Source organism: Balaenoptera ricei, chromosome 4 (assembly GCF_028023285.1).
Source record: "Balaenoptera ricei isolate mBalRic1 chromosome 4, mBalRic1.hap2, whole genome shotgun sequence".
Taxonomy (NCBI): Eukaryota; Metazoa; Chordata; class Mammalia; order Artiodactyla; family Balaenopteridae; genus Balaenoptera; species Balaenoptera ricei.
In genome coordinates this window covers 121,348,550-121,492,728 of record NC_082642.1, presented here as the reverse complement: position 1 = coordinate 121,492,728, position 144,179 = coordinate 121,348,550, and the positions used below count along the sequence as shown (strand labels likewise).

The 144,179-nt window shown below is 34.8% G+C and overlaps 1 long non-coding RNA gene across 1 annotated transcript; it reads left to right on the top strand.

Moving 5' to 3' along the window:
• Positions 1-77,362: 77,362 nt before the first annotated feature.
• On the top strand, positions 77,363-143,331 carry LOC132365490 (uncharacterized). The gene is made up of 3 exons (XR_009503107.1): positions 77,363-77,449; positions 80,140-80,243; positions 143,176-143,331. It is a non-coding gene; the product is annotated as an uncharacterized LOC132365490 (long non-coding RNA).
• Positions 143,332-144,179: the final 848 nt, after the last annotated feature.

Here is a 144,179-nt window from a genome sequence, read left to right as displayed (position 1 = left end):
ATATAACACAAACTTAAAGAGAAAACTTTTTCACAAACATTTTCAATTGCTTCATCTATTTTCTCCTCTTTGAATCATCTGATATTCAAAGAAGTCTCTTTTAAAGGACCTATCATGTCATAATTCTTGCCAATATTTTTTTCTTCAATTTGTGGAATCATTGTAGACTTTAACATGATTGAGCTGTGTTATAAAATGTAAATTTCAACTGTATTTGTTAAGAAGCTTGGTGGACATGACTAAATGGAGAATTTAAATGCTATATGGAATCACCTTGTGAAAGAGTAAATGTTTTTGAAATATTTACATTCTTGTGTCGATAAAGGGATGAGAAGCCAGTGGTGCTGTTGGAGTTTAGCCAGTTGAGTTAAAGGTCTTAGTAAAGTTTAGAGAAACATATACTCCTCCACTGCTGGTTATCAAGCTTTACATATCTTCTCCCTGTGTTGACTCATGGTTAATGAAAAGAATCAAAAATATAAATGTTTGCCTACCAAGTCTTCCTTTTTTTAAGATTTTTTTTTTTGATGTGGGCCCTTTTTAAAGTCTTTATTGAATTTGTTACAATATTGTTTCTGTTTTATGTTTTGGTTTTTTGGCCCTGAGGCATGTGGAATCTTAGCTCCCTGACCAGGGATCAAACCTGCACCCCCCTGCATTGGAAGGCAAAGTCTTAACCACTGGACTGCCAGGGAAGTCCCCTACCAAGTCTTATAAATTTTACTTTTAACCACAAACTTTTGATAGCTTAATCACACGGGTTGTAAAACATATTACAGAAAATTGTATTTTAAGTTATAAGGAGCAGAAATTTGCCAACTTTTCAATATTCTTAACCTATCAATATTATTTAACATTTTTAAGAGAATTGCAGCAAGCTTCTTCCTTTAGCTGTAGAGATTAATGTCACCTCCAGCAAATCCGATCCAAACACAAGGTAAAGCTTAATTTCTTTGGAAAAAAAACACTGATAAAGAGAATTTCTTCCACTCATTTATGCATGACATGTGAATGTGATTCAAAGAACTCTAAAACGTCATTGTACTTGACCTCATGAAATTCTTTATTCAAGATTTTCAATTTCACATTGCAATCATTTTGCATTGCATTTGCATTTTATGATTATGCCTGCATGAACCCATAATTTTGAAATGGTCAGTGATCCAGAAGTTTATATTAAGAGCAGGAGTGGACATCATTGTTATGTGAGGAGAAATACAAGTGATCAGTGATGATGAGTTTCAGTCTACTAAACAGATGTATAACTTTGGGGCCTCAAATTATGAATACTCAAATAATACATTTTCCCTCATATTTGTTTCTCTCCTCTACAGTCATTTTCATTGGCTCCAAATGTTTATATATCAGTGTTTATAATATGCACTTTCTGTTGGTCTGTGATACATTTTTAATCAAGAATTGCAAATCCCACTTTGTTTCATAAATTGAGCTGCTATTTTCTTCTAAATAATCTTTAAGTGGAATTCTCAAGTTTTAAATAAAATTTCCTTTTAGGCTTCTTTCAATTGCTAGTATAATTTGAAAAGAACTGACTTATTAACAAATTTGAGTCTACACATTGAGAACAGTTCAATTGCCAACAAAAGATGTGAAGGCAACCAGAAATGAAGGTAATTTGTCTTTATATTTCATTTTGTTTCCCGGGAAACAAATAAAGAGTCAATATACTGTAATGGGAACCAATATAATGTAATAATTAAGATCACAGACTCTGGAAACAGACGTATTTCAAAATCTGGGCTCAATAATAATTAGATGTGTAATTTTGAACAAATTACTTAATATCTTTCAGCCTCAGTTTCCCCATCTACAAAATGAAGATAATACTACCTACTTGATATAGTATCTGTGAGAATTAAATGAGGTTAAAATGCTTAGGTTGGTTCCTGTTATAGAATATGAATTATGTAAGTTTTTATTGTTATTTCCCTTCTTAGAATGAATTATTGTACTTTGGGGAAATCAGGAAAAAGAGAGGACCATGTGTTGCTGGGATTTTTTGTTGTATCATACATGTGTAACATGATACTGAATGTGACTCTTACTGCTTTCTGCAAGATTGTGCTGATCCCCAGAAGACTGAAAGCAAATATACAAAATCTCAACTGTCCTAAAATCTAGGACATTACAGAGATTATGAAGCCAATTCTGCCAGCCCATTACTCATCTCTATGTTACATTAAATGAAAGAAGTATATTCACTGGAAGTCTGAGGCTAAAGAGTCTGATAGAGAATTTCCTTTGGGTAAAGTTGTTGGAGTGGAATTTTGGTTTCTCTTCACTCCAGGTCAAGTGAGAGGAACCAGCCAATAACTGAAGTAAAATGGTTGCCAGGATAAATCTAAAGGAAAGAAACTGACTAAGGTCTGGACACAAAGAGAGGGCTGCTTTGGGAATTTCCTACATGTTCATCAGCATCAAAGAAATGTGATGTCATGAGACTAGGCATGAACTCATCAAGAGAGCCAGCTTTGGGTCATCTTAAAAAGTAGACTATCCAAGATAACCACTTGGAGAGGCAAAGGGCCCCCAATAGAGGGTTGATTGGAGGAATCTCAGAGACTAGGTTGGAGTAAAAAGTAGCAAAGCAAAGAAAGCATGGCACTCATCAAGGGGGCTGCATCCAGAGAGTCCCAGCAGGCAAATCTCCAGGGAAACCCACAAAAATACCCTACAAGTGAAAGAGTCAGCTATTGGCATTGTCACACCTAGAGACACAAATGAAAGATTCAAGTGGCACAATGGAGGTAAGATTATCCTGGTCTTTGTCTTGCCTGCCTTTTTCTATTCCAGTCCTGGAATAACCAGATGCAATTTAGGGTATGAGAAAAAGGAGTAAAACATAAAGTAGGAAGCTTTCTAGACTGGAGCAGATCCTACCTATAGGAAGGACAGTTTTAAATTGAATGATATTTGGAGTTGGTTATTAGACTCTATATTTGCATACAGCTTAAGAAAAGGAAATATGAATGACTCAAATGTAGGAAAAGAAACTTAACCTAATTCAGATTAATACACATGCAAATTAATACCAGTGTTAAGACTTTATTTTCGCGTATTAAGTTAGCAAAAACAAAAAATTTGTGACACTATGCTGGAGAGGATGTGTGAAAAGAGATATAGTTACATATTAATGGTGGGTGGGTAATTGGAACTGGTGTGTGTAAACTAATGTAGAAGTATTTTCATTGCAACATGATTTTTTATATAAAATATTGGAAACCACCTTAATGTCCAACTGGTTAAATAACTGGGTAAAAATACTTAAAGTATCCTCATACAAGGGAACACTATGCCATCATCGAAAATATTAAAGAAACTCTATAGGGATAAGTATGAAAAATAATCCAAGATACATCATTAAATGAAATAAGTCAAGGTGTAGAGCAGCATGTGTACTATTCAATCACTGGTGAAAAAAATATATCTATATCCATCTAATATGCATCAATCTATTTTTGTACAAACGCTTATAATATCTTTAGAAATTACAGAAAATAATGGCTGTATGTGCTGCAATTTGAGTGGCAAGGAACAGGGAAAAGAGAGAGGCTGTACTATTCAGTATATATACTTTAAAATTTTGTTACCTTGTTTATTTACCACCTATTAATATAATAATACAACCAAAAATACCAAAAAAGATATTCTCTGAATGGAAAATAAATTAGAAAATCTTTAAAATATTAAGCAAATTATCAACTGCAATGCAAATCATATTTGTGTGATATTCTTAATGACTCATCAGATATAAATAATGTCAAAGATAATATTTTTTATTTGAAAGAAGAATACACCCACAGTAACTGTCAGTGTCTCAAAACAGCAATATGTCCTTTTGGGAGGAAAGAAATATGAATGTTTGAAAGTCACAAAAAAAGATAAAGATTATAACTAGTCAATCAAAAGCATATTTGGGGAAACATCTGCAGTTGCCAACCAAATACCTTTAGAACCTCTAGAATTAAGCAGATGTAATCTTAGCTCTGATATATTTTGTCCAAGAAAAATGACATAACAAAAATAAAGCTGGGACATTCTTCTATTTTGTGCTTTTTATATTTTTAATTTATTGACAACCTAATAGACCAGCTCACTATAATAATCGCAGAGTGGATAAAGAATGAGTTCACCCACTTCTTTATGGGAGAAACATCTAATTGTAGTTGGGAAACCACTGCTTTTACATCTTCTTAGCAGCCACGTGATAATCTGATCTAGAGTCGGTCATGGATCAGCTCAAGAATCACCAAGCTGAGAGCTTCAAATAAAGCAGAAATGCAGACCAGGTAGAAGGGGGATAATAAAGGTCAATAAATAAAACTGAAAAAATAGGGAAAAGGGGAGAAGGGCAAATTAGGGTATGGGATTAAGAGATACAAACTACTATGTATAGAATAGATAAACAACGGGATATATTGTATAGAATAGAGAATTAAAGCTATTATATTGTAATAACTTTTAATGGGTATAGTCCATAAAAATATTGAATTACAATGCTATACACCTGAGACTAATATTTTTAAAAATAGGGGAAAATACATTAAATCAATTCCAAACACAACATTAGGGATTTTAAATAAGAGTTGATACATCTCAACATCTTCAAATTTGAAATAATCTGTGTATTGTAAATTTGATAGAATTTACGAGTTCTTGTGCACCAAGAGTTTCTTTTGGTTGTAATAGGCAGCAGTCGGAAATGGAATTTCCTCGGGCTATTTCTCATTATCCAGGAATCACTTAAACATTTTTTGTAGAATCTGGAATTTTTTTTAAATCATCATTTCAAAAACTCCCACCTCTTACAAGATTGGTAAGAATGTGTTTGTCTAAATACATTGTCTTCCACAATGAAGCTTATATGATCGAGAGACTTGGCACAGATTCCTTTGAAGAATGTGTCTTATGCATTAAAAACAATTTTAATACTAATTGCAGAAAATTGAAAGTAGTTATCTAAAGGCCAAATGGTGGGAGGTAAGATGAAAATCCTCTATCACCGAGAAGGACCACAAATATACATAAAATTGTCAACAATACTCAAGCTTGCTCACTTGGTAACAATACCTTGCAGTGAGGCATCTCCTTGACTCTGTCTCTCACAGATGGACACTAGCAGGGCTCTGCTCTAGAAAACACATGCCCTTCACCCCCACCCACCTGAGGGACTTCTTTCAAGCACCATAGGGGTTTCAACTACCATATTTTATCTTCACTGAAACTATATTCTCTCCTTTTGCTCCAAAGATTGTTGTTTTATTTTTACCACTTTGATGTCAGGGAAGTTTGGCAAATTTAGCACCATTTTCAAATGTCTGAAGAACAAAAAATCATTTTTCTTACTGATATTTTTAAAAGACTTTGTTTAGATTCAAATAATTGGAATAGTTCACATTGATATTTAAAAATAACTTGTAATACAAAATAGTAGACTTTCAACCTGTCTAGTGTGATTTAAAAAGCCAGCTTATTATGAAAACTAATACTAAGATATATGATAGTTAAAATAGACAATTCGATTTCAAAATTTACAGAGAAATTCAAAGGGCCAGGAATAGTCAAGACAATCTTGAATAATAGAATTGGAGGGTTTATCCTATCAGATGTCAAAGACTTTGTATAAGCTACTGCAATTAAAACAAGGATAGAGGCTTCCCTGGTGGCGCAGTGGTTGAGAATCTGCCTGGCAATGCAGGGGACACGGGTTCGAGCCCTGGTCCGGGAGGATCCCACATGTGGCGGAGCAACTGGGCCCGTGAGCCACAATTACTGAGGCTGCGCGTCTGGAGCCTGTGCTCCACAACAAGAGAGGCCGCGACAGTGAGAGGCCCGCACACCGCAATGAAGAGTGGCCCCCACTCGCCACAACTAGAGAAAGCCCTCGCACAGAAGCGAAGACCCAACACAGCCAAAAATAAATTAATTAATTAATTAATTTAAAAAAAACAAAACAAAACAAGGATAGACAAATAGAAAACTGAAAGAGAATCGAGGGCCCAGAATGATCCATAGAGATATGTTTACCTGATTCATGACAAATGAGTAAGTATATGCAAGTGAGAAAAAGATGACTTAAGAATAAAATCTATTTGCACTAATAGATATCCATATGGAGAAAAAAATGAATGTTGATGCCTAAATGACAATTCTAGAAAGCAATTCTAAATGGATTGTAGACATAAATGTGAAAATAAACAATAAAGTTTTAGAAAAATAAAAGGACATATTCTTAACTTTAGGTTAGGCAGAGATTTCTAAACAGATCACAAAAAGCACTAAAAACAAAGAAGACAAGTGATAAATTGAACTTTATTACAATTAAGAACTTATTCATCAAAAGACATCATTAACATAGTGAAAAATCAAGACACATAGTGAAAAAAGGTATGTTCATATGTTCAGTGAAGGATTCATATTCATAATATATAGAGAATTTCTATAAAGCAATAAGAGATAAAGAACACAATTAAACACAAAATGGAATAGGCACTTCTAAAAAGAAGATATCCACACAAATATGGTCAATTGACTTCCAACAAAAGTACCTAGATAACTGAATAGGAAAAGGATAGTCTTTCCAATAGATAGTGCTAAACACAAATGAACATTTACATACCAAAAAAGAACCTATTTTTTACCTTGTATAATAAAAAAAAAAAAAAAAAAACTCCAAATGGTAACAGCTAATTAGTATCTAAACCAAAAAGCTTCTGGAATAAAACAGAGAAAAAATCTTTGTAACCTTGTTTTAGGCAAAAATGACTTAGATCTCAAAAAGCATCTCAAAAAGCATAAAATATAAAAGTCATAAATTGGACTTCATAAAAATTTAAAACCTCTGGTCTTCAAAAACATTGTTACAAAAATAAAAAAGACAAGCCACAAAATGGCAGTATTACAAAACACGTATCTGTATCCAGGATATCTAAAGAATTCTAATATACCAACATTAAGACAAAAACCCCAGTTTGACAAGAAGAAATATGAATGAGAAGCACATGAAAAGTTGTTCAATATCATAATCATTAGAGAAACACAAATTAAAGAGACACCAATACAAATCTACTAGAATGACTAAAATTTAACCACTTCTAGCAAGAGTGTACCCTAGGAGTAAAATCAACATTTGCCAGAATCCATGAAATCAGAATATATATATACCACATATGCTATCAATTCCACTCCTAGAATATATAAATATGTTAGATAGCTAGATAGAGATGTACATTTGTGCATCAATAGACATGTATAAGAATTTTCATACTAACACTATTTTAAAAGTCTAAAACTTGACTAAATGACACAAAGCAATTCTAGATAAAACTTGAAACAAAAAGTCCATCAACAGTAATGTGGAAAAATGAATGTTATTATATTTATACATGGAATAGTCCACATCAATATAAAGAACTGCTGATATATTCATCAATATGGACAAATCTTGGAGACATAATATTGAGTAAAAAGCCAGCCTCAAAAATATACGTACATATGATACCATTTGTTTAAGGTTCCTAACAGGCAAAAAGAATGTATGGTGATAGAAGTCAGCATAGTGGTTAACTTTGGAAATGGGAATGATAACTAGGAGTCTTCTAGGGTGTTAATAATGTTATTTATTTTGATCTGATTGGTGTCCACATGGGTGTCTTCAATTTATAAAAATGCATCAATCTGCACACTTAACGCTACTTGCACTTTTTCCTTGTATATTTCAATTAAAAAGATTATTTTAAAATCTTTAAATCTTAGCTAATCTTTAATTAGCAAAATCTAGTGTAGAAGTATAAATCATTATATATTTTTGTTTCTTTCTCCCTTTTTTGAAGGTGATAATTTTAGCCTTCACATTAAATATCCATAGCTGTAAACAAAAGTATCAGTATATAACACTGAGATAAATTTTATCTGGAAACATACCATATTATCATCTACTTTTTTATTCTAGTAAAGGGTAGTCTAATGTCTCTTCAAGAACTCTAGTTTTGGGTTTTTCTTTTTCTCAAGTGTCACTATGCCTTACACTGAAATATATTTTAAAGAGGGGTGTAATTTTTAATTAATTTACTTGAACAAGTTTCAAATAATCCTGTACTCTAGATGGTCATATTTTTTCATGGGTGAACACTTTTATGATAAAAGGTACTTTAAAGAGTAAATTGTTATAAACTATTATATTTTTATATGACCAAATTTTCTTGATTTAGTAATCTACTCATTCAAGTTTCAACCTCAATTTGTCTTGATATCTTAGGGGAAAAACAAAACCTCCAAAAATCAAACCACTTTTGATTTAGTTATTTGTAACTTGTTATTTTTTTTCAAAATTGCCAAATACTGTTACTTGCCACACTAGTAAAATTTTTATTTTTAATTTAAAAAAAAAAAACCCAATGTATTGTGAGTTAGGAGAACAGAGTTCTAGTCTATTCTTTATCACTATCATTGAGTGAACTTAGATGAGCCATTTAATCCCTGCATGTCGCATAATGACCTGTAAGATATTCCTTAGCTTCAGTAAATGTTGGTCCAGATAGGTCAAGTTAGTTAAAATAGTAAAACTGATCTAAATTTAACTATACTGCCTGCAACAATTTTTACGTGTGAAACACTCGCCTTTTATGACAAAGAGATAAATACCCCACAAAAGCAAGAAATCAAGATAGGCATCCTGCCAGACAATAAAACTGTTTATATTTATAAATTTTGAATCTGAAATATAACAACTTGTTACTTTAGAAATGAGCATGACTATTTCTAAACTGTAGTCGTACACCTAAACATCCATTCTGAAAATTCAAAGCCCAATTCAATGTAAATATTTTCAAATAAAAATTAGGCAATTCTTTCAGTTTTACTCCAGTGCAGTACAAAGATTATATTATTTGAATTATGTCTATAGAATAAGCATTAAGAAAAATGTGTACCAAAGAAAAATAGATGGCACCAACTGGTCAGAACATAATAGCTATGGAATTTAAGACAGGGGAGAACTTAAATTGTGTCCAACTTTCTCAGATGAGATGAGTGAGGCAAAAGGAAGAAAAGAGCCATTCCCTGATAGCTAGTTAGTCACATAGGCAAGATGAGAAGACTAGTAACCTGAAACTCCTGCAGTCCACACTATATGACATTGCCTAATTCACCCCAATAAAAAGTTCTTCCAAGTCTTTCCTTTCGGAAATGTCAGCTCCAACCATGGCAGTAACATCCTTGATTAGGTCGTTAAAAGGCCACTTGAAGGCTACCATTTATTGATAACAAATGACCCTACTTTATAATACTTTCAATGAGATAAACTCCAGCTGAAATACATAGGAACCACCATTTGATTGAATTCATCTTTCACCAAGCGATAGGTGAAAAACATAAAACTAGCTCAAGAAAACAAAATTCAAACTCTGTTTCAATTTAAATGGCATCTCTTTCTCAAAGCATCAGCTGATCTTTCTAGTCAGATATTCATTCTATCTCTTGTCTCAAACCCATAGCTCATTTGACTATATTTATGCCACTTGTTGTCCTCATTGTATGATAGTGATTTGTGATTTTTCTTTTCTGACCTCACCCCATCCCTAACTCTCAAGTTTAATTCTTAAGGACAGGAAGCATTATTATTCTTCCTCATATCTTTCACAGTGCTGCAGGGTACCTATTGGATACTTAAATATTTCTCGCTTAAATAGAGGAATGAATAAAAAAAATTCTAGTTTAAACAAAATAAAACAAGGCAAAGGGTAGAAATCAACCCCAATAGTAACACATCTTTTAAAAATAATTTGACTAGAAATGGAAACCAACTTCCATTATATCTGTAAAATGTTATTTCTTTTAAAAAAAAACTACATAGACAGAATGAAAAATTGATCTGATAGAGCTGGGTGGTAGATAAAATGGTTGATAATGTTGTACTCTCCACTTCTCTGAATATTTAAAATATTTCACAACCTAAAATTCTGTGGGACAAAAACAGTACTAATAGTTTACCATACACACAGTAACACATAACCTAGCCTTTTTTTATGTTACTTGTCTTAAATAACTATTTTTTAAAAGTTTATAGAAGTATAGTTGATTTACAATGTTGTGTTAGTTTCAAGTATACAGCATAGTGATTCAGTTATACATATATTCATTCTTCTTCAGATTCTTTTCCCATATACATTATTACAGAATACTGAGTAGCGTTCCCTGTGCTACACAGGAGGTACTTGTTGGTTACCTATTTTATATATAGTAGTGTGTGTATGTTAATCCCAAGCTCCTAATTTATCCCTCCCCCCCAAGTTTCCCCTTTGGTAACCATAAGTTTGTTTTCAAAATCTGTGAGTCTGTATCTGTTTTGTAAATAAGTTCATTTATAACATTTTTAAGTTAGATTCTGCATAGCGATATCATATGATATTTGTCTTTCTCTGACGTACTTCACTTAGTATGATAATCTCTAGGTCCATCATTATTGCTGCAAATGGCATTATTTTGTTCTTTTTTTATGGCTAATATTCCATTGTATATATGTACCACACCTTCTTTATCCCTTCCTCTCTCAATGAACATTAAATAACTATTAAAAATGTAGCAATATGCCACTAATCTGAAGAAAATATATGACATAAACTACATGGAACACAGTCAGGAACCAACATACAAAGAAGACCTCTGAAGCAAATAAAATTGGTTTTAGAGATTTTGTGAAATAGCAAGTACAGGTATACATGGTCAAAAAACCACTTTCTTAACGCATTATCCTACTAAGTTTAGCTACTTCTTAGCTCTCCTAGCTATCTAAGATTCAAAGGATCAAATGTGAAAAACGGACACAGAATAAAGGCTGGGGCATTATAAAATGTAGACTCATCTCTACATTTTATGATAGAATATATCATTTAGAAAGCCTTACTAAGCACAGGGCAATACTTTGTGATCAAAATGTTGATACTCTTCTTGGGTATGGAGAGTGAGGCAGTCAACTCTTTTCAATACAATCTTAAAGAATTCAGAAACAAAGCAATTATATATCAGAAGGAATTGTATTATTTGTATAATAATGAAAATTTTTAAAGTTTGATAAAGTGGTTAGGTTCCATTTACTTGGAACACCTTATTTCTTGGTAATTCACCTGAGGTCAATTAAACTAAAAAAACAATTTTGAATCCTCACTACATGCCAGCGATTGCTTATGAGGTTCAACTATGATGGAAAATTTTAATGAATTCTAAAAGATACTAAATGAATAAACTCTCAATGAAGCCTGTTTTTGTGAAATTATCTTAACAAGGTATACTATTCAAATATAAAGTCAATTGAGATATGAAATGAAAATCTCATTGAATGTAATTAGAAGAATTGAAAGTACTGGAGAGCTATAAAGGCCCGTTCTTCAAAAGGAGAGGGTTCTAGCAAGCTTTCTGCAAGAATAGCATTCTATCCAAAAGCAACATAATGTCTCTGCCCAGAAGAACCTGAAACAAAGACTCTCATATTAATATCATAATATATAGCCCCAGCATCAGCTTTTAATCAAATGAGCATTATATAATCTGGCAAGAGGTATTTTCCGCTCATTTAGAAAAGGAAAAAAATAAAACCTTTGTTTCAAAACAAGAGCTGCAATAGTAGGCAGAGTCATGATGATTTAAAAAACCAAAGAAAACTATACATAAAATGAGTACCTATATTTTTAGAGCTTTAAGGGTCTTTGAGCTTCATTTAGTGTAAATCTCTTATTTTGCAGTTAAAAAAAATGAGATTTGGGATGATTTTTCAGCTTCAGATATAAGCCTGGAACCTAGAGTTTCTGACTGACAGTCTACTTTGACAGGATGCCTTGTGAAACTTAAAATACATCAAATAAATTAAATAAATCATTTTTCTTGCCCCAATGATGTTAGGCTTATATATTTTCGTAGATGATTGTGGGAAAAAAAATCAAATACCGTATAACATTGGTGTGGTGTATCTAAGCTTAAAAAAGAAAAACAGTAAATTTTCTAGTGTAGAATTCTTTCTACAGACCAAGTGAGCATTCTAGCAAGACGAAGCAATTTAGTATAATAACAGGAAGAAATTTCCTCTAAATGCTTCATTATTCTTTCAAAGGTACTAAAGAGCATGCCTAAACCCATAGAGCACCAGACTGAGGAGTTATCCTGATGTCTGCAATATATGTTATTGACAACCAAAGTGGAATAAAAATATATGTGAAATATCCTTTCAGTTGAAAAATATCAATTTTTTAAAAATTACTCTCATAATAAGATGCTAGGGTTACTATAAACAAATTCATTGCATTTCAAACAATGAGTTTTAGAATATAATATTAAATTTATACAAGGATCTTATTTTAAGAGTAAAACTATATTCTACAATATATATATTTAATGCACTGTCAAAAGTATGATTTATTTAAATCCTGCAATTACCATTTCTGCTTTGAAAATAATTGAATTCATGCTTTAAATATATGCTTATTGTTTACAGAGAGATAAGAGAGCTTTGGATCTATAGCCAGAAAAGCTAGATTTAAGTTCCACATATGTTATTAAATTGCTATGAACTTTAGCAACTTAAATCTCTATAAAATCTGGGGTTTTTTTGTTTCCTTTTATGTCAGAAGAAAATAATATCATCTTCAGGGGCATTGTTAAGTTTAAATTAAATTTGTATATAAAAGTTTGTTGAAAAACAATATATACATTTAAATCCCTACTATTTTAAAATATACATTATTAGTTTATATTTATATGGTCTATAAAGAGAGGGGGTTAATGAATGTGACTCTTAAGACCATTTTAATAAAACAGTCTGGTCTGGCATATGTACTGGGATAAGCATCACAAACTACTGTATCATCATATTACTGAAAATTTTCATAAGAGAAATTCAGTGATTATAATTACAAATGCAAAAAGAGAAAACAGCACAATTTAAATATGGTAGCATACCTGAAGAATATTTTCTGTTACTTCTACCTAAAAGGACTCGATTTCATGCTCTACTCATCAAATCTTGAATTTGTTCAAGCACCACATATTTTTCAGTTTAAAACCCAATGGCTGGGCTTCTGGTGTGGCTATGTGGGCAATTAGATGTGAATCAACTGTAACTCTTATACATTGCTGGTGGGAATGAAAATAGGTTCAGCCACTTTGGAAAACTACCTTTTAGTAGCTATCCAAATTAAACATATGCCTACCTATGACCCAGCAATTCCACTCTTAAGTATATCTCCAAGAGAATAAGGGCACAATTTTACCAAAAAACAAGTCACAAAGTCTTCATAGAAACTATAACAGCCCCAAGCTAGAAACACACTAAATGTTCATCATAAGAATGAATAATTGAGGTTATGCAGTAGAATACCACACTGTAATAAAAGAGCAAAAATGATACATGTGAAAAAATTGGATGAATCTCACATACTTTGAGCAAAAGAAGCCAGTCACTATAGCATTCATACTGCATCATTCCATTAAGAGGTAGTTTAAAAAAAAAAAAAAACAGGCAAAACTCTATATAGTAGTTAAGTTAAAATCATTACTACACGTGTGATTCCGATATGTAAGAAAACTAAGACGTGTCAAGGGATTTGACACTGGGCAGCAGACAGAAGGCAGAAAGGTCTTGAAGAGAGTGTTAGTAAAGGCTGGAAAGAATGAGGAAAATTTTATTGGAAATGGGAGAAAAGATGACTCAATGCAATTCACTTGAAAAGGACATGAAAAGCTCTCTAGGATGAATATTCTGTATCTTTGTAGAGCCATGGTTACTTCGGTGTAAACATTTGTTACAATTGTACTCTTACAGCCAGTACTTTTTGTTACAAATAAATTGGACCTCAATTTTAAAAAAATAGAAAAAGATACCTTAAAATTTTATCAAAGAATACATTTTAAAAGATTTTAAAATTATTTTCTAATATATATACTGCTATGTGTTATAGTTCAAAAGTTATGAAAAACACAAAGCACTATACCATATGTTATGGTTTTGAAATAGTGTGAGGCCCTCGCCAGCTCTAGTTTATAAAAATCACACTGAGATTTTTCACTTATCTCGGTGCTGGCCATCAACCTCCTTGAATCATCCATGTTTTTCTATAGTTTCTAATGTCAGAATGCTGAGAAAGCTCATGCATGTGTCTGCAACAAACATACATGAATCATGTTAATAAAAAAATCATAAAAAACTTCTTAGTCAAAATTTTTTGCTTTGTTTAGTTTGGGCTATTGAGTTAGAACTGTTGAGCATTCACATAGAATGAAGAGGCTACTATAGTAAAAAATATCCAAAGAAAACCTTCAAGTGTCAGGGTACATGTGAATTGACAATTATCTAGACTTATATTTTGATACATATTTGTGTGAGTACCACTTTTCATACAGAAAGATGGCACAATTATCTTATGTTAATAAGGCCCATAACCTTGAAGTTGTCACTTTTTTTTTGATCATTCTGTGATCAAAATGTACATTTCAGATGTAGCTAATTGCAGTGTCCTCTCTGTGTTTTAAACAGCAGACATGCAAGCGTGCTTGAATAGTGTTCTTTCCACCTATTATGGGCTGAACTGTCTTCCTCCCCGAATTCATACTTTGAAATACTAACCTCCTATACCACAGAATGGGACTGTGTTTGGAGATAGGGTCTTTAAACAGGTAGTTAAAATGAGGTTGTTAGGGCGAGCCTTAGCGCAATCTGATTTGTGTCCTTGTAAGAAATTAGGACACAGACATGTACCTGTACAGAGGAAAGACCATGTGAAGATACAGGGAGAAGGTGTCCAACTACAAGCCAAAGAGAGAGACCTCAGCACCTTGACAACACCTTGACCTCAGATTTCCAACCTCCCTAGGGCTATGAAAAAATTAATTTCTGTTGCTTAAGCCACCAGTTTGTGGTACCTTATTATGGCAGCCCTACAAAACAAATATACTACCACATTACAAAAGAATACATTTGGAAGTAAATGACTTTCTCTCTCTGTCACTTTTGGTCAATCTGTCTTTTCATACATTGTGTAATTTGGGATGAGCCACACTGATGTGATAGGAATGTGAGATACATGACTGAACCAGCAGATGACTCTCCACAGTGCAATGCTGACAGCAAGGCCCCAGAGACCTCCCCTTCCTATAGGCACACTCACAATTCCACTCATTCAGCAAGTATTTGAATCACCCTCACAAGCCTTCCTCTGATTTTTTTAAAATATTGTCAAAAGCTTAGTAAATACTCTCAGGTCTTCTACTTTAATGGTCTAAAAATATTGGCACCAGATATTTTACAATATTGGTAGAGGGACTTCCCTGGCGGTCCAGTGGCTAAGAATCTACACTTCCACTGCAGGGGGTGTGGGTTCATCCCTGGTGGGGGAACTGAGATCCCACATGCCACGCAGCACGGCCAAAAAAAAGAGAGGAAAAAAAAAAAAACAAGAATATTGGTAGAATTTAGAAATTGTGTTAGGTAAGTCAGTGGAGCAGGAAGAACACTGGACCCAGAAATGAGACTTCCTAGTCCTTCTTAAGGCTATCTAGGTGCCTGAGGTTGTACAATTGTTCGGGGTAGTTATTCTTTAAATCAGTGATTCACAAAATGACCTGAATTTAGCATGCTCTGGAGAGCTTTCTAAACAGTCAAATATCTGGGACCTACACCTGGTTCTCAGATTTGTCTGGACATTGGAATCATCTGGCATACTTTAAAAATTGTGATATCTAGACCCCATCCTTCAGAGATTCTGATTTAATTTGTTTAATTGGTTTGAAATGTGTCCCTGGCATCGGGATTTTTAAAAGCTCCCTCTTCCAAGATGACATCCACTGCCCTGGAAAGTGTGATTTAATTGGTCTGGGGAAGAGCCTGGGAACTGGTATGTTTTAAAACACCAGGTGATTCCAAAGCAGATGAATTCCCTTGGTGATCCCCAATCACAGCCATATGATGCAAAGGCAAAATAATGTTTCTTTCAGCTCTAAATTTTGCAATTTTTTTGACTTTTCATGAGATGCATGACACAGATAAGACATTTCAAAGCACACTTTTTTATATTTAAGCAAGGCTGTTTACTCATAGGCTCATTAACTAATTGTGTAACTAGAGTGTATGAATTTTTAGTTCTCCTGTGAGTCAAACACCTTTTGAGTGTTTCCCAAATGTGCCTATGTCAGAAAAGAGGCTCTGTATGAAATCGGGATGGAAACTGGGTTACCATCCCAATCCCAGCTGTGTAATGGATGCAGTTATTTCAGGAGAAAACATGTGCAAAGATGAAAGCACAAAACATAATTGCTTCTATGACAGTAATTTAGTTAGTTTCCTAGGGTAAAGATTCAAACAAGCATCTCCCATTAGGCTAACAACAATTACATAGTTTTCCCTTTCATCCATTTCTTTCAGGCTTTTCTTATATTTGAAGCTTTCTAAAGGGTATTTGCGTGATCTAACATTAACTACCCACACACTGTATTTCCCACTATTATTAGCACAGTGGATGATCTTTACAACTTAGCAAAGCTCCAAGAAGCATTATTACCGATTTTCTTTAAAAGTGTCTCTAAATCCTTTGCCATTTCTTTCGATTTATATCCCAGACAGAATTATTTTCAAGTGACATTTTAGTATCTTCTACCTTAAATTTAAAAATGACTACAACTAGTGATGTGATGAAAAGGGATCTTGAACTCTGAAGTGTTACATTCCAGTTTACATAATTTCAGAAAGATGAGAAGACATACTGTGACAAGGGTAAAATATAATAGTGGAATAAGGTCCTACTGTGAGGTCTCCCAAACAACTATATAAGTATCAGAAGGGAATTAGGTGGAGGAAGGGGAGGGAGCCGGTTTATAAATATTAATGAGAAAACTTGTTTTTAATTGAATGAATGATACGTAAATGTCCATATATAACCTCTATAAAGGTGAATTTGGTTTTAGTCTGTTAATAGAAATGTCTAGAATTGAGGAGGTAATCATTCTGCTCAATACATTACTTACCAAATCATACTTACAGTATTACGTTAAGTTCTAAAAAAGACTTCACCACGTTAGTAAACACACATCATTGTGTTAGATAACAGTAACCAAACAAAACGAATCCAGCGGGGAGTAACCAACCACACCACATGCAGAAAAGTTGAAAGAAAAGTGGAAAGAGAATTACACTGTGTGATCAAAATGCAAAAAAAAGACCTACGTGTAATTAGCAGAAGGCATACTGTGGACTAAAATAAACAAAAGCTTCTACGAGTCTGCATTTGAGAATTCATTAGGCGACACTAATCACCAGTTACTTATGCATAGGTGGAAAACACTTGATAGGGAAACCATAGAAGAGATTTACGTAAGGTTAGGCTAGTGGCAAAGTACGTAAATATTATCACACTTCTGTGATTCTTGTGTTTTAAAATTATTAGGATAAAAAAAAAATCATCTATTACCTTAGTATCTCTTTCTGAGTGCTCAAAATGCTCAAAATATAAAAGCTTAATTTTTCTTTATAACATTAAAATATCTGCTCTTGATTTTTTCCATTAAGACCCTTGAAAATTGTTACTGACCAAGTGATTTTTTGAGAAAGTCATCATTTTAATACCAACCCTTCCATTAGCAGCAGCGTTGCTAAAACAACTTGTCCTTAGTTTTTAAAAAAATCATCTCATTTCAGAAGCAATGGATTTCTCCTCCTAAGCTTCAGAGAACCAATGTTCATAAGGTGGAAAAATATTGTTTACTGTGATACATTTTATAAAACAGACAATGGAGAAATATTGAATTTTCCTATACCAATTCCTTAGATAGATTTCAGCACCTTTAAGTATACAGAAGATTGGAATCCCTTCCTACTTTCTCCAAATCTCCAGACCCAAAGAGAGAAATTTAAAACAATACAGATTTCTAAAGGAAGAATTAGTCCTAAGCTCTATTCCTCTTTTGCTTTGGAAAAATCATGACTTTGCTAACAGTTTCTGGTTTTCCATGTACCAATAGCAGTTGCTTCATATTATTATTCTTCCCTCTATGGGAAGATATTTCACCGCAGTCATCTCTTCAGAAGAATTCTGCAATCTTTCTCTGCCAATCTAGGTGTCTAGAGAAAAAGATCAGAAGAAATTAAAACAGCCTGTTCTCATCCTGCCTTCCTCAAATAATCAATTTTTCTCTGAGGTTTCTTGACATGTCTAGACACGCTGGATGAAAAATGAAAGTTTCTGGGACAAATTTCCTTCTATGATTAAAACCTAGGTAGATTAAGGGAAAGAGGAAAAAAACACAAAGGGAAAATATTTTAATAAAATAATATGTCACCTATTCTCATTCTTACTCCAGTGGTTAATATATTTATTTTTTTTTAACATCTTTATTGGAGTGTAATTGTTTTACAATAGTGTGTTAGTTTCTGCTTTATAACAAAGTGAATCAGCTATACATATACATATATCCCCATATCTCTTCCCTCTTGCGTCTCCCTCTCTCCCACCCTCCCTATCCCACCCCTCTTGGTGGTCACAAAGCACCTAGCTGATCTTCCTGTGCTATGCAGCTGCTTCCCACTAGCTATCTATTTTACATTTGGTAGTATATATAAGTCCATGCCACTCTCTCACTTCGTCCCAGCTTATCCTTCCCCCTCCCCGTGTCCTCAAGTCCATTCTCTATGTCTGTGTCTTTATTCCCATCCTGCCCTAGGTTCTTCATAATCTTTTTTTTTTTTTTAGATTCCATATATATGTGTTAGCATATGGTATTTGTTTTTCTCTTTCTGACTCACTTCACTCTGTATGACAGACTCTAGGTCCATCCACCTCACTACAAATAACTCAACTTCATTTCTTTTTATGGCTGAGTAATATTCCATTGTATATATGTGCCTCATCTTCTTTACCCATTCATCTGTCAATGGACACTTAGGTTGCTTCCATGTTCCAGTGGTTAATATATTTAAATTACTTTTTAAAGATTTTAATTGCGATTATGCTAGTATGTATCAATATGTTACTAAATAGAGCACATTTTCCAATCCTATATGCCAAATTTCAAATATACAGTTCAGTACAATTGTTAGGAAAACAGTTTTATTAAATTTGGGGATTACATAATATTATGGAATCTCAAGGCAGAAGAGAACCAATCCAATATTAAAAATTACATATTTTAGAAAGGAATAAGTGACTTACTTAATATAAACCCTCTCATATGTATATCTGATCATACCAAGGGTACCTGCTTAAGGTCATGCAGCAACATCAATGTAGACTGAATCTGAGTGTCTAATATTTGGAAGTTAAACACTCCATGGCTTAACCTTGCAGAATGTGGCAAAAGTTCTGTAGACTATTTTCAAGAATATGATCAACTTATGACCATTTTTATGTATGTGATAATTTGCTTTTCATTGACCATCACTGCCTAATTAATTCCCTACAACACCCTTTTTCACACCCCCAAGTCTCTGTGTCACTCCTTCTGCTTTCCTTTTCCCACTTACAGAACCACTGCTGCCACAGTCGCTTTTCTAAACTATTTATCATGCCATTTCCCTGGGGGTGAGGGAGAAACAGGCTGGTACAAAATGAAGTCAGATTTCTTTGTCATCAAAATATGTTCCTCATTTCTATACATATATTTCTACTCTTTTCAACATGCACCCTAGCCAAACAAATTACTTGTTATTTTTGGAGTATACTTCATTCATATTATTCTCTCTACCCAAAATGACTTTCTCAATGTCTTTGTCTAGGGAATTCTTCCAAGGCATAGGGTAGCTTAAATATCTATAATCTTTCTCATTCTATTTCCTGAGGGCAAAAAAGTTCCACTTCTACCTTGAGTTCTCACAGCACTTTTTACATGTCTCTAATAACTTGTCATATTTTATCATAGTACATTGCATCTTAATTCCAAGTGAGGGGTAATTATTTCATGATCTATCACCACCTTTCCCTAATTCCACCCATCCCCTTAAGCCCAACAGTGTTATCCCCCAGGCCTTTTTATTCCCAGGGCTTTGTTAAGTGCCTATTTCATATTAGCTATTTGCTGAATGTTACTGTAGATTCATAATTTATTTTGATACTAATAAAGCCATAATGAGTGGTAAAATTTCCATATTTTTATTAAAACTAATTGTCATAAAATATTACAATCAGAAAGGTCCTGAGAGATTATTTTATCCAATTTTTATATTTTATAGAGAGGCCCAGAAAATTTCAACTAACTAATTCAACAAATATTTATTGCATATGTACTATTCAAAGCGAGTTCTATGTGCCAGAGATAAGTGATTTGTTTTTAAAAGTATTTAAATTAATTGTATTTGTGCAGCTTACATTTTGGGAGGGAAAAGGACAATAAATAAACAAACAAGTAAATGCTCAGGATATTATTTGATAGTGATAATTGTCATGAATAAGATAAGCTAAATAATTTGCTCAAGTTTACACTGGTTGCAGACTTGAACTTGAGCCATATTCTCCTGGGTCTCAGTCCAGTGTTGTGTTAACCAACAATTACATCCTACCTCTAAATCAAGTACAGTTTTTACAGAACTAAACTGAAGTTATTATTCAAGGTAGCAACTGAAAAACAGCCTGTATAGGTGAAGGTAAATCTTAAGTCACTATAACAAAGATACCCCCAAGCAACAATGGACCAATTAAAAGATAGAAATTGATTTATTTCTCATAACTAGTCTCAAGGTTAAGAGTTCATGCTGCTGGGGAGGCCTATATTCTGCCCTGTAGAAACTCAGTTTCCTTCATCTTATTACTCTGCCAAGCAAGGTGTGATCTTACTTGAAGTGTGGAGTAATGGGAGACTGCCACATCTTTATTCTGGCCTGAAGAAAGAGGTGGAAGAGCACATGCCCAATATCTTAAGACCAAGAAATGAAAATGGTCACATTGGTTTTTGCTCACTTTCCATTGGCTTAACCCAATAAAGCACACTGGGATGCAAGAAAGAGTGGAAAATATCAATAGTCTCCAGCTGGATGACTCAGCTCAAATTCTGGCCAGGCCAGGGGTAATTCTACCAGTTCACTTAGTCATCTCTGTCTCACTGGGCCACTGTTATTTACTTTTGCTTGGTCTTAGAAAAGAAACAAGGAACACAGGTAAATAATGAGGTCAGGAATGTTATCATAAGGACAAAGTTATCAAAAGTAATGAGGCATTTGATGTAAAGAATCTGGTGACATTATTTTGGTGAGTAGTGGCCCAGCTTCTACGGCCGAAAAACTCAATACTAAGCTTAAAGAATACCTTTACTTAACTCCCCAAGAAAGATGTATGGAAAAAAGTAAAAAGAAAACATATACATCATAAATGGCATCTGTTTGTGAAGCCCGATTGATTCACGTGAGGAACAGAGCTCAGTTTAATGAACTATCACTGTAATTTGAACTTGCTGTTCTATGCAGCACTCTAACTCACTTTATAGACGCAGAAGATTACTTGCAATAACTGAGGTTACACATTACCTTGCTATGAAATCAGTAGGGAGGGCAGCTGCATAACACTGGTAATTTAGCACTCCCTTAGCAATTCAAAGTTGCTGAATCACAGAGATGTGGATGGTAATTATCTGGAGGTACTAGGGTCAACTGTTTCAATTTCTCCTGTTTGTCAGAAGGAAGTGCATTAAGTACTTTGAGAGACACTTCTTAGTGTTATAAAGAACTTCTTGACACAGCTGTCCATCTATGAGTCATATTGAGAAGACAATTAACTCAGGTAGTATCTCCTCAAATAGACAGTGACGTTGATAACATCACATCTCTTTATTTCTCTTCCTATTTTCCCCTCTGATAAATTCACTCTTAGATAAAAGGAAGGAATTAGTGAAATTCTGTCTTCTCTAATGGGGAAAAGATCATTATAAGACTAATGACAGATCTGATGATATTAGAGCAGAGACTAGAAGTTCAAGCAGATCATGAACTATCTTAGGAAAGAAGAGCTCTCTCATCCTAGCAAAAAAATTGCAAAGCAGGGAATGCTCAAGGTTAGGAAAGCTACTTCAAGGCCACAAGAAAAGCATATAGCTGGAAAACAGCTTGAGTATTTTATAATAGAGTTAGTTAATAGGAAAAGTACTCAGAACTCAGAGAAGCATGATCAAGAGCCAATAAATTGTACCTAGATTTAGATAGTTAAAGCCAGGAAGAGGAAACAGAAAAATCTAACAAGAAAGTTAAATTCTCTTGATAACAATGAATTTTAATGTCAAGGAGGCAAAATATTTTATATTTATTGAGCATCTGTTAAGTACTTGTTATATGCCCCAGGAACTGCTGTCAACATCTTTTCAAGCTGAATACGATATAGCTCTTGCACCCCAGTTTACAGGGTAGTTTATTTCAATGTAGGCATTTCTCCTGTAATACAACAAAACTAGGGGATACAATATTTTTATTTATGGACTTCTGTTGGTTGTCTTGCAACAGAGTAGCTTTGTGAAGGTTAATAATTTATCATAACAATGGGAAATAGAGAAAATAAGGATGTCTAAGATGCAATGGGCTAATGATAGAGCAGGAGAGGATATAAAAGATAGGTCATTTATCTGAAATAGTAGCTACAAATAATCAAACAAGTGAGTTTTTCTCATTCAAGTAGGTTTTAGGGATACGCATCTGTAGCTCTGCATTTATATCTAATAGCCCACCTTTCATACAGAAATACCTTTAGGTAAAACAATACAAAACTTTGTTCCTGTTAGTCTATAATTCTAACCCCTGATTCCCTACTCATTTAACCCTTACAACAACTTTATGAGGTAGGTTCCATTAATATTCACACTAGGAAGATATGTCACAGGGAGGTTAAGTGACTTGCCCAGGGTCATACAAAATAATGTAGATGAAATATTCCAGAAATCTCTTCTATTTGCTCAGATAAAAATCACATAATCTTCAAAGATCAAGAAACAATTTGCAATGTTCCTTTGGAATCTAAGAATCTTTTAGTTTTACTAGTTTTAAGCTTTACTTAATGAAATAATATAGCTAAAAAAAGATTTTTTAAAAAAACTTTCCAAGTGAAATTACCCTATCTTGAAATAAAGCATAATTCTTCCCTGAAAATAATTATTTTTTTCTTCACTTCAAAATTCTTTTTTAAAAACAAAGGGAAGGCAAATCATTTCACACAATCAGTAGTATACATTACGGACAGTAATTTTATATAAACAAATATTAAGTGTTGTCTTTCCTCTTTTGTGTCCTACTCTTTACCTTCCCTGTTCATCAGTTTGTTAAAAAACAAAATTCAAGCAAGTAAATTTAAAGATCAAATGGCTTTATTAAATAATTCATTAATCGGGCAGCATCCCATCTAGCAAATATAAAGGACCTCTGAGGAGCTATACAAAATGGGAGATTTTGTAGGCAGAAGGGGACAGGGACAAGGAATGAGCAGACTATCTCATCTTTCTTTGGGAGAGAGAAGGGGTCTATCAGGTGGATTACATCACTGGTGCTGACCAGGAAATTTCAGCTGGACTGGTTTAAGATTACATTCCTGAGAGTGGTTGAAATTGCAGTCAGGTTAGGTATTAAGTCTTGGTTTGCTGACCTGGGGCTTAGCACGAGTGACTCCATTTTGGGCCTGTTGTCTTTTTTTAACAAGTTGTATTAATTTTCTGTTGTTACCATAACAAATTTACACAAATTTAGCAGTTTAAATCAACACCTATTTATTATCTCACAGTTCTGTTCATCAGAAATCCAAGTACAATGTAATTTAACTGTGTCCTCTGTTTAAAGTCTCACAAAGACAAAATCAAGATGTCAGCAAGGTTGCCTTCCTTGCTGGAGGCTCTGGAGATATATCCACGTCCAAGTTCCTTCAGGTTGTTCCCTAGATTCAGTTCTTTGTGTTTATGTCACTGGGGCCCTGTTTCCTGGCTGTCTGTCTGCTGGAGATGGAGGCACACAGGGGGGCAGTTTTTGCTCCTAGAGTTTGCCTGAAGTTCTCTTGCTTTTCATGTGGCCACCCTTCCAACAATGGTGAGATGATTCCCTCTCATACTTCAAATCCCTCTGACTCCAGCCAAAGGAAATACAGCACTTTGTAGTTTCTGCCTTTTTGTTTACTGGTTTCCTATTTAAATTTAGGAAACCTATCTTAGTTTGTTTTTCATTTTGTTTTGTTGGGGAAGGAGGCTATTTTAAAAATTTTTTTTAATTATGAGAAAGCTCATAAAAAATGTGATAAAACATTACTGAATGGTAGGCTGACAGATTTTATAATAATCTTCTAAAATTCAACACTATAAAGTTATATTTCTATATACTTCACATTCCTCATTTTTCACTATACTTTAAACAGTTTTTCACATATGTTACACAAATAACTAAGGCAAACATTTCCTGAGCAGTGTAGATAAACCAAAAATATCCTTCATCCTCTTTGTTTCTCAAAGAGATGGGAAGGCTGTCTAGAATGCCAATAAATGGAGATGCATTTGCCTGAGAAAGTCACTCAAAATAGTAAGAGAGAAAGTATCAAACCAAACATGTCAATGGTTTCTTACAATGTGGTGTTTCTGCATTAAAATGTTAAATTCATAATAACTTGGTTGGTTCCTTCTTTTTTTGTTTTGAAGTTTTGTTTGTTTGTTTTTCTCTGTCTGCACATTACTATATCATTATTTATAGTCTAAATAGTCTATTCTATTTGGTCAAGAAGGAAAACATGAGTCCATCTCTTCATTTGCTTAGACAGACAGATGAACCCTAAGGTCATTATCGTTTCTCTCTTTTGTTCATGCCTCCCATTCAATTCATCCTGTTGCCTCTAACTGAAAAATTAGAAGACACTTCCAAAATGTAATCCAGGTCATGTCACTTTCTTGCTTAAAATCTTTCAATGACTTCCTATACAAAATCAACAAGTTCCAAATTCCTTAACGATGATGGTCTCCAAAATTTTCTATGATACATCCCCACCTACCGCTCATTATGTACCTTTCATGACACCCTCACCTTCCATATTACTCTGCTACAAGTAACTGGCATTTATGGGTCTTAAAGTGATGACAAGCTCATTAGCATACTACTTTGCACTCACTGTCCCTTCTCCTTGTTGTCCTCTATTCAAATGCTACCTCTTAAGACAGTCCTCACCACTCCAGTCCCTTTCTATTTCTTTACCCATGTTTTTTTCATAATATAAATTGTTTTACTTTGTTCTATATTAGTTTACATGTTTACTGTCTGTTTTTCTACATCCAGATTCCTTACATCCACTAATATGTAAACTCATTGAAAACAAGGATCCTGTCTGCCTTACTTACCACTTTCTCCCAAGCACCTGTAACAATGCCTAGCCCATAACAAATATTTATGGACTAACTTGTAGAGAACTGTTACATCTTTAGGATAACTCATTTTCTAGTTTAGGGTTAGTAATAATAATGCTAATTAACTGAATGCTTAGTAGGGTGCCAGCCACTGGGCTACATAAACTACATGTATTACTTCATTTAAACTTAACAAATGTCCTGAGGAAAATACAGATATTATTCTCATTTTAAAGATGAAGGAACTGAGGTTTAGGAAGGTTGAGTGATTTGTCCAAGGACACAGAATAAGTAAGTGGCAGAGATTGGATTGTATCTCACTTCAGAAAACTGAGACTAGGGACTTCCCTGGTTGGGCACAGTGGTTAAGAATCCACCTGCCAATGCAGGGGCCACGGGTTCGATCCCTGGTGTAGGAAGATCCCACATGCCGCAGAGCAACCAAGACCGTGTGCCACAACTACTGAAGCCCGCACACCTAGAGGCCGTGCTCCACAATAAGAGAAGCCACTGCAATGAGAAGCCCATGCACTGCAACGAAGAGCAGCCCCCGCTCGACGCAACTAGAGATAGACCACACGCAGCAACAAAGACCCAATGCAGCCAAAAATAAATAAATAATTAATTAATTTAAAAAAATTTTTTAATTAAAAAAAACCTGAGACTAGACTATGTCTCATTTCAAAGAACTATATTCTTTTCCACCTCAGTCTACTGACCTAACCTAAAATTTCTAACTAACTTTAGCATGTTAAGGTCAAATTTCTAGTTATATATAATAACCAAGTTTGTAATAAAATGTGTCTCCATGATTTCAATGCTTAATACTTCAAGCAAGTAAATACTTAGGGAAATATATGAGGCTTTCTATTTCACTAATTCCTCATGATTTCTCATTTATTCTAGGTGATATAGTTGAATTTCAATATAAAACTACAATCAACTACAAGCACAAGTCATGGTCAATCTTTTAACCTCCAACATTTTCCATTCTCAGCAAAAGTCTTCCTACTTGTTTGGAAAGACTTCTATTAGCAGCTCTTGGAAACTGCACTGCAGGATCTGAAACTTGGAGTGTAATTCAGTGACTGACTTCACTATGTGTAATGTTGTATAATAGTAGCACCTGCTATTCTAGACAATATAGAATCAGAAGCCTCAGATGGAACTATTTTCTAATCAAAGTGGCAGCATTCTAAATGTCTTCAAACGAATTCTGTGGGTAACTTTTATTTTTTAAGAAAGTACCCTTCAAGGGAAGGAGTTCATTATTCTCTCTGAGTTTATCCCATGTTGTTTCAGTCATGTAATTGATTTTCTTTTTGCTCCCCTTTCTCTTAAAAGTGATGGCAAAACTGGGTTAGTAGTTTGGATACTGAAATGGTTGTGTTATCCTGACCTGCCATAGAAAAGCATTTATTAAGGATTTGCTCTTCATCTAAAATATTGCAACCTCTTAAGCATAGAGAAAAATAGCATTAAAGAAAACAGATGTAGATTCCCTTGTCAAACCAGAATCTAAAGCAGTGACATTCAATATTCAAATGCCAAAACTATTTATATACTTGCCTTTTAACAGAGTTATGACAAAATATATGTACAGTTGGTAGCAGAGGGTAATATGAAAAGGGAAAAAAACTAAACTTAATAAAATATATCAGCAGGTAACTGCTTAATAGGACAAGACAGGAGAATAAAACTATGAAAAGGGATATTCAGAACATCTAGTCTTTTTTCCCCAAGAAAATGGAATTTCAATTTTTGAATATTAAAAACCTGTTTGATCTCTTATTCATTCTAAGAAATCTCCCTACAAAGTGCTGTTAAAAAAAAAAAAAAAGGCCCCAAATGGAGTCACTTGGGCTAAACCCATACCACTAGACCAAGACTTAATACGTAACCTAATTGCCATTTCAACCTCCCCCAGGAACCGGTCAGTCTGGAATTTTCTGACCGGTTACCTCACCAGTAAGGTGACCCATCAGCACCAGTGAGTTAATCTGCCTGACAGATCTCTTTTGTCCCCTAAAGGAAGGTGACCTTGCCTGAAACAATCTGCTCTTTCCTTGTCCCTCACCCATTTCTGCCTATAAAAGTCTTCCATTTGTACAGCTTCTTGGAGCTCCTTTCTATTTGCTAGATGGGATAATGCCCAATTTATGAATCATTGAATAAAGCCAATTAGATCTTTAAATTTACTTGATTGAATTTCATTTTTTCACAATAGCATTTATAAAACATACAATTGATACATTTTTAAATGGATATTTATTTATATTAATCTGAATGAAAACATGAATTTCCTACATCAAGGCAGATTTTTATTATTTACTTACAGCAATAACAACATTCGTTCCTCATGCCCCAGTTATTTCCCTTTCTGGAGTAATGCTACTTAAGCACATACACAAAAACAGTGTTCTTGTTTTACAGAGGAGGAAACCTGAAATGTAAATCTAGGGGTTTATAAACATGCTATCCTTCTCCCCCCTAATGGCTTACAATTCTTCTGAACAAAAATGATTGTCCCAGGTTTCATCTCTCTTTGAAATGTAAACACATTAGAGGTAAGTCTCAAATCTCTCAGGAGATCTTCTGGCTATTCAATCACCTTTTAACTTCCAAGGCATCTCCTTTAACCTAGGTTCTAGTTTTCTGTAGAAAAACGAAAATATTCACTTTCTGACAACAATTCATCAAAAAGATTTAATAATCATGAATGTTTCTGGATCAAATAATGGTGATTTAAAAGTATATATATATATATATATATATATATATATATATATACCAATTCAATTTTCAAGAAGAAATAATAAATAATTTCAATGAATTCCAAAAAGGATAAATATTCATACTACACTTGCTGAACACAGAAACAGTGTGATTTGTTGATTCCAAAAACAATGGCAAAAAAACAAAGGACAAAAAGTATTTCTCATTGGAAATTAAAGAATATTCTTCTAAACAATTTAGGGTTAAGAATTGTTACAGGTTGAATTGTGTTCCCCCCAAATTCATATGTTTTAGTCCTAACCCCCAGTATTTCAGAATGTGACCCTATTTGGAAATAGGATCATGGTAGATGTAATTAGTTAAGCAAAGATGAAGTAATACTGGAATAGAGTAGGCACCTAGTCCAATCTAACAAAATTCCTTACAAAAAGGGGAAATTTGGAGACACACATCCACAGAGGGAAGATTATGTGAAGAGATACAGGGAGATGGCCATTTACAAGCCAGTGAGAGAGGCCTAAAACAGACCCTTCACTCAGAGAATCAATCAAAAGGAATCAATCCTGCTAGCACCTTGATTTTGGAATTCTAGCCTCTGGAACTACGAGACAATAAGTTTCTGTTGTTTAAACCACCCAGTTTGTGGTACTTTGATACTGCAGCCCTAGAAAAAAAAAATGCAACAATTATCTAGAAATTAATGATAATGAGCACACTATAAATAAAACCCTAAAAGAATACTGCCAAAGCAACACTTAGAGTCCTTAGTTTAGAGTTCATATATATAAAGATATGGATTTTATAATTAGTGCATTTATTGGAAAGATTGGGGAAAAAAGAAAGTTTTTAGTATCCAGAGGAAAAAGCAAAAAAAAAAAAAAAATATTTTTAAGTAAAAAAGAATTTTTTAAACAGAAAATAACAATTTAAAAATTATATTTTAAAATCTGGATCTTTATCAGTATCCCAAGGCAAAAAAATAAATAAAAGCAAAAATAAACAAATGGGACCTAATTAAATTTATAAGTTTTACACAGCAAAGGAAACTTAAACAAAATGAAAAGGCAACCTACGGACCCACCAGGGATTAATTTCTAAAGCATACAAACAGTTCATACAACTCAATGTCAAAAAAACAAACAACCCAATCAAAAAATGGGTAGAAAACCTAAATAGACATTCCCCAAAGAAGACATACAGATGGCCAACAGGTACAAGAAAAGATGCTCAACTTCACTAATTATTAGAGAAATGCAAATCAAAACTAAAATGAGTTATCACCTCACACCTGTCAGAATGGCGATCATCAGGGACTTCCTTAGTGGCGCAGCGATTAAGAATCTGCCTGCCAATTCAGGGGACAAAGGTTAGATCCCTGGTCCGGGAAGATCCCACATGCTACAGAGCAACTAAGCCTGTGTGCCACAACTACTGAGCCCACGCACCGCAACTACTGAAGCCCGTGTGCTCTAAGGCCCACGTGTCACAACTACTGAGCCTGCCTGCTGCAACTACTGAAGCCTGCGTGCCTAGAGCCCGTGCTCTGCAACAAGAGAAGCCACTGCAATGAGAAGCCCTTGCACTGCAACGAAGAGTAGCCCCCGCTCGCCACAACTAGAGAAAGCCCACGTGCAAAAATGAAGACCCAATGCAGCCAAAAATAATAAAAAAGAAATAAAAAAATTTAAAAATAGAATAGCCATCATCAAAGAGTCTACAAACAATAAATACTAGAGAGGATGTGGAGAAAAGGGAACCCTCCTACACTGTTGGTAGGAATGTAAATTGGTGCAGCCACTATGGAAAACAGTATGGAGGTTCCTCCTTCAAAAACTGAAAATAGAGTTACCATATGATTGTTACCAGCAATCCCACTCCTGGGTATATATCCGGAAAAGAAAAAAACTCTTATTTGAAAAGATACATGCATCCCAATGTTCATAGCAGCACTATTTACAATAGCCAAGACAGAAACAACTTAAGTGCTCACCAATAGATGATTGGCATAAGAAGTGGTGTATATATATATATATGCAACAGAATATTACTCAGCCATAAAAAAGAATGAAATATTGCCATTTGCAACAACGTGGATAGACTTAGAGAATATTATGCTTAGTGAAATAAGTCGGAGGAAGAAAAATGCTATATGATATCATTCATATGTAGAATCTAAAAAAAATACAAATCAATCTATATGCAAAACAGAAACAGACTCACATACATAGATGACAAAATTATGGTTACCAAAGGGGAAACGGAGAAGGAGGGATAAATTAGGAGTACAGGATTAATAGATACACACTATTATATATAAAACAGATAAACAACAAGGATTTACTGTATGGTACAGGGAAATATATTCAATATCTTGTAATAACCTACAATGGAAAAGAATCTAAAAAAGAATATATAGTGTATATATATGTGTGTGTATATATGTATATATAATATATATGTGTATATACATAAATACATATGTATAACTGAATCACTTTGCTGTACACCTGAAACTAACACAATATTGTAAATCAACTATACCTCAATAAAAAATTTAAAAATTAAATAAAACATGGATCTTTTAAAAAGATGAATAATATGCACAATCTTTGCCAAGTTTGATAAAAAAGAGGCAACATTTAAATACCATGTAGTTTGTAGGATTGTCTGAAGTCTGGGATGGTTATGCCTCCAGCTTTGTTCTTTTTTCTCAGGATTGCTTTGGCAATTCTGGGTCTTTTGTGGTTCCATATAAATTTTAGGATTATTTGTTCTAGTTCTGTGAAAAATCTCATGGGTAATTTGATAGGGATTGTATTAAATCTGTAGATTGCTTTGGGTAGTATCATTTTAACAATATTAATTCTTCCAATCCAAGAGCATGGGTATCTTTCCATGTCTTTGGATCATCTTCAATTTCTCTTATCAATGTCTTATAGTTCTCAGCATATAAGTCTTTCACCTCCTTGATCAGGTTTATTCCTAGGTATTTTTTTTTTTGCCACAATTTTAAACGGAATTGGTTTCTTTGCTTTCTCTTTCTGATACTTCATTGTTAGTTTTAAGAAATGCAACAGATTTCTGTATGTTAATCTTGTACCCAGCTACCTTGCTGAATATGTTTATCAGTTCTAATAGTTTTTGTATGAAGTCTTTAGGGTTTTGTATATATAGTATCATGTCATCTGCATATAATGACAAATATCATATGATATCACTTTATTTTTGGTTCAATAATCATTATTGTCACCTTGATCTCAAGGTTACTGGAAAAGGAGAACACGGTAAAGAAGCAATAGCTCAATCTTCCTTTTGCACACAGGTGTACAAAATTTGTATACATTACACACAAAAATGGCTAGACACAAACATTTTAATGGTTGATTTGGTTTAGTCTGACTAAAGTAAGTGTTTTGTAGAATACACAAAGTTCTCTTAATGAAGTTGGGGGGACAGTAGGCATATGAAAGTGACAGGCAGTCATCATACTCCCAGGAGAATGGAGGTGGCTAATGTGACTGCCTATTGGACAAATTTGTCGTATGTACAATAGACAGAAAAACATATACAAATTCCAATTCAAAACTTACCATAGTAGACACCATAGATTTACTTACCTACCATATACTTATTGACACCCAAATACGTTGTCTCTAAACACGACAATCTCATAAAGTCCAAACCAAATGTTAAATTCCTGCTGTCTCTATGCCTATATGCTTCATAGGTATTTCAAACTCAACATGTCCAATAATGAACACATTACATATACAATGAACAAACTGTATTATATATATTTAAATATGTAACTATACGTGTATCACATAAATCTATGTATATTTAAGTATGGAGAGATCTGTGGAATAACTTATGGAAGAGAAGTCCCTTGATTTAGAACTTCAAGAAGGGAAAACTAAACTCTACTAGAAAAGTATTCAAAAAGAGGAATCTTAAACTTTATACCTGATAAATTCTTGGATGTATAAGGAAAAGAAATCTATATTAATGAGGCTAACATATAGCCTCAAGAATGTAGGTATACAGGTATCATCAAGGAGTGATGCACGTGGCTGTTTGAAGGGTGCTAGGAAGTGAGCGCCCGACATCTGCCTAGAGTTGAGGAGAGGAGAGAGTGAGAGAGTAAGAAAGACAATGAGAGAGAGATGGAGGTAAAAGTATCATCTTTCCATTAGAGGTCCATGTCCTTCCTTCCCCAGCATAGTCTTTGGAATGGCCTAACTAGGAGAATTTTGTCTCTGCAGAGCAGAATATTTACTGAAGATTACTGCATTATATTGATTCTGGGGGAGGAGAGCAGAAATATATTGAATTCCATGTTTATAGATTTGAATAGATTACTTCCACTGATTGAAAAACATAGAGCAATGGCAGTTAACCATTCTCTAAGTATCTTATTCCACCTCTGTGGTAGTTTTAAGAGAGGCATATAGGAAAAACATCTTCTGCTGCAAAAGAGTGGTGGGGAGTAAACTTTCTTCTAAAAAATGTATAGCCAGTAAGCCCAGGCTCCAGGAAACTTCCTTAACTCCTTCTAAATAATGTCCTCATATTATGAACATTGCAAAACTCAGTAAGGTGCCTGGGTGGGAAAGAACATTCTTGTTCAGATTCACTTGCGTCCTTCACTTAAAGATTTTTGGGTTTTGGTCATGCTGTGCAGCACACAGGATCTTAGTTCCCCAACCAGGGATCGAACCCGTGCCCCTGCAGTGGAAGCCTGGAGTATTAATCACTGGACCACCAGGGAAGTTCCACTTAAAGATTTTTTAAAGCCTATGGGTAAATTATAGTAAGTAGTGCTTCCCTAAGACTAAATCCAAGACTATTATAACAACTTTTCTGAGAAACATTAGAGAAATATGAGAGAGAATAAAAGAGTGATGTACTCTTAACCTTAAATGTTAATGGTAATTTTAAAAGACTAGTTATTTTTCAAGGGCCATAAGAAAAATTAATCAATGGAAGATAAAATAAAAAGCAACTGAACTTTGTAGGAAACTCTGAAAAGGATGAAGAGGTAACCAATGAATTTTCTAGTTTACTCATATAAACTAGAGTTTACTCATGGATCTATAATACAAGAGGAAACTCCAGTAATATTCTTCTTTGTCCCCTGAATTAGTAAGTCACAAGTGCCCATGAGGAGACTCACTACCGTAGTTCAGAAACCCAGTCAGAACATCATGACTACTCTGTGTTTTGTGTCCTTACGTGGCATTGTAAGTTTCTTATTCTGCATTTTAATAATGGAACCATGTATATTTCATGGTCATGGTACTACTAACTGAGCATGAGTTACCAGGAGCTCGCTGCCAAAAGTAACTCGAGACTATGACAGCAGTATAATTTTTCATTTAATCTGGATTTGTAGGATACTATAAAACTGGCAAAAAAAGAAGAGATGAAGAAGGGGAATCTGTTCTAGAACTGTCACTTCTCAAGGGCATGGTAGGGCACAGGCAATAATAGAAATCGACCAAGATAATAAGGAACTATTAGAAAGTCTTACTGAGAAGCTCCCATATGAGAAATGGTTGAAAAAATAGAATGTAAGGAATATTCCAAAGCTAATAACATAAGTGGGAAATGGGAAAAATCGGAAGTGGCTTAAGAAGACAGTGTGGAATTGTTACTTCATATGAACTTGCAGAGCATAGAGTTGGCTCTTCCTAATAAGAGGTTAGATGTGAACACTTATATGTTAAATATGATTCCATGTATGCCTGATGTAAATTATTTAATAAAATTACTGGGCTGCTATGGACAATATAAATTAGAGATAAGTAGAGCTGTATAAAATTTAACATAATTGGAAAAACACTTCATGTAATTCTATCGATAACTCACATTCTTGTGCTTTTTTAAAGGTGCGAGAAATCAAAAGCTGAGCTAGGACAGTAGAGCATCATTATCTGTATATATTTAATCAGTCCCCCAAGCCCTGGCACATCAGACACTGGTGCTACTATGGAACAGGTTTTCATCACATAATCATAATGCAGTGCATTCTGGGACTGGAATTAAAATTCACCAATGGAGAAGACTCTTTGGGTTGAGAGGCAACATGGTGGTACTTTCTAAGCTCTCCTCAGTGAAATCCTTTGGGTGAGCATACTTGTTAACACTTAGTTTATAACAGAGAATTGTCATCCTACAAGCCAGCCTCTTTCCCACACACACCTCACTTGGCCACGCTTCACGGTGATGTGTTCACTTATCCTGGGCTAGGGAGGATGTAAGGGTGTTTCAAATCAAGATCTCCCTGTCTCAGGAGAGACTGAATGAGAGGGAAGTGGTCCAGTATTGAGTGTTGAGGAAGGTGTTTAGGGAGAGTTTAAGTGCTTGCTACTCATTATATGTTCCTAGGACCAGGAGCGTCTGCACTACCTGGGTGCTTGTTAGAAATACAGACATTCAGGCTCTACCCCAGAAGTATTAAATCAGAATCTGCATTTTAACAAGATCCCCAGGTGATTCGTAAGCACAATAAAGAAGGCTTAGTCTAAATTTCATGAGAAAAATTTTCTCAGCTATTCATTGTTTTTACCCTAGATTCTAGCACCTAGAGGGAACTGAGTATTATTTGCTGGAAGAATGAGTTAATTAATTAATTAGTGATTCTCTTCAACTTTTACTTTAATCTTCTAAGAAGATATTAATCATTATTAAAAATTTTAAATTGTAACTATAATTCAGGCTTAAGAAAACAGATGCTGAACAGTCAGCTCTACCCACCACCAGAGCCTCCCATCAAGCCTCTTAGATAGCCTCAACCACCAGAGGGCAGACAACAGAAGCAAGAAAAACTATAATCCTGCAGCCTGTGGACCAAAAACCACAGTTACAGAAAGATAGAGAAGATGAAAAGGCAGAGGGCTATGTACCAGATGAAGGAGCAAGAAAAAACCCCAGAAAAACAACTAAATGAAGTGGAGATAGGCAACCTTCCAGAAAAAGAATTCAGAATAATGATAGTGAAGATGATCCAGGACCTTGGAATAAGAATGGAGGCAAAGATTGAGAAGATGCAAGAAATGATTAACAAAGACCTAGAAGAATTAAAGAACAAACAAACAGAGATGACCAATACAATAACTGAAATGAAAACTACACTAGAAGGAATCAATAGCAGAATAACTGAGGCAGAAGAACGGATAAGTGACCTGGAAAACAGAATGATGGAATTCACTGCTGCGGAACAGACTAAAGAAAAAAGAATGAAAAGAAATGAAGACAGCCTAAGAGACCTCTGGGACAACATTAAACGCAACAACATTCGCATTATAGGGGTCCCAGAAGGAGAAGAGAGAGAGAAAGGACCAGAGAAAATATTTGAAGAGATTATAGTTGAAAACTTCCCTAACATGGGAAAGGAAATAGCCACCCAAGTCCAGGAAGCGCAGAGAGTCCCATACAGGATAAACCCAAGGAGAAACACGCCGAGACACATAGTAATCAAAGTGGCAAAAATTAAAGACAAAGAAAAATTATTGAAAGCAGCAAGGGAAAAACGACAAATAACATACAAGGGAACTCCCATAAGGTTAACAGCTGATTTCTCAGCAGAAACTCTGCAAGCCAGAAGGGAGTGGCATGATATACTTAAAGTGATGAAAGGGAAGAACCTACAACCAAGATTACTCTACCCGGCAAGGATCTCATTTAGATTTGATGGAGAAATCAAAAGCTTTACAGACAAGCAAAAGCTAAGAGAATTCAGCACCACCAAACCAGCTCTACAACAAATGCTAAAGGAACTTCTCTAAGTGGGAAACACAAGAGAAGAAAAGGACCTACAAAAACAAACCCAAAACAATTAAGAAAATGGTCATAGGAACATACATATCGATTATTACCTTAAACGTGAATGGATTAAATGCCCCAACCAAAAGACATAGACTGGCTGAATGGATACAAAAACAAGACCCATATATATGCTGTCTACAAGAGACCCACTTTAGACCTAGGGACACATACAGACTGAAAGTGAGGGGATGGAAAAAGATATTCCATGCAAATGGAAATCAAAAGAAAGCTGGAGTAGCTATACTCATATCAGATAAAATAGACTTTAAAATAAAGAATGTTACAAGAGACAAGGAAGGACACTACATAATGATCCAGGGATCAATCCAAGAAGAAGATATAACAATTATAAATATATATGCACCCAACATAGGAGCACCTCAATACATAAGGCAACTGCTAACAGCTATAAAAGAGGAAATCGACAGTAACACAATCATAGTGGGGGACTTTAACACCTCACTTACACCAATGGACAGATCATCCAAAATGAAAATAAATAAGGAAACAGAAGCTTTAAATGACACAATAGACCAGATAGATTTAATTGATATATATCGGACATTCCATCCAAAAACAGCAGATTACACGTTCTTCTCAAGTGCGCATGGAACATTCTCCAAGATAGATCACATCTTGGGTCACAAATCAAGCCTCAGTGAATTTAAGAAAATTGAAATCATATCAAGCATCTTTTCTGACCACAACGCTATGAGATTAGAAATGAATTACAGGGAAAAAAACGTAAAAAGGACAAACACATGGAGGCTAAACAATACGTTACTAAATAACCAAGAGATCACTGAAGAAATCAAAGAGGAAATCAAAAAATACCTAGAGACAAATGACAATGAAAACACGACGACCCAAAACCTATGGGATGCAGCAAAAGCAGTTCTAAGAGGGAAGTTTATAGCTATACAAGCCTACCTAAAGAAACAAGAAAAAGCTCAAGTAAACAATCTAACCTTACACTTAAAGAAACTAGAGAAAGAAGAACAAACAAAACCCAAAGTTAGCAGAAGGAAAGAAATCATAAAGATCAGAGCAGAAATAAATGAAATAGAAACAAAGAAAACAATAGCAAAGATCAATAAAACTAAAAGTTGGTTCTTTGAGAAGATAAACAAAATTGATAAGCCATTAGCCAGACTCATCAAGAAAAAGAGGGAGAGGACTCAAATCAATAAAATCAGAAATGAAAAAGGAGAAGTTGCAACAGACACTGCAGAAATACAAAGCATCCTAAGAGACTACTACAAGCAACTTTATGCCAATAAAATGGACAACCTGGAAGAAATGGACAAATTCTTAGAAAGGTATAACCTTCCAAGACTGAACCAGGAAGAAATAGAAAATATGAACAGACCAATCACAAGTAATGAAATTGAAACTGTGATTAAAAATCTTCCAACAAACAAAAGTCCAGGACCAGATGGCTTCACAGGTGAATTCTATCAAACATTTAGAGAAGAGCTAACACCCATCCTTCTCAAACTCTTCCAAAAAATTGCAGAGGAAGGAACACTCCCAAACTCATTCTATGAGGCCACCATCACCCTGATACCAAAACCAGACAAAGACACTACAAAAAAAGAAAATTACAGGCCAATATCACTGATGAATATAGATGCAAAAATCCTCAACAAAATACTAGCAAACAGAATCCAACAACACATTAAAAGGATCATACACCACGATCAAGTGGGATTTCTCCCAGGGATGCAAGGATTCTTCAATATACGCAAATCAATCAATGTGATACACCATATTAACAAATTGAAGAATAAAAACCATATGATCATCTCAATAGATGCAGAAAAAGCTTTTGACAAAATTCAACACCCATTTCTGATAAAAACTCTCCAGAAAGTGGGCATAGAGGGAACCTACCTCAACATAATAAAGGCCATATATGACAAACCCACAGCAAACATCATTCTCAATGGTGAAAAACTGAAAGCATTTCCTCTAAGATCAGGAACGAGACAAGGATGTCCACTCTCACCACTATTATTCAACATAGTTTTGGAAGTCCTAGCCACGGCAATCAGAGAAGAAAAAGAAATAAAAGGAATACAAATTGGAAAAGAAGAAGTAAAACTGTCACTGTTTGCGGATGACATGATACTATACATAGAGAATCCTAAAACTGCCACCAGAAAACTGCTAGAGCTAATTAATGAATATGGTAAAGTTGCAGGATACAAAATTAATGCACAGAAATCTCTTGCATTCCTATACACTAATGATGAAAAATCTGAAAGAGAAATTATGGAAACACTCCCATTTACCATTGCAACAAAAAGAATAAAATACCTAGGAATAAACCTACCTAGGGAGACAAAAGACCTGTATGCAGAAAACTATAAGACACTGATGAAAGAAATTAAAGATGATACCAACAGATGGAGAGATATACCATGTTCTTGGATTGGAAGAATCAACATTGTGAAAATGAGTATACTACCCAAAGCAATCTACAGATTCAATGCAATCCCTATCAAATTACCAATGGCATTTTTTACGGAGCTAGAACAAATCATCTTAAAATTTGTATGGAGACACAAAAGACCCCGAATAGGCAAAGCAGTCTTGAGGCAAAAAAATGGAGCTGGAGGAATCAGACTCCCTGACTTCAGACTATACTACAAAGCTACAGTAATCAAGACAATATGGTACTGGCACAAAAACAGAAACATAGATCAATGGAACAAGATAGAAAGCCCAGACATTAACCCACGCACCTATGGTCAACTAATCTATGACAAAGGAGGCAAAGATATACAATGGAGAAAAGACAGTCTCTTCAATAAGTGGTGCTGGGAAAACTGGACAGCTACATGTAAAAGAATGAAATTAGAATACTCCCTAACACCATACACAAAAATAAACTCAAAATGGATTAGAGACCTAAATATAAGACTGGACACTATAAAACTCTTAGAGGAAAACATAGGAAGAACACTCTTTGACATAAATCACAGCAAGATCTTTTTTGATCCACCTCCTAGAGTAATGGAAATAAAAACAAAAATAAACAAGTGGGACCTAATGAAACTTCAAAGCTTTTGCACAGCAAAGGAAACCATAAACAAGACGAAAAGACAACCCTCAGAATGGGAGAAAATATTTGCAAATGAATCAACGGACAAAGGATTAATCTCCAAAATATATAAACAGCTCATTCAGCTCAATATCAAAGAAACAAACACCCCAATCCAAAAATGGGCAGAAGACCTAAATAGACATTTCTCCAAAGAAGACATACAGATGGCCACGAAGCACATGAAAAGATGCTCAACATCACTAATTATTAGAGAAATGCAAATCAAAACTACAATGAGGTATCACCTCACTCCTGCTAGAATGGGCATCATCAGAAAATCTACAAACAACAAATGCTGGAGAGGGTGTGGTGAAAAGGGAACCCTCTTGCACTGTTGGTGGGAATGTAAATTGATACAGCCACTATGGAGAACAATATGGAGGTTCCTTAAAAAACTAAAAATAGAATTACCATATGACCCAGCAATCCCACTACTGGGCATATACCCAGAGAAAACCGTAATTCAAAAAGACACATGCACCCGAATGTTCATTGCAGCACTATTTACAATAGCCAGGCCATGGAAGCAACCTAAATGCCCATCAACAGACGAATGGATAAAGAAGAAGTGGTACATATATACAATGGAATATTACTCAGCCATAAAAAGGAACGAAATTGAGTCATTTGTTGAGACGTGGATGGATCTAGAGACTGTCATACAGAGTGAAGTAAGTCAGAAAGAGAAAAACAAATATCGTATATTAATGCATGTATGCGGAACCTAGAAAAATGGTACAGATGAGCCAGTTTGCAGGGCAGAAGTTGAGACACAGATGTAGAGAATGGACATATGGACACCAAGGGGGGAAAACTGCGGTGGGGTGGGGATGGTGGTGTGCTGAATTGGGCGATTGGGATTGACATGTATACACTGATGTGTATAAAACTGATGCCTAATAAGAACCTGCAGTATAAAAAAACGAACAAAACAACTAATACTAAACTTTCATTGGGTTATTTGTATGGAAACATGTTAATATAAATGTTTCAGACATTACATGAAATTTCTAAAAATCTTATATTTGTATTTGTATGGAAATGTGTATGGAAATATGTTAATATAAATGTTTCAGACATTACATGAAATTTCTAAAAATCTTAAAAAAAAAAAAAAAAAGAAAACAGATGCTGAGTACTTGAAATGAGCAATGCATTATGCTAGGCTTTGGGGGCTATAATGATACATAATTCTTTTAAAAATGTTAAGATGTGGGACTTCCCTGCTGGTCCAGTGGTTAAGACTTCGCCTTCCAATGCAGGGGGTGAGGGTTCGATCCCTGGTTGGGGAGCTAAGATCCCACATGCCTTGCGGCCAAAAAACCAAAATATAAAACAGAAGCAATATTGTAACGAATTTGATAAAGACTTTAAAAATGGTCCACATAAAAAAAAAAATCTTAAAAAAAATATTAAGACGTACCACAAAATTTGTAGTCTAATTAAGAATTATATGACAAATATATTGAAATTTAAACAGTAATAAATATTTAAATATTACAGGACAACAACAAAAAAGAAGGCACCAAGTATGAGACAAATTACAAGGAAAATAAACTCTGTTGGAGTTCAGAAGAAGGAATCATTTACTTCTACATAAGCAGAATAACAATAGGAGCGACTAATATTTATCATTTGTTTAGCAGGTTCTTTCCAGCAGAGGAACATAGAAGCGAACATTTGGCTATTGGTGGTGATAATAGTTTATTAACACTATGAGCACTTACTGTGCACTAAGCTCTATTATGAGCATTTTACATATATTAACTCTCTTAATTATCATCACATCCTTAGCATAGGATAACTATTATTGACAATTTACAGATTAAAAGCTGAGTCATGGAGTAGCTTACTAATGTGCCCAAGACCCCACGACTAGTAAGAGGGAGGTGATTCTTTGTGACTACTCTGACTCCAGATCTCATTTAAAATAATGAAGCTTTCCTGGTGGAGACCTGGGACTTCTTCCTTGGATTGGAGGGTAGGTGGGAGGGAGGAAGGTAGAAGATTGGAGTGTCTGAGGCTGCAAGGTAAATAAAAGAGCATGGGCAGATTCAGAGTACTAAAAATCTTGTAGTGATTTTGAATATCATGAGTAAGAAATCAGGATTCTGAATTGAGTAGACCAAAGAACAGGTACTGAAGCATAGAGGGAAAAGGCTGATTCTCGGCCTCCCTACATTGGGCTTGAATCCTGGCTCATTCACTTAGCACTTGCGGGATCTCAAACACCTGACCTCTTTGCCCTCTCTTCTTCAAACATCTCATGAGGAGGGTATAAGAATTAATTGAATGTACTCCATAAATTAGAGCTCTTTTATAACTGTATCAGTAGTCACAGAACTTAATCAACAAAATCCCAAATTAGACCCACGTTAATGGTGTCAGTGTATTTCATCTCTGACAAGGGACACTCAAGGAACTGAGTGTGTTGTCTTTTTTTTGGGCTCTGGGCTTCCCTCTAGTTGCGGCGTGCTGGTTTTTCTCTTCTCTAGTTGTGGCGCGGGCTCAGTTGCCCTGTGGCATGTGGGATCTTAGTTCCCAGACCAGGAATCGAACCCACGTCCCCTGCATTGGAAGGTGGATTCTTTACCATTGGACCACCAGGGAAGTCCCTGAGTGTGTTGTCTTAACTAGATCATATCTGATTATGTCAAAGCTCTATAGCCAATTTTCTGCATAGGTCTTCTCTTTCTACCCTCATCTAAAGGATATTTCATCTGGACTTCTGCCTTTCAGTTATCTTAACCAATGTTGGTAAAAAGCAGTGCTTTCACAGAAGGCCAAATAACACCAAACGTTTTCCTCCTTCCACATAAATCTCTGTGCAACGTTATATATGTGGAGATACAAGAGTGGGATAATTATAAGTTCTGCATATGATGTCAGAAGACTATTACTGTGACATTCTGAAGACAGTGTTTTCAAAGCATTTTTTTATAAAGTCAGTGCAAGTTAAATATAGAACTCCAGCTTGGTTCCACATAAATTATGGAGTTGGTCAGTCATGGAGATAAAATTACACTTAGAGTTCCCACTGGCATTGTAAGAAGTGAAATTGAAAAGGTATTTTTATATTGTATAAAAGGTGTCCTTGATTCTTAATGCTGTTGTCTTCTGAATTGAATCCAAGTCATGAGTTTAAAATAAGCCTTCTCATAAGCCTGAAAGAATCACTGCAGTTGGTTAATAAGCTTCATATTTTCTACTAGGGAGCAACCATGGTTTGACAGAATATGGCTCATTAAGGAATAATTGTATTTTCTGTGATATAATTTGAGTTCTAAACTCATGTCTGCATTTGGTTTTAATTTCTTTTATCTTCATTTAATACATCTTCCATCCATACTGGCTGTGAAGTGGACTTGCATCATATTTGGCATTTCCTTTAATTTTCTCTTAAGACATAAATACCTTCAACCAGAAATCATACACGTATTGGAAATAATGTCTTTTAACAATGATGCTTCTAATTTATTCTAGCTAGGTTCAGATCTCACTCATATATTACCAATTTTTAAGAAAATTGAAAGATTATTCAATTATAACTGAGATGTTGACATCAGCCCTTGACTTACAGAGTTGAGGTTGGTTTTTCTTATGATCAAAATAAATGACAACATAATTACGGGGCGACATTTATCCATCCTGCCAAGAGCCATAAAAGTAATCAGCTTTGAACCAGGAACCAAGGAGAATCATGGTGTTATGTAGTCTAACGTTTGTCTTAAGAAAAGGCTAATTTTATACCATTTCTGTTCTCATCATATCACTTTTTCAAAAGAAAATGCTTAAAAATAGAAAATTAAAGTGTACCTCCAAAGCATTATAAATCTAAAACTCTTTCTCACAGGAAAGAACAGATAAAATCCACTCACCTATTCCAAGAAGAAAAGAGCAAGAATTAGAAAAGAAATAGCTGATTCCCAACCAGTTCGTGAAAGATCTGCCATTTGTTGCTAAAGTTTTTTTGTTGTTGTTGTTTTTTGCTTATTAGAATAAGCAACCACTCCAAAACTCATTATTAAAACAGACAGGAAGAAGAGAGTGTAGAAAATATAAACAGTAAGAATGTAGTGAGCATCAAGTTCCATTTTAATGACTAACACAAAAGTCAGTTCATCTAATTCAAGAGATAATTGGTGATCGGAATGTTTTTCAATCAAAATCTTATTAAGCAGGCAGCATATTTATTCATTTTCCTAGGAAAAAGCTTTTAACATCACTGAATTTATTATAGGTATGCATTTTATTTATCTATCTTCTTAATTAAACTTCAGAGTAGAGATAATGTTTCCATACAAAGCATTAAACATTAACAATCCCTAAAATCAAACCGGGGAAATGTCATTCTTCGAATGTAATGGAAGCAGTACTAACTAGGAGTTGAAAGGAACAATAAGAGTTGCAGAGATGGTTCAGCGTCCCCAGTATCTAATCTCTAGGAAGCAAGTACAAGTATATTCTCTTTCCTGTACATATTTGCATGGTCTCAGAGAATTATCTTCCAGTCATCCAGAAGAACAGTATTTTGTGTTACAAAACCAATATCACATATTATAACATGCATATGACCATTGATACAGCAGCAGTAAATATTTTGGTTTATTTCACAGGTCCTTTAAAGTTGTTATTAGAATATTTTATTCTCTCTCCCCCCACCCCCTGCATTTTTTGTTGTTCTGTAAAGACTATAATTGTGTTTCCCTCTCCTTTTTTTAAAACACCACTCAACTCCTAAAGGAAAAAAAAGAGAAAGAGAAATTCTCTAGTCATTCTCCCTTATGAGACAAAACTTAATCTACCCAGGCTCTGGAAGCCAACAAAATTGCTTATAGAGAAATTTGTTTTTCTACTCTCAGTCTTAAAAAGGTGGTTAAGAAATAGTACCCAGGTCTTTTGTCATGCTTAATCTATCTAAAAGACTTAGTACACAGGTGTCTAAAATATTCCAAACTGTATTTTACAGAGCTGAGTGTCCCATTTCCCACTCAATGTATTAATTTCTCTACAGCATTCCTGTCTGAAGATCTACAAAAACATTTCTCATGACACAGGAAGGTTCACACGATGCAGTAAGATTGCACTACTGTTTCCAAATATTCACATCCCCTCTTGCATTTGGATAAACTTTCCCTACCCACTGTCAAACTTGGCCACATAAACTGCCTTGACCAATGAAATGTGAACAAGTAATATATGTCACATCCTTCCAAACAAAGGCTTTGCATGTAACTTCACGGTTCAGTTCAGTCTCTTTAGCTTCTGTCCTCTTCCATGAGAAAAGCTTAACCAAAATAGGGGACTGCTGCTTTACCATGGGCTTTTGAATGAGAAGACGTGTGGAGCTGACATCAGTCCTCATATAGGGAGAGCAAGAAATAAATGTTCATTCTTATAAGCCATTGAGATTTAGGAGTTGTTTGTTACCACAGCAAAAACCATAGAATTGGTACCTAACACTGGAATTTTGCTATTAAATACACACATACACGTACACATATATACACACACACACACACACACACACACACACAACTGGTGATGGGCTGCAGGCTGTATTTGGAATCTAGGGGAAAAAATGGCAACCGTTATCATGCAGAGCAGTGTGATTCTTTCCTATACTAATTTGGAAGGCAGAAAATGCACTTGATGAAATTTTGATTTTGGGCAAAGAAGTTTGAAATAGAATATTACTAGCATGGATTGCTATTTTCACAATTGACAAACACAGAAAAGAATCACCCATTTACAAATAGACATGAAAGAAAAAATAAGTCCAGATATTCGGAGGCTAGTAAAGTTTGAAAGTGGAATTTTTTCTCATCTACTGTCAGAGAAAAATGTAAAAAAGAGAAATGTTTTGGGCTATTAAAGCTGATTCAGACTCATCCTAAGTAAAACTCAGACTCAGGAAAAAGACTTTTTGTCAAAATATCTGATTGCTTTAAGGTAGCCCCAGTGAAGCTTTCAGTTGGATAAAGTACCTCAGGGAAAAAAGATGAAGGGCCTAGTCCCACAGAAATCAAAAATTAGAAGTTGGATAAGTTCAAAGTACATCTAATTATATCTTTAGAGTGAAGCAATGCTCAAAAAAGAATTATGGCTATTGGCACACAGAACTTGATCGGATCAAGTAGTTTTTTAAAAATTTTTTAAAGAGATTTCCAGTGTCATCAGTTTGAGTGAGAAAAACATTGCTAGACTGGCAAAATGATCTTTGGGCACTAGGCCTTCTGAGGCAAGAAGCAGGCTGAGAAATTTGCTTATTTCCCCCAAAGGAAAGTCTGTTTCCCAAAGTCCATATCAGCTGTGGCCAAGAAAGAAAATGCAAAAGGAGTCCTTTTTAGAGTGGATCCAAGATGTACAGACAAAAATGAACTAGGGAGTTATTCTTGGAGAGAAGAATCTGGCTTAATCAAAGAACATCTGCCATCATCAGTGTATAAAGTCCTTACATTATTTATCCAGTGGAGCTCTCATTCTTCTCTTTCTGAAATAGAAAGGTTTATTGCAGTTGTTATGTCTTGATACATCATTGTTTTTTGGGTGCATTTATTGGATATGTGGACCCAGACCACTTATCTCAGGAAACTTGGGAAGCCATATCTAGATCTGAAGTAGACTTCAAGATCCTGGAGTTTTAATTTGTTTGTATGTGTGTTTCTACATGTTTAAGTGTGTGTATATAAGAGAGTAAATTTTATTTACTCTTTCCTTCCACTATACCTGATATTTGGGTTTAACCAGGTAACTTGCTTTGGCCAGTATAAGCACGAAACTTCATTTTATGCCCAATCAGGTAGTTTAAATGTAATAGTTTGGCTCATCCTCTTGAATTTTTATCTTCTGCCACAAGATGAGCACGCCCAGCATAGAGTATGATTCTTTAGCCTGGGCTCAGGAATAAGAAAACACATGGAGTAGAGCTGCACTTGGCCCATAGCCCTCATGCACCATAAATAATAAATAAATGTTTATTGTAATCAGTCCACTGCAATTTTGGAACTGTCACAGCAGCAAGTGCCAATTATTGCATTCTATAACCAACAGTTAAGAATGGCGTTTATTTAACCAAAAAATTCTAATTTAATGTTTGATATGTAAATTTTATTTTTTAATAATAACAAAGTTAAATATCTGAAAAATTCAGGAAATAATATTAACATTTCCTAGACAGATTTAGGGGACCTAATTATAAAAATTCTATCAATGCTTGAGGAGTTTTCTAAGTTCTGTTCATGCCATGAAAGCTTTGATTAAGTACAAATTCAATTTTTATTACATTCTTTTCATTTATAACATTCTAAATTAGGTCTACTTACACTAACAACAAACTGTTCAAAAAGGAAATAAAGAAAACAATTCAATTTACAATAGCATCAAAAAATAATAAAATACTTAGGAATAAACTTACCCAAGGAGGCGAAAGAATTATACAGTGAAAACTATGAGTCATTGATGAAGGAAATTAAAGACACAAATAACTAGAAATACATCTTCTGTACATGGGTTGGAAGACCTAATATTATTAAAACGTTCATACTACCGAAGCAATCTACAGATTCAATGCAATCTACCACAATCCCAATGCCATTACTTACAGAAATGGAAAAAAACAATCCTAAAATTCATATGGAACCACAAAAGATCCTAAATAGCCAAAATGATCTTGAGAAAGAAGAACTAAGCTAGAGGTAACACACTTCCTGATTTCAAACTATATTACAGAGCTATAAATTAAAACAAAATGATACCGGCATAAAAACAGACATACAGTCCAATGGAACAGAATTGAGAGACCGGGATATAAATCTACACATGTATGGTCAACTGATCTTTGACAAGACTACCAAGAATACACACTGGGGAAAAGGCAGTCTCTTCAAAAAATGGTGCGAAAACTGGATATCCACAAGCAAAATAATGAAATTAGACTTTTATCTTACTCCATACAAAAAAGTCAACTCAAAATGGACTCAAGATTTAGATATAAGACCTGGAACTATAAAACTTCTGGAGGAAAACTTTTATGACATTGGGTTTGCCAGTGATTTCTTGGATGTAACAACAAAAGCACAAGCATCAAAAGTAAAACATGGGTCTACAGCAAACTAAAGAGCTTCGCACAGCAAAGGTAACAGTCAACAGAGTGAAAAGACAACCTACAGTATAGGAGAAAACATTTGGCAAACAATATATCTGATAAGTAATTAACATCCAAAATATAATGAGTTCGCACAACTCAATAGCAAAAACACAAATAACCAGGTTAAAAATGTGGAAAGGGCTGAACAGACATTTCTCCAAAGAAGATATACAAATGGCCAACAGATTTAAGAAAAGATGCTCAACTTCAATAGTCTCTCAGGGAAATACAAATCAAAACCACAATGAGGCATCACCTCACACATGTTACATAGATATTATTTTTTTTAAAGATACATATTGATGAAGATGTGGAGAAATTGGAACCCTTGTACACTGTTGTTGGGAATGTAAAATAGTGCAGCTGCAGTGCAAAATAATATGATGGTTCCTCAAAAAATTAAATATAGAACTACCACATGATATAGCAATCCTACCTCTGGGTATATAACCCAAAGAACTGTAATCAGTATCTCAAAGAGATGTATACACTTCCATGTTCACTGCAGCATTATGCATAATAGGCAAGGTACAGAAACTACCTAGATGTCCATCAGTAGATGAATTAATAAAGAAAATGTGATATATACTTAAAATCAAATATTATTCAGCCTTAAAAAAGAAGAAAAGTCTGCAATGTGAAACATGAATGAACCTGGGGGACATTATGCTAAGTGAAATAAGCCAGTCATAGACATTCAGATACTGCATGATTCCACTTATATAAGGTATCTAAAATATTCAAACTCATAGGAAGAGAGTAGAATGGTGATTTCCAGGCACTGGGGTAGTAGCAGGGAAGAAAGGAGAAGTTCAATGGGTATAAAGTAGCAGTTATGCAAGATGAACAAACTCCAGAGATCTGCTGCCCACATAGTGCCTAGAGTTGACAATACTATATTGTGCACTTAAAAATGTTAAGAAGGGAGATCTCATGTTAAGTGTTCTTACCATAATTAAACAAATAAATAAATATCCTGCAGTGATAGATGATAGATAGATAGATAGATAGAATGGAAGGATTAATACAACATTTAACAGAAATGGTTCAGAACACATGTTCCCAATATTTTTTTAGTTGTCCCCAATATTTTGAGACTTTCCCATGTTATGAATACTTAAATCAGTTATGATAAAATTAGAGAACAAATTACGTGCACGTGAAAAGAGCCTTTTTCAAATATGCAATTTTCTTGGGATATTGTATATCTTCCTTTAACCTATTTGCCTACCGCAGATAGAGACCCATCCCAGAGGAGACAAAAGTCCACCTGGGAGCATGTGCCCAGTGCTTCGGGTTTCTGTGAAAGTCTTCCTTCAATAACAAACCATTATTTATGACTGTCAGTCATAAATTCTTCCTAAAAAGAAACTAATAATATTGGGATTATTTAATTCTTTGATTTTGGTTTCCTTGTGCACATACAACTTTATTGTACCATATTATACCTTTGTGGCAACCCCTTTTATATTTTCACCATTCTTATGAATAAACTTTTGCATGTCCACATAATTATAGTTAATTTTAATTTACTTCACAATTTTTTCCTTGCTGATGTTGATATATATGTAATATAATTAATGAAAAATAGCATATGTTAGCTTTTAAAATTCCATATATATAATTATTTAAATATTAAAAATAGTATTTGATTTTAATAGAAGATCCAAAATATAGTAAAAATTTTTGCATGTAGATTTCTGGATCTAGACACAATCAGATGTTAGAAAATTTAAGTTGTATAGAAAGATGCCTTGAGCCTTGCCAACTAGGATCTAAAGAACAAAGGTTTTAATGGAAATCTTTGTAAGCTCTGGTCTCTAGGTCCAGTAAACTGTGAAGACTTAGCTTAACAGGCATTGTATAATGAGGTGCCTTAGTCAAGTTTAGTTGTATAAAAGAATTTTTCCTTTGAAACTTTGTAACTATAATTATAAATAAAATATGTATGGAGTAGTCACTATATACCACGCACTGTGCCACGAAGTATCCATAAATTCTCTTTTATTCTTCAAATCACATTTTATATATGGGGAAAATGTGTCTTTTTAAAAGTTAAGTATCTTGCCCAATTGCAGAGACCCAGACAGTAACTCTAAGAGGCAAAATTGAGGGCACAGTAGTCTCTTCAGCATGGTAATTTTGATTCAAATATTCAAAAATAAAATTCCAAGAAATGATCAGATATTTTTTAAAATCTCACCAACTATGAAGGCACCTGTAGTCCACCTGCAGGTTTCTCCTCCACGGTTTACTCTGATTCTAGCTCATCCTCAGGGACCACTTTAGAGCACACTAACTTGCCTTTTCTGTGAAAACTTCCTGTTTATTTGCATGCAGCTTTCAAATCTTCTCTTCTCGGGAGCAATCATCCCCATTATTTTCATGGAATGTGTTTCTCACACTCTCACTCTTCAGGAAGCCAGCTTCTGGTGTGCTTTTATTTGCTAATGCCTTTAAATGAGGCAATGAATTAAAAGTAGGAAACATTAAAGGCATCAAGATAAATTAAAGAACATAAATCCTTGGGAAGTGGTGGGTGCCAATAGAAAAATCACTAGCAAAAAATATACTTAAAGTATATATATATATATATATACTTTTAAGTATTGGCTTAGTGCTGGTCCAGCCAATGATATCTAAAATTAGTTTTATGCTTTCATCTGTTGATCCCTGAGTCATGTACAGAATATAATTCTTTATGTGTTTGGATCTGAGGTTAGCAGAGACTCTTCAAAATGAAGTTCCGGGCTTCCCTGGTGGCTCAGTGGTTGGGAATCCACCTGCTAATGCAGGGGACATGGGTTCGAGCCCTGGTCCAGGAGGATCCCACATGCCGCGGGGCAACTGGGCCCGTGCGCCACAACTACTGAGCCTGCACTCTGGAGCCTGTGAGCCACAACTGCTGAGCTCGCATGCCACAACTACTGAAGCCTGCGCGCCTGGAGCCCGTGCTCCACAGCAAGGGAGGCCACCGCAATGAGAAGCCCCCACTCGCCACAACTAGAGAAGGCCCTGCGCGCAGCAACGGAGACCCAACGCAGCCAGAAACAATAAATAAATAAAATAAAATAATAAAATAAATAAATTAAAAAAAAAAATGAAGTTCCAATGAGTCCTCTTTTCCTCAGGTTTACTGTCTGGAAGACTGTTTCTGTTTCCTTAGCTTAACGTTATTTACCTTAATGTTTTATGACATTTTACTAATTTATTTTTATCTTTTCTGCTTAATGTAAAATTATAAGAGCATTTGAAGCTCTTGTTACATGAAAATGCAAGCCCTTGCAAAAGAATACTATAACTTACTACACGTTGATCTTCCTATTTTAAAATAATAGGTAAATATTACAAAAGCCATTTCAATTTTACTTCACTTAATTCATTATGCATGGAGTCTAAATTGTTCATTGATATTTTATATTTCACTTAGCTTAGAGTCTTAATTATTAACTAAGTTAATTTTCCATGTTTTCAATATTAAAAAATAAGAGGGTAGATTTGAATTGTTATGGTATTCAAAGAAATAGCTAGCTTAGCTAAAGGTTAGTTATCACTAATAGCTCATAAAAAAATGTAGTTGTGAGTAATGACATACATCAATATGATTGATATTCTCTAAGAAGCCACAAAGAGAAAATCTCACATAAATTATATAACAGGAATTCTCCCTAAGTTAAAGGGATGAATATTAGACTGCTTCACATGGCAGCAATGACTGGAGATGGGAAAGTTCCTTGAGGAGGCAATAGAATTTTAGTTATTTTTAGAAGGTCATATAATTGAACAGTAACTATGAGTTGTTAAACAAGTGGGATTGTTCATTCAATTAAAAAATTGTGGAACCCTCTATTCTAGGTGCTGGACTAAGCAGTGGAGACATAGAGATGAGTAAGAAATGATTCTTATCCACAAAGTCTAATGCAGAAGACATCAACAAATTTATTCCAATTTGGTAAGTGCAATGAGTAGATTCCAAGATGCCTTGAGATCAAAGAAGAAAAATCCCTAATCCAATATGCATGTTTTAGGGGGAGGGAGGGTTGGACAGGTCCACTGTAATATATGTGTACCCCACACTATATGTAACTTTGATTGTAAGCTTCATGTGTACATGGTCATTTTTTTGGTCTGTTTTGTTAGCTAGTTTATCTCCGGTACCTGTAACACTGCTTGGCATACATCCGTTGCTCAAAAATATACTTGGCGGAAAAAATTACTTTTCCCATTGATACTACACTAGCTATTCATTTATATGATTTATTATAAACTTTGGGATCTATATAGCTGTTTATTTGGATGGGGGAAATAAATATTTATACTAAACTAAGCAACCAATAACTTTTGGGAACTTTACCTCATCAAGCGGAAAATATTCTCGAGCTATTATTATTTTAGTCCCATACAGGAATGGACTAATAAATTATAAATACAAAACCAGAACTGCACAGTTTCATTGGGGCTTATAGATAAGAGATTAACTAGAATTAGGACAAAAACAACTGTGAGCTCCCCTTGCAACTATAGAGGATCAGAGAGCTTTCCAAAGCAAAGGAAAGGACAAAGGCATTAGCCACTCAATATGCTACTGTTTTAAAATATTTGTTTAATCAGTTGTTTCTCTGTTAGGTGTTAGTATAAATTACAATGGAAAAGATATTTTTGAAAATTTATGAGAACTTTTCTCCTAATGTTACCGAACTCAGGTCTGGCTGCTCACAGCTCAAAAATCGATGCCTGAGAGGCAGTTGTTGGGAGAAAGGAAAGTTGCTTTTAATCAGAATGCCGGCAACCTGGGGAGATGGTGGACTCGGTGTCCCCAAAATACCAACTCCCAAGATTCTGCTCAGCCATGAAAATTTTCAAGGGAAAAAGGTAAGTAATCTCAGTTAATCATTGAGATAGGGGGTCAGAGTCATCACCACCCCCCACTGTGTGCAGGCTTTCCACTTCTTGTGATCTTTCTTTACATGCTATCTTGTTCACACGGTTTGTTCACGAGATTACTAAAGGGGAAGCTAGGGGGGAGATCTGGTCATCTGTTAATTACTTATTCTTCATTTCTTTGATCTATGGAAAGAACCAAAAAGTTAGGCAATGTATTATGTGTGATCAAAAGATTTGAAAGGTGTGCTAGGGCCGGAGATGAGTACAGCATGGGGGTGCCTGGCTTAAGGTTAGTTACAATATAGCTCTCTGCTAAAGTGACCAGACAAAGGGGTTTCCCACTGAGGGCAGTTTCCTGCAAAGAACTGCTTACACTAAATGATAGGAGAATAAGTGATTGCTGGATACTCTCTTGGTCCTTACTAAGATTTCCTAACTGAAATACATGAGCTTTCCATCAAGCTGGCATTGCAGAAATATAAAGGAACATGAAATTGTTGGAAAGCAGGAAAAGGCAAGATGATCAAATAGCCTTTCCCTTGACAGCTTCCTTATATTTAGTTTCAGTGGCAAATAATATGTTTTAAGACTCCATTTCTGCCTATGTCATCATGGCCTTATAAAAACTGATTTTTCTTTCTTTTTGAGTTTAGAAATTTCAAGAGTTCCTTCTTGCCTACCTATGAGTTCACCTATCATTTTCCCTCACTATCCCATTTTTATACAATGACTTAGATATTCACTTTAGAAAGTATCAGACAAAACTGATAGTTGCCTTTTAGATAATATTTTCTAATTAAATGTTGAAATAGGATCTAAGGTAAAAGATATTCATCCAACTTGCCTAGATATTTTGTATACTCTTGGCACTTTTGAAACTGAAGCTAGAATAACTGCAGTATCTTATCAGTCATGTGCTTGGTAGTACTGTCTATTACGCTAATTTAAAGAAAGTGAGCATACCAAAACTCTTTTATGGGTGCATTATATTGCCCTTCATGTAGCAGAAAAACTTTCATATTCTCATATGTTATACTAAACCACTGATTCATTACATGACATCCTAGGGGATATAAAAGGCATGATGAATGAAATTTGGGTTCACATTTTATTACACTAAAATTCAGCTTTCCTGATTGCAAAAATGTTAATAATTATTGTTTTAAAAGAAATCTGTGAGTTTAAGAATGTTATATATTTCATCTAAACCAAAAAAAATTACACCATACATGTTATGACCTTGATTAACTTCTAATTCTGTCTTACAAATTCAATGAGTCATTTAAATCCTTTCTGCTCAGATTCTACTTCACCATCTAATTAGGGAAGTCCTAACTATAGGTCATCCCACCCAAGGCAATAAAAACGGCTTTCAGCCATCTGTAGTTAGCAAAGTCATTTCTTCAGTCCTTTAGTAAACCACATTTTCTAGGCAAGCAAACAATTTATGTTGATTCTATGGTCAGTAATGAGTTTCCATTTGCATCAAAAGTTATAAATGTACAGGATGAACAGTTTCTCCTGAAGTATGCAATTCTTTCAAACATCAAGAATATAGCTGGTCTTAACCATATAGCTCAGAGAAAAAGCTCTCAGTTGGGTTTCTGGTTAAGCCAAAGGAATCTCCAAAGGAATGAGCTGGTCAAAAGATAGATCCTTGAACCAGCTTCTGGCCTTTGATTTGTATTTGCTTCTCTTATAGCCAAACAAGACAAATTTTTATAACCAAGTGGGCTGGGAATTAGAACTGATGGAACGATACTTCATTGTCACCAATGTCCAAGTTCCCATTTCTCCTATACACCTCTCTGACTCACTGGGTCAGGATTTTCCTGACTATATCTGTCACCCCTGACTTAACTCTGGTTAAAGCAAGGTCTTTGTGCTATGAGTATTGTCTTCTTGCATGACCCGATAATTCATACTTAGACAAGTATATTATTAAAAGCACAAGTTAATAAAAATACTAACATTCTCCACAAATTTTACATTCATTTTTTCTGTCTTACATGTTAAAACTGACAAAACTGTAACACTCAGACATATGAACCACTGTTAAACTTAGTAAATCCATTTTAACTTACCAGTGTACAGAAATATTTGTTCTGGAAAAAACAATTTGTTTGGAAACAACACTTTATTGCATCGCCATTTTTATTAAAGACAAATGGAATTTGGAATCAGAGCATCCTACCCCCAGGTCATATATTGAAAACTGTGTGCTATAACATGCATAGACATTTAACACACAGAGAAACAGTATCTTGAACTGTGGAAATACTGACATGCAAAATTTAACCTTCAAGTAACTAGTATACTGGAATCATCATTTAGGAGATTAAGCTGGAATAAATTCAAAAGAACTAATCACTCATTTGTGTCTCTCTCTAGCAGGACTTTAAAGCTGATTCCATAATCTTCCTATAGTAGAGACTATAGTCTACACTTTTCTATTCCTCATATCTTCAACACACATATATATCAGAACAACAACCTGTACCTGATTTCCTTCTATTCATTTACTACAAGGAGAGGGGAGTTCATGTAATTTGTTCAACTAATGACTTTACACTGTTAGGGAGTTTTCCTTGTATAACTATTTGACAAACAAGAATCAACAAAATATAAGGAAAATATGAGGGTTCTGGATTTGAACTTTCCCAAATTCAGATTTTCCCTTGTTTGACTCTTAATTATAGTATTAGTAACTCACTGACTCTCATATTTATTTTAAAATCTAGTAAGAAATTCATGTAAAGACCATAGTGCTTTATTACCATGATCCTTTTATTTACTGTGGCATGCCACTTGATAGTACAGTGCCTAGCAAATTTTTGTCAAATTATTCATTGAATTTAATAATTTATCAGATTTGACAGATATTCCCTTAGAGGAATCCAATGATTACACCCTAATTTCACATTTATCCTTATAATAAGCTATACTTGTTCATTTTAACATGCTATATTTAAAAACCACTATTATCTGTGCCTGAGATATAGAAATGTGAAATCTGAGTAGAACCTTTTAAGAAGTTAAAGAAATGACACATATTAAGCAGTTTTTCCAACAAGAAGAGACATAAAAGACAGAGTATTGAGTTTTTATTTTAGAAAAAAAATATATATATGTATATATATATATCTTAACATTCAAGCAGACCTTGAGGAGAGATCAGAACATTTTGCACAGTGTAGGCATTTTGAGGTAATTATCTGATGTTTGTGGAGATGGGCTGTGCTGTGAGCACTACTGAATAAAGTGGTTGAGGACAGGGAGACTCATTTCTTATCTACTTAGTTTTTCATACAATCTTAGTTAAACCTCAAAAGCAATAATATTGTATTTGAGAAACAAAAGCAGAAATTGAACAACTTATAAAGGATTTTAAACTTAAAACTTACATTTAAAATATTTTTGGGGGCTTCCCTGGTGGCACAGTGGTTGAGAATCTGCCTGCCAATGCAGGGGACACGGGTTCGAGCCCTGGTCTGGGAAGATCCCACATGCCGCGGAGCAACTGGGCCCGTGAGCCACAACTACTGAGCCTGCGCGTCTGGAGCCTGTGCTCCGCAACAAGAGAGGCTGCAATAGTGAGAGGCCTGCGCACCGTGATGAAGAGTGGCCCCCGCTTGCCACAACTAGAGAAAGCCCTCGCACAGAAACGAAGACCCAACACAGCCATAAGTAAATAAATAAATAATAATTTTTAAAAAATAAATAAATAAAAAATAAAAAAATAAAATATTTTCAATGCTCTATGATCAATAAGGGCTTAGTTCAATGGTGTTACACAGATTTTAAAGCTAACTAAAATTTATTTTACAAGTAGAAAAACTAGGCTTTATATACGTGCATGGACTTTCAATTCAAAAGTTCAAATAAATTTCACAATCTGAAGAACAGGTATGGATTTCACAAGAATTCCTTTAATAAAAACATTTGCCCCTTTCTCTTTGTAAAGGCACGTTCATTTGCCCTCTGTTCTTTCTTTAAGATTTTTCCTTTTAGGATTGTATGTTTTTATCTCTTCAAAAGTCACTTCCTTGCTGATGAGTCCCAGTCCTATTTACTGATCTAAATCGCAGTTCTGGAAATCTAAATGCTAAATATTCTGTTCAGTCTTTTCCATTTGATTCCTCATTATCTCAAGGGCAGGATATCTAAAATTGTCATCTACTCCCTTTTCTAATGTCTTTCTCCATAGAAACCTCATAAACACACTCTTGTTATGTTAGGGCCGTTTATTAATCAATCCACTTATCAGTATCCAGTCAATAAAACACTTCTGGTGATTCCTCTTTCAAAAGTTCTCTCAATCAGTTGTTCCAACTACCTGTCTTAGGCTGATTTCCCTAGAAGCAGAACCTGAGACAGAGATTTGGGCACATGTGATTTATGGTGTCAGTGCTCTCAAGAGAAAGGGAACAAAGGAAGCAGACACAGCTGGGAAAGGAGTTAAGCAAGGATGAGTTTCAGCTGGAGTCCAGCTTCAGCCTGATCCCATGCAGCAGCCTCTGGAGCATGAATTGTGATACAGCATTGGCTCCACCTTGAGGCAAGGGACCTGCCTTCTATATCTCCGTGTCAGTCACAGGTTGTATGAAAGGGCACATAACCTTCTGGGCAAGGAAGCTCATGTTCTGCCAGCAGTAATTCTCCAGAGAAGGCAGCAGCTAGGAATCATTAGCAGCCAACACTCCTAACAGCTGGCAGATGGGTGTTCCCATCTGATACTGTGGATCTGGATGGGGCACCAACAGTGTCCCCTACCATACTCAAAATTTTTTGGATATGACATACTAAACTTGACCCAAACTTTGTCATTTATTAACATTGAAGAAATTCTGAGATTAGTAATGGTTTTAGAGGCCATTTCTCCTAATATTCTTCCACATTCAAAGTTCATTTCAATAAATACGTATAAAATCTATTTTCCCACTATGGTATAACAGGTATAGAAATGTCAACTACAACCATGACTAACTTTGTAATGACATTTTAGAGGTCATAGAACAAGGCAGACTACTCTCTGAATTAGGATTTTTAGCAGATAAAAAGTTTTTTTACATAAGCTCAAATACATACATTACATACATGTATTCAAATGCATACATGTATGCATGCAAATACATGCATATACATACACTCAAACAAGTACACATATACCCAAGCTGGTTTGGACACAAACCTTTTGGAGCTCCCTGCAAGGCCACCAAGAGAGTGTATGAAACAAAACGGAAGGGCAGGGGACTTAGTTCTCCATGGGGTAAATTTTGGTTAATGCAAGATGGAAACAATCTGGGAAGGTAAATTCTTCCATTCTTGCCCCAGTAGGGTACTTCAAGGGGCAGTATCTCCTTGTAACTCTTCTAGGAAAGTGCCATGGACCAACCATGTCTCTTTGGGGCTCCTTGTAAAACAGTGTCAAAGGGTATGATGTCTCACATTACATTGTTTCTTTCTTTGCCTCATTTCCCTTTTACCCTTATCCTCACTGCCCTGGATATCCTTTTCCCAAATAAAGTATGAGAATTTTATCCTTGCCTCAACGTCTGCTTTTTTTTCCTGCTATTCCAAGTGTTAGTCCATTTCAGTATCAGAATGGAAATAAATGTACTGCTTCCTTCTTTGAGAAACTCTTACTATATTTTTAAAAATGAACTGAAATAAACAATGTGCTCAGTGATGTGATTGATTTACATTCTGATATAAGTGGCTTGTCACACTGTAGACGGGTAATAAACAGTCTGTCAACTGGTTAACAATCTGTGGGTTACCCTTTGAGAAGCACTGTTTCAGAGGACAAAGGCTGAGACACACACACACAGTAGGATGAGATGAGCCCAAACGTGCCATACCTAGCCAAACTTGCAAAGCAGAAATAGCTTTACTGGAAAACTTACATATGTATGTACCTTTCAAACAGAACCCAGAGAGGTTAACATAATATTTTACACTTCTAATAACTAAAGAATCACAATGTCCCATAAGATAGCTACTGCTTAGTATTCCACATAACCTTTCTTGATTTTCCTGATACGTTTTTCTTATCTGTGTTTACCATGGCACTCCAGGGCAAAATTTATTGTATGCTTTTTAGAAATGTGAAGTATAGATCTTTGACATACAGTTACAGAAATTCTTCTTTAGATAGCAAATTAAGAAAACAAAGTGGTTCTAGTTTACCCCCTTTCCAATTTATTTTTAAAATAGTCATAAAATACTCATTTAAAAATCATCAGTATCCTTAAACAAAGGACTGAAATTGATCATATCAAAAGAAAGTTCTCCAGCTGTAGTTATACTCATAATGATGCCAGATTTTTAAGATATCAGTGATTGTACCACAATTTTCCCTCTGAACCAATACCATTTTTATTTTAACTTTTAATATGGAAAAATATAACAGATAATATAACAAACAGTGATGTGCTAGCCAGGCAAAATAAAGATTACCTTTTGTCATACTTTAATCAAAATATTTTTACAACTATAGACACAGTTGTAACCTCAAATTTCCCTCTACAGTCTATTCCTGCTCTTTCTCCTACACTGAACATTAACAAGATTTAGATTTGCATGCCAATAGGTCTGTACATTAGTTTACATGTTTGCTTCCGCAGTAACAAACAATGCATGTTGTGCATAATGCAAAATTTATATAAATTAAATTTATTGTAAATATTTTTCTGCAAGTAGCCTTTTATATTCAATCTCTGTCTTGAATATTCAAGATAACACACATTTATCAAATGTATTTATTTTAAAATCTAGATAACATCTCATCAAATGAATAGACTGATTTTTTAATATACTCCCTCACTAATAGACATTGGACTGTTTCCATTTTTTTTCCTATTACAAACAAATATGCTGTAAGCATCCCTACACACGTGTTCTTTGCAAGAATTACTCAAGATATACCTTGAAGTGCATTTCCTGTGGCATGGGATATGTACATTTTAAACCTAATCAAATCAAATATTGCCAAATTGCTTTACGGAGTCAACCTACATTTAAAAGTTGTCCCAGTCAAAAGTCAACTCATTAATTCACAGTATTTAAGCTTTTATTTATGTAATCTAGTAATATAAAGTTTTAAGTCATTAATCTTAGTTATTTCAATCAGTTCATATATTTCACTTATTATTTTTTATAAAGATTGTGCCATTTTATTTTTAATGCTCTCATGTGAACAAGACCTGATCATTATTAAAGGAACAAATAACTTGATTACTTTGAGAGCCCCCTTCATTTTACATGTTATGTCCATAAATTTCATGTGAAGTTTACTATGACAAGCTTTTCAAGTGGTCAAACTATTCCATGTGTTGCTTTTGAAACTTCCCTTGTCAAAAAGTGAAACTGCTCTAAAAATTGTGGAGTTTGTAGATTTTTTAAAATTATTTTAAAAGCAATAACTATTTCTTTAAGAAATACAGAAAATACCCAAAATTATATTTAAGTAATAATTAGGTCTAATTATTACATTTCAATAAATGGATTAAATTTTTTCACCAGTTGAAAATATAAATCTAATAAATGAATTTTTCTGGAATCTGAGTTTTTTTTACTTGGAAAGGTTTTATTATAACAATTAACATAAATAATTAAAAACCTCAAGTTGGACTATAGCTTTTTAGTACATTTTATAACTACTATTATTTTGTAATACTAACAATAATTTTTATTAAGTGCTTCTTACATGTTAAACACTGTGCTAAATATTCTACATATTGTATCAGATTGCCTTTTCCTCAGATAGCAACCATGTTATTTCCCTTCCCATATGTCCTTATGCCCTTTTACAATACAACATTGTAAATCCCCTATCAACTGTGTCTACTTGCCTTCCCCTTGAATCTGGAGAGATTTATAATGGTGTTGACAAATACAGTTGGGAAGAAGTGATGCTGTGCAACTTTCCAAGGCTAGCTCATATCAGCTCTTGCCTTGCTTGGAAGTCATGAGCTCCAGGCTATCATAAGCAATGATGCAATAAACATCCCTATACATGCATTCTTTAAGAAAATTATTTGAGATATAGCTTGAAGGGATTCCTGTGGCCTGGGATATGTGCATTTTTAATTTAACCAAATACTGCCTAGACTTCCAGTCTAGACAATAGTCCTACATGTGCAATCACCCAACTCAGGTGCTAAACGTGAGTGAGCACGTCTTCAGATGATTACAGCTTTGGTCGTAGATTCATCCCCAGACTTTGGGTCTCCCTAGCCCCAGCTATTGTGAAGCAAATACAAGTCTTTCCTACAATGCTCTTTTCAAATTCCTGACCACTGAATCTGTGAGCATAACAATGTTATTTTAAGCTGTTAAGTTGTAATTTGTTATGTCACAATGATAATTGAAACACATGTGATAATTTTTCAGTCCTAACATTTTTTTTATTTAGATAATTAATCCTATTATATCAATGCATAAACAATGCTTATTAAAGGTCTCTATTAACAAGTAAACTAAAAACTATTCAAGTGAATAGTCTCAAGTAAACATCACTGTAAATGTTTCCATTGCATTCATGGCCCTCTCCTAGGGTTTGGCTGGTGGGAGGGATGGGAGAAATATTTACTTACTCAAAAATATTTATGAAAAGTGCCCCACATCCAATTTTATATTCTACTGAGAAACCCATAATTCTGTCAGTTCCTCTCAGAGAAAACAGATTAAAACAAAAACAAAAACAAACACACACACACACAAAAACCCCATAGTAGCAGAAAGGACATTTAGGAACAGTCAACGTTTTCTGAACTAATTAACACCTTTACATTTCAAGCACTTTGTTCAACCTACTAGACCATATCTTGGATTAGATGATTCTTGTTCAAATTGACACTTGGGAAGATAAAATCATTATTCTAAGTCTGCCCTTTAGGATAAATTACACATTCTGTTACATTTTTTTCTATTAGAAAAACAGATCCAAGTGTACTTTTAGTCAAACCTAAAATATTGGTAAATGACAGTTAATCATCAGACAGTGACATGCAAATGATCACCCCCAACATCGGGTATACTTTTATCTTTTCAATAGGTTAAACAAAGTCTGTAATTGGTATTGGCGAAAGATTTACAATTGACATGTCGTTAAGTGTATAGAGAGTTCATCGTGGGAAAGAGACTTAATTTCACCTACCTGGATCTGAGATGTTCTTTCCCCGGGGAATTCATTACCTTAATATGACCAAACATTGCTATTGTAACCATCATATTGTAAACCATCAGTACATTCCTGAATTAACAAAAAAACCTTTGAACTAATCTTCCTGTATCCATTATTGTCCACTCAATCTTATCTCTATCAAAAGGCTAGGATTTTTAAAGCATATATTTTTAAGACATAGTACAAGTAATGTTTCTTCCCCTGCTTTAAATTTCCGTAAGAAAATAGAGAAAAAAACCTCAACTTTTACCCCTGTCCTAAGGGCCTTCAGATTTGCCTTCATTTCAGACTTCTCCCCTTGGCTCATAAGTCGCAGCCATACTTGCTATTCTTCTATCTCATGTGCTCACTACGCTTATTCTATCTTCAGGACTTTTGCAGTTGTTGGTCTTTCTATCCAAAGGCTCTGTCCCCAAACATTCAGATCAGTGGTTCCTTCCTGTCATTCATTTTTCAACTGAAATGTCAATCAAGAATCTTTCCCAGGTATCACAATCTAATATTGCTCTATGCACTCCCACTTCAGTTCATTCTCTAGCAACCCACACTTTTTATTCTTCCCTGGTTCTTAATTGCTATCCCCAATTATACTATCAATTTGCTCATTTCCTGTTTAGTGTCTAACTCTAGGAGAACACAAGCTCCATGAGAACAAGGCCCATATCTGCCTTCCTTTTCCCCAGTAACAAATAATCATTTGTTCGATGAATGAAAATACAAAAAATAAAACCCTGATCGTGAATAAAAGCAGTGTGGATATCAGTATGGAGAAAATGGCTGAATTATAAGTCAAACAGAGTTATAACGATGACACTGACATAGCAAGAGAATATTTTCTTCCCATACTAAGAACTGAAATTTGATTGCATATCAGCCTAAAATAATCAGAACATTTTAATTGTCTTTTGTAAATCCAGCACTGTTAAAAATAGTTTAGTTTTATCCCTGTATTTCCAACTATAAAGAAGGAGCAGTATCTTGCAACAAGAAAATATTTTAAAAAGTATTGAAATTACATATATATATTTGTACATAAGTGTTGTGGATTGAATTATGGCCCCCAAAAAGATATAGTCAAGTCACAAGATTTGGTACCTATGAATATGACCTCATTTGTTTTGACAGTTAATTTTATATGTCAACTTCACTGGATCACACGTCTAGATGTGTGGTTAAACATTATTCTGGATGTTTCTGAGAGAGTGTTTTTGGATGAGTGTATCATTTAAATTAGTAGACTCTGAGTAAAGTAGATTGCCCTCCAGATTTAGGGTGGGCCTCATCCAATCAGTTGATGGCTTGGATTAAAAAAAAAAAGAAAAGACTGAACTCTCCCCAAACAAGAAGAAATTCTGCCAACAGACAATCCTCTAACTTGAACCACAGTATCATCAGCTTTTCTCTGGGTCTCCAGCCTGCTGGCCCATCCCATAGCTTTTGGACTTGCCAGGCATAATCACATGAGCCAATTCTTTAAAATAAATTTTTACATACATACACATATATATGTATATATATATATATATATACATACATACACACACATACATCCTATTGGCTCTGTTTCTCTGGAGAACCCTGACCAATATATTTGTAAATACAGTCTTTGCAGAGGTAATCAAGTTAATATGAGGTCATACTGGATTAGGGTAAACCCTGATCTAAGAACTGATGTCTTGATAAAAAGAGGACTATTTGAACACAGAGACAACAGGAAGAACATCATGTGACGACGGAGGCAGAGACTGCAGTGATGCATCCACGTGCCAAGTAACACGAAGGATTCCTGGCAACCACCAGAAGCTAAGAGACAGACATGGGATGATTTCTCCATCGGAACTTCCAGAAAAAAACAACTCTGCCAACACCATGATTTCAGACTTGTAGCTCCCAGAATGTGAAAGAATACATTTCTGCTGTTTTAAGCCATCCAGTTTGTGGTAATTTGTTACGGCAGCCCTAGGAAATTAATACAGTAAGTTTAAAAAATGTTTCAAAAGAAAGTATTATGATATACTCTCTGAAGAGCATCCAAAAAATAAACAAATCATACCGAATTTGGAACTGAAAGGATCAGGTCCAATGGTAACATGTATAACTCATTAGGCTCTATTCTCTATGTTATTGTTTGGCAAAGATGGTTTCACAACAATGAAACCACATGTAAAATGCATTTTTATTTACTTGAATGTTAGACCTATTTTCATAATCTGACTGTTCCTGTGCTTTTTCATGCCAACCTTTCATAAATATTTCAGCATAATCTTTTGTTTGTTTTTAGAGAACTCCTGCTCCTGAAACTCCCTCATGACCCCTCAGCCTCATCCCTCAGCATTACAGGAACCACATGGTTAGGACATAAAAGGAAAAGTCCCAGGAGTATCCCCAATAGAAACTGTCTTTCACTCACAGCCAGCTTAAGTAAAGTGAGATCATAAGACAATTATACACTTGTCATAGTAATTCTTTAGATAATATGTAAATGATCCTTATTTGTTCAAATAACTCTGGTTTTTCTACTGCCCATGGGATAATTTTTTAACTGTTATCTTGGCCATAGATATTTAGACCTTTACCCAAAAAGCTTAGTGTATTGGTTTCCTATGGCTGCTGTAACAAATTACTACAATCTAGGTCATTTTAAAAAACATAACTTTATTCTCTCACAGTTGTGGAGGCCAAAAGTCCGAAATAAAGGTGTTGGCAGGGCTGCCCTCCCTCAGGAGGATATGGGGGGAATCCTTTCCTTGCCTCTTTCAGCTTCTAGTGGCTGAAAGAATTCCTTGATTTCTGGCCACATATATTCCTTGATTTGTGGCCACATCACTTCAACCTTTGTCTCTGTGTCTGTGATCACATGGGCTCCTTCTCCTCTGAGTGTGTCTCTTGTAAGGACCCTTGTCATTGGACTTCGGGCACACCTGCATAACACAGGGTCTCCTTACATCCTCATCTCAAAATCCTTAATTACAAGTAAAAAGATCTCTTTTCCATCCACAGGTTCCAGGGATTAGGACGTGGATATGGTTTTGAGAAGGCCACAATTCAGCCCACTACACTTAAAGTTTTACACATGAATTTCTCTTTAATTTGCCAATCAGACCTAGTAATACTTTATTCACCTTACAGATATGTTATCTCTTGAATAAAAATATTTTGCACCTGTATCATTTGAAGCATACTCAAGTAGCAACAACTGTTTTATTTTTCAACCCTAATTAGGGTTGAGACCACACCCAAAATAAAATACCTCCCTCATAGCAGTTACAATCTGAATGTTATTTTACACAGAAAGTCTATGAGCAATTGAGATTCCCAGGCTATAAAAATTTACATAGGTACACACACCTCCATTACAGTTGACCATTGAACAATTCCGGGATTAGGGGTGCCTACCCTCTGCACAGTGGAAAAATCCACACGTAACTTATCGTTGGCCCTCTGTATCCACAGTTCCACATCCACAGATACAACCAACCCCAAATTGTGCAGTATTGTAATATTTACTATTGAAAAAAATCTGCATATAAGTGGACCTGTGCAATTCAAACCTGTGCTGTTCAAGGGTCAACTGTCTACTAACAATGATTTTTCCTATCTTTATTTATATTATGTCACTTTATAGTTAGATCACGTCAATTTTCTTTCCCTCCTTCTTGGAAGAGTCTAAATGCTACTGGGTTCAGATTTGCTCCTCCCATATTTCTTATCTCTGTTAATGACATCATTATCTATTAAAAACTGGAAATCTGCCATTCCTTTCTCATTCTTTCACCTGCTCCACATCAATTTGTTTATCGAATCCTGTGGATTTTATCTTCTAAATATCTCTGGAATCCATTACATTCTCTCCACCTGTCTCCCTTATTTTGCTCATTGCTTTGGTTCAGATGTCGATCACCTCTTATTTAATCAATCGCAAAGGATAACCTGAGATTCCTGTCTCCCATAAGGTCCCATGACTTCCTGCGCATAGCCATTAATGACCCCTTTTCAAAACACAGACTCATTTCATTCCCTGACTTCGAAAACTCCTAGAGTTCCACTTTCATAGGTTGAAGCCCAAATTATTCTTTATGACATACACATCTATCTATAATCCCTTCCAGTAACTTCCAACACTCCCTGCTTCTCACTGCCTCTAGCTAAAGAGAAGTTTACACTATTTCTCGAGAATCCCAGACTATTTTACTCATGGGTTTTCAACTTGGAATAATACAGAGCACTATCTGCTATTCTTTCTCCTTGTTTAATGGTAAACTCCTATTCATCTTTCAATAAACCAAATATCTCTATTATGTCTGCTTCCATCAGTTCTTATTGATAATGGTGAAGTTTTACATAACAAAAATAGAGCTGGTGACAACTTGAAATTATAATGGAGTATTCACAGTTCAGGCATACAAAAATGGAGTCAGGTGGCCATTGAGGATTCAGTCTCAGACGCATCCCTGGACCACTGAGAACTTGAACTTTCTTTGAACTGTACCAGACCCAAGGACACCACCAGTTGTATTCAGAACAACACCTGCCAGCTGCAGCCTTATGGTCTCAAAGTCTTGTAACTTGTAACTATGCAACCATTTTGGACCCCAAACAATCCTTGCTTAACAAGCACCCTCACTTCTTGCCAGCTTCAATTATAATTCTTCACAAACTACTCATGTAACTAACTGTGGCCTTGCCGCTTTTTTGCCTTTATAAGCCCCTTCATTTTGTACTCCATCAGAAGACAATTCAAGGGCTTCTTGAATCTGTGTCTCCCGGGCTGCAGCCCTAATAAACCTCCAATAAACGCCTCTCTATTTCTGAAATTTTGGTTAACATTCCCACATTACTCACGTGTTGTTGGTTCAAAACCTCGAGAGTTCCAGGGGTGAAATCCGAAACTGGCTCCCCTACACAGAGGGCAAGGAGAGACCTAAGGTAGAGGCCGGCCACTCCAGATTGGTAGGCGACAGTTTTAACAAGCAAACTTGCCTACGAGGTTTGTCTTGGGTGCCGCAAAACTGTAGATCTCCACATCTTCCCGCCAGAACCTAAGGAGTTTATTAAAAAGTCTTAACGGCTGGGGTTCGGTTACATGTAGCACAGTCCAGGTAGTCTCAGTAACACATTACTCTCTCAAGGCTGTGGTCTCACAGTGGCTCCCGCTGTGGAAATGGTGGTCAGAAAGAGCATTCTGAGGCGAGGGGTGGGGGGAGGAGCCTCTGATTGCCTGATTCCAGCGCTGGGGTTAACCTGCGGTCAAGTCCTCTAGATGACCTCCTCCATCATGGGTACGGCCTATTGTTAAAATGTTGAAATAGTTTCATTCTGGTTTTCTAATTATGTAATCAGTATCATGAGTCCTCAAGTATCTTCCCAATGACCACAATTGCCAAGGTCCTTCCTTGGAACATCTGATCTCTCCATAATCAAGCAACAAAAAGAGAAACATCTGATAACTGCAGGAGAGCTGCAGGAAATTTCCCCAGCACTATAGTCAAGTCAATTCTGATTTGTTGATACCTGTGGGTTGTTTCACTTTTTAAGACTTTTAATATTGCTTCTAAGAAGGAAATCAAGGAATCGATACTCTCTCAAGTTTTTATTATCTAGAGTGTCTCCTATGAGTAGGAAATTATGCAATTATGCTAGAAACTCAAGGGATAATCAGATGTCTTTTAAAGTGTCTATAGCTAGGAGGAAAAATAATACATTTAGGCACATAAACTAATACAAGATATCTTACATAACTGCAGTTACCATGCATGGTAACTATGTTTTATAAAAGAGGAAGCAATCACTGCTGGTCGAAAGAAATAGATAGAACCTGACAAATGCACAAGATTTAGTAAATGAAGAAAGGCACATAAGGAGGCAATCCCAGATCAGTCGAATATTTGGTGCAAGCAATGAACTGAGATAGTAGAATGTGAACAATGTTTGTGATTAAATCAGTTTAACTAGAACATTTGGTGTGTATAAGTGAACAGGGAAAATTAAGCTGGTAAAGATGTGCTGGCAAGCATGAAAAAATTTGAGTGGGAGACCAAGAAATCTGCATTTATTCAACAGGAGAATATTTATTGCAACATTATTTAAAATTATGGGGGAAAAGAAGAATAGTTCATTGTCCATTAATAGATCAATGGTTAAAACATGCTAGGAAATTTTGACACAAAGGGGGGTAGATCCACATGTATTGACAAGAAAAAATTCACTAAGACATATTAAGTTATAAAAGCAAGTCACAGAGTCATAGCACTCTCCCTCTCTACCTCTCTTTTTCCTTTTTCTGTTTCTCTCTCTCTCTCTCTTTCTCCTTCTCTTTTTACCACAAAGTATCCATAACTTATCTGAGAAATTTTGGAAGCTAATAAAAAGAAAATTGTATCCACCATATAATAGGATTTTATAAGTATTACATTTCATAAGACTGAAAAAGATCAAAAGAAGCGTCATTCTTCACTCCCCCCCAAAGAACACTTATAAGACCAAAAGAAGGCATTGAAGGTATTTAACCATAGAAATCATATAATAGGACCTGCTTTTCTGCAGATAATTTTTTTTAATCCCTAAGACATTGAAGAAGTTTCAAGATTTGAGAAATGTTTGGTTTTTTATTAATATTAGTATTGTACTGGAGTATAATTTATTTATTTTAATTTTTATCAAGAGAGTTTTTTCCCCACTGATATTAATTTTAGAGGAGAAAAACCAAATTTGTGGATGTAAAAGTACATTTCCTGATTACTCAAAAATGATTTAGTGACTTCTCTTAAACTTTTCTAGAAAGACAGAAAATTACTTGGTTCTGTAATCATTTGCTTTCTGGGGGAAGCGCTCTTCAAAACCAGAATACAAAGGATGTGTTAAATAAACCTCTAATTCTCAAATAAGGAATCTCTGTAAGAAATAATTGAAAATAAAAGTATTCTTCTGTGGAATTTATGCCATAAATTGGACTGTTTCTTCAATGCATACCTATGGACCCCATTTAAAAGAACATATGATGTCACACACACACACAAAAAAAGATTGGAGGGAGAGTTTAAAGGCTGAAAAAAGAAAAATTAAAATATGTTTTTATCCCCCCCACCCCCAGAATGTGTATGGAACCAAAAAAAGAGAAAGAGTTACCTTTTGATGTCAAGATCTACTTGGTGCATTTTATTGTTTTATTCAAGACTATTTCAATATAAAAGTTCTTTTTTTTCCCCTTTTCCTCAAAGCCCTTGCCAACTTGCTGCTACTTGTTAAAGACAAATGCAAACAACTGCTGAGTTATAACTAGCAGTCTGCAGACCTGGAGAGTCTTTCAAAAGCATACTGAGTAGACTGAAAACATTATGAAAGTATTTCATTTTTCAACTTTTGAGTTTAAACAAGAAACCAGAGGAACCTAAGTTTGGTAAGATCCTAGATAATTTGAAATTTAATATTTTATGATTTAAAAGAAATAAAGCCTGTTCTTTTTTCTTATGTGGTCATGTAAGAAATAATGAAATTAGAATAACGAGAAAGATGTGTTCATATATTCTAAAACCAGCAGGTTTTTATGTTTAATGTTATAATTGAATTTTCTCTGTATAATCTTGCAAAAACTCAAAAGAATTAACACTTGATATAATTAAAAATGAAAGAAAAATTTACCTTTGGCTTAAAAATAATGATATATATTATATATCTAATTATATTTACATGTATATTTTTATGAAATATATTGATATACATATATCCATTTGCTGAGTTTTAAAAACTAAGGTTGGTTTATATAAGCTAAAATGTTCTAAAGAGACCAAATTTCTAAATTTAGATTACAAAATTATTCCCACAGTAACCTACAGTGCCAACTCTTACCAATTATTAATTATGTATCTCTCCTTGTATAACTGTTATAATAAAGCGGTACATATAAAAGAACAAGATATCAATTCCTTTTATAGGATACATTGTTGCCAACCCTCCCAAGTCAATCCCCAGCAAGGGTCCGTCTGCCTGGTGTCACTCATAACTATATTAGAAGACCGAGTTGGGCTCAGAAGCAAAGGAAAGCTTTAGTCTCTAATCAGAGAACGGAGAGGTGCGAGCTCACGCTCTAGAGCGCACGCGCTCTCTGGACAGGCCGTGGGCGGGGCTGCTTTATAAGGATCCTGTCAGTGGGCGGGGCATGGGGGTTCTCGCAGGGCCGGCACAGCTGTGCTGCTCATGCTCCGTATCACAGGGCCCGGTTCAGCACCTCTGCACACGCCCCCCGCCGCCATCTTGAATTGCTGTGTTGTGCGCTTCTGCCCGCGGTCTGAGCTGAGATGTCGGAGTAGCCTTTTATTTTGCAGGAGGAATTCTGGTCTGAAGGGCAGGCGTGAGGTCTCTGCACGCGGCACCCTATAAGCAAGTGAAACTAGACTAAGCACAAAGGACAAAAAAAAAAAGGTTAGACTTTATTTTATTAGCCAGTTTCTATTTGTTCCCTCTGGGAATTGTTAATGGGCTTTGCTGGTGAACAAATGGTACAATATTTATAGAAATACGTGATCAAATGTAAAGTCTTCATCCTCAGAACAATTTTGAAAGAAATAAAGAGGTAAGCAACATTTTTCAGAAGTTTAATTTGGTTTACTTCTTTGTAAAGAAAATGTTAATTGTATACTAATGTCAGACATTAGTAAATATTAGGTAGTTTGTATATAAATTAAGAGGCATTTACTTCTCTTGGTATTCATGGAACAATTGATTGGATGGAGGTAAACGGGCAATGCTGAACTGATTATAAAACAATCACCACAGTAAATAGCTATTTAAGAGATAAGTTGAGAAAAGAAGTCAAAAAACAAAAAAAAAATGGATTTGAAGGGCATGGAATTTGCCAAGCTTTTCTATCCAAAGAAATATTCTACCTTGAATATTCTTCCATTCAAATTGCAATATGAATAGACATAGATATGTGGTTTACTTGGGCTTTCATAAGTGATATATTGAGACTATATACGCCTAAACACATACGTTATAATCAGGAAATAGTTTTAAGGTGAAAATTTCTTATTTCATGAAGCTCTTCAGATATTAAGTACAAAACAGCATAAAAAATGCTTTGCTTTATGTTTTTATTTTTCCTCTGAAAGTATTCAAAATCAGAAGTAACTAAGATACGTTTTTCTACAATAGAGAAACTCTACCTCCAGAATTCAGAAAAAAAAATGACTGAGTAGTACATTTGGGCTCTCTCAAGGGTCTCTGAAACTTTGCTCTGATTATTATTCACAGTCCCTAAATTGCAGAGAAAATGAAAATGGCAGAGGAAAATTTAAACGTTCAGTAGTCAGAATCGAGTTGCTTTGTCATCAGAATAAAATGGAATATATTGGCAGCCTTACATGAGAACAATAAAAATCCTCACTCCTAGGTGAGATTTGCCCTTCTGAGTCGAAGTGGAAATTGCACAAAGCAGATAAAAATGCCCTATTTTTCCAGGTAGGGTTTCAATCTACCACACAATTTTGAGATCATTTTCAAGGTGATCAAAACCAAAAAAAATCTGTGCACAAGAGCAATAATACTCATCATTTTAATGAAGAACAGAGTAGATATCAGATGCATTCACTAAAATTAAATATGTAGGCCTTACCAGATTTTGACATTGTGTGCGTGTGCACTTTGTGTGTGTGTGTGTGTAACAGTTGGAGTGAACTTAAGTTATTCTAATTTGTTACGTTTAAAACAAATTTTTATAATTAAGAGAAAAATGTAGACCTTTGAACAAAACATAAAACGTATCTAGGAAACTTAATACTAAGAACTGACATTTAGCCTGTTCTGTTTGGTTGGAACCTCAGCCTAGCAGAGAGGGGGGAATTGTAAATCAAAATCCTGAGTTGACTGATACCTGCCCGCACCATATCTTTCCAAAGACTACATACATAAGATGGCTGGGATACTCAGATTTCTTTCCTATGTGTGTTTCAGTACCCTTCTCTGTTGCAGACAATATACTCATAGGAGCATAACCATTGCCAAGGTTGCCTTTGAGATTACTTTGTTTTCAGTGGCACTGAGAAAAAGGAGAGGAAAGGTCTTATATAGCATTACCATTCCTGTTGCATCCAAAGTCTCACATAGGCAAGTGGACCAAAAAATACTTCATGTGGTTCACAGTATTTTTTATTGCAAACTTAAAGCAAGAAGAATACTGAGATCTGAAGTTAAAAATTAGTCTGATCTGAGTAAGAATTCAGCTTTGAGAAAATAGACAAAAACTGTTTTATGAAACTATATTGTCTAATAAGACTTGATAGTAAGAAAACAGAAAAAAGTAAGTTATAAGCATTTTCAAAATGCCCAGGAACCCTTCTACTTTTACTTTAAATTGGCATTAAGAACTTTATTTAAAATTTTTTTAAAAAGAGAAAGAGATATCTACCTGTACAGCCATGTTCATAGCAGCATTATTCAGAATAGCCAAAAAGGTGGAAGCAACCCATATCTATCAATGGATAAATGAATAAATAAAATCTGATATCCTGTACAATGGAATATTACTCACCCCTCAAAAGGATTTTTCCTTCCTTTTGAGGGTTGAATAATATAGATGCTTCAACAGTGATTAACCTTGAGGACATTATGTTAAGTGAAATAAGCCAGTCAAAAAAAGGCAAAAACCATGTGATTCCACTCATATGAGGTATTTGGAGTAGTCAGTCTCTTAGAAACAGAAAGTAGAATGGTGGTTGACAGAAACTGGGGGGAGGGGAAAATGGAGAGTTATTGTTCAATGGGTATAGAATTTCAGTTTTGCAACATGAAAAAGTTCTGCAAGTTGGTTCCACAACAATGTGAATAGACTTAATGCTACTGAACTGTATGCTTAGAAATAGTGAAGACGGCAAATTTTATGTTTTTACCACAACTCTTTATTTAAGAGTTAGAAATATTTTTTAAAGAATTTTGTTTTTATTTTTGTAGCCTATATATGATTTTTACCAGTTATGCTATTTAATGTAGATTTTTAACTTTTAATACAGTACCAGCATGTATAAAATAGCAAATGGGAAGAGTGTATAATAAAAGGTCTCACCATTCTCAGTCTGCAGTTCTGCAATCTGAAGGGAATCATTTTAATTGTTTTAACCGTTTCTGATTTAAATCTGATGATTATGCCAATACCTCTAAATTATATGCTTTATCAATTCTTATTGTTTTCTTAATTTTTGTACTATTATAGATAAGTATTTATTTCACACTGCTCAATTTAGCATTTTTATTTAAAATTATATATTTTACTTTTATATATTTTCCATCAAATCAGCATGTTCTGAAGCCTTTCTCTGTAAGATGGAGAAATCTGTCTTTCCATTTCAGTCCCCCTTCCTTCCAACTCCAAAAGTTTTACTTCACATTCTAAAATGTGTAGCCATTTAATTCTGATCTGTATCTGTTATCAGCTGTCTATCGGTTGATTTTTAAAGTTGAACATCAGTAAGCGGTGTTTGCATTATATGATTTAATATCATATAGTAATTTAATATTGTTTACCAATTGGCAAATCAGCTTACATTTTTCCTGGAGTTACTTATTTCTTGTCTTTTTCTCATCCATAATTTGCGTTTATCACAGCCTCAATTTTTTTTCTTTTTTTTTTTAGTTCTTCATCATTTCATTTATACTATCAAGTCCCATTTTCCTTGGATACGTCTCTCATCTCCTTCTGGAACTTTCCTTCCTCCTACTCCAATCTGAACTGATTGCACTCAGGATGAGCTGTGCAACTCTCATCCCTGTCTCTACCATATTGGACCCAGTGTTTCTTAGAACTCATACCCTCTACTTTCTTGGTTTACACCGTCATCTGACTGAAGCAGAGCTTTGAGTAACATTCTCAGTGTGGGTTTTGGGAAGTTACTTTTTAAGTTTTTATATGCTTTTTTTCTGCCCTCACAATTGCTTGATAGTTTTGAGTGTAGAATTCCAAGTTGAAAATATGTCCCTTAAGAATTCAGAAGGCATGCTGCTGTGTCCTAGGATGTAGAATTGTCTATGAAATGCCAAATTCTTGTTTCTTTGAAGACAGTTTTTTTCTGCTTGCAAGGTTTTAGGATCTCAGGTACTGAGAACTGCCTGGTTTATTTATTGAAATCACAACCTAAAAGAGAAAATAGAAATTGTGAAGAGAGAAACCTAAACTGACCTGGTATCTGTGAGCATAATGAAATTGAAAAATTCAGTGTTATGTCTTTTTTCAGTCACCCCCATAAAATACGTATTGGATCTTATTAATTAAAAGCCATTTTTATTATGGGAAAATGTCCTGAGTTATTACTTTGCAAATTCCCTACACTCTCTTTTCTCTTTGTAGAGCCCCTTCTAGTTATGATTAGACAAACCAGTATCATACAGGCACTTACTTTTTTCTGTCACATTTTCCACTTTTTGCCTTTGTTTCTTAGTCTCAAAGGTTTTTCCATTCTTATTTTTTTAATTGTCAAAACTCTCACACAAAATTCCATTTCAAATGGAATCCTTCAACTAATTCCATCACAATCATTTTGTTTCTTAAATATGAAATTTCCTGGGCCCCTTTCCCAGATCTCATGAGTAAGAATCTGTGCTTGTGGAATTGCCATTTAAATGTGCACTCATGATGATTCTTCTGTACGCTTATGAGTGGTGTGGTCACACATAGGTAAGTTACTAACTTCTCTGAGGCTCAGTTTTATAAGTAGTAAAATGGAGATCATAATAGCTCTTACTTCATAGAATTGTTAGAAGGATTATATGAGTTATCACTTATAAAAGACTTAGAACAATGCCTGATACATATAATCATGACTTAAATTTTAAATTTATGACAATATAGTGAAAACTCAGTATCAGATAAAGTTGTAGATAGAAATATCACTGGGTTTTCTGTCCTCAGCAATTACCCACATACATACACACTCACAAAAGACACACACACACACACACACACATACACACACACACACAGTGTTTGATTAATTAACATGGAAAAATAAGACTCTCTTCTTTTGATTTTAAATGTATGTGGCAAAGCCTCTTCAAAGCTCATTTAAACATTTTCCTGCAAAACATTAACTCAATCTGATGCTCAAAGAACATATGCAATGTTGACTTTTCTGCATTCTCCATACAAGAATGCTTTTATGGTCTATCCCATGTGACCTCTCCAGCTTCATGTTGTGTCAGTTGCCCAAACTTGGCCAGCCAGGCCTGTTGAACTACTTGCAAGGCTCACACATAACACCTTTTTGCACCTCTCTGTCATTGTATTTCCTCTACCTAAAAATGTCTCTCCCCGATAACCCCCCCAGCAACTGTTACTCTTCAAATTTAGTTCAGTCACCACCCACCTCTTTGTGAAGATTATCTCCTATATCCTCCTTTCTCTGCTCCCCTATCATTTTGCCCACCTGCCTTTTTACACCGATTATGTGTAAGTGCTCATATTATTTACATATTGGTCTTCCTTTCTTGTCAGTGAATCCCTAGGAATAGGAAATGCAGTTGGGCATTTGCTATATTCATGTTTGTTGAATTAATAACAATGGAAGATGTGTAAACTGGAATCTTTAAATGCTTGCTAAAAACTGGGAACATTTTCTAAAATGTGATATTATACATTAAGAATTTGAGCTTTTTTAAAAAGCTGAAAAACTTCCAAGTTTACTCGTACAGAGTGCAGAACTGATGTCTAAAAAAGGAATATGATGTACATGGCTAGGAAGGTGAGGACTACGGTGGTGGAGATGTCATAGAAATTGGGCTGTATAGCCTAAAGCCTCAACAAGTACCTTCTGCACACATTTCCGTAGCTGCTTTCACAAGTGGAATCCAGAACGATATACTGCATTGCCTTGATTAGAAGATATGAGAGTTATTTAAAACTGAAATAGTTTAATTTTTCAGTAAAGGCATGATAAACCAAATAATATCTGTCCTCATGAGATGAATATTAGACAAGCCTATCTGTGTGTATTTCTGTTGTCTTAATTATACAGTTTATGATTTTATCAGGAACTGTGCTCTGGGTTACAAATAGCACCTCATCAACCATGCATTTCATCTGCCATTCACCCATTATTTTATGGTGACAGCACAATATCTACCTATGGTAATTGCATGCTGGTAATTTACTTTTAATATCTCTCAGTTGGTTTGGCTGTAATTTTAAAATAGATAATAACAGCATTGAGTTTTACAACAATGTGATTTTCCCCTTTATTAGATACAAAATGACTACCTTTTGTGAAACAGAGAAATAGCAAAAAGAATTACCTGAGACTTAAAACATATTAGAAAAATACATTTAACAAATCATTAGATTTTGAGTGCTAAATCTGTCATCTAATTGTTTCATGAATGCATATCTTATTATTTCTTCCTTCTAAGCTGAGTATCATTTTAGCCTATTTTTTCAAATAAGTGAAATTTTAAATAACGGTAATTTTCTATAAAATTAAAATCAACCAATTTTAACCTTTACTGGTCTTTTAACTATTTGGTTATCTTTCTAATATATAATAGCTAGTGCTAATCAGGAGGAAAATGTAAAAACAAAGAGAAATTATTAGGTTGAACTGTTAAGTGTGTTTGTAAGTGGCGTCAGCACGTGATACTCTATTTAAAGGATGTTTTATGGTACCATTAACAAAAATACATTAAATAAATCAGAAGTATATGGATCAGTTACATGTATGAGAACTAGGCAAAATATAAAGATATTCCAGCACTTTTATGACTAAATAGTAAAACAAGCAATGAATATAATAGAAACTGAGTTAAGAATTGACCAGGCATCATCTTGAACATCTTCCTCTTAACCAAATTTTTTCTTGATCAGTACATTTATATCTTTAGTCAAGACCTCTCTCCCGATCTCGAGCACACATGTGTAACTGCCTGCTGGCATCTCCACTTAGATGTCAGAGGCACCTCAGATTTCACAAACACATCTAAACCAGTTATCCTTCTCCTGCTCCAGTGTCTCTTACCTAGTAAATGATAACCTCATCGACAAAACTGCTTGAGCCAAAAACCAGGCACTATATTAACATCATCCTCTTAACCAATCATTGTATTATCAGTTCTATTTTATAAATAATTTGTTCACTCTACTCTCTTGTTTCTATTTTTACTATCAACACCTTCATCCAAAACTCAATAATCTCTCTACTTCGGTAACATTCTAATTGTTTTTGGGAGTTCTTCACTCTTAGCCCTTTCAATACAGGAGCCAGAGTATAAATTTTAAAAATTCAAATCTGATCATTTACTCCCACCCAATATACTTTGGTGACTTCCAACTGTCCAAAAATCCCTACAGGAATTCACAAGATACTCAATTTAAAACCTACTTACCCCTCTAACTCTTACATTCTATCCATGTCTTTTCCTATCCCTTGAATAACTTAAGTTTCATGACATTTTCAGAAAATGTCTTCTACTCCCCTTTTCACCTAGATAAGTTCTGTTCATTTTTTAAGCATCAGTTTCCACATTACTCTTTAAGGAAGAGCTTCCTTAAATATCCCAAACTAAGTTATCCCTTTATTTTATTTGCCCCCTTTTTAACCCCCAATACCTACCTCTCCTACTAGATTGCCATCTTCATAATGACAGAGATAAATACTTCATTCAGCAACAAAATAAAACCTTGATATTAAGCTGTGGTGGGTCATTCAATTTATACTTCTTCCACCCTGTGAGAATCTCTGGTCAGTGAACTTGGTAATGAAAACTTCAAACAGCTGGCTGACTGGAAAGATGGTTTTGTCCAATAACCATTTGCATGTTGAAATTTCTAATTCTTTTTAGCTCCAGATCCATATGTGTATCTAGCTGCTTCCTGGATATTCCAACTGAATGTTTGCAGTGACTCAAAATCACATGTATTAAACAAGTACAACTCTTAGAACTAATAAGAGGGGTCACTGCTCTGGGCCCCTGAACTTTAGGGGTACCACATACAAAAAGCATACTAGATGTAAATTTGCTGAAGAACACGAGTGCCTCTGTAACTCAGAATTTGGCACTCCACGGAACACCCCATACACTTAAACATTTATTTTCATACTAACTAATTAACTAACTCTGTTTAGGCCCCAGGGAAATTGTTCTTCACATAACTCACCCTGTGTCCTTAAAACAAAATGCGACTATGGCCAAATGCAATGACAGCTTGAGGATTTTGCTGCTGCCACCATCTGAGCAGAAACTACTTCAAAGGGTGAGTACAGTTTTAAACAGTGGCAGAGAAAAAGCACATAAACTAATTTGTCAAATTCTTCCTCTCAGCAAGATTGCAGGGTGTTCCTTCTTAACAAAATACTGTTTGCCAGTAGTGTTAACTGTTATTTGTTTTCCTTCATCTTTCAGTTTATAATTCTAGAAGTACTCAAGGTGTAGCGTGGTATTCACAAGGGTTGCACATGTGAGACGAAGAAAATTGACAGTGTTAAACAATTTGTATTGTTCTTTAAAAATACATTAATTCTATAAAAATATGTCTAGTCCTAATATGTGTGAAGCATGTTTTTTGTATTTCCATATGGAACTACATATTACTTCAAGAGATGGTTAAAATTGTGATATAAGTGATAATAATTTATGTAAAGAAATTAAACTATTTTGCAATATTTTTCTGCGATAATAATAATTTACTGTGTAAGACTCTCTTACAATGTTTGAGCTCAGTTTATTTGAAGTCTCAGCATTATTTTAAGAATTTTTTGACAGTTCAATTTCCTAAGTATTCAAAAGAGCAGTTTTGCTAATAAATTAATTTTAAGAAACTACCTAGGAATTATTATGATTCATAAAAGATCTTATTTGGCATTAATGTCAAAAGAACATGAATTGTGTGAAAACCATGATTATTACAATATAATTAGTGGATTTGCTGAAATAAAGGCAAGAAAATAATTTATAAGTAATAAAAAGTAATTGATTAGGAATTGCATATCTTTCTCTTACTATGTGTTCAGACGTTGCTGTTTATCCACAGAACACCAAGATATGTGTAATAACTAAATTCTCTTTGATATTTTATAAACTTTCAGTAATATAAAAATCATAATTTTACATTTTTTGGGTATTTGTAATATAGTTGTATTTGACAGAGTAAGTTGGTAGAACATATATGATGTGATACTACTAGCTTTACTTAAAATATTTAATTATCATATAGTAAGTTCACCTCCATTTGTACTCTTCTCAAGTGTTATAAATATTAGGAGCAGGCTTGTCTTAAACTTAACTTATCCTTCCGTAACCCCACCTAATCATAGAAAATCACACCACTAATCCTCTATTTGCTCTATCCACTTCTTTTAATATTGAGGATCTCATCTAATCTGAGGGTCTTCAAAAATACTGTTCCCTTCAGTTAGAACAGATCTTACTTTCATTCTCAATTTAGCGAATTCCAATGCAGTTTGAATAATAATGTTTTAGGGAAACCATCCCTAATCCATTTGGTTAATCCATTTCTTTTGCAACATACTCTTATTGCACTTTTCGTAATAAATATTTATTTACCATTTTAAAATTTGTCTTCCCTGCAAAATTGTATGTTCCGAAAGTAAGATATGGGTCTAAAATATTCACCATTGTTTTCCAAACACAGTGCAGTGTCTGCCTCATGGCATGTATTTATTAAATTGAATTACATTGGTTTGAATTAAAAGCATTTAATTGAAAGTAGGGCCAAGAGTAGAATCATTTCTCTAGAAAATGAGTCCATGATTTAAGTAAAATATGAAAAGCATAATGAAGATTAATAAAATAAGAAATAGGAATATAACTCAACAAGGAGAGTTGATAAGAAGCAAATCTGAATGCTATATTTCATATGCTGAATTTACCAACACAACCAGATATCCATTCCAGCGAATGTCATTACAGCTTCTTCGCATTATTTTTCAACTTACTAATGTTGCAAGCCCACTGTTAAGGAGAATACTTTTAAATCTGTTTCTATAACAGGCTTTCAGTAATTTAGACAATGGATGTTCGGACTGTTCACTTAATGTGAAACTTTGATCTAAAGTTGCTTCACTGAAAGAAAAAAGTGTCAGAAATTTGTACAGCCTTTGCATTTTTCATTGTTTAATCTCTCTGATTGATTCTATGTTCTAGCACTGAAATAGAGGTTTGAACTTTAGAAAGACCTGAAAAAAGTTTCTGCAAGATCAAGTTGCTAAGAAAATAAATTATCTACTCTATATTTATATACTTCAAATTAAATGTTTCTAATTTTAGTACATTCACTAATGAAAACGTTTTCCTTGACATATAAATAAAAGCATTTTTCTCTGATGCAGACTGGTATATAAGAGAACACATCAAAATCTTTCTCTAGAGATGGACTGTGATAAGAAACGATTTTTATTGTTATTGCAGTTTATAATCTTGCTGAAGGAATTATAGCTAATAGTCTAGCCATTCTCTCTTTAACACTCATTTATTATATTTTAAATTGTTTTAGAGTAGTCATAAAACATCTATGTTGCTCTTATGATATTTAAACTTATAATAACACTGTACTTATATACCAGTAGACTACCTCGTGGTATACTCAAAGAATGTAATAAACATCAATTATTCAGTAACTATTAGAACTAGAAGACCTACTAAGGCTAAGAGCCATGTGCAATTTAAATCATATCTAAAATATAGTTTTATTACATGTGGTACAATTTTTAGAAAATATTAAAAATATAACTCAAAACACTAAATTCTTTCAAGTTGGCTCATGATATCTGGGTTTTCTTTAATGTTTCGATGCTATGAAATACCTTCAGTTTGGAATTTAATTGGTGGACAGATTTGCAAGATTGAAAATTATTTTATACTATGTAGAGAACTATGTTAGACCTTTATACTTAAACCTGGCCTTCTTTTAAACTGTATTTACAGGCATACCTCAAAGATATCATGGGTTCAGTTCCAGACCACTGAAGTAAAGCAAATATTGTGATAAAAGTCACACAAATTTTTTGGTTTCCCAGTGCATATAAAAGGTATGTTTATACTATACTGTAGTTGATTGTGTGCAATAGCATTATGTCTATCAAAGTAATGTGCATACCTTACTTTTTTTAAAAAAAGCTTATTACTAAAAAATGCTAACCATCATCTGAGCCTTCAGCAAGTCATAATCTTTTTGCAATATTTATTTATTTATTTATTTATTTTCTTGGGTGTGTTGGGTCTTTGTTGCTGTGCACGGGCTGTCTCTAGTTGTCGCGAGTCGGGGCTACTCTTTGTTGCATTGCACGGGCTTCTCATTGTGGTGGCTTCTCTTGTTGTGGAGCACGGGCTCTAACCACACAGGGTTCACTAGTTGTGGCATGCGGGCTCAGTAGCTGTGGCTCACGGGCTTAGTTGCTCCGTGGCATATGGGTTCTTCCCAGACCACGGCTTGAACCCATGTGCCCTGCATTGGCAGGGGGATTCTTAACCACTGCACCACCAGGAAAGCACCTCTTTTTGTAATAGTAACATGAAAGATTACTGATCATAGATCACCATAACAAATAATGAAATAATATAATATAATAATAATCACAGTAATAATAATAATTAAAGAGTTTGAAATATTGTGAGAATTAACAAAAATGTGACACAGAGATATGAAGTGAGCAAATGTCAGAAAAATGGCACCAATGGACTTGCTTAACACAGGAGTGCCACAAACCTTCCATTTGTAAAAAGCATAATATCTGCAAATCACAATACAGTGAAGCACAGTGAAAGGAGGTATGCCTGCACATTCATTGTCTATCTCCTGGGAACTCACACACACACACACAAAATACCCAGATAAACTAGTTGCCCTTACAGGCATAGCAGGTGTACAGTGTCTCCTAAAAAGAAATTATCTATAAAAACTGTCCCCAAATCATTTGAATTTGAATGCCACCAAATTATTTTTTGAATTTAAATGGAAAAATGTCAATCAAGGTATTATCAAGCAATGATTTCTACCAAACTCTGTCATAAGGGAATGCAGAACAAGGAGAATTTTCCAATGTATATTATTTATCAATGAGAAAAATTCCAGTTTCAAAACTGGTACATGCAGTAAAATCTCAGATAAATAATTCACATAGCCTTAAGAATAACATATGTGTATCTTTTCATGTGCACACTTGTATATAAACCTATGGAACACATGTATATGATAATTCAGCATAGTTTATGGTACATAATGCTCAAGAAATACTCCTTGAAAGAACGTGTGAATGAATGCAAAACATACTAAATATATGCCTACATGCAACAGCAACAATAGAATTCACATTCTTAGTACAAATTTTATAATTTTCAGTGTTTCTATCAGATTAAAAGTTTCATATATCTGGATAAATAGATTGACAGTAAGAGAGAAAGAGAGAGGGATGCTTTCTTCATGAAGCAGGGCTTTAATAGCATTAGTTATTCTAAGAAAAATAAGAGAAAGTTTAAATGCACCAATATTTGTAGGGAGAAATACACCACAGTATATTTACTGTGGAAAATTTACATTCTCTAGAACTTATTTTCTAAAATGTATGACAAATTGATATTTGTACCTTTCTTTCTTTCTTTCTTTCCTTTTTTCTTTCTTTCTTTCTCTCTTTTATTGACATATAGTTGACATACAATATTATGTTAGTTTCAGGTGTACAGTGTAATGATTTGACACTTAAATACATTATGAAATGATCACCATAAGTCTAGTAACCATCTGTCACCATACAAAATTATTACAGTATTATTGACTATATTCCTTCTACTCTTAATGCATCCCCATGACATTTATTTTATAGCTGGAAGTTTGTACTTCTTAACCCCCTTAAACCTATTTAACCAAACCCTCTACTCACTTTTCCCCTGACATCCACCAGTTTACTCTCTGAATCCATAGCCTGTTTCTATTTTGTTTACTCATTTTTTTAGAGTTTTCATATAAGTGAGATCATACAGTATTTGTCTTTCTCTGTCTGACTTATTTCACTTAGCACAATACCGTATAGGTCCATCCATGTTGTCTCAAATGACAAGATTTCATTCTTTTTTACTTTTTTATGGTTGAGTAATATTCCTTACATACATACACACACACACACACACACACACATACACACACACAAACACCATATCTTCCTTATCCATTCATCTATCGATGGACATTTTGTTGCATCCATATCTTGGCTATTATAAACAATGAAGCAATGAACATAGGGGAGCATATATCTTTCCAAATTGGTATTTTGTTTTCCTCAGGTAACTACCCAGAAGAGGAATTATTGAATCAAATAGTAATTCTATTTTTAATTTTTTGAGGAGCCACCATACTGTTTTCCATAGTGGCTATACCAATTTACATTTCCACCAACAGTGCATGAGGGTTTCCTTTCCTCCACATTTCTGCCAACACTTGTTATTTGTTGTCTTTTTGATGATAGCCATTCTGAGAAGTGTGAGGTAATATTTCATTGTGGTTTTGATTTGCATTTCCGTGATGATTAATAATGCTGAGTATCTTTTTCATGTGCCTGTTGTTCATTTGTATGTCTTCTTTGGAGAAATGTCTATTCAAGTCCTATGCCTATTTGTAACATATTTGGGGTTTTTGATACTGAGTTGTATGATTTCTTTATATAATGTAGATATTAACTCCTTATCAGATATATCATTTGTAAATGTCTTCTTCCATGTAATAGGTTACATTTTCATTTTGTTGATGCTTTCCTTTGCTGTGCAAAAGTTTTTTAGTTTGATGTAGTCCCATTTGCTTATTTTTGCTTTTGTTGCCCTTTCCTGAGAATACAGATCCAAAATTTATTGAGACTTGTTTTATGGCCTAACATGTGATTTGTCCTAGAGAATGTTCCATGTGCACTTAAAAAGAAAGTGCATTCTGCTGTTTTTGTATGGAATGTACTGTACATATCACTCAGGGCTATCTGATCTAATGTGTCCCTTAAGACCACTCTTTCCTCCTTGATTTTCTGTCTGGAAGATCTACCCATTGATGTGAATGTGGTGTTAAAGTCCCCTACTGTAATTGTATTATTGTCAGTTTCTCCCTTAATGTCTGTTAATATTTGCTTTATGTATTAGGTGCTTCTGTGTTGGGTGCATAGATATTTACAAGTGTTATGTCTTCTTGTTTGATTGATCCCGTAATTATTACATAGTACCCTTCTTCGTCTCTTATTACAGACTTTGTTTTAAAGTTTAAGTTCTCTGGCAAAAGTATTGCTACCCCAGCTTTATTATTGTTTCCATTTGTATGGAATACCTTTTTCCATCCCCTTACTTTCAATCTCTGTGTGTCTTTGGATCTGAAATGAATTTCTTGTAGGCAGCATATAGATGGGTCTTACTTTTTTAACCATTAATCTACCCTATGTCTTTTCATTGGAGTATTTAGAACATTTATGTTTAAAGTAATTATTGATACTTATGTACTTATTGCCATTTTATTAATTGTTTTCTGGTTATTTTTGTTGTTCTTCTCTTCCTTTCTTCTTCTCTTGGTCCCATCCCTTGTGATCTGGTAACTTTCTTTAGTGTTATTTTTGTATTCTTTTCTCGTTATGTTTTGTGTATCTATTATCAGTTTTTGATTTGTGGTTACCATGAGTTGTTTATATAACAACGTATGTGTATAGCAGTCTATTTTGAGTTGATAGTTGCTTCATTTGAGCATGTTCTGAAAGATTATATGATAAATAAAATAAAAATACACTAGAGATACAGCAGATTAGATGATGCAGCTATGACGGTTCTTTTATATTTCCTATCTCTTTGTGGAAATTCTTATTGTGTTCCTCCATTCTTCTGAGTCAAGTGACCATTACTTTGAATTCTTTATCTGGAAGATGACTTATCTCTATTTCATTTAGTTCTTTTTCTGAGGTTTAATCTTGTTCTTTTGTTTGGAATTTATTTATTTACTTATTTACTTATATGTGTCCTCATTTTGCTTAACTCTCTGTGTTTGTTTCCATGTATTGGGTAGATCAGCTATGTCTCCTGCTCTTGAAAGAGTGACTTTGTGTAAGAAGGTGTCCTAGAGGACCCAGTAGTGTGGTAGCCCCTGGTCACCAGAGCCAGGTGCTCCAGGACTGTCCTTTGTGTGAGTTGCTTGTGCCTTCCTGTTGCGGCTGTGCCACAGTTGCTACAGGCACACTAGTGTGCAGGGCTGGCCTCTAGTGTGGCTGGCTATAATGCCTGGTCACAACTATTGTGGGCACTCTCGTGTATGGGGCCAACCTCTTGTGTGGGAGCAGCTCTGGGGAGATGCCAGTGCCAACAAAGGCACCCACTGAATCCAACAGGACAGGTGGCCACTTGGTGGGGCAAGCTGAGGGCACCTGCTGGGACTGGCGGGGTGAGGAGCCTACTTTGGAGGAACTCCAGTACCAGCCGAGGTGCCTACCAGGACTGGCAAAGGGGGCCAATTTGGCAGGGCTCCAGTATCAACTGAAGATGTCTGCTGGGACAGGCAGGGCCAGGGGCCTCTTTAGAGGGGCTTTGGTGACAGCCAAGAGCATACATCAGGACTGGCAGAGTTGGAGAGGTTGCTTTTAATGAGCACCAGCAGGGTCACATTCACAGGTCCATCTGGAGTGAGGTGAGCAGTGCTAGTAAATTAGATAGGGAGAGTCAGAAAAGGCACCTGCCAGCACTGAGTCAGCTAGGTAGAAAGTGAGCCAAAAGGAAAAAAAAAAAAAATGGCACCGACCAGATCCTTTGTACCCAGAAAAAGTTACAACAGATTCCTTGGGCACATGCACAAAAATTAGTTAATGAATCACCCTCATGTGTGACCCTAGCACTTTTCAAACTGCTGCCTCTGTGCTGGGACTTAGATCAAGGGCGTCTTCGTGTGTGTCCTTGAAGTTCGGATTCTCAGTTTCGTACAGCGCTCTCCCAGGCATAAGCCCTGCCTGTTTTCAAAGATGTTATGGGGCTCTTCTCCCAGTGTGGGTACCCTGGGCCAGGGAGCCCAATGTGGACTTCAAAGCCCTGGCTCCATAAGGAGGACTTCGGAGGCTGTGGTATCCTTCCCACCTACTGGTCACAGTGCTGGGGTTGTGGGTCCTGGCCAGATCACATCTCTGCCCCTTCTACCCGTCTCAATGTGACTTTTTCTTTTTATCTTTAGCTGTAGAAAATCTGTTCTGCTAGTCTTCAGGTTGTTCTCAGAGATGGTTTGTAGTGGCCATTTTGGTGTGTTGTGGGAGGAGGCAAGTCCAGGCTCTTCCTATTCCACCATCTTGTCTTGCCCTCCTGGCAAATCTAATTCAATATTTTAAAATTACAAAAGTGTATATATAAGCACAACAGTCTAAAACAAACACAAATGAATTATCCATGTCAACATGTAGACAGTGTAGCATGATTTTGTTGTCATCATTTGGGGATAAAGTTTTCTAAAAGATGTGAGATTGATTTAACTTGAATTTAATTTTTTTTATTTTTTATATTGAAATGATTATTTCCCTGTCTGATATCATAAAATGTACATAGTTCTGCATCTTACTTTAGCAATTAATATTATCTAGGTAAGTCATAATAATGTTCAAGACAATTTGTACAAAGAGTATTGCCAAGATATTTCATTAAATCGTAATCTTTATATAAATTTGAATCCCCAGACTTCTGCCTTTCATAGCTTGATTTTAACTTGTGTGAGGGCTACAAAATAATGTGTAATAATTTGTTAATCGTTTTTGAAGAAATTGTCAGTTCACTATTCTAATTAAGTTGAAACACTAGGTAATATCCAGCTGCCTTATAAATTAAAAACAACTGTTCATTTAATAGCAATCTGTAGAAAATTGGTAAATATAAGATCTATTGATCATTAAATTTCTTTGTAAAATAGAACCAGATAGGTCTGTTTGCCTCATTACTCAATATTATTAATATTTTAAGAGAGAATTAATAGCAATTTGCCTTTCACAAAAACACTAATATTTTCTGTGAAACATGAATATTTGTTTCTGGGAAATTCTACTGAGCTTCCTCTATATTTCAGACAATGAATGATAGCTTTTTGACTCAGTAGTTGGGAAAGAAACTTTATTTTGCAATAAATACTTATACTAAGAAACAATATATGCCTCAGGGATTTGTCCTTAATTATATGAAAGAATTATTCTTTGACTCTTTTAAAGAGAAAAGGAGAAAACAAGAAGATAATCAAAATTATTTTTTAGATCAGTGTTTTGCACTGGCATTTTTTTATTATTCCTTCAGGCATATTTTCTTTCACAATTGACATTGATTCCAAGTTTCTTTGGCCCTCTTTTAAGGATTTTATATTATTTGGTTATGCATTTTATATTTTATTATAGATAATTTTTAAACATAGAGTACATTAAATAGCATAACAAATTCCTATGTATCTTTTCCACAAATACAAAAATTACCTTTGTTGTATTATTCCTGTTTCATTTATTACTCTTCCCACTCCCTACTTCCTGCCATGGCAATGATGATGATGATGCTTATGATGATGATGGTTACAGTGATTTTGGTGGGGGTGGCATTTACATACACTGAAATGCACAAAACTTAATGTACAATTTTGAAAAATGGATGCCCCCATAAAGAACACATCTCTATCATATTTCTGTCTTTCCAGAAATTTCCCTTCCTTCCCAGTCAATCTAGCCCTCAGAAGCATGTTTCAATTCAGATTATTATTGTCTATTCTGGTATTTCATATAAATGAAATGATATAGTATGTATTCTTTTGTGTACAGCTTTTTCTGTAACATTTTGTCTGTGGGAGTCATCTATGTGATGTGTGTGTCAGTGGCTCTTCCTTGTTATTGCCAAGTAGTATTCCATTTTATGAATACACAAAAATGTTACTTATTCTTCCCCTTGTTGGTGCCTATTTTGGTTGTTTCCAGTTTTGAGCTGTGTATAGAACAGCTATGAACATTCTTAAGCAAGTCTTTTTATAGATATATGTTTTTATTTCTTTTGGATAGATACCTAAAAATAAAATTGTTAGGTCAAAAAGTGGGTATATATATTATGAACATGCCCAATCTTTCTCTAAAATTATTATGTCATTTTATTTTTTAATGCAAAAGATACTGGTTTTTCTACATTTTCTTCAACTTTAATGTGGTTAGCCTTTTTACTTTTAGCCATTCTGATAGGTGTAGCGTGGTATTGCCATTGTGATTTTTTTTTTTAATTAATTAATTTATTTATTTTTGGCTGTGTTGGGTCTTCGTTTCTGTGCGAGGGCTTTCTCTAGTTGCGGCAGGCGGGGGACACTCTTCATCGCGGTGCGCGGGCCTCTCACTATCGCGGCCTCTCTTGTTGCGGAGCACAGGCTCCAGACGCGCAGGCACAGTAGTTGTGGCTCACGGGCCTAGTTGCTCCGCGGCATGTGGGATCTTCCCAGACCAGGGCTCGAACCCGTGTCCCCTGCATTAGCAGGCAGATTCTCAACCACTGCACCACCAGGGAAGCCTGCCATTGTGATTTTAATTTACATTTTTAAATAACTAATGATGTGCAATTTTTCTTGTGTTTTTTGGCCAATCTTCCTTTCAGACCATCAGTTCAAATATTTGCCTATTTTCATTTAGATTTTTTTATTATACTATCATTTTTGAGTTAAAGAAACTTTTTTCTTTTTTTTAAATTTAAGTACAGTTGATTTACAATATCATATGAGTTTCAGGTGTACAGCATAGTGATTCAGTATTTTTACAAATTATACTCCGTTAAAAGTTATTACAAGATTATTGCTATAATTCCCTGTGCTATACAATATATCCTTGTTGCTTATCTATTTTATAGATAGCAGTTTTTATCTCTTAATCCCATACCCCTAATTTGCCCCTCCCCACATCCCTCTTCCTTCTAGCTCCCACTAGTTTGTTTTCTATACCTGTGAGTCTGTTTCTGTTTTGCTATATACATTTATTTGTATTATTTTTTAGATTCCACATATAAGTGATATCATACAGTTTTGTCTTTCTCTGTCTGAATTATTTCACTAAGCATAATTTTCTCTAGGTCCAACCACGTTGCTGCACCTGGCAGAATTTCCTTCTTTTTTATGTCTGAGTAGTAATCCATTGTACCACATCTTCTTTATCCATCTGTCTGTTGATGGGCCCTTGGGTTGCTTCTGTGTCTTGGCTATTGTAAATACTGCTACTATGAACATTGGGGTGCATCGAGCCTTTTGAATTAGTGTGTTCATTTTTTCCAGATATATACCCAGGAGTTGAATTGCTGGATCATATGGTAGTTCTATTTTTAATTTTTTGAGAAACCTCCATAATGTTTTCCATAGTGGCTGTACCAATTTATGTTCCCACCAACAGTGTACAAGGGTTCCCTTCTCTCCACCTCCTTGCCAACATTTGTTATTTGTGTGTGTGTGTTTTTTAAGGATAGCCATTCTGACAGGTGTGAGGTGATATATCACTGTGGTTTTGATTTGCATTTTACTGATGATTAGCGATATAGAGCATCTTTTCAAGTGCCTGTTGGCCATCTACATTTCCTCTTTGGAAAAATGTCTACTCAGTTCTTCTGCCCATTTTTAAATTGGGTTGTTTGCTTTTTTGATGTTGAATTGTATAAGCTGTTTCTATACATTAGATATCATACAGTCATATCATTTGCAAATATTTTCTTCCATTCAGTACAATGTCTTTTTGTTTAGTCAGTGGTTTCCTTTGCTGTGCAAAAGCTTTTAAATTTAATTAGATTCCATTTGTTTATTTTTGCTTTTATTTCCTTTACTTTAGGAGACAGATCCAAAAAAATGTTGCTGGGATTTATGCCAAAGAGTATTCTGCCTGTGTTTTCCTCTAGGGGTTTTATAGTATTCAGTTTTACATTTAGGTCTTCAATCCATTTTGAGTTTTATTTTTGTATATAGTGTTAGAGAATGTTCTAATTTCATTTTTTAATGTTATCTGTCCAGTTTTCCCAACAACACTTATTGAAGAGACTGCCTTTTTTTCACTGATTTTTTTTATTGAGGTATAGTTAATTTACAATGTTGTGTTAATTTCAAGTGTACAGCAAAAAAACATATATATATATCCTTTTCCAGATTATTTTCCATTATAGGTTATCACAAGATACTGAGTAGAGTTCCCTGCATAATACAGTAGGTCCTTGTTGTTTACCTATTTTATATATAGTAGTGTTTATATGTTAATCCCAAACTCCTAATTTATCTCCCTCTACAACCCTGCTCCGCTATCCCCTTTGGTAATCATAAGTTTGACTTCTATGTCTGTGAGTCTATTTCTGTTTTGTATATAAGTTCATTTGTATCATTTTTTTTAGATTCCACAAGTAAGTTATATCATATGATATTTGTCTTTCTGACTTACTTCATTTAATATGATAACCTCTAGGTCCATCCATGTTGCTATAAATGGCATTATTTCTTTTTTATGGCTGAGTAATATTCCACTTTATATATATATACCACATCCTCTTTATCCATTCATATGTTGATGGCCATTTAGGTTGCTTCTATGTCTCGCTATTGTAAATAGTGCTGCTATGAATATTGGGGTGCATGTATCTTTTCGAATTAGAGTTTTCTCCATATGTATGCCCAGGAGTGGATTGCAGGATCATATGGTAACTCTATTTTTAGATTTTAAGGAACCTCCATACTGTTCTCCATAGTGGCTGCACCAATTTACATTCCCACCATCAGTGTAGGAGGGTTCCTTTTTCTCCACACCCTCTCAAGCATTTATTATTTGTAGACTTTTTGTTGATGGTCACTGTAAATGGTGTGAGGTGATACCTCATGGTAGTTTTGATTTTCATTCCTCTAAAAATTAACAATATTGAGCATCTTTTCATGTGCCTTTTGACCATCTCTGTATCTTCCTTGGAGAAATGTCTGTTTAGGTCTTCTGACTATTTTTTGATTGTGTTTATTTTTTAATATTAAGCTGTATGAGCTGTTTGTATATTTTGGAAATTAATCCCTTGTTGGTAGCATCATTTGCAAGTATTTTCTCCCAGTCTGTAGGTTGCCTTTTCATTTTGTTTATGATTTCATTTGCTGTGCAAAATCTTTTAAGTATAATTAGGTCCCATTTTTTAATTTTTGCTTTTATTTCCTTTACTTTAGGAGACAGATCCAAAAAAATCTTTCTGTGACTTATGTCAAAGAGTGTTCTGCCTTTGTTTACCTCTAGGAGTTTTATAGTATTCAGTTTTACATTTAGGTCTTTAATCCATTTTGAGTTTATTTTTGTGTATGGTGTTAGAGAGTGTTCTAATTTCATTCTTTTATATGTAGCTATCCAGTTTTCCCAGCACAACTTATTGAAGAGACTGTCTTTTCTCCATTGTATATTCTTGCCTCCTTTGTCGTAGTTTAATTTACCATAAGTGTGTGGGTGTGTTTCCTTGCTCCCTGTCCTGTTCTGTTTATCTATGTGTCTGTTTTTGTGCCCGTACCATACTGTTTCAATTAGTGTAGCTTTGTACTATAGTCTGAAGTCAGGGCGCATGATTCCTCCAGCTCTGTTCTTCTTTCTCAAGATTGTTGTGGCTATTCAGGGTCTTTTGTGTTTCCATACACATTTGAAAATTGTTTGTTCTTGTTCTGTGGAAAATGCCGTTGGTAATTTTATAGGGATTACATTGAATCTGTAGATTGCTCTGGATAGTATGGTCATTTTAACAATATTGATTCTTCCAATCCAGGAACATGGTATGTCTTTCAATCTTGTGTGTTGTCTTTAGTTTCTTTCATCTTTCATTTCTTTTTATGGTTTTCAGAGTACAGGTCTTTTGCCACGTAAGGTAGGTTTATTCCTAGATATTTTATTCTTTTTGATGTGATGGTAAATAGGATTGTTTCCTTAATTTCTCTTTCTGGTCTTTCATTGTTAGCGTATAGAAATGCAACAGATTTCTGTATATTAATTTTGTATCCTGCAATTTTACTGAATTCATTGATGAGCTCTAGTAGTTTTCTGGTAGCACCTTTAGGATTTTCTATGTATAATATCATGTCATCTGAAAACAGTGACACTTTTACTTCCTTTCCAGTTTGGATGCCTTTTATTTCTTTTTCTTCTTTGATTGCCATGGCTAGGACTTCCAAAACTATGTTGAATAACAGTTATGAGAGTGGGCATCCTTATCTTGTTCCTGATCTTAGAGAAAATGCTTTCAGCTTTTCACCATTGAGTATGATGTCAGCTGTGGGTTTGTCATATATAGCCTTTATTATTTTGAGGTATGTTCCCTCTGTGTCTCCTTTCTGGAGAGTTTTATACTCAATGGATAGTGAATTTTATGAAAAGCTTTTTCTGCATCTGTTGAGATGATCATATGGTTTTCATTCTTCAATTTATGTATTAATGTCATGTATCACGTTGATTAATTTGTGGTTATTGAAAAATCCTTGCAACCTTGGGATAAATCCCACTTGACCATGGTGTATTATTCTTTTAATGTATATTTGGATTTGGTTTGCTAGTATTTTGTTGAGGATTTTTGCATCTATGTTCATCAGTGATAATGGCCTGTAATTTTCTTTTTTGTGTGTGATATCTTTGTCTTATTTTGGTATCGGGTGATGCTGACCTCATAAAATGAGTTCAGAAGTGTTCCTTCCTCTGCAATTTTTTTGGAATAGTTTCAGAAGGATAGGTGTTACTCTTCTTTAAATGTTTGGTAGAATTCACCCATGAAGCCATCTGATCCTGGACCTTTTTATGTTGGGAGTTTTTAAATTACTGATTCAACTTCATTGATAGTAATTGGTCTGTTCATATTTTCTATTTCTTCCTGGTTCAGTCTTGGGAGATTGTACCTTTCTAAGAATTTGTCCATTTCTTCTAGGTCGTTCATTTTATTGGCATATAGTTGTTCCCAGTAGTCTCTTATGTACCTTTGTATTTCTGTGGTGTCTGTTGTAACTTCTCCTTTTTCATTTCTCATGTGGTGAAGGCAGACAGACTTTACTTATTCCTGCTCTTATGTGGACCTCATTCAGTCTTCATCATTAAGTATGTGATTACCTGGAAGTGAACTTCTTTTGGTTTTAGGAAGTTTCCTTCTGGGTTAACTGAGTATTTTTATGAATAATTGTTGTCAAATTGTGTCAAATGCTTTTTCTGCATTTAGTGAGGTACTCATATGGTTATTCTACTTTATTTTGTTGATGTGATGAATTGCATTGAATGATTTTGGAATATAAACCATCCTTATACCCTGGGATAAACTCCACTTGGTCATGATGTATTATTCTTTTTTAGATATTACTGGATTATTTGCCAATTTTTGCCAATATTTTGTTTAGATATTTTGAATCTGTGTTTATAACAACTTGTGTATATTACTTTCTTCTCTTGTAATGTTTTTGTCAGCTTTTGGTATCAGGATAATGCTGGCCTCATGAGTTGAGAAACACTTATTCCTTATTTTTAGTGAGATTTTATATTATTATATCTTCCTTAAATGCTTAAGAAATTTGCTAGTGTATGCATCTGTACCTGGAGTTTTCTCTGTGAAAAGGTGTTTAGTACCTAATTCAATTTCTTTGATAAATATAAAGCTATTAATAGTTTCTGTTTTATCTTTTAAGATATTTGTCTGTTTCATCTGTTTTAAATTTAATGGAAATAAAGTTGCTCATAATATTCCCTTTCATCATTTTAATATTTGTATGATTAATAAAAATATATTTTCTCAAATTTCTGATATTGACAATTTATCTTATTTTTTTTTCTTAATCAGTCTTACTTGGAGTTTATCAATTTTATTAACCTTTTCAAAGAATCAACATTGGTTGTATTAAATTTATCTGTTATTTTTTCTTTTATATTTCTACTGGTTTTTTTTTTCATATCCTCCATTTCTCTGCTCTAAATCCTTGAACATATTTATTATATGTATAATAGTTGTTTTGATGTCCTTGCTTGCTAATTCCATTCTCTCTGTCATTTTTATGTCTGTTCTGTTAACTGATATTCCTCCTGATATTATAGGTCACATTTTCTTTCTTCTTTGCATATATAGAAATTTTGTTTTTTGAAAGTTAGGTATTGTGAATTTTATGTTATAACTGTTGGATATGTATTCTTCCTCTAATGAGTGTTAGACTTTGTTCTAAGTCCCTTATATGTTAACTTGATTCTTTTGAGGCTGGTTTCTAAGTTTTTTAAAGATAAATCTAGATTAGCCTTTATTCTAGAGCCATTTTAACCTCATGACTAATACCCGGGACCAACTTCATATTCAGGTTGTACGACCTGTGTAGTCTCATAGGGGCCTGAATGAAGAAGGGCCCAACACTTGGTTTAGTGTTCCTGTCATTGTCTTGAAATTCTTAATAGTTTTGTTGTTAAATATGTGCTGCCAGTTAGCCAATGTCTGAAGGCAGTTATTTCAGATGATTTTTGCATTTCTCTTGGTTGTTGTTTATAACAGGAGGTAAGTCCCACAAGGAATCCCATATCCTTCCATGTGAAAAAGTAGAGATCTAAAATATAATTTGAAGATATTGGAGATTGATTTTTTTTTAAATTTTATTCATTTATTTATTTATGACTGTGTTGGGTCTTTGTTTCTGTGCGAGGGCTTTCTCCAGTTGCAGCAAGCGGGGGCCACTCTTCATCGCGGTGCGCGGGCCTCTCACTATCGTGGCCTCTCTTGTTGCGGAGCACAGGCTCCAGACGCGCAGGCTCAGTAATTGTGGCTCACGGGCTTAGTTGCTCCGTGGCATGTGGGATCTTCCCAGACCAGGGCTCGAACCCGTGTCCCCTGCATTGGCAGGCAGATTCTCAACCACTGCGCCACCAGGGAAGTCCTGGAGATTGATTTTTAAATGTAAATTTTAAAATTAGTTGTTTTCCATAGCCACAGCTTCTGTGGGAATGAAGAACTTACAAATCTTCTTGCAGATAAAAATTTCCCCAAGAAGAAATTATTGATTCAAAATGCCAACAGTGTTAAAGTTGAGAAACTCTGCTAAAATGGAAGTTATTCAAAGGCTTATAGAGATCAGAATGTTAGAATGTATTTTTCATGGAAGGCCTGTTAACCCATTCACTAACTATATGCCCTGGCAAAGTCCAGAGGAACTCTCTTTACTACATACAGCTATGAGAAATACATTCACAAGGGGGACCTTAGTATCCTTGAAAAGCTCTGTGGTGGCTATTATTCTCTGTATACCAGGAATGACAAAGGGAACTGCTCTTACCATAATAGGCTCCCTTAATTCAAAAGGGATGATGAGATTCCAGAGTGGCAGGAATGAAGTAGTAGCACTTAATTGCCTGAGAAAAATGAACATGATTGCTGTAATAAGCAACAGAAGTGAAGCCCGCATCAGAATATTTAAACTGCCATGGATCTTTAGTTTTGACCAATTGAGTAGAATGTCTCTAAAACTGATCAACGATCTAATAAAGCCTTATTTAATTTATATAAGTAGAAAAGTTCCAGGTCCTTTAAACAGAATCTGACTTATATCACCACGCTAGAAAGTCAAAGCCCCTTCATCAGTTCTCACAGGCTTGAGTAGTTTACAGACCCAGAGCCCTTTAAATGAAAGGGAGGCAGGGCCCTCTTGAAAATATCCTGCTGCAATGTCAGAAATTTGTACTGTAAATTTTCCTTTTTGACTGTCCCATGGTCACTAGGATAACTGCACATTGAAAAGAAGGAATAATCAACATTTTTAGTTTGCTGGATACTGGTTCTTAATTGACACTAATTCCTAGAGATTCAAAACACTACTGTAGTCCGACAGTCAAGATAAGGACTTAAAGAGATGAAGTGATCAATGGAATTTTGCTTCAGTAAACCCAGTGTGTCCTCAAAACCATCATGTGGTTATTTCCTTTGTTTCAGAATGCAAAATTGTCATAGGTGTATTCAGCTCCTGACAGAATTCCCATGTTGGCTTCCTGACCAATGAAGAAAGGGCAGTTATGGTAGAACAGGTCAAGTGTAGGCCACTAGAACTGCTTCTAGCTAACAAATGTTAAACCAGTAGCAATACTACATTCCTTAAGGGATTTCAATAATTAGTGTAACCATCAAGGATGGAAAAGCCCAGAGAGCAATCCATACCACACACAGACTAGATTTCTCTGAACTCAGGCCTTCTGTAAGAAGGATACCAGAAGAGTGAAATTTTATTATTTCCTAGTGCTATGATCATGATTTCTGAGATTTTCTTCAAAGCAGCACTTCTGATAAGAAGAGTGGGTGAAACATCAAACCTATGCAACTACAGAATTTATTTCCAAAACCCACCCAATCAGAGAACTTGTCAGAGAAACAGAACTGTAGGTCCCAGGAGCTATTAGAGATAAATGCAAGCCAATCCTTTCCTACATGGTTAAAGTTATTTTCCTTGGTCAATATTATCAACCCCTCCCAAAATCCTCCATAATTTTTCCCTAAAAGTGGAGTTAATTCAACTAAGTGTAATTCAGCCTCTAATTTCAGTTTAATTTAATTTACATGCTCTTTCTGATAGTAATGTTATGAACATGGGGAAGAGGCCCCATTGCCCCAGCTGAAATGAGCCACAGAGAGTCCAACTTCAGTTTTTCTTTGATTCCATTTGATCAATGTCCCAATATTCTTCACTCAGTTCCTAGATAAACTCCCATTCCACTTACATTTTTATTTTGGTGGGTGTGTGAAAAGCTGTACATGATTCATTCTTGTTTAATTTAACATGCTCTCTAACTGTGAGCATATTTCCTCCTTTATCTTTGAAGTTATTTGTCTGTGTTTCCCTTCTTTATTTCAGGATGCAACTTACCACAAGTATTAAAGTTACTAGTTACCCTCTTAGTATTGTTTTGGCCCAGTCGTATAAATTTTTATATGTGTTATTGTCCTTGTCATTTGCATTTTTTATATTTCTACAATATTTCTTATTAATTCAATTTGTTAACTTTTTGTTGTTTTACTCTATTACATATCTAGGGTCATATCTCTTTTCTTCCTCCTAATATTAGGGTTTTTCCTCTACTCTTTGATCAAAGTTTTCAGAGATTTTCCTGTATGATACTCCTAAAAGAACCCATTCTTATATTCATAAATTCCACCAGGGAGAGGGGCAGGAATGAAGTAGTAGCACTTAATTGCCTGAGAAAAATGAACATGATTGCTGTAATAAGCAACAGAAGTGAAGCCTGCATCAGAATATTTAAACTGCCATGGATCTTTAGTTTTTGACCAATTGAGTAGAATGTCTCTAAAACTGATCAACGATCTAATAAAGCCTTATTTAATTTATATAAGTAGAAAAGTTCCAGGTCCTTTAAACAGACCTGTGTGGTATTTTGTAGCTGTGTGGTATTTACAATTCTGTTTCATTAGTTCTGCTTCTAGATTAATTATTTACATCTTACACCTTACTATTTTTGCTAAGTTTTTTCCTAATCTTGAGCTTAAATCATTTGGTTATTTTTTTATTTTTTGTTTAATTATAAAAAGAGATAAAAGCTGTGATCTCTGATTATGGCTTAAACTAAATAAAACTTTTCTACATATGTTGTAGTTTTAGTTTTGAGTTTCTGTTTAACAAAAAAGCTATAAAATTTCTTATAATTCTTCAAAGTATTATATATTTTTTTAATTTCCTGAAATTAAAAATTTCCTGAAATTAAAATTTTTTAAATTTCCTTTTAAATTTTTAACACATGATTTCTTCCAATGCCACGTTTAAAGAAATAAGAGTACAGAGAAGTCATTTTGCTAAAGATCATACAGCCAGCTTATGCCAAGCCTTTGCATTCCCAGGTCTTTGTATTTTCCATTCAACTGTAGAATATTTATTTCTTTTATCATCTATTCTTAGTAGTTATGTTTTTCCAGACTTTAATTTTCCTAGTTAAATGCCTATTTTATTAACATTATCTCCTATAATATCAATATTATAATTATCTCCTATGAGATCAATGTTGAAATAATTGATACTTTAAAAAATTAATATCTTTCCCCACAACCATAGACAAACACACACTCACTCATAGCAGTTTCATCCTTAGACCACCAGGGCTTTGCCAAAAGTAATTCTATTTGCTTAAAAACAAACAGCAAACACCCTCTCCTCAGGTTTTATTTTCTCCTAGATGTTTCAGTAACACTGATTCCTAACAGAGATCCTCTATTGAATTCTAATTAACAGAGATGTCTTCAATAGAGATCCTCTATTGAATTAGTTTTGTTAAGTACCCAAGCGTGATCAGAGTAAAATAATAGCTAAAATATCAATATTTAGGGTCTCCAAAAAATAAGCCTTTTATCTGGTGGCACATCTGAAAATTCATCCAGTACCCTGCACATTGTAAATATTTTCTTTCTTTGACAAAAGGGAAAACATTTATCAGGAGAATAATTATATTTCCATTCAGTATTTTTCAAATCATAGTTAAATTGTTTCTTTGTTGCTGTTGTTTTTATATTCCTTCCTAATAAATGCAACCACAGAAGCTCCAACTGCACAGGAAATGTGGCTGCTTTTTCACAGTTATTAATATCAGTAGAAGCAATTGAGCCCTCTGGAAAAACAAGCCAATCCACTCCCAGCTTTCAGAGACAGAGTTTTGAACAGAGAAGAAGCCAGCCATGACATAAGAATAGAGGAGAATTAGATAATCATTTTTGTCCCCAGATCTACTCAATTTCAGTAAAGAGGCTTCTCATTTGTGGTGAAGAGAAAAATATTCTATAATACTACTAATTATGTTAAATTACAATTATCTATTCACATCTTAGAAAACTTGGTTCAGCAAGCAGTCCCTGCCATTTACAAGAGCAGATAGGCAAGTCTGTGACATGAGAGAGCATCAGACAGAAAAGTGGCCAGACATAGGAATGATTGAGTCAGGGGCCCTTGGCAATCTGAGACCCCAGTAGGCAGATTGCCACATGCTTAGAGAGTAGCATATGGAAGGGTTGGGGGGAACAAAACACACTGGACTTTTTCACTTATTTTGCCAAGGGTTCTTTACATGTTCTCATCCTTAGTTGCATAATACAATCACCTGGGAAGCTTTTGAAGAAAATACCAGTTTCTGTGTCCCATCTCAGATCAATTAAATCAGGATCTTTGGAAGTGAGGCTCAGCCATCAGTATTTTTAAAAGCTCCTTGGGTGAACCAAAAGTACAACTCTGCTTAAGAACCCCTGAGCTCAGTTCTGGTCATGTTACCCTCAGAGACTTGTTCTTGACAGATTAAGTGCAACAAACAATAGCTACCACTAGAAAATTTGAAGAATTGTGTCTGTCTCCTCATCTCTTTAGGTTGCAACTGGTTTGTTTCTTAGAAAAGGAAACTTTTACTTGGAGCTGCAGGTTTTGGGGTCTCTTAATTCTTCTAATATGAGGTTGGCTTTTTTCAACATTTTATCTGACTATACAGTACTTACATTTCATCCCTCTAAAAATATATAATCCATTTTTGACATATGCTTTCACCATTCAGCTTCCTAAGTATACTTTCTAGTATTTTCTGAAATCAAAACTAATAAGAGAGGATACTGTTATATTTCCAAATTCACTAGTTAGACAAGTTATGGACTAAATAGTGGATACTACAGGGCACAGGACGTATATATGAGACCTCAGGGTTGGTTTGGACTAACAGTGGAAATCCAACCAGATAAGTATAAGCCAGTGTCCAAGGGATGTGAAAAAAGTCTAAGGTCAAAAATTGTGCAAGTAGATCTTTGGTGACAACAATCTAAGACAGAAGGATGAGGTACTGTAGCAGAAGAGCACAGGATGTAGAGAAGAACAATGAAGGATTTAGGAGTGTAATATTTGGAATCCAAATAGAAAGTTAATAATGGAAATAGTGTATATGCTTAGCAGATGCCAAGCTACCAGGGCTACACAAGACAAATACTAGGTCCCAGGAAGTATTTCTAGAAGAAAAGGGTTATTAAAATAGTCCTTCAGAGTAGGCAAAGAGAGAGATTTGGGGTGCAGCAGCCATGTTAACTAGAAAAGGGCATTGTCTGCAGTGGAGGAATCCAAAATTAGAATAAAATCCAGAGAATTGAAAAATACCACTAAAAACATAGCTTTGACCTTTCTGTAGGATTGGCCATTTATGCGGCACCTAGTGTGGAACCTAAAAGTGCAACCTCTGGAGCCCACATATCTGAATTTGAATTCCAGAACTGCTAGTTAGTTAGGGTAACTTAACTCCTCTTTGGCATATTCCTTATGAGGGAAAAAATAGACCTATCTTTTATTGTTTTTACATAAATAAAGTTTTAAAACTTAAGAATATCTGAGGATTAAAGTGATATAAACACATAGTGCCCAATCTCCTTTTATCATCCTGAACATATCCCTAAGTCATTTCCTTCTTTGGGGGTAAAGACAAAAAAAAAAAACCAATAAGAAATCAAACTTTTTAAAAATTGCTACCAAGTTTGAGATTCCATAAGATAATGTCCAATTCAGGACTCTAAGGCACTAAAGACACTTTCGGTAGCTGTGGTCCTTTATGTAGGCAGGGTCTGTAGGGAGTACCTCTTCAGGTTTTATTATTTCTTGGGGAAAAAAAATGAAGGCTCAGTCTTCAGTGTCTAACTTAATCAGATTTGTATACATGTTAGAGTAAATATGTGAAGAATATTTTAGATAGAAGAATAATTCACTATTATGTTATTTTGCTCAAACTAAAAACAAAAACAAAAAATTGAGACACAATGGATAGGTGGTATAAAAAAGCCACCCAGAAAAATTTCATTCTAATCCTGGCATGGTAACTACCTACTATGAAACTGAACAGGTCATAGCCCCTTTCTTTGAACTTTAGTTTCCTCATTTGCAAATGCTAGATCTCAATTATCCTCCCCAGGTCCAAAGTTTCATTTCCCTATACAGGAAATTACCTATCAATAAATTCTTATTTTATGCAAAAAGTTTAATTTTACAATATCTTCAATATCAGAAATAGAGGAGGCTCTTTCCATAATGAATATAAATCCTAGAGTTTTCCATCAGTCACACTTAGTGATCAGAGCTATATACAGAACATTCTGTTCTCCAAACTCAAATAGCCTATTTCACCCTGTATAGAGCTACTTTGGGTGAGAAATTATCATCCATTTCTCACAGGCACAGAGGCCTTTTCTCTAAAATCTTAGAATAAAATCTAGGGACTCTAGTCATATAATCCTGTATCATACATTTTTAAAACTTCATATTTTCCTGATGGCTCAACATCTCCACAAACAGGTTGTGAGTACCCATCCAGCTGACCAGGTACACAAGTATGGCAAGGCTGGTCCCTGCCACAAGTTCCCCTTCTTGCCCTCCCCTAACTGTGACCTAGTGACATTCAAACTTACCAATGAAATCCCCTCACTCCTTTTGCTTGTGTACTCCACCCTGACCCCCAGTAAAGGCACTTGCCCAGGGGTCCTCATTCTCTCTCTGCTCACTTGGAGTTCCTCCTGTATGGCACACTATGTGACATGCTACACCTCCCTCTTCTGGGACCTGTGAGTATAACAAATTTCTTTCACTTTCATAGCCTCTCTGTGGTGTTATTCCACGTCTGCACCAGACTGATCAAATAAAACCATTTTTAAGCAACATAATTATTCCTCATAATAGATTCCCCACTTTCCAGCATCATCAGGGAGCTGAGTCCAGCTGGTGAACATTCCCTTCCTTCACCCCTTTCCCATGGGTTCCTCTGTCTCCAGCCCACTACCACCATTCCATGGTGTCCAGTTTGCTGGTGGCCCAAAAGATAAGGGAAAGTGACAGAGGCCACATTCACCAGCCTGGCTCCAAGTTTAGTATCTACAGAATCGGTTTCACTTTGTATAAGATGATTCTTCCTTGCATGATTATTATAAATTATTATGCTAAATAATTTATTTTCTATCCTGGTTAGTGCCCAGGTCAGGAAAGCAAAATAAAAACCCTGGCCTGCCACATAAGACACAGGATGTAATCATTTACCCATTTATTTTTGTTAGAACAAAATAAATAATGAAATAGTCTTTTTTATCTCCTTTTGCATCATGCCATAAATGAACTGCAACAGTGCAAATTCCAAGGAGTCTTAGATAAACCTAGAAACATAATAAACAACTTATGATTTTAATACTTTAGTGGTTAGATTGTGATTTTTTCTCCATTGCTAAAATACCATAATATTTAGGCAGAAGTTACTTCTGTTATTTTAATGTATTGACATTCTGAGTTCATTAAGAAAATGCTTTGTGCTCTGAAATCATGTTTTCATCAAAATTGAAAGCATAAATATAATAATATGAGAGCAAAACTTTGGGGCACATTTAGATGTGAAGAGTTATTTAATAGCACATCAAAGTTCAGTGCTAACATGTTTTGCTTCCTTCTTCTATGAGAACTATGGAAGAAAAATAGGCAAGTAAATAATTGTTTATTTTTTAAAAAGAAGGGGGAAAGGGCTAGAAGTTCATTTTAGAAGGAATGCCATTTTAAATTGTTTGATCAGAAAAATTTCTTCAGTAGTGGATATGTTTGTAGGTCATTCACATAGAATGAAGAATATACTATATTAACAATTCTGACCTATAAGACATTAATTCCTTACTTTAACATACCTTGTCTTAAGAAAAGCCACTGCTAGAAAGATGTTTTTCAGCAAGCCATATTCTATAGCCTTCATTTAATCTAATAAACTAGATTAACTCATTTATTCATTCAGTGAACATTTATAAATCATCTGCTAATATGTGCCTGGTATTATCTTCTCTCTAACACTTTACTGATATATCATTTGGCTTCAAGCTGCTGACTGGGGCTAACCCAAATAACTGGAGATCAATGGATAAATCCAAATTTAAATCAGTAATTTAAAATGAGGTAAAAGACCAAGCATTCATACAGGCCTGTTAACACTGTTCTTTCTAGATGGGCAAGTTTGCAATCAGGTAGACCCCAAAATTTCTGCTGTTGCCTGTCAGAGCAACTCCTCCTATTGAATGTGGGACAAAGCTACATACACACTCTTTATTTTAAGCTCAAATTGCTTCTTTCAAGCTATATATTTGGGGAGGAAAACAAGGAATGATTCATCTACTTTAAATTACTTCTTCCACCCACCTGTAAAAATGCACAATTTTGCAAAATATTCCTCTATGATCTTTTCCTTTTCTCTTATTCTATAGCCATATGCACCCCTTTCTGATACGCTTTACTCCTATAGATTACTTCGTATTTCAATTGGGTCTTCATCCAGGAACCATTCCGTTTTTGAAGGATGAATTTGTCAGTTGCTATTCTGAACTATTACATGTTTATTTTATATTATATTTCTCAGATATTTTTAAATATCTATTTTATAAATGTGGTAACTAAAAATCAGAGGAACCATAGGACTAGCTCATTGACGTTAGTAAATTCCTGAAGGGAATCAGGATCAAAATATTCTTACCTAGAATTTAATGATTTCCCTTTACCTCTTGATACTTCTTCCACATTATGGTAGATATGTGAAAACCCACAGGGAAAAAGAAAATGCTATCTAGAGATGAGAAAGAACCAAAACCGAATGGCAATTCGTGAGTGTTCACTCTCTTCTAGCAGCATGAGCCATCCCAGGCCAGTGTACCTGCTGACTAGGAGTAAGATATCAAAGACCCCCTACCTTTCTTCAGCCTGCAGGCTCATAAGATTGCTCCACAAGAGAGCCTTTGTTTCTTTTCAGGCATATTGGTTATTCTAATTCAGCCTCTTCAGGGGCTTTGGACAGGAATCAATTCTCAGTGTATTGAAGCTTGTAGAAACCTGAAAACCCCATTGCCAGTTTGATGATTTGGCAAGTTCTGAATGAGAACTGGCTCATTCCCGTCAATTTACCAATCGTGTAAACTAACAGTACACTTTATGCTAAAAGCAGGACAATAAAAAATAAATGAGCAAATACATTACCAAGAGCAAATTCTGCTTACTGCAAATACATGCTATGCTTACAACAAATATGTAAAAAGAAAGATTTACAAACACTTTGTATATTTTAGAAAATTCAAAGGAAATGTGATGATGCAAAATCAAATTTAACATTGCTTTGCTTTCGGCAATTTTAGTTATTCTCAAGTTATATCTTTAATTTTTTAAAAAATATGTTTTGGGCTAGAATTTTAGGTTTTACAATTTTCATATCAATGTACAGAGATGCTATTTATTGCCAATAAAGTGAAATAGGGAAAGATTGTTTAGTGATAAATATTGTAGTTACCCAAAGAAAGTGCAATTTAATTTATAAGTTGAGAATTTTTTTATCTGTGAATTACTAATTCTCACTATTTTGCAGAGTTGATGCTACATTACAGATATAGGAATAATAAGAGACAGTTGAGCCAGATTAGCAAAGAAGTTTGGTTTTAGTTCTGGAGTAAGTCTACCTGGGTTTGAATCCCAGACCTCCAACTGCCTGTTTAGAAGGCAATTCATTTGACCTTTTTAAACTTCAGTTTTACAGCTTGTAAAGTTGTAACATGACAGTTCTTCTCTTGTAAGATTGTTGTGAGGATTTAATGAGGATAATCCATGCAAAACTTAAACCCAGCACTTCTTTAAGTATGCACTACTATTAATTCCCAACAATTCTTCGTCAACTTGTTTCTTTTAAAGGTTCATCAATCAATATTATCATTCACCTACTAACTGGATAATGATTAAAGATATCCACTCTAAATAGGAGACAGTGTTAGTCTGAGTTTTTATTACTGTGATATGGTATCACAGATTATCTCCTGTTGTTTAGATTTCAGCAGAATATCACTCTGTTTCATTTTTTCCTATCAAGGAACCTGACTAATAATAAAAATAAATCTTACCCAAATACAGCAATTTATAATTTATTTCAATTAGGTGATTTGTAGTTTTAGATAAATTATAATGTACAGAAATTATAAAACTTTAAAAAATAAATATAGCAAATATTTTAAATCACTCATGTCTGTTCCATATCATGTTCAGTTAAGAAAAAGAAAGAAAAGGAAAGGAATAATGGGGAAGAGAAGTGGGAGATTAAATTAAAAACAAAGTATGAGAGATTAAAGAGACAGAGAGGGAAAGAGAGAGAAATGGAAGGGAAAAAGTAGATGTAGAGGATCTTGAGGGAGAACCATGTTTGAGGAGAGAAAGATAAACACAACCACCAGAAAAATCATAATGCTCTCAGGTACCCAAGCCAGGGCAGGTATATAGATACAAGAGGATCTATTGGTCTTCTTACCCTGGTCCATCAAAGAAGCCAGGTTTCCTTCTCATGTCACCCATCAACATCTCCTGACTCTAGGCCAGATTCCTTCAATTTCCAAGTCTAGACATCTTTCTTGAGATTCCCTTGTTTCCTGTTTGCCAATTTGGCCATAATTGCTCATTTGCTATCCATTGATGATCATCCATCAACCCCAGGAGCCAAAAAAACCCTCTCCATCTTTTATTTGTTATAACCCTGAGTACTGTAACACTGTAAGCCACTCCACTGCTTCTGCCACCACCAGGTTGATAAAACTGATCTTTAGAGAATGTCATACAATTATTCGCTTTTTCTCATCTACACAACCCACTGAGAGCATTAGATTCCTGCTGGGACCTTTCTATCATCAGTGAATGCTTGTGTGTGTGTGTAGATCATTAAAGTAAGATCACCCTCAATGACTGCATCTTTGTTTCTGAAAACTCCCTGCAGTACTAGAATATAGTTCAAGACTTCTGGATTGCACAGGCTTGAAATCAGATTGCTGGGAGGAGAAAATATGAAGAGTAAGCATATAAGAATAAAATTCCCTTGAGCTGGGAAAAATAGTCGACTTTACAACTGAACCTTGCAAATATTTTCTCCTGGTCTGTTGTTTGCCTTTTAACTTTGTTTATGGAGTTTTAAGCTATTCACAACCAGCCTTTGATTTTAATATCACAATAGTGCCATATTAGGGGTAAAAATAACCACAATCTTTCCAACTTGTTTGGTTTTAGAACAAATGGCCCACGGGCTTTCAGAGTTAGGTTTTACCACTCTCCACAGCCCAATAGGAGCCTGGCCTCTCTGGGATTGTAGGCATCAGTGATCAGGTTTTTAACAGCTTTTGCATAAAATCAAGCATGTAGAAGACTGAATTAGAAAGAGTCACACAGACATAGAAAACAAACTTATGGTTACCAAATGGGAAAGGGGAGGAGGGATAAATTGGGTATTTGGGATTAACAGATACAGACTACTATATATAAAATAGATAAACAACAAGGACCTACTGGCACAGGGAACTATAGTCAGTATCTTGTAATAACCTATAATGGAAAAGGATCTGAAAAAGAATATGTATATATATACATATATATATATATATATATATTTACACATATATATGTATATACATATATAAACTGAATCACTTTGCTGTGCACCTGAATCATTGTAAATCAACTATACTTAAATTTTTTAAGACAACAGTAAAATAAAAAGAGAAAATAAAGAAGAACAAGCATAGATTTTTGTCAGTTCTTTTTTCCAAGCAAAATATTTTCTTTGTAAGGGTGCATATCTGTCATTTAACTCTCCTGTTCATTGGCATCCATTGCTATAAAGACAAAGTCTCAAATATATACTTAACATGGCCTCATAGGTCCTCCAGGATCTGGCCTCCCACTGGCTTCCCAGACCATCTCAATGATCCATACCCTTCTTTGTTCTTCACTTCTGCTCAAGATCTGTGCACATACTGTACCTGCCACATGAAAATTCTTCCCTCCTTTTGCCACATTCTCCAAAGTCCAATTTAGATATCACTTTTCATAGAGCTAAAATATCAGTTACTCTAGACATCCTGGCCCAGATTAGACAGGCCCCCTTTATTATATGTTCTGATAGCACCATCTACTTTTCCTTCACAGCATTTAGCACAGTATAGTATGTCTATGTGTGTACATGAGAGATTATTTAATAACGATAAGCTCCATGAAGACATAAATCAAGTCTGATATCTCCGTTGTACTCTTTTTTTCTTGGGCACAATTCACATGTGGTAGATGCTAGAATATACTTTAACTAGAAGAGAAATATTACTATCACTTTCAATTCCTTTTAAAAGGTTATTTAGCACCAAACAGTAAATAAGGCAATATTAGCAAAGAGAGAGTTTTAAAACTAAACTTCAAATAGCTTAATGAAAAATTCACTTCTGTTTTTTATCCTAACTAGAAAAAATCTGAATTATGTACTTGAAATTAATCTAAGATCTGTCCTTTCTCTGCACTTAGAGACTGATTGTCCCAGATATAAGATACACTGCTTATGAAATTGGCTATAATTGTCTGAAATGGCAGAGAAACCAGTTTTCATTAACAGAGGATCCTGCCTCCTAGAAATAAGACCCATGTAAAAAAGAGATCCTCTCAGTTCCTAGCAGTAGGTAAAAATAGTTTGGACTTTCTATTGAAAGAAATTGAGCACATGTCTATTGTTTCTTTAGACTGTGCCCACCATATCCCTAGGCCTGTCTTATCTGCTCTTTGACACCAAAAGTTATAATTTGTGTTGATTTATTGATTGATCGATTTGTTTTTTGATTGTCAGTGAAATGTGATGGAGATTAGAGAACTGAGATGTTGAGCCTCAAGTGTGGATTTCTGCTGTAAAATTAAAGTTTTAGATTGAACATGATATTAGGAAGTGGTTAGTCATTTACCAGTCTATAGGCCCCAAGAAAATGACAAAACATGTATATGATGTGATTTTTGAGCCACTACTACCCTGTGTCTTTTGTTTTTCTACTGTTATGAAGCAGAACATTTGATGGTTTGAGCCAACTGGCACCACCTTACATGATGTAATTAAATTTTTATTGACATCCTATCTGTCATGGTCAAAGAGGTTCACACATCATAAAATTACAAGTAAACTCAGGAAAATACAAACTACAGACACACACACACACACATTTGAAAATACAACAGGCCATTTGTGTTATATTTAGATATTGCTATACCCATGGAAAACAGAACATTAATCAAATAATCTTTCCTACCTCAAAAATGTTGCTTTATGTTTGGGTTTAGCTGTATGTAACATTTTCAGAAGATTGTTTACACCTTTAGATAATTACCAAAAAGGGTGTGAAAGACATCTGATATTGAAGTATTTAGAACACTCCTGTCTTAAATATCCAGACATAATAGCTATCACAGTGCAAGTAGCTCAGCACTACTGGGGGCTAAAAAGGGTCAAGATAATAAGTAATTCTAAAATCTGTCCATACATCACATGAAACTGTCTATAATCTGTTTGGATGTTGTACCTTCATGAACAGATAATTATTTTTAATAGCAGTGGTTGCATGGATTTTAATGAGCTGACAACAGTGACAGTAGAGTGCCAGCAACCGGCCCTCAAAGTTATATTTTAGATCTCTTGAATGAGCGGTATTTTCCTCTTTGGGGATTTAATATTATATTTGCTTCTTGTACTGACACTATAGGTTTTGCTATAACTTTTGTTTCATATTCTGCATGAATCTAGTCATAAGAGGCTTCGTAAAAAAAGTTAAACCAAAGAGAAGACAGTGGTTTAAGTAACATAAATATGAGATAATTTATTCAGTTCATTATAAATCCTCCCTTAAATAATTACAGGGTCACAACAGACTGTATTTGCTGACTGTGGTTGATATTCATTCCTTTTTTGTCATCTCTGTGTTCTCATGATATGTCTTTGGATCTAAAGCCTGAAGTAGGTTGAAATGTCTAAAATGATATACATTAAGAATCCATATTCTTATTGGTAAATGCACAGAAAATCTGACTGCATACCTTCCTCTGTGCTATGGTAAGGAAAGTGAAAGCATCTCAAAGGAAATACTGCAAAGGGTTGTATCCTGCAGCTACTTGAAAGTCCATACACTTCTTTCTTCAAACAACAAAGCTGCAGCAAAGGCAGGGATACACATTCACGTCATCTGCATCTTCTCGGAAACTGTGCCATAAACAAAGAGATGTCTTTATGTACCTGCTCAACACTAGGAAATCCACTTTACTTTGATGTTTACCTATCATGTGGGAGTTAGCAAATTTTTACTCTAGTGAATCAGACTTTGCTTGGGCATCATTATAATATTCATTATAATATCCTCTGAGAGAGCCTATACACCCTATGCTGTCATCATACAGAGAAAAGCTAGAAACTTGTGAGAAGTAACAATTGATTGAATTCTTTCAAAGCTGGACTCTCAAGAAATTAGAACAGGAAAGGAAGTAATCATTTGAAGAGAGTAAGTGTATAAAGTAATGCCCCTGATCTCTCTTGGGAACAATGAGAGACTATAAGTTCAAGATGGTTAGTCCAAAACCTGGAACTGTGATTGGCAATGTGAATATATAGGTGGATCGACCTGGTTTCACAAGAATAAATAGAATTCAATGCCTATTCAATTCAGATACTATTCTAGCTGAGAGCTGGTGGATATGAAGATATTAACTTCATAAATGAGGTCGGAAAGGCTGGAAAAGCATCCAAACAATTCAAACAGCATGGATAAAAGCCTGAAGTGAAAAAGAACTCTCAGTTGTGTATGAATAGAAGATTTATTTTATTTTGAATGGGTCTGGCCCTTAAACAAAATTCTGTAAAAGGAGTTGAATTTTGCTCTATGTGTTTTTGTTTTCTTTCCCTCCATTTCAGTATGTTTGACGTTAGGCATTTACCATGTTATCCTTTCCATGAATAATCACAATTAAAAGGAGGACTTCTACATAAAGGCATTGTATAATCCACAAAAGACTGCCTTATTGATGGAGATATGTCATGCATTGAGGACTTGGCAGGGTATAGGGAGAATCAGGTATTGTTTTGGGTGCTAGAATCTTACTGAGTTTTTACAGGACATATTTAGAAAGGCCTACTCCTCTTTATTACAGGAAAACCAGATGAATTTGGGATATAGCACACAAGTTATCAGTTGCGAAACTATTGATGCAGAGGTGGCATCTTCTTCATACGAATATGTCATGATGTTTGTCGCTCAAAGTCCACAAGTAAAAAATACTTTAAATTTTCCCATCATATCACTACTGTGAAGTGAGTAGTTGGCAGGCTGTGAGGGAAAGAGACTGGAGAGGTTATATATTTTGCTCTCTGCCTTATCAGAGTGGCTACAGGTTGACCTCAGAGTCAGACGGACTACTTTTTGGTGCCTTCTAATTCACTCCCATCAGAGCAAAAACCTAGGGCAGCCAGTCATTTGAGAAAAGAACATAGAAGGCCTTACTTGTCTGTATATCTAGGGAACAACTGATTGTTTAGCAATGTCTATCAATACAATGAACATGGTCTTCACAAAAATGTAATCAGATAATTGATAACTTTTAGCACCTGCTATTTGCAAGGCTGACTACTATGCCCTGTGGACAATAAAAAGACATATAAACATGCCTTATTCTCAAGAAGATTGACACCTACTGGGGGAAATGGTACACATTTATACTAACCAAATAATAATAGAAGGTGACATGTGACAAAAGCTAAATTAATCAATGGCCTAGAAAATAAGCCCAGTGAGTAAACATTGAATATTAAGTATAGAACATAAAAATAATTCTATCCAGAACATGCTTACAACATTTATATTTCATTTAATTCTAGATGATCATTTAACCTCAAATTTGTATTTAGTCTGCATCTCAGAGCATGAATATCACATATTTTAAACTAAATATGCTGGTACATGACTATAATGAAACAAACTCTGACATTTCCAAAAGTTAAAGTGTACTTACAAAACATTTATTAAATATTGAATCCTGTGATCCCACAAACATATTTGAATATTACAAAATAAAACAGAAAATAAGCCTAATGCTGTGCTGCAAAGAATGAGGAGGAAAGAGGCTAAACATATTCAATACCATAAAGAGAAAAAGAAAGAAAAGACAGATAAAATGCTAGCAGAAGTCTTCCTGATGACAAATACAGAAATCTTCTAATGAAATTTTGCCACAACTAGAATTTTAGCAAATAAATGAGCATGGAATTGAGAATTACGTTGCTGAGCAAAAGTTAGAGCACTAAACTATTAACTGTTTTTGAACAAAGATGAAAAATTTTTTAAGTGATCATTAAAAAGAATAAAGTAAAATTTAAACGATTATGTTTAAACATTTAAATTAAGGGTTACAGTTAAAAGATGATAAAATATTTAAGAACATAATGCTATAATGGTGAAAATCAATATTCTGAAGAATAACAAGAATGCATTCAGAAGATGTCAAAAATAAGCAATTAAAATAACACTAATTACAGGGTAACCTGTGTTATAATTTTTTCAATAATTTTTAGAGAAATAACTAGTAAATGTCATTTTTCTATAAAAACATAGAAAGTGTCATACTGATTTGCTCTCATATATCCACCTCTAGAGTATGATTTTCTTGAAAGCAAGGATCTTTCATTATTCATTATTTGTATCTTTACCTCTCATAATAACTGAGGCATAATTGAAAATATTCTTGCTATTATTATGAACACTGTTGGAAACAGAAGACTGGCTAATTTTCCTTTCTGAAATCAACATTTTGGATCATGCATATCCCAATTTCTCTTGATTGATATTCTTTTAAATTCTATTTATTATTTCTCCTTATTTCATTTTTTTAGGAAAATAGAAACTAACCCATTCCACAAATTAGCATTCCCATTTTAGTTGGTCAACTTGCCTTTGAAAGTCACATTCATTCTACTCTTTAGAGATTAGGCTTATTCTTCTTAGAGGTTTTTGTTTTGTTTTGCTTTGTTTTTAATATAACTTTCATTAGTCTTATTCTAACCTAAAGATCCCTTATCATTTATCTACAGCCATATAGCAACCTCTTCTCCACTCCAGTTCCTTTTATTTACCCTTCTCTGGTACTACTTTGTTACCAAGATAATCTGGGCAAAATAGTTAAAATACAGACATTTTAATAAAAAGTAGGGCATAAATTTTTTTGATCCAATATTATTCTTGATTATTCCCAAATGTTACTGGGGAATTACATATGTCAAAGTATACCATGAATAAAAAGTGAAATGTGAATCTGGTTTTAAAAATTGTATGATCAAAAGATTATGAAAGCATTAAAAAAGGAAGAATTTAGAAAGCTTCATGGGGAAGTGGGCACTCAGTGGAGCTTTTGATTGATGGAAGTGGTATGCATGATGCTTAAAGTTTTAGTTTTGTAAAATGGAGATGATAATACCTACATCACAGATTTATTCTGAGGATTAAATAAAATAATATCTATGGAATGCTTAGCTCACTGCCTACCCCACTGGTCTTTAAGACAGTGCCTGGCACATTCATGGCAGCTATGGGATAATTACGTTTGTGGTGATGGTAAAGACAATAGTCAGATTTGAGAAAAAGTATTCCATATCCATGCGAAAACCTAAGAAAACATTTTGAAGGCAAGGAAGTGTTTAGGTTAAGGAACAGAGAATATTCTGTTGCAACTAGAACCCATTATAGAACAAGCTTATTCAATAGATTAGAATTTTCCCCTGAGTAGACTTTAACTACCACCATAATTAGTAAACTAATAGCATCATGTTATAATGCTTCCTAAATGGTATAATTGATAAAAGATAAATAAATATAGAAAGGAAAGAAAAGTTAACGGAACCATACTTAAATTTATAACAAAATAGCAGTGTGAATATCTTGGATTCCAGTCCACAGACAACCATTTATTTTCTTCATAAATCAGTTAAGAATTATTTATCCAACCTGTTAAGTTACAAACACCACTGTATATGCAGGAAGGTGTTCACTGTGATCCAAAAGAAATTGTGCGTCTGTATGTGTGTGTGCATACATTCTGTAAAATAGAGATAATAACTACCACTTCATATGTTTATTGTAAAGACTAAATATGTTAAAATATAAAGTGCTCAGAACAGTGTCAGAAACAGTAATTTTTTCAAGAAACGTTTGCTGTTGTTTATAGTGGCATATTAAATGTTGATTCAGGGGCTTCCCTGGTGGCACAGTGGTTGAGAATCTGCCTGCCAATGCAGGGGACACGGGTTCGAGCCCTGGTCTGGGAAGATCCCACATGCGGCGGAGCAACTAGGCCCGTGAGCCACAACTACTGAGCCTGCGCGTCTGGAGCCTGTGCTCCGCAACAAGAGAGGCCGCGATAGTGAGAGGCCCGCGCACCGCGATGAAGAGTGGCCCCCGCTTGCTGCAACTAGAGAAAGCCCTTGCACAGAAACGAAGACCCAACACAGCCATAAATAAATAAATAAATAAATAAATAAATAATTTTAAAAAAAATAGTAAAGATGGTAAAAAAAAACCCATATTAAAAAAAAAAAAATGTTGATTCAATAGATCCCAAACTTTCACATGCTAATATAAAAATAAGCAACTGCATAGATTTTTATTGAAATATTTGCAATTATTTCATGATCTGTTGGTATCACAGACAGAATTTTAGCTTTGTTTGCTATGTTATGGGTATTTCTATATTTGGCTTCATTGAGACATGATCTTTGCCTATTTAAACCCCACATACCCTTCAAGGTGCATCTAAAAGCTACCTTTTCCATGAAGTCTTCTATGTTTCCAACCCTGACATCCATCTCAACCAGTATCAGTAACACTATGTCATTCCTACCCCATTGGAATAAAAACTTATTCACTCAACAGTCTCATTCAGTTTTCTTTTCCATTTTTTCTCCTAGCTTCATTAGAAAATTCCTTGAGGTCAAGGATTATCACATATCTCATCTTTGTATGTCTTATATTAATGAGTAAACTTTGTATACTAAAGGTGCTCAATAAGACTGTTTTATGCCTAGTATAATTAACACAATTGACATTGAGGAATAGTAACTGAAACAGTAACAACCAAATTAAATTTTCACTGGCAGGGAGCAGGTTTTAATAAGAAAAAAACATAATAGACCATCTGTTATGGTCTGAATTGTGTCCCCCTAGAATCCTAACCCTCCGTACCTCAGAATGTAATCTTATTTGTTGTTAAGGGCCTTTAAAGAGGTAATTAGGTTAAATGAGGTCATATGAGTGGACTCTGATTCAATATGACTGTTGTCCTTGTAAGTGAAGGAGATACCAGGCATCTGTGCACACTGAGGGACAACCATGTGAGGCCAAAGCAGCTAGAGGGCATATCTATAAGCCAAGGAGAGAGGCCTCAGAGGAGACCAATCCTGCCAGCACCTTGATCCTAGACCTCCAACCTCCAGAACTGTGAGACAATAAACTTCTGTTGTTAAAACCATCCAGTCTATGAATAAACCATCTATATCATCTTTTCATTAGATCCACAAAATTAGTCAGTGTGCTTAAATGAAAGAGATTGAATAAGTAAAGCTTACGAAAAGAATTTTATGTAGCCTTACTTTTATAGGTTGAATTATGCCCCCCTTCCCTAATTCATATGTTGAAGTCCTAACCCTCAGTACCTCAGAATGTGACCTTGTTTGGAAATACAGTCACTGCAGATGTCATGAGTTAAGATGTTGTACCAGAATAGGGTGGTCCTCTAATCCAAAATGACCGGCATCTTTATAAACTAAGAGTTGGGATGTAGATATTTCTTTGCCCCCACTTTAAACCTCCTATCTTGCTTTAATACCACTGAAAGTGTATTTTGAGAACTAACTGGTAAATATGGTCTTAAGAAATAAAAAAAGGAAAAGCAAAATCCACTGGTCACATGCCTTTGTACTGGCTTTTGCTGAGCATTTTCAAAGGGCACAATTGAAACTGGTTGTGAAAAATTTACATAATAATTCAGCCTATTCTTAGGAGAGGCATTTGCCTACTCATTGACAGAACATTGAACTAATGGGTGAATAAGTAAATGCCTAACTATAAAATGTGTTTATGGAATCAGGCTAGCTAACCATGACCATCAGAAAATATTTGGACTTTCTCTCTGAGAATCAGGAGTTTTTATATGTTCTACCCACATCCTGCAAAAAGGTCCTTGGCTCCCTTACAAGAAGCCCTGGGAGTGTGTTTCCATAGTCAAATGCTTTCTGTAATATTTTTGGAAAAATAAATTATATTCTTTTTCCTTAAAGAAGGCCTTCAGAATTTTATAAGCTTCTGAATCCACCTCTGTGTCTGACAGCAATATTCACACTCCCTGTCAAGAGTGTGGGCTTGGAACTTCCTGATTGTAGCTGCAGGTGCAGCTCCTAACTGGCTAAGCTAAATTTGCCCCATTAAGTGCTGATGGGCTCACTCATGGGTGGCAGAGAGCTAAAAGAAGTGCCAATTTTTCAAGCACTGCCCCAGAAATTGACAGTGGACTCTGTATGATGCCATTAAAAGTTGTTTCACAACAAGGCCAAATACTCTTTCCATTAGACTGGTCACACTTCAGCTAAATAGGAAGTATATGTCAGAGAAGTCCAGTTGAGTATAGGCAGGTAGATTGGAGGAGAGAGGGAGAGAATTTTTAAACTAAGTAAATGATATGGGGTAAAACTTTTTTTACAGGGAGAAATCAATGGATGTCTGAAAATAAAGTTTATCTTAGAGAAATCATAATTGGCATTTAAAACTTAATTGCCTTTTAAAATGTATTCCCTTCCTGAAAAGCTTAAAGAATTAATTTCAAAACATGTTGGAAAGATAGGAAAGCTAAAGAATAAAAATATTCTCAACATGAGTGACACAAAGTAAAGGAGAGGCAATGACGAAAGAAAAACTTTGAACTCCCATTTTGATCCTCATGTTCCTAAAGTCAAGTGAAACTGTTAAAAGTTTAAAAAAAAAAAACTTTATCTTATTTGATTTTCCTTTTTTTCATTTCAATATGTTATACAAAAGGTTGAAAAGTGCCCTATTTTTTTAAATGTCACCAATTGTCCTACTATCAGAAAACGATTATCTGCTGACCTAACATCTGAAGGTGATAAACAATCTGCCATCAGTGTGATAAATTAGCTCTTGTTAATCTAGATATGGTAGTTACTGTTTATGGATTGTTGCTGAACTTCAACCAAACGCTTATGAGAACATGTTTTAATTAAACCTAACACCAGGGTTTAATTACTGATCTATTTTAATTAAAAAAATTTAAATCTCACAATAAAAATCTGGAAAATTCAACACACAGCGAAAGCATTCCACAATAATCAGTAGGTCTTGGACTATGAATATCAAGTTGAAAAATCATTTTAAAAATGTTTCTAAACCCCACTCCCACCCCAAATCCAGAAAACTATATTTGCTTTTCTGTTCTTTCTCAATTTTCATAAAGGAATATAATGACATTAGACAATGCATCTTTCCTTAAATATTTAATAACATGTCTTTCAAAGTAGTCTTTGGGGATAAATCTATTTTTCTTGCATCTGAAGCATATTTTTTCTGATGAATCATTGTAGCTTAAACTGAGTATTAGCTGTAATATTTAAGTGTCCATAATTCCCAAAAGAAGTTCCAAGAACTCCTTAGGATATGATCTGATTTGACAGTCACTCAGAAATTTATCTTTATGAGTGGTAACTCTCCTGCACTGAACAATAAAATAGTCTATTGGATTCATTGCTTTTGATTTTATAAACTGAAAAGAAAGTTTGTCTTAAGCTACATAATTAAAATAACTCATTTTTCAATAGTGTGCTAACTAGTATGGAAGATAAGTACACCAAATTCTTCAGCTAATGCCTGATATTAATGAGAAATCTAACAACAGATTTGTTTAAATCTCAGTTTGTGTGCAACAAGATAGATTCCAGTATGAAAAGATGCCCTTACATATACAATAAAGAAATCAAAATGTTTTCTTTCAATGGGTTGCAGTTTTCTTTGTTTCTGTCAGGAATAACTGATAATCAGGAAAATGCCAGAAGGAGGGCTCAATTTTCAGGAAGTTGCACCTGTGACTTCCGCTGCTGTGGGTCAATGGTGGATACTCAAGCTGAAATTGTAGAAGCTATATAACTGTTGACAGAATAAATCAATTTTATTGCCCTCACATTCCAGAGTGAGCACATCAGGAATAGGGTTAACCAATTGCATACCAATCTGTAGACACCACTACCAGATGGAGCCATAATATTTTGATACTCCTTTAACATTTTGTTGTCAATTTTTATTTGAATAATAATAGTTGCCTTTTATTGAGTACTTACTGTGTGTCAGGCATCATACTAAAGGTTTTACACATTATAGTTCACAGATGAAGAAAGTGAAACTTCCAGGAGATAAATCATCTGCCCAAAACCTCAAGCCCCTTCCCCATCTACACAATGATTTTAATTGGCATGTTAGATTGGAAAACACATTACACTATTATCCTTCTCCACATAAGATGGTCCCTGAACCAAGCAGCAGGACTTGGGAGCTTGTAAATCTTGGACACCACCCTAGATCTACTGGATCAAACTTTCATTTTAACAAGTTCCTCACATGAGTCATATGCACCTTCAATTCGCAAAGCACTACACAATGCTCTATTTTATTGAAAAAAATTCAAGAGACCCTTATGGATATCATTTATCTTGCCAGTGAATTAAAATCAGTGACTTACTTGTAAACGTTTACAAAAATTCTCAGCAGTCACACTTTCAGGTGTATAAGTAATGTATAAACTAAGGGAAAGTGCTTGAGGAAAGAAGCATGTTAGAGAACATTGCTAGGAAGTACAGCACATCAGATTTGTTCTAATCTAAACTCAAAGATGTTTCATAATTTAATGTCCAAATCTCAACAGTATGCATTTTCCAGCAGAAATAACAGTCATATACTTTATTTATTTATTTATTTTAAACTAATTTATTTATTTTTGGCTGCGTTGGGTCTTCATCGCTGTGCGCGGGCTTTCTCTAGTTGCAGTGAGTGGGGGCTACTCTTTGTTGCGGTGCAAGGTCTTTTCACTGCAGTGGCTTCTCTTGTTGCGGATCATGGGCTCTAGGCACATGGGCTTCAGTGGGTGTGGTGTGCGGGCTCAGTAGTTGTGGCTCGTGGGCTCTAGAGTGCAGGCTCAGTAGTTGTGACGCACAGGCTTAGTTGCTCCACAGCATGTGGGACCTTCCGGGACCAGGGATTGAACCCGTGTTTCCTGCATTGGCAGGCGGATTCTTAACCACTGAGCCACCAAGGAAGTCCCCATACGCTTTATTTAAAAATCAGCTAAATTTATTCGTCTTTTGTTTATCCATTCATCCATTCAACAAGTATTTGCTGAATGCATATAAGACTGGGTCCCAGATTTTGCTAGCATCAGAATCACCTGGAGGGCTTGTCAAAATGCAAATTGCTAGGCCCTACCCGCAGAGTTTCTGCTTCAGTACCTTTCTAACAAGTACCCAGGTGATGCTGGTGCTGTGAGTCCAGAGCCTACACTTGGAAGGTGATAGGCATTGTACTAGGTATTTGGAAGATTATAATGAATTAGATGCTATTTCTTTCCTCTAGAAATCTACGCTTATGTTGGGCAGCTACAGTGACTACACAAAAATGTGTAAGGTAGAAAGTGGTAATCAAAAAGGAGTTACAAAATAAGTACTACCAGTATTCAAATGATGGATGGATACATTATTTCAGATGAAAGACTGAAGTGGAATTTGGGGAGAAGTTGATGTTGTGCTTGCAAAAAACTGTGGTAGAATTCGTTCTACTAGAATTTTATGGGAAAGATATTCTCGGGGTAAAGAATTATTGAGTATTCTAAACTAAGATAGAGAAATATAAGATATAATAGAAGCGAATAGTTGGTTGATCCATCACAGTTTTTGAGAATGGGAAAAAAGAAAATAAGATTGGAAAAATAGGTTACGAAGAGTGAAGGTTGAAACTAAGTGCACTGGACATTTATTATAATAAATGGAGTGATAGTTAATATTTTAAAAGAACAGAAATATAATCATGTCTGTGTTTTAGGTAGTTTAATCTAGAAACTTGCCTTAATTCCTACAGCTAATATGTCCCAGAAGTAGAATTCTAAACACTGGTTTTTCTGACCCCAAAATTTTCACTTTCCATTCCCTCATTTTCCAAATGTTTTAGGGAAAAGGCAAAAAAAGTGGTAAAATTATAACTAAATGTAGCAAGTTCAAGGGCAGGATGGATAGAAATGATAGATAGATAGATAGATAAAGAAGATACAGGAGATTATGTTTCTAAACAGAAGGAGAGAATGAAAAGGAAAAGATTAGGAGAGAAACTTGATGAGGTGTAGTACTGAAAAAGGCAGGAAAAGAAGAGCAGCAGCGCTAGTGGCTGTCCGAGCTACGGAAAGGAGGTAGCTTATTCTCCCACTATAATGGCAGGAAAGCAGAAATCAATACACGAAGATACTGGTCATCTTTACCATGTAGCAGATACAGATGAAAAAGGTACATAGGATTTGCAACAAGATTATTTATCTGAATGGGTCTCCTATTCTTAAAGTACAACAGGGGGGTATTTGGAAGGGATAAAGAGGAAAGTGTAAAGATTAAAAGATTCAGAAATTTAGAGAATTTAAAATAGAGATGTTTCCAATAGAAGAGACCAACCAGAACTTATTTGTGTTTTTTTTTAACTCCAAACAAGAAATTGTGTTCTCATAATTCAAGTATTAGCTTAAAGTATCACCTTCTAAAATATCACATTTCCATACCCATCACCCCATCTCCCTGATTTCCATCACCCTGTTTTATCACACTCTGTATTTAAAACTATCTTGTTTATTCACTTGTTTGTGTCCTATCTCTCCACCATTACTAATTTATATAGTCCAAGAATGTAGATACTTTTTCTATCTTTCCCAGCACATACCCTCAGTGCCTAAAACAATGTTTGGTACATGCTAGGAGCCCAAACAAACAATACTTGTTAAATGAATAAATGTTATTTTATGAATTTGCCACATAACTGAGAAATAAAGCATTCTCAAAAGTTGGAGATTGGGATAACACAGGACTAGAGAGTTGTAGAGAGTGTAATTAATGCAAAAAAGTGGATATTTAGAATATAAGAGATATATCATAGAATTGCCTGCTTATGGGGCAGATTCAATCAGATAAGAGATGCTAGAAGAGTACAGATATGGAAGTTACTTTTAGAGCAGTAGTTCTCAAAGTGTAGTCCAGAGCAAGCAAGATCAGCATAACTTGGGCACTTGTTGGAAATTCAAATTATCAGCCGCACCTGAGGACTGCTGGTACATATATTTTTAACAAGCCTTTCAGGTGATCTGCTGCAAGGTAAAGTTTGAGAATCATGGCTTTAGCTGTGAGGATAGTGCCTAATGATAAAATTACACTTAAAAGAAATTGTTTTACATAGATCACGAATAATATAAACAAAATTACACTTAAAAGAAATTGTTTTACATATATCAGGAATAATATTCTATGCAAAGCATATATTTCACAATTCTCCCTCTTCTGAAGGTACTCAGGACAAAACTAGATGACTATTTGTTTACTTTGTTGAAGGCAGAATTCACGCATCTATAAAGTAGAGCTCAAAGCGTATCGTTATTGACCCAGTCTTGAAAGTCAGTGAATATCAAACCTTTCACTCTACATTTAGTCCACTGTAGATAAATTCTTAAAATGGAATTTCATCAAATCTGCTCTTTTTATTCCAAAATAATTCATTGCTCTGCAAATTGCCGTTGTCTCCATTAGCTAAGAACTCACAACTGAGAAGTTGAACTAAACTCGTTTTACTGTATTTGCATGGAGATAAAATTGTCACAGACATCATTTATCTCTATATATTATCTGGTTCTTTCCAAGGAAAATTTGTGCTGTGTCTCTAATTTTTTCACTTGAAAATTACCAGAACAAAAACCCTGTAATGTTCCATGAGAAAAGAAGAAACGGAACTAAATGAGCACAGAAATATCAACCTAATACCTGGAAATCAGAAATACATTCCCAGGACCTTACCTAACAAGTATTGGAAGTTTGATTAGGCTCCCCTGCCCATGAAGTATGGCTTTGCTGTCCAAAAAAAAATGTCTGTTTAAGATTCTTAACAGCTTTCCAAATGATCTACATTGCCACCACAGATGAAATGCCTCTGCCAGCCACATCAGGCTGATTGGGGCAAACCATAAAAAAGTGCCAAACTGCATTCCCTCATGGATTCTCTTAGCAGAGAAATCCAGAGAGAGCAGCAAATAAAAAATTAAGTTGGTGCCATAACTGAGGCAGATAACTAGGGGGATGCGATTAGAGGTTGGAAGTGTCAGGTAGGGGTAGAAACAGGGTAACTGTTCTAATGAATGATCTCAAAGGAGGTAGACTCAGACTGGTCATAGATAACTGGCCAAAAACTTGACAGAAAAAGCTTCATTTCGTGTAAATAGTTGGGACAAGTAGATAGTTTGATTTAGTTTCACGGTTAGATACTTTTAATCAGGTTGTTATGTCAACTTTGCTTATGGGCAAAATTATATGCTCCTAAAAATCTATGGTTGTAGTAGCTCAGATTTACAAAATATAAGCAATCCAAAGTATCTGAGACCTCCTCTCTCTGTCTTTGAGGAAAGAATTACTTCCTCATGTTTTGATTGGAGATAATCAGATTGACTCTCACAAGAGAGGATTTGAGTTCACCAGAGATGGTACCATTGTCGTCTAGGATGTGTCGAAAAATTTAAAACAATAAGGCCTTCAGAATATGCTGACCTGAACTGAAGTGAGGGTAAAAATGTAAGATGCACTGTTGTGTACTCTGGTGTCCGCTACATAAACCTGGCTTTAGCATACCTTTGTTAGAAGGTTTAATAGATATTGATTATAACCCTATGATTCTACCAATGTTGTATCTATGATAGATCATTGAGCTATGTAGTAGGCTGAAAAACAATATATTCTATATAAGCATTCCACACTTTTTAAAATGAATATTTGTTCATCACTGTCACCAACCATGAGGTTTGCAATGTACTTAGAATGCTGTGTCCTTCACCCACACAAAATGGGGTTCCTCCCTAAATTTTTTTTATCAGTACGCCTATCTATAATAAAAATATGCAATTCCCTGTCCAGTATAGTTTTCTTCAAAGAGCATCTACTCCTTCAAATTCATCTCTCAAAAAACTAGAAGCATCTAAAACTTGGTGTTAAGTGCTAATATTTTGTTGCCTTTATAGGACATTCTTCACATGTTAAAGCCATAACTATTATGAAAACATGTAGTTCTCACTGTTTGCCTATTCTAGGATGGAGAGAGAAGGAAGATCTAGTGCTGCATTTGTCTGGTGGGCTTACAATGGCCACAGATGTTGATGCTAATAACATAACAGTATGGCATGGTTAGTCATTTAAATGAACTGACAAGAATATGTATTTCTTTACCAGGTAAAATTAAGTGCAATTTTATAGTGATATAATGATTGAACAACATTTTTCCTGCTTCCTCTTATGTTCTTTCTCTTTCAAGCTTGAGCAATTAACCAGAACCTTTTGAATAACACTGTCTTTATTGTTGATAAAGTATTCCTGAAATAAATAAAATATCTGGAATCCTAACTACCCAAAGCAATTGAGTTTGAACTTGTCAGTCTAATTTTTCATCATTTTGTTTCTTTTTTAGATAATTTTTTCCTTATCCCAAAAGTAATGTATATACTTCTTTGGAAATTTAGAGGCAAAGCATATAGAATGAACTGTTAATATTTTAATGAAAAATGAATAAAATATTCATAGTCCTTTATAGAGAGAAAACACTTGCTTAATCACCTCTGTTCTGGCACTCACTGCTAATTAGCTTGGAGACTGCTGGGTAGGGATATGTTTATTAGGCTGAAAAACTGAGTTGGACAGTAGGTAATGTGTCTGGTTATTAAAAATCAAACTTTAATGCATAGGTTACAAAGTCCTCTTATTTGCATTGTCATACAGCATTAGACAATATCTACAAAGTTTCCCAGACAAATTATTAGTCAGATGGAGAGTTTATAATTTCTGGTAACAGGGAGCTCTAGGTAGATAAATCATTACAAATTGCTTATTTCTAAATTACACTGTATTTTATAAAAGTTAAAAGTTTGGCCATTTCAAAAAGAAGATCACAAGCAAATATGGATCTAGCATAAGCAGCTGTGTTAGTACACACACAAGAAGTGTGATAATGTTTTTGAATTACATTCTGGAGAAAGTATATCAAGAATGCCATGACAGTTGACACAGGTTAAAAAGGATAAATATAGGGCAGAAAGATAAGTCATGCTTCAATACCTTCTCTCTTGTCTTTATTATCTGTTTCTGCTCTAACTTAACGTACCTGGATTTTGATGTAGTACTTAGAAACTTGGAGTAGGATTTCCCCAGGGTGTCATGACTTCTATATTTGCTTGGGAAGGAGAGGGAAGGAAATGAATACTATGTGCATCCAAATATATGCTCAACATTTAAATACTATAGCAGCACAAAGCAGCTGCTCAGTGAAAATTTTTGAAGGATTAGTTGCTAATTTTTTTCTTCCACTTACTTTGGGATTATTTGGCCCTTCTCTTTCTGGCCAGAAGAGAAGCTTGGAGCATTGATTTTACATCTTTCATATTCTCTGCTATAAGGAGTTGGACTTTAATTTCTACCAACAATGTTTTCTCTGTAAAATTTTTGCAAATATTTCCTTAGGTTTCCTCTTAAGCAGTTGGTATTTTTCTTATGTTACTATCTTTTAACATTTCATGCTTAAACTTTTTTTTTGCTGGGAAAACAACTTTCAATTTGATTACATACCCCAATATTTTATTCCTCTTGCTATAATTCTGGAAAGAATCTACTAATAAATATTCATAAGCAATGGTGAATTTTAAGTAAAAGAACAGATCTCCTCTAATAGAAGAAAAAAATGTTTGTAAGCCCTATAGAACAATAACTTTTCATGTAAATGTTTCCCTATTGAAAGAATTATTAAACAACCAAGGAAAAAGTACTCATAACTATATCCCCCTTTAGCATAACTGGACTTCCTCAACCTATTCATAAAAATGACAGCACATTTCTAATAATAATTCAAATTTCACTAGTTCTTACCCCTGCCTAATACTATTAGAATTTCAGCAACTTGAAAATGGGTCATCCCACGTTCTCTCCCCCAGCTCAGTTATTCTGCAGGTGACCAAAAAGTCTCACAATTAATACACAATACAGCTGTTTCCTGCTAGGTGCTTCCATTACTCTTGCACGTTGTGCCACAATCCTGCAAGGATAGCTGCTGCTCACCAGATACCACCAGAGACACAGAAGATTTTGTGTGAAGGGAGATGTTGTGCTCAGTCTTGGGAGAACTCCTCTCTGACCTGTGTTTTCCACTCTGCTAAGAGGATCTCAAAACTCTGATGCTTATGCATCAAAATTTTTGGAAAGCTTTAGTTACAATTCCTCTGCACTTTATAGGACTCAACTGGAGTTGAGTCAGAAGACAAATCTAAACAACAGAAACTACGACATTCCCAATTTATTATTGATAGAGATCTTAATAATTACCTATAATTTCCCTTACACTTTTCCAATAGCATAGGCAGACTTTATATAAATGTATATGATATGATACAAGCTCTGTGAGAGTGTGTGTGTGTGTGTGTGTGTGTATCAGACATGGTATCTCATGAGACTAACATAAGCAGATTTTTTTAAAAAACAACAAATTTGTGTTGTTATCCAAAAGTTCATATAAGTAGAAAGAAAAGTTTTCAACGTAGGCAAAAATTTAAATACACGCACATACACACACATACAAAACAGATGTTCTTATGAAAAGAGAGATTCAGTTGTCAGTTGTATTCCATAAATATTGATATGACTTTCATCTCACAATTTCCCTCAAACTGATGTCTGAAGTCCGAGCATTTAGATTCATTTGTCCTAAGCTTTTACAGCTCATGTTACATTGAATATGAAATGATTGATTAGGAGCACCCTAAGCTACTGTGACCAGGAAGAATATTTTAGAGACTTACAGAGGAAGAGTGATATCAGCCATATGTTAGCTCAAAGAGGGATTCTTCTGCTCTGCAAAGCTGAGTCAGAAGATATTCTCCCTGCAAGGTGGTAGAACACAATGCTATCGAAGGCCACAGCATGGGCAAAATGCAGAGGCAGCAACCAGGGATGGCCCAGGGCTTAGATCAAATGAAAAGACAGCACTCTTTATATATACATAAATGGAGATAAAAGTCAACTCTGTGAAACATGTGGCAGGCATTTTTCATAGTAAATTGGAGGGGACAAATGTTCTCTAGATTTCCTCAGATAAAACTCTGGCATTTAAACTGAACTTTGAATTTTTGCACTAAATGGCAATATAATGTCACTTCCTCCTGAAAATCCAATAAATCTATAGTAAAGGGATTTTAAAGACATAACCTGATAAGCATGGGAGAACAGCAAAGTATACAGTATATGACAGAAGACAAAGGAAAGAACAGGTGATGGATACAGAATATCAAGAAAACTAGGCCTTAATTCAGCAAGCAAAGTTGAGAAGTAATCCCGTTTACATCACAGAATGCTCAAACGTTTCATGAATCTATAGCACCAGATACCTCTATAAGGGTGGCAGGGAAGCAGGAATGTCAGGAGGATTGGGTGAAAGTTGTTTGAGTTGCATTTAGATTGCCATCTTATAGTCGTGGATAAAGCCCTCCCCCACCAATTCCTTTACCCCTACTACTTGTTTTCTAGAAATATATTCATTAAAGAGGATATAATGAAGAGTGTTTGTGGCAGAATATGCTAGATACAGTTGAGGATCTGACTGTGTACTGAAAATAGGGGGATAAGTGAACATATGCATTCTGAATGCTAAATGCTGAGGACCCCATATCCCTTCTACAATTTGACACTCAGAAAGATGATGGCCAAACTGTTAGTTCTCACACAGAGCATTAGAAAATTTTTCTCTGGGAAATCAGACAAACCTTAGAGAAAAGACCTAAAAATACAGACATGGAGACTTTCCAAGTTTCTCACCTAGATTGCCTTAAAACAAGGTTTCTCAATAGTGGCCATTATTAAAAAATAAATAAATAAATAACAGGTGTTGGTAAGAATATGGAGAAATTGGAACCACTGTATACTATTAGTGGGAATGTTAATGATGTAGCCATTATGGAAAATAGTATGGAAGTTCCTCAAAAAATTAAAAATAGAATTACCACATGATCTGGCAATTCCACTTCTGGGTATTTTATTATCCAAAGAATAGTATTCCATTGTATGTAGATGGACCACGTTTTTATCCCGTTCATTCATCGATGGAAAAAATAGAAAAATATTAACAAAATACTTAGGTATTAAGGAACACTGTCTTTAAAACTCATATTAAAAAGAAAAAAATTAAACTGATATTATGATTTATCTATAAAGAGAAAGGGCTACTCAAGAAACAGGAACCCAAACAACTAAAAATAAACATAGAGCAAGATGCTCAACCCAGGTATTATTCAGGAAATGCAAATTAAAGAAACAAATGTGCATCATATTTCAGTTATCAGTTTAGAAAAATAAAAGTGCAGTTGCATTTAATGCTGACAAATGAGTGGGACAAAAGTTATTTTCTTATACTTTACTGGTGGGATTCCGAATTGATACAACTTTTTTTTTTTTTTTAATTTTATTTATTTATTTATTTATGGCTGTGTTGGGTCTTCATTTCTGTGCGAGGGCTTTCTCTAGTTGCGGCAAGCAGGGGCCACTCTTCATCGCGGTCCGCGGGCCTCTCACTATCGTGGCCTCTCTTTTTGCGGAGCACAGGCTCCAGACGCGCAGGCTCAGTAGTTGTGGCTCACGGGCCTAGTTGCTCCACGGCATGTGGGATCTTCCCAGACCAGGGCTTGAACCCGTGTCCTCTGCATTAGCAGGCAGATTCTCAACCACTGCACCACCAGGGAAGCCCACTTATATGGATATTTTTCAACAGTAAATACTACAGTGCTACATGATCTGTGGTTGGTTGAATCTGCAGATGCTGAGAAATCATGGATACAGGGAGTCCCCTGTGTTGTCCAAGGATCAACTCTATTTAAAATATTGTTTAAAAAATAAAAGAAAAAAAAATGTGACAGAAACTCTATGTGGCCCACAAACCTAATACATTTACTGTCTTACTCTTTACAGAAAACATCCATCAACTCAAGTTCTAAAAACAAGTGCTCATGAATAGAAATAGGATGTGAGCCATAAATATGAGTCATATATGCATTTCTAAATTTTCTAGTAGCCATATTTTAAAAAGTAAAAAAGAAACAGGTAAAATTAATTTTAATCCATGTTATTAATTAACCTAATTAATCCAAAATATTAGCACTTCAACATGCAGTGAAAAATTATTAACAAAATATTTTGTATCATTTTTTATAATAAATTTTTGAAATACATTGTATACTTTACTCGCCACTTCAAATTCAGACTACTCAAATTTAAAGTACTCAGTATGCATCTGTGATTTGTGACTACCATATTGGACAGTACAGTTTAAAATCCATTGGGGGGAGGGGTTCCCTCATAATTCAAGAATATTCATATAAATACAAAAATATCTAGCACTCAAAAGGGAAAATTTATAATGTCTAGCATCCAATCAAAAATTACCAGGTATGCAGGAAAATGTGATCCATAATAAGAAAAAAAAAATCTAGCCAATCAAAACTGACCCAGAAATTAAAGATGTTAGAATTAACATACAAGAAAATTAAAATAGTTATAATAACTATATATCTGTCGCCAAAAAACAGAGATAAGGAATATAGTATGTAGAATATTGAATATAAAATCTAAAGTATAGAATATAGAATATACAGGTATATAATCTAGAATATATATAATCTAGCGATCAAAACTATAATGTTGGAGGTGAAAAATACCCTGGGTGGGATTAATAGCTGATTAGACTTTGTAGAAGGAAAAAAATTAATGAATTTGATTATATAGCAATAGAAACTTTCTATAAAGAATTAGGAAAAAATAGAATCAAAGAAAATGAACAGAGAGCATCAGTGATATGTAGGACAACTTCAAGAAGCCTACTATGAGTGTAATTGAAGTCTCCAAAAAATTGGGGAGGGGACTGGGATATGAAAAACATTTTAAGGGAAAAATGAACAATATTTTTCCAAATTTGCTTAAACTAAAAATTCACATCCAAGAAGTTCAATAAACTACTAAGGAAAGCAAATTGGAAGAAAACTAAAGCAAGGCATATCATAATCAAATTGCTGAAAACCAGTATGACAGAGCAAAACAAAGGCAGACAGAGAAAGAAAGACATGCTACATAGAGAGAAGAAAAGGTAAAGTTGACAGCAGATTTCTCATCAGAAATAATGCAAGCAAGAAGGCTTTAGGGTAATATCTTTAAAGTACTGAAAGAAAAAATTATTGCCAACCTAGAGTTCTTCAATAAAAATATCTTTCTAAGACAAAAGCTCAATAAATACTTTCCAGATATACAAAATCTGAAAGCAGACCTTCCCTACAAGATATATTTAAGGAAGTTCTTCAGGCAATGGGAAAATGGTAAAAGATGGAGATACTTATATACACAAAAATACAAAGAAAACCAGAAATGGTACCTAAATGAGTCAATATGTAAAATTTTTTTCTTATCATTTGAATCTTTTAAAAATATAATTGTTTAAACAAAAATACTGACAGTGTATCATGTGGATTACAACACACGATAAGTAAATATATGACAACCAGAGCATAAAGCCTGGGAGAGACCGTATGTGAATAGCTATATCACTTGAGATTTGAGGCTATGAGTTAATTATGTATACTATAAATCCTAAAAGCAAACTCTAAAACAGGGCAAAGATATATAGCTGACAATTCAACAAAGGAGATGAAATGAAATTATTTATATATATAAATAATATTTATATATATAAATAAATAAAGTTTATATATATAATTAATATAAAACTGTCAGAAAAATGAAACAAAAAATCAGGTCAGAGAAATGAAAGAGAGATAGCAATATGATAGACACAAATGTAACAATTTCAGTAATTATTAAATGTAAATCAGGGGTCTAATCATCCCAATAACAGGCAGATATGATCAGATTGGACCAAAAAAATAACACCCAACTATATGATCCTTACAAAAAACAAATCAAAAAAAGCTGGATTAGCTTTATAATATTAGAGCAAATTCAGAGAAACAAATATTACCAGAGTTAAGGATGTCATGGAGTCAATTTATCAATAGTATATAATATTTCTATATACTTATGTGCCTAATAATGCTTCAAAATACATGAAGCAAACACTGATAAAATTTCAAGGAAAAATAGATAAAGCCATAACTGTGTTCAGAGATGTCAGTAACCATTTCTCAATAGTTGAAATGACAAATAGACAGAAAATCAAAAATATTATAGGAGACTTGAACAATATTCACAATAAACTTAACCTAATGATGTCTATAGAATATGACATTCAACTATAGCAGAATATACATTTTTTTCAAGTGTATATGGAACATTTAACAAGATAGGCCATATTCTGAGCCATAAATTAGTCTTAAAAATTTAAAGAGATTCAAAATATGCAAAGAATGTTATCCTACATTAAATTTAAATTAAATGGAATTAAATTTAAGTTGATAACACAAATATCTCTGGAAAATTCCCAAATATTTGAAAACTAAATAATACACTTATAAATAAACCATGAGTAGATAAAAAATAAAAAGCTGAATTAGAAAGTATGTTGAACTGAATGAAAATGAAAACACAAAATATGTGAAATGCCATGAAAGCAGTACTTGGGGGAGGGGGAATTTACAGCAGTTAAATGATATATAAGAAAAAAAGAAAAGTCACATGTCAATGACCTCAGCAACCACTTTAGGAAACTAGTAAATGAAGAGCAAATAAAACTTAAAATAAGCAGAAGAATAGAAATAATAAAGACTAAAGCAAAAATCAATGAAGTAGTAAACAGAAAAAAAATAGAGAAATAAATGATCCCAAACTCTGGGTCTTTGAGAAGTTTAATAAAATGGATAAAACACTCACCAGACTTGTTAGGAAAAACCGAGAGGACACGAATAGCAATACCAAAAATGGGAGACTTGTCATTACTCCATTTTGGGGAGACTTGTCATTACTCCAGAATCCACAAAGATTAAAGAGATAAAGGAAATATTATGAATAACTTTATGTCAATAAATTTGACATCTTAGATGAAACAGACAAATTCCTTGAAAAACAAAAATTACCAAAACTCAATGAAGATATAGGTAAACTGACTAGACCTACATCAATTAAATAAATGCAAAATTAAACTACATTGAAATATCACTATAAATCTATTAGGAAAGCTGGTATATTAATTGTTTATAAGGATGTGGAGCAACAGGAACTTTTTTTTTTTTTTTTTAATTTATTTATTTATTTTTGGCTGTGTTGGGTCTTCGTTTCTGTGCGAGGGCTTTCTCTAGTTGCGGCAAGTGGGGGCCACTCTTCATCGCAGTGCGCGGGCCTCTCACTATCGTGGCCTCTCTTGTTGCGGAGCACAGGCTCCAGACGCGCAGGCTCAGTAATTTGTGGCTCATGGGCTTAGTTGCTCCGCGGCATGTGGGATCGTCCCAGACCAGGGCTTGAACCCGTGTCCCCTGCATTGGCAGGCAGATTCTCAACCACTGCGCCACCAGGGAAGCCCAAACAGGAACTTTCATACACTGATGTTAGGAATATAAAATGGTACACCCACTTTGAAAACAATATGGCAATTTCTTTAAAAGGTAAAAAAATACACCTAACTTATGATTCAGCCACTCCCCTTCCAAGTATTTATCCTAGAAGAGAAATGAGAACATCATATGGCCATTCAAAGACTTTTATAGGAATGTTCATGGAAGCTTTACTTTTGATAGCCAAAAACTGGAAACAATCCAAATGTCTGTCAACATTTGAATAAGCAAAGGATAACAAATTGTAGTATAGTCATACAAGAGGATGCTACTCAGCAATATAATGAATGAACTATTCATACACACTAAAATGTGGATGATGCATCTTAAAATAATTACACTGAGTAAAAAAGCCAGACAAAACATTCTATTAATTTCTAGGAAATGGAAGTGAATTATAGTGATAGAAAGCAGATCCGTTGTTGCCTGGGAAGGGAGTGAAGAGGAGGATAAGGGAGAAATTACCAAGGGCCAGAAGGAAACATTTAGAAGTTAGGGATGAATTCATCACCTTGCTTGTGAGTTTCATGGATATAATATCTATGTCAAAATTTATCACTTTGTACACTTTAAATATGTGCAATTTATTTTATGTAAATTATATCTTAATAAAAGTTCTGTATGTATATATTATGTATATATATGACTCATGGAGCTGTGACTCAGTTATCACATATGTGTGACATATATACACATATGTCACATATATACATATGTCATATATGCATACACATATATATATGGCATATGGGCACAATTTATGACTACGATATATGTGCCAGATATATATAATGACAACTGTGCCACAGCTCCAAGAGTATCATGATAGAAGGAGCATACATATTTAGGGATATAATATTAGAAGATCCTCCTTACCATCATCTTTGGAGGTCTTTCTGGAAAAAATATGTCCTCTCTCTCTCTTAAAAGATTTGTTTTTCCTCCTGGAGGCTGTGACATCCATAAATAGCTGAAGCTAGGCTTCAAGCTAGTGGGTATTGAGAATAACTCAATATATGATAAGAAAGTAGGCATTGTCCCCTCTTCATAGAAGTTGGAAATACCTGAATCAAATATCAGAATCATATACATTTTCAATTGTGGTGAACCTGAATCATTTGTTTTAACTACAAAATTCCAAATGTGGAATTTTAATACCACAATTCTAAGTTGAGTCCTATTTGAAGTTTTAGTCATTATAGAATAATATGAATACATCACACCTGTAGAACCAGAGCCTCAGAGCACATCAAAAAAATAAACCTTTATGATAGGCTTATAGTGAAAATCAGTGGCAAGGAACAGTGTATCTAATTTGTCTGGCCAAACATTAATCATGGGCTCAGAAATACTTGATTTTCAGACGTTTAGTTAGAAGCTAAATTGCTAGTCAATATGAGAGAAGGATTTTTAAGCATATTCTGTTATAAATGTTGCTTATAATTTGTACTGCAAGTGTAATTTTTAAAATAAATCAACACTTTAATGTGATCCTGGGCCACCAGATACATGTTGACTCATTCACCTATGCCACTGTTGGTTGGTAACCTGGTCCCCCTGTAGACAGGGAGCAAGGAGAGACCAAAAACAGAGGCAGGACACTCCAGATTGGTAGGTGGCAGGTTTAATAAGTAAGAGAACTTATAGTACTTACAAGGCTTGTCTTGGGCAGCCACAAGACAAGTAGATCTCTGCACTTGACCATCAGAATCTTAAAGTTTATAGAGAAGCCTCAACTGGGTTCAGTCATATATACCATGCAGCTAGTCTCAACGACACCTTATTCTATCAAGGCTACATCTTTGGAATAGTTCCCACTATGGGAAAAGCATATATTCCAAGGACAAGGAGGGGGTGAGGATCCTCTAATTGCCCAGTTCCAGCTCATGGGTCAAGTGGAGGTCGCGTCCTCTCAGTGACCTCCTCCAATAGCCACATGTTGCTAGTGTCTTGGGATTCTGAAGAACATGAGTGAGCACGGCTTGGAACAAGCAGACTGTATGGCCCCTTTATTGCCCTCTTAATGTCACTGGGGAGATTTAGGCCCAGAGAGGGCAAAGGTAGTTCTCAAGTTCATACAGCAAATAGTGATATATCTAGGAATAGAACTCAGATCACCTGCCTTTCCCACTGTTACCTCCTGATATGGGTAAGTTCAGGAGTTGGGGCAGTCATCCTGGGGAAATCAAGAAACAACCCAGGGGTTCAGGATTCAGGACGGGTTACCCCATCGTGAAACTAATATCTTTTAAAACAGCGGTGAGAAGTAAGATTTGAAAAAAATCTTAAAACGATACAGAGAACATGAGAGAAGTAATTCTCAGGAGTACAGCTGCTTCTTTAGTATTCATTATGTAAAAGTTTGATAAATAATTAATCAACCATTTTTAAAACTTTATCTCTCTTATTTGGGAATTTTAATAGGTCACACTTTCAATTTGTTTGTATGCTTAACGTTAAATATTTACCTCTAACAAAAATTTAAGTAGTGAAGTAAGATTACTATTTTATTAATATTAATCAACACATCCACATTCATATCTTAACCTATTCAAATTTAGTTAAAGTTTGCTTTTGAGCACGTTGAGATTTAGTATAACTCTGAGTTTTCATTTCTTTGGACATTTGGACTGGCAAACTCCATTTCTCTCTAAGATACTGCATTTAATTTTTTTTGGTGATAGTAATGATGTAGGGAATTATCTGTTGATATACAGAATGATCAAACCTGTCCCTTCTAAAAGACTTAAGACTCATGAACAAGCATAATTCAAGAAAGGGAGATAGGCCGTGGTGTGTGTTTATGAATGTACAATACAATACAGAAAAGAAGCCATACTATTAAAAGATATATATAAAAATTTTGTTACCTTAAAAATTGTTACTTTTCTAAGTGTTTTTAAATACTCAGTCCATTAGTAGCTTGCGTCTAAAGCACAATTCAGGTTTACTTTTTACTATCTTTTTTGATGTTTGTCTCATACTATTTCTCTAATTGCTTTACACTTTCAAAATACTTTTATGCTAATGTGTCTTAGCAATATTCCTTCTTAGAATAAGACTGGACCAGGAATATTATGTAATATTACTAAGGCAGTTTTGGTAAGGCCAAGGCAACTCTTCAAAGGTCTTTTTTCACTGGCAATTTATATTTAATTTACATCTCTCCACCAACCAATATTGAGGTTCATCCTTAGAGTGATAACTATATCTTCTAGTAGCTCCGTGAAAAATGCATTTTAAGTACTCTCGAAAGTACAGTGAAAATAAGTAATCAATGAACAACTGTAGCATTATTCAAATGGTTGTAAACAACTATTCAAGTTTATTCAAGCTATAGATTGTCCCTGGAAGTAGATATGGTAACACTCTACAGTTTGGGGTAAATGCCAAATGTAGTTTCAGCACACCATTTGTAATAATTTCAGAAATTGAGATTTGTAAGTTTGCCACTGAAAACAATTTTTTTAGTCCTTTTCTAGGCCATATCTGATATTGAAATAAGTTCTTCCAAACTGAACAGGTTTGCACCTGATTTAAAAGTTGGGCTTTATTAATATGTAGTGAACTGTGTTAAGAAGCAACATATTTTCCATTGAATTAGACTTTTTTGTTGTTTCTAAGGCAATTAAAGAGAAAACAAAGAAAGGATAAACCTGAGTAACTGTCTAAAAGCTGTCATTAATGTCCAGTGACTCACTGCTGCTTTAACTATGGCTTTCCTTCAGGGCTGATTTATTCACAGATAATTCGTACTAAACTCATTATTGAAATCACAAGACTTTGGGAGACATTCTGGAGTGAATAGTGACCTCCAAAAATCCATGTCCACCAGAACCTGTAAATATGACCTTATTTGGCAACAGGGGCTTTGCAGATAGTATAATCAAGTTAAAATGAGACCATACTGGATTAGGATAGGTCCTAACACAATGATTTATGTTCTAATAAGAAGAGGGAAATTTGGGTACAGAGACAGACAGAGGGAGAACACTATATGAAGATGGAGCCACAGGGTGGAATAATGCATCTACAGCCAAGACATGCCAAGATTGCCAGCAACCACCCAAAACTGGGAGAGAAGCTTGGAACAGATTCTCCCTCAGAGCCATAAGAAGGAACCAATCACTGAAAACTTGGTTTTGGACTTCTAGCCTGGAGAACTGGAATAAGTATCTATTGTCTTAAGCCAGCTGTTTGTGATACCTCGTTATGGCAGCCCTAGGAAATTAATATAGGATAGATACATAGTTTTGATACACAGAATTGCGGGGACCTTCACTTTTAATTTCAGATTCACTTTTCTCTATTTACTTCTCAGAGGAAAAGACCTATTTACTTTTCTAATTCCCCTTTGTCTCTCTCTCTCTCTTTACTTATAAAAAACCAAAAAACACAGAAAGTATATAATAATGTGATGGTATTGACCTATATAAAAATCTTATCATGGTGTTTTATCAAATCAAAAGTTTTCTTTACAGTTCTTCATCATCTCCTCCAAAGAGAGTTTTCTAATGTTATTTGATAAATTTAAATTGACTAAATTAAATTTTCCTGCACTTTGTGAAAAGACTTAGAGTTCTGAAATTTTGTTTTGAACTTAAAATTATTTTGCAAAAAATAAAATACGAAACATGCCTTATTTCATTGTTTACCTCATAGAAATACAGCAGAAGTACTCTTAGCCAGAAACCATCTAGCTCACTCTTTTATAAAATATTCAAGATGTTAGAAATTTAGCAAAAAGAAACAGAAACAAAAATACACTTAGATTATCTCTTTGAGAAAATAAATATTTAGTGCAATCATAAAATATATTATGATATTTGTGATATTATTTAATCCACTAAATTTGGTAAACACAGGGAAAGCCATATTTGTAGGAAGGTAGGTGACATCAAAAACTACAACCATTCTCAGTGATGTCAATGTTCACAGAACAGAAATATGAGACATAGTTCTTATCTTTCTTTCACATGGGTTATTCTTTATAGGTTTATATGTCTTAAATTCACAACCCATGAATTTAACTACATTAACATTTTTTCCTTTTGTTTTAAAATTTGTATCAAGAAGGATTTACAGTCACCCATGCTGGGGTTAAGTTGAGTAACTTAACCCCAGCATGTGCTCTGTAGCTGTCAAAGGACTAAGAAAAAAACTCTGTCAGATTTAAAGTCTAACAAAATAATCAGAAAAAATAAGTTTCTTTCTATAGTTATTCCACAAAAATATTACCCTTCACTTCTAGAGAAACATAGTAGAAAAGTACTTTTAAAAAGCAAACAGAGGGTGTGGAGTCAAGTCAAGATGGTGGTGTGGGAAGACGTGGAGTTAGCATCTCCCCACAACTAGGGTGCCTGCTGGCTGCTGTTGGGGGACCCTGATGCCCAAGGAGATGGGAGGAACCCCCAAGTGAACCAGTAGGACATAGGGGGACTGATGGGGGAGGGAAAGTGGAGGCCAGACAGGATGGGAAGAGTGGGAGAGAAGCAGAGGGCGATCACTGGCCCACTCAGGCTGGGGAGGCTGCTGAGTTCCCAGGCAGGTCCCCTGCCCTCCAAGGTCCCCCTCTCCCCCTGCAGCTGCATTGGTCCTGGGGACATAGAAGGGAGGCTGGGAAGATCAGGAGAGGGGCCAGGAGGGGCCTCCGGGACCGGAAGAGCAGAGGAGAGGAGGGCATTTGCCCCACCCACTCGAGCCTAGGAAGCCTGCTGGGCTCCCAGGTGAGGTCCCCTGCCCTCTGAGACCAGGGGTGGAGGGCATGCCTGAGCTCCTTCTGTTCCTTGAGCCTCAGCCCCACCCCCCACAGCCCCCAGGGCCTTTTCCATCCCTTTGGGTCCTGAGCATAGGTCACACCCACTGCCCAAACCTCACCCTTGCTTAGGCCCTGTTCACCACGGCTAAGGCCTTTTAACCCTTTTCTTCTTTCTTTCTTTCTTTCTTTCTTTTCCCTCCTCTTTTTTACTATTGTGGTACTGATGTACCTTCCAGTTGTTGAATCATCTATATTTTTATTTTTATATTCTTTCTTACATATCTGTTAGTTTCCTAGTCTAATTTTATTTTTTACTTTGTTATTGTTCTCTTTCTTTTTCTTTTTTTTTGCCACTCCACGTGGCTTATGGGATCTTGGTTCACAAGCCAGGGGTTGGGCCGAAGTTCCTGTGGTGGGAGCTCCGAGTCTGAACCACTGGACTAACAGAGAGCCTCAGACCCCAGGGAATATTCACTGGAGTGAGGTCTCACAGAGGTCCTCATCTCAGCACCAAGACCCAGCTCTACCCAACAACCTACAACTCCAGTGTGGGAAGCCTCAGGCCAAACAACCGGTAAGACAGGTACACAACCCCATTCATCAAAAGAAAAAAGAAAAAAAAATGAGATGGCAAAAAAATGTGTCACAGATGAGGGAGCAAGGTAAAAACCTAGAAGACCAAGTAAATGAAGAGGAAATAGGCCATCTACCTGAAAAAGAATTCAGAGTAATGACAGTAAAGATGATCCAGAATCTCAGAAATAGAATGGAGGCATGGACTGAGAAAATACAAGAAATGTTTAACAAAGATCTAGAAGAACTAAAGAACAAACAAACAGAGATGAACAACACAATAACTGAAATGAAAAATACACTAAAAGGAATCAATAACAGAATAACTGAGGCAGAACAATGAATAAGCAAGCTGGAGGACAAAGTGGTGGAAATAACTGCCGAGGAGCAGAATAAAGAAAAAAGAATGAAAAGAATTGAAGACAATCTCAGAGACCCCTGGGACAACACTAAATGCACCAACATTCGAATTATAGGGGTCCCAGAAGAAGAAGAGAAAAAGAAGGTGTCTGAGAAGATATTTGAAGAGATTATAGTGGAAAACTTCCCTAACATGGGAAAGGAAATAATAGTCATCAAGTCCAGGAAGCGCAGAGAGTCCCATACAGGATAAACTCTATGAGAAACACACCAATACACATATTAATCAAACTAACAAAAATTACTCAAAGAAAAAATATTAAAAGCAGCAAGGGCAAAACAAAAAATAACATACAAAGGAATCCCCATAAGGTTATCAGCTGATTTTTCAGCAGAAACTCTGCAGGCCAGAAGGGAGTGGGAGTATATACTTAAAGTATTGAAAGAGAAAAACCTACAACCAAGATTACTCTACCAGCAAGGATCTCATTCAGAGTCAATGGAGAAATCAAAAGCTTTCCAGACAAGAAAAAGCTAAGAGAATTTGGCACCACCAAACCAGCTTTACAACACAGGCTAAAGAAACTTCTCTAGGTGGGAAACACAAGAAAAGGAAAAGACTCACAAAAACAAACCCAAAACAATTAAGAAAATGACAATATTAACATATATATCGATAATAACCTTGAATGTAAATGGATTAATTGCCCCAACCAAAACACACAGACTGGCTGAATGGATACAAAAACAAGACCCATATATATGCTGTCTACAAGAGACCCATTTCAGACCTAGGGACACATACAGACTGAAAGTGAAGGGATGGAAAAAGATATTCCATGCAAATGGAAATCAAAAGAAAGCTGGAGTAGCAATACTCATATCAGATAAAACAGACTTTCAAATAAAGACTGTTACAAGAGATAAGGAGGGACACTACATAATGATCAAAGGATCAATCCAAGAAGAAGATATAACAATTATAAATGTTTATGCACCCAACACAGGGGCACCTCAGTACATAAGGCAAATGCTAACAACCATGAAAGAAGAAATCGACAGTAACACAATAATAGTAGGGGACTTTAACACTCCACTTACACCAATGGACAGATCATCCAAATAGAAATAAATAAGGAAACACAAGCTTTAAATGACACAATAGACCAGATAGATTTAATTGATATTTCTAGAACATTCCACCCACAAGAGGCAGAATACACTTTCTTCTCAAGTGCACATGGAACATTCTCCAGGATAGATCACATCTTGGGTCACAAATTAAGCCTCAGAAAATTTAAGAAAATTGAAATCATATCAAGCATCTTTTCTGACCACAATGCTATGAGATTGGAAATCAATTACAGGAAAAAAACCTGTAAAAACACAAATAAATGGAGGCTAAACAGTGTGCTACTAAATAACCAAGAGATCACTGAAGAAATCAAAGTAGAAATTTAAAAATACATAGAAACAAATGACAATGAAAACACGACAACCCAAAACCTATGGGACGCAGCAAAAGCAGTTCTAAGAGGGAAGTTTATAGCAATTCAATCTCACCTCAAGAAACAAGAAAAATCTCAAACAATCTAACCCTACACTTAAAAAAACTAGAGAAAGAAGAACAAAGAAAAGCCAAAGTCAGTAGGAGGAAAGAAATCATAAAGATCAGAGCAGAAATAAATGAAATAGAAATGAAGAAAACAATAGCAAAGATCAATAAAACTAAAAGCTGGTTCTTTGAGAAGATAAACAAAATTGATAAATCATTAGCCAGACTCATCAAGAAAAAAAAGAGAGAGGATGCACATCAAAAAAATTAGAAGTGAAAAAGGAGAAATCACACCTGACACTGCAGAAATACAAAGGATTATAAAAGACTACTACAAACAACTATATGCCAGTAAAATGGACAACCACGAAGAAATGGACAAATTCTTGGAAAGGTACAATTTTCCAAGACTGAACCAGGAAAAATTAGAAAATATAAACAGACCTATCACAAGTAATGAAATTGAAACTGTAATTAAAAATCTTCCAACAAACAGAAGTCTGAGACCAAATGACTTCACAGGTGAATTCTATCAAATATTTAGAGAAGAGCTAACACCGATCCTTCTTAAACTCTTCCAGAAAATTGCAGAGGAAGGAATACTCCCAAACTCATTCTACGAGGCCACCATCACCCTGATACCAAAACCAGAAAAATATATCACAAAAAAAGAAAATTATAGGCCAATATCACTGATGAACATAGATGCAAAAATCCTGAACAAAATACTAGCAAACAGAATTCAACAACACATTAAAAGGATCAAGTGAGATTTATGCCAGGGATGCATGGATTCTTCAACATATGAAAATCAATCAATGTGATACACCACATTAACAAATTAAGGAATAAAAACCATATGATCATCTCAATCGATGAGATGCAGAAAAAGCTTTTGACAAAATTCAACACCCATTTATGATAAAAACTCTCCAGAAAATGGGCATAGAGGGAGCCTACCTCAACATAATAAAGGCCATATATGACAAAGGAACAGCAAGCATCATACTCAATGGTGAAAAACTGAAAGCATTTCCTCTAAGATCAGAGTCAAGACAAGGATGTCCACTCTCGCCACTCTTATTCAACATAGTTTAGGAAGTCCTAGCCATGGCAATCAGAGTAGAAAAAGAAATAAAAGGAATACAAATTTGAAAAGAAGAAGTAAAACTGTCACTGTTTGCAGATGACATGATACTGTACATAGAAAATCCTAAAGATGCCACCAGAAAACTACTAGAACCTATCAATGAATTTGGTAAGCTTTCAGGATACAAAATTAATGCACAGAAATCTCTGGCATTCCTATACACCAACAATGAAAAATCAAAACGAGAAACTAAGGAAACACTCTCATTTACCATTGCAACAAAAAGAATAAAATACTTAGGAATAAACCTGCCTAAGGAGGTGAAAGACTTGTACTCAGAAAACTGTAAAACTAATGAAAGAAATCAAAGATGACATAAACAGATGGAGAAATATACCATGTTCTTGGATGGGAAGAATCAATACTGTGAAAATGACTATACTACCCAAAGCAATCTACAGATTCAGTGTAATCCCTATCAAACTACCAATGGCATTCTTCACAGAATTAGAACAAAAAATTTTACAATTTGTATGGAACAACAAAAGACCCCGAATAGCCAAAGCAATCTTGAGAAAGAAAAAATGGAGCTGGAGGAATCAGGCTCCCCAACTTCAAACTATACTACAAAGCTACAGTAATCAAGACAGTATGGTACTGGCACAAAAACAGAAATATTGATCAATGGTACAGGAGAGAATGCCCAGAGATAAACCCACACACATATGGGCACCTAATTTACAACAAAGGAGGCAAGAACCTACAATGGAGAAAAGACAGCCTCTTCAATAAGTGGTGCTGGGAAAACTGGACAGCTACATGTAAAAGAATGAAATTAGAACACTACCTAACACCAAATACAAAAATAAACTCCAAATGGATCAAAGATCTAAATGTAAGACCAGACACTATAAAACTATTAGAGGAAAACATAGGAAAAACACTCTTTGACATAAACCACAGCAAGATCTTTTTTGACTCACCTCCTACAGTAACGGAAATAAAAATAAACAAATGGGACTTAAGTAAACTTAAAAGCTTTTGCGTAACAAAGAAAACCATAAACAAGACAAAAAGACAACCCTCAGAATGGGAGAAAATATTTGCAAATGAAACAACAGACAAAGATATTAATATCCAAAATATACAAACAGCTCATGGAGCTCAATATCAAAAAAAACCAAACAATCCAGTTTAAAAATGGGTGGAAGACCTAAATAGACATTTCACCAAGGAAGACATACAGATGGCCACAAGGCACATGAAAAGATGTTCAACATCACTAATTATTAGAGAAATTGAAATCAAAGCTATAATGAGGTATCACCTCATGCCAATCAGAATGGCCATTATCAAAAAATCTAGAAACAATAAATGCTGGAAAGGGTGTGGTGAAAAGGGTACCCTCCTGCACTGTTGGTGGGAATGTAAATTGATACAACCACTATGGAAAACAGTATGGAGCTTCCTTAAAAAACTAAAAAGAGAACTACCATATGACCCAGCAATCCCACTACTGGGCATATACCCTGAGAAAAGTATAATTCAAAAAGAGACAGGTACTGCAATGTAAAATTGCAGCACTGTTTACAATAGCCAGGACATGGAACCAACCTAAATGTCCATTGACAGATGAATGGATAAAGATGTGGCACATATATACAATGGAATATTACTGAGCCATAAAATGAAACAAAATTGAGTTATTTGTAGTGAAGTGGATGGACCTAGAATCTGTCATACAGAGTGAAGTCAGAAAGAGGAAAACAAATACTGTATACTAACGCATATATATGGAATCTAAAAAAAAAAAAGAATGGTACTTATGAACCTAGTTGCAGGGCAGGAATAAAGATGTAGACATAGAGAATGGACTTGAGGACATGGGGTGGGAGGGGGGAAGCTGGGGCGAAGTGAGAGTAGCATTGACACATATACACTACCGAATGTAAAATAGTTAGCTAGTGGGAAGCAGCAGCATAGCACAGGAAGATCAGCTCAGTGCTTTGCAATGACCTAGAGGGGTGGGCTAGGGAGGATGGGAGGGAGGCTCAAGAGGGAGGGGTTATGGGGACATATGTATGCATATGGCTGATTCACTTTGTTGTACAACAGAAACTAACAGTATTGTGAAGCAATTTTACTGCAATAAAGATCTATTTATAAAAAAGCAGATAAAAATCTGCAAGTATTAGATATTTTAGAAACATCTTTTACAAAGAAAATTACTTTCAATATATGTAAAACTGGAACTATTACATTTCAGTTACTTTACATGCCTGAGAAATAAAATATAATAGAAGGCAAAAATATTTATAAGAAAACATAAATTCCAGCTGCAAAATTTCCAAAGAATCAATATTTAGGATGATTTTTCTCCAATTCTATTCTGAAATGGAATAAAGGTATTAAATATTTTTGTGTTCCTTGTAAATTTCATATGAAATGTAAGATCTAGTTTCAGTGATCTATAATTTCAGAGAAATAGGAATAAAATTTCCAATAATAAGTTTCTCTTTAAGCCTGAAAATCTTTGAAAGAAGTAATTGGTTGGTTGGTTGATTGGTTGGTTGACTGACTGGTTTTTATGAGTAATGATAGTTTTAGGACTTTTTTTTAAACCTTTACTCCTTTTAGGAGAAACCTCATTTAGGAAAAAAATCACAGGCTGGGAACAGACCATGTAGTTTAGGAGTTCTCATTGGTTCACTGATTTTCTAGAAAAACTCACAGAATTGAGAAAAGCCATTATACACATAGTTATTGTTTGTTACAGTGAAAGAATTCAGATCAAAATCAGTAAAGAGAAGAGGCGTATAAGGCAGTGTCTCAGAGAGTTTCAGGCATGAGCTTCCCATTGTCTTTCCCAGTGGAGTCATGTGGACAGTGCTTACTTCTCCTAGCAATGATGTGTGGTAACACATATGGAGTATTGTCAGCTGGAGAAACTCACCTGAGCACTGGTGTCCAGGGATTTTATTGGGGGTTGTCATGTAGGCATCAATGACTGCCCACAGGTTTGTCCTAAGTCTTCAGCCCCTCCAGAGGTCAAGCTACCACTGCATGGTCCAAAGCCTCCCCAGTAATTACAATGTAAACACAGAGTATCTGGCATGGCCCAAGACCCCAAGTCAGTAAAGGCACTCTTATCAGGCAGGGTATTCCAAGGGCTTATAAGATACCTTTCAGCAACCAGGGGCAATGGCCAAACTTTTAATGTGCAAAGTGTGGATCACACAGACCTGCTGACTGAGAAAGAGAAATGAGTTAAATGACTAAAAAATATAATATTAATAAATTTTTTTATTGTAAGAGATCAATTTCTGATATACAGTAATTTCATAGCTCATTTTATATAAGAAATGTAAACTAGTAAATTTTAGAGTATATTATATTTGAAAACCTTTTGGGGACTTAGGGAAAAAATGTCAAAACATTTTATTGTCTTATTTGCCTCTTAAGGAAGTTATCTGAATTATCTACTCAGATTTCTCAAATCAAAACAAATTATTAAGTGAATCCTTAAGTAACTTCTAAAGTAAATTCTTGCAAAAACTATACTGACCTACTTCACCAGGTTTTATAAATAAATTAGTAAATGGTTAAATATTAATACTAATATAAATTACTTTAGAATGGCACACATTAATAAAAAGACACGAATAAGATAAAGATAGAATAAAACAGAACAAATCATTTCTGCAAACAGAATAAGCAGAAGACAGGCTAAGAAGGAACACATTATATTCTTTCCATAAATACAGGTATCCCCTGCTTTTTGAAAGTTCACTTTATATCACTTTGCTTTTATGAAAGACCTACATTAGTACCTGTTTTTACTAACCAAAAGAAGTTCGAGTAGGATTTTCATTTTTCAGAAAAAAGGCAAAATGTGAAAATAACATTCAGCGTTTGTTTTGCAGGGAGCCTTATCGAGGCAGTGTGCACCCAGCACAAGAGTGGCACCACCAGCTCCTTCTCTGGGAGCTACACTCAGCATCTCAGCCTCAGGCCACCATAACTTTAAACTGTATCTGTGAACATCTGTGCTTTATCTTGCATCCGTTAGCAAGATGTCTCCTAAGGTAATTGCTTCTTTGCTTTAAATCATTTTGGCTTACAGCAGTTTTCATAGAAACGTTCTACTTTCAGATAGCTAGAGAAACTTCTAGTTTTGGATACATCATTGTATGTATACTAAATCTCAAATCAAAATGATCTCATCAGAAGATTTCTTTTAAAAGGACCTTAAGATACTGTAAGAGCAATAAAGGTCATCATCCTGTGGTTTTTGCATTAATAATTCCCCAATTTACACTTCTTAAAACTGTTTTTTATTTCTTAGAACAGCCTTGAAAGTTTTAGTTCTGAAAGAGAAATCAATGATATCTCCCTGAACTCACTTCTTTGTGATAAAAATGCATTTGAGGGCAGATTAAAAAAAACACAATTTCAACAAAGGGTGTATTTATTAATTTCTTCCATAGTCTCATCTCAATGTTACAAGTCCTTAGATCTGTGAATTTTTTACTGCATTTACTCAACTCTAATCAAAAAATTAAAACGTTGGTTTTTTGTTATTATAAAATATTTGGAATGCATCTCTAAGCAAAAATCTTTATCCTGAAAAGATTATTTAGCCCAGAAGTTTCCCCAGCCACTGATAAGTTATTTCTTAAGAAAAAATAATAATAAACTAGGTGTAAGACTGTTTCTGATAGTTATTTGTTAACACGGGTATAGGACAATCAGTCTTTTTCTAGGATGACAAATAACCATCGGAACACATCTTAAATCTGAACTCCATCTAACAAATCAGCAGCAGGCATACTCCAGTAAACCTGAATCTGAAAGCAGTCAATTAACAACATTCTCTTCGGAGTTTCCATACTTCTAAAGTTTACCAATTCCTGAATACCATGCTTCC